The sequence below is a fragment of the Eucalyptus grandis genome, chromosome 8 (genome assembly GCF_016545825.1).
Source record: "Eucalyptus grandis isolate ANBG69807.140 chromosome 8, ASM1654582v1, whole genome shotgun sequence".
NCBI lineage: Eukaryota > Viridiplantae > Streptophyta > Magnoliopsida > Myrtales > Myrtaceae > Eucalyptus > Eucalyptus grandis.
This window is the reverse complement of record NC_052619.1, coordinates 42,489,071-42,633,249: the sequence shown is the minus strand read 5'-3', so window position 1 is coordinate 42,633,249 and position 144,179 is coordinate 42,489,071. Positions and strand designations below refer to the sequence as shown.

The window sequence follows — 144,179 nt, the reverse complement described above, 5'->3', positions numbered from 1 at the left end:
TTATTAAGTATTTTTGAAAATTATGAAATTTGGATTTTTTTAAATATTATTTTTTGTTTTATTTATCATTCCAAATTTTATATCTGTTTTTTTTCAAAATAACATTTGAAATTATACTTGTTCAATTTGCAACATTTCACAAAAGGTTACATTTGTTTATTTTTTAACTTCTTCCAAAGAGATGCCTTTGTTCACTTTACTACTTCTTTAGAAGGGATACCCTTTTTCGCTTTGCAACTTTTCGTGAAGAGTTGCCTATATTCTTTAAGATCGATATATATATGTCAATTTTTTGGCATGAATGAGTGTCAAGTCATTTCGAGCTTTTTTCACAAAACTAAAGCTAGAAATACTAGAATTGCTATATGGTATTTTCATTTGAGACATTGTCGTATCTTGGAGGATATTTATCGGTGACCAGGTAAATAAATCCTTATAAAAAATGATATCACGTCTCAAAATCTGGCTTAATTCCTCTGTCGATTTGAAATCATATTTTCCAATAGTGTTCAAATCCGCTTGTGTGAAAGCTCCTTTAATAACTGTGTAGGCTTTTCCCGGCCCAAAAGAAAAAAAGAAAAAGAAAACCAAAAAACCTTGTAGGCTTTTACTCCTTTCATGCTCTTCCAGGCAAGACGATTGATCTTCCTTCTCCTATTTTCCTTGGCCGCCTTTTCTTTTTCTATCTTTTTCCCTTCAAATATAGTACAAAAAAAAGGAAAGTCTCGTCGTGCGTTGCCGTGCGTTGATGCACCAGGCCAAGTGCTATGAATCCACCTATACACGAAAGGGCAAAACCCACGTTTAACGAATGAACTATTTCGAAGTTTGTCGTACTGACTGAAATCATAAAGTCACGAGAAAATTGCTCCAACGAAAGAAGTCTCAATCATTAATATTAATACGATATAATGATATATGATATAATATGGTAAAGCAAATCTAGAAATTGCTACGACCCGGTCTGTTTCGGTAACAAATCGCGTTGAAAAGTCTTCTCTAAAGTAATCATTTGAACAACATGATTTAACTTTTCAATATTTAAGGAATCTGTCGATATAAAACTATTATTCGAATTTCTATTGAATAAGATAGTGGGATAAGGGATGAAGTATAATGCCATGAGAACACCCTCTTGTTTAACATATATGATGTTGGAATATAAATTACACCTTACGCAAACTCTAGAGAAATAATAAAAACACCAGAAATTTACGTGATTCGATCCGAGTATCGGTACTTATGTTCACGGGAAGAGCTAGCAGTTCAGAGTTTACAATCGCTCACACGCTTGAATATTTTTCATATATAGATTTAAGCTAAAACCCAAAGTGTTTATAAATAAACAACTCACTTGGATATAAACCCACGCTGTACGTAGGCTAAAATCAGGAACTCCAACGTTCCTCTTTGGTCCACGTACATATCGCTTCACATTCCTTTTCAAGCTTGGCGTGGCTTCAAAAAAATATTGCGGCTCCTCTCTCAAGCGACATGGACGTGCATAAGGCTTCTCTTACGTGCGGCTCCTCTAGGTTATTCGCAGCTCCACACCAAAGAAAGAAATCATATTCTGTTCTAATATGTGTGCCCAAAGTCAACAACTTTGACTCTGGTCCGCCGTCTCTTTCATTCTTTAAAAGGGATTCGTTGCAGAAAAGGGGAAGAAAATCTTCTTTTTTCTTCCTTTTTTTTTATCCCCTTAAAGATAAATAAATAATAAAATATATAGTGTGCCCTTTTTTTTTGTCTTCTAATGACAAAACATATCTTCCTTTTTTGTAAACCTTCAAGGAGTCCAACAAAGCTTCTTTAGTTGATTGAAAACATCCAAGACCCAAAAAAGAATTTTGAATTTCTTTTCTTGTGCATAATCTTGAATATTATATTCATTTAAAAAATATATTCACGATCAAATAATAAAATTTTATCCAAGCGGATCGCGTTTTACAAATACTCAAACTCGAGATATAATTTAACATATAATAAGTAGTTTAGGTGGTAGATCATCGTGAGCCAATAAGCTGCTTATTCAATCGTGAGGTTAATTCATATTGCAATTATAGGCTTGTTTAGATTGGAGAGAATATCAAAACGAGGCCTTGGGTGAGGAATTGTGCAATGAGAACTCAGTGAATACGATAATGTTATAGATATGGTATCGGAGTTTAGGTTTTCGAAATGATGTGGTGTTCGAGGGCTGAGATTTTACAATTTTCGAGGGAGAAATTTATTTGACCGTAGGAGAATTTAATATTCTCCTTTTGCATATTATGTAATTTGTTATCCCCACTATACTTTCTTATAATTATAAGAACAGGTCATGCCAATCAGATAAAACCCCCTTTCTCTTAGCTTTAGTGGCACTTAAATCAACGGCCCAATATGGTATGCTATAGAATTGCGGACTCAATTGAAACCACGAGTTGGAAGCTGATTTTATGTTACTTCAACATTTGGGGCCGAGAAAATTTGATATTTTAGGTCGTGTGAAACTTGACAAAATTGCTAAGTAATTTTTAAAGATCCTCGTTGGTTAAAAAAAAGGGGTAGTCGGGGCAAATCTTTGCTTGGTGAGCAAGGGGAGGTCATCACTGTGAATTATTTATTTATTTATTTATTTTAAATTCGGTCTACCTATTACAGTCAATCATTTAGAAGACTAATTAATGGTTTAGGATAGGAGTGTAGGGCTCTTCTAGAGGCATGGCTATCAATCTCCTCTTCCAATGCAAATTTAAGCAAGTATTTAAATAAGTACCTGCAGTTTTGCTTCTAGGGATGATTGGCAGGAAAGTAATGTGATGTTTCTGAGGTTATGGCATAGCTTATATTGCTAATTGTGGAAGAAGCCCAATACTTTATGTGAAAAAATCACTAAGAGAGAGTCCAACCCTGATCCCTTGTATCATACTCACTTGAATCAACCTTTACACAACACTTAACAAGTTAAACCAATTATTGGTCACTGCTCCAAACTACATCCATTCTCTTACATGTTACTTCTTTTGCTTAACATCTTCATGTTTGCACCTCAATAATCTCCCTCTTTCCTACAAGCTTTATTTGTGTTAGGTCAGTCCTCCTTTAATCTAAATAACCTTACACCAACATATCTTTAACATATTCATAGCAACAACCATGATCCCCAATATGATACCATGTTTGTACAACAAAATGCCCAGCCTTCACCCATGATTTCTCTTTCCCCTCAACTAATCAGTTATACCAAGAGGTTCTTTGAGATTCATCAAACAACGATCCACAATAGGCCCATCAATCAACCCATCAACTTCTATATTTTTCGTTGGGGAGTGCCGAAGGAGCCTGAAACCTCATCCTAGGAAGATATTCAAGGAGCTCAAGTCCCCTATTAACATATGTAGTTGAATAAACATTTGCAAAAAAAAAAAAAAAAAAAAAAATTTAAGACATTGAGTTATGGATTAATACCTTTATTAGCTATGCCACACTACATCAATTTTTCAATAGAGGGTTCCACTGAATTCCCTTGCACATGCACCTCGAATCACACTTTATCAAATCAATAATCTTACCACCAAATGAGAACAATCTTAGTTCTGCCACTCACCCGGCCTTTGATATGCTTCTTACCTAACCCATCATTCCAAATGAGGGTATTTGAGGAAACCTACTTTGGATATGGACCACGAAAATGTAAGAAAAGTCTATTCCAAGCGTACCTAATTAATCACTGGCCCAAGAAAAGGTACACGTATATTCTCTTCGTCAGCTACGAATTGTCCCGTTGACGAGAACGATACAAACTTCAACATTTGGAAATACACAAATCTCTGTCGCATCAGCTCGAAGGACTAAAGGCATAAAGCTTGTTATCATTATGTGGCCAACCGAAAAGGAGTTGGTATCTATCTCATCCCCTTATAGTCGAAGGGTTAGTTGAATTATACTACGACTGCACACATTGCAACAACACAACCTCAAGTCCTAATGTGGTGAATTAGATAATGTTCTTGTCAGGCAATGCCTTAAGCACTTCGAAAACGTACTCCATCTGAAATGGCAAAAAATCGGTGGCCCAAAACCCTAAAGTTCACTGCCTCACCGACTATGCTTAAGTTTAGCAAAAGTAAGTGTGCTCAAAGTCACAGAAAATTTACAGGCACCTCATTTACGCCAGTGAACTCTAGCGGTCATCGCCAAGACCTGGAGATCGACAAAAGGAAATAAGAAAAATAAAATAAAAAGGAAAGTAAAAAAGGAATAACAACTTAGAAATTTAAAAAAAAAAAATTGCAAAAATCATATAAATCAGACTTAACTTAGGATGATTGGCATTTACGTCAGCAATTTTCAACAAAAATTAAGCGGAATGACTATATTGACAAATTGTCAAAAAGTTTACGATTAAATTAACACAATTGAAATGTTTGGGATTAAATTGATTGATGTACAATAATTTTAAAACTTTTCGAATAATTTTCCCTTTTAAAAATTGAAAAGACGTGCTATGACTTATAACACATTTCCTAAATGTGTGATACAAATGTAAACATCTGTATATGTACAAGTCAGTAAATATATGTATATATATATGTATATATATCAAATAACAATCTGTTGCTATAGTAGAAAGTATTGTTTGTACCTTACTGCTTGATGTTACAAATTCTGTACAGAAGGACTACCGTTTCTTTCTCTTGAGTCAACTGTCAAACAATGCAAATCATGCTTTAAGATCGATGTCCTCAACAACCAACTTTTGAATATACCTGAATTTGAAATGAAATAGATGATGTTAAATTTGGATAACTCTCCATCTCAATTTTTTGAAAAAATTACGATACTGTTTTTAATTTTTTATTAATTTTTTATTAAAATTTTCTTTTTTTTCTTTTTTCTTATGTTTTTTCCCTTTTCCTCTTCTTCCTTTTGGCTTCTTCTCCTGCACTGGTCAACGAGCCTCATCGGAGCTGGGCCAGCCACTACAAGAGAAGAAGCCAAGAGGAAGAAGAGGAAAAAGGGAGAAAAAGAGAGAGAGAAAGGAAAAAATCAATTAGAAAATTCGGAAAAAATAAAAATTATTTAAAAATTGTTACGTTAGCATTTGCCGGCCGACCGGCGTCTACATCGTGCCGACCGACCAAAATTGGCTGAAATGACTAAATTGGTACCAATGTTATAGGTTTATGACTTTTTTGATATTTTTCTCAGTTCAAGAAAGATAAGGTTTCTTGTGACAATCACATTTTGTGGTAACCTACCCACCAATAATTCATGAGGAAATTGCAAAATACTATATAGAAAATATAATATTTCACCATTCACCTATAAAAGTTCTAATTTTTTCTTTCTTTTTGACTTTGATGTTTTCCTTTGTCCACTTTCTTGATTATATTTATTGAAATATCATTTTGAAAAAAAAGCCCATGCTATTTCCACTCCCTTATACCAAACACCCCTATCACATATAATTTATTATATTATCCCTTGTGATTCTTACTCTTGATTTAAGATTATTTCCTACCTTTCTTCTTAATTTTCTTTTGTAACAAAAACTATGTCTTTTTTTTTTTATGCCCAGGATCCGCTGAGCCTGCCGGGCTTATGCCGGGCAGCCCATGGCCCATAGAGTGCACAATGCACCTCGGACCAAGCATTAATACCTGTGGGAAGCTAGCAGAAGACCCCACCACCATGGCTTCCTGTTTAAAATGTGTTAGTAGTTGCGGAGTTTCGACCCTAGGACCTTTGCGATGAAGTGCCCAAAGTCGAACCAACTCAGCTGCCCACCGGTGGGTTTTGTAACAAAAACTATCCATATCCCTTTTAAATAACATTTTTCATCATAGCTGCTTTTTCCACACTCATCACATTTCAACATTTCCTTCATGTTTGTCTTCTTCAAAACTAATTCTCCATTGTTTTAATTTGAGCAAGCACTAATTATATATCGGAGTAAAGATATGTAGTTTAATCAGCAAATTGTTTACTTTATTTCCCTAAATTATTCTCATGATCATGAATTTTTCGACTTCGATATTGTGATCGATGTATGCATTATACACAATATACCCATCTTTCATTCCACTTTTCTTGGTAGTCCATACAGAAAACAATATAGTTCTTGTTTTAAATGTACTTATGGATGATGAAATTGTAAATGGAAAATAGCAATTAATGTATCAGCAAGTTCATTAAAAAATTAACCAGGTAATTTTTAACACGAGAGGATTTTTTGAGTATTGTGAGGATGCGTCTTCTTGCTTAAACTTATGTTGTCTCTATAAAAAGGTTAAAGAGAGACGAGTATGTTCGCCTTGGCTATGATAGGATGTATCGTAATCAACATAATATTTCTATTACACATTAGAGGAGAAAGACCATATCTCATTTGATTAACTATTTTTTCTAAGTTTGTTGCTAAGACAGAAGATTGGGTTAGGGTCATGCTTTTATTTAATGCATCACACGATTAAAAAATTAAAAATTTGACCATTAGATTCATTGAATAAAATTAAAGTTGAGCAGTTAAAATACATGGCCTATAATATAATGACAACATTAAAGTTAGCAGTAAAATTGGTAGATGGTTCTTTTCACTCTTACTTATGCTTAGGTTAACTTTTCAATAAGAGTTTCTAGTACAAAAAAAAAAAAGAGAGAAAAAGAAATAGACAACCCATTGGTGCAATAGCTTTTTTTGTTGGTCAAATAATTAATTAGCTATCTACCAAATAAATATTTTTTTTTAAAAAAGAGTTACAACAAATTTATTTTTTAAATGGAGAAAGAAAAAGGAAAATACCCAAACAGAAGAAAAGAAGGCAACCAATAATTTTAAATTAAGAGTAAGCCCCACATTTCACCTTAATAAATGTTGTTTGAGAGAGCATGGGTAATTTCTTCTCTAGAAAAATTGAACCAAAGAAAAAAAAATTTAAAAAATTAAATTAAGAGTGGGATCCATGAGTGATAATATAGTTAATTCAACGTAAAATTGTGTGTCGGGAGCTGGATAAGGGTGGAAATAGTGCGACTTTGGAAAAAATTGAAGAGGCCATTTGATTGGTAAGAGGAGAAATATCATAAAAGAAAAATATCATAAAAGAAAATGCTATTTGATTTGTCAGAGGAGAGGGACGTCGGACGGAAAGCTATAAAGTGGAGAAAAGTTGGCGAAATACCCTTTTTGTCTTCCTTTTTTTTTTTTCAAGGTTTGAAACATTGCTGCAATTTTATATATGATTAGATTATTCTGGAAAATGATGTCCTGGTTGGTGATAGTCTTTGAAAGAAGATGGCTTAGAGAAGGAGCAATGGACACGCCACATTCCTTAGCCAACGTAGATACATCCGTGGTCAGTCATACCTTTTTCTTTTTATCTTATGCTTCGGAATGAAATTACCACTCTCATCTTTTGACTGAATATAATATGTAATGAGAACAAAAAGAGCCCAGCTTAGCTGACTATCCTCCATCAAGTGACGGAGTGATGGTCAACTAACGACCACTCATTTTGGGACTTTTTCAACCGGTTTCATCTCACCCAAGCTTAAATTGAGATATAAAATTCTTAGAGCCCCCCCCTCACAATCAATTTTCATGAATGTGATGAAAAAATAAATTAGATACTAAAATATAAATAATTACGAGTAAAAATGTTATTACTTACTAAGACTCTGTTCATTTAGCAAAAAATGTGGCGTTTGGAAAATATTTTCAAGGGTAAAAATCTGAAAATGAGGTGGAAAATTTTTCCGCTATCCATAAACTCTTTTTCATTTAATTTATTTTTTAAAATCGATTTTTCATTATTTTTTTATTTTTTTAAATTTTTTTTAATTTGTTAATAAAAAGATTATTAAATTATTTTTTCTATTTTTCTTTTCTTTCTTTTCCAATTCTTCATGGCTAGTGATTGACCAAACTTGCCCACCTTTGGCGAGCTCAGGTTCGTCGCTCGCCGATCGGCGAGCGCAAGCATCAACCTCGAGGCTCGAGGCCGACAAGCTCAAGCTTGTGGTGAGGCTTGCACTCACCGATCTGACAAGCGGCGAGCCTGAGCTTGCTAGAGGTGGGCCAAGCCTTGTGCTAAAGATGAAAAAACACTTGAGACGTTGGCTTTGCAATTAATAACAATTGTTGGCTTCTCAATTCTTTTGCCAAAATCAGATTACTTTAGAAAGACTTGCCGATGACCTAAAATTAAGACCAGTGATATTGATTACGTATAAAATGAATGAAGTAAAGAAAAGAACAAACTAAGAATAATGAATTAGTAGAGAAGAAAATTTACCGCATTGATCCAAATCTTGTAGAGGAAGTTGTGTTGGGCCTAAAACATTACAAAATCAATCTTAGTCTCAAGTGTTTTTTCATCTTTTAAATTTTATAGATCTATATAAAGACATTAACGATTTCTTTTAAGTAGGTGATAATATTTTTTACTTATAAATATTTATTTTAGTATCTAGTTTATTTTTTCATCGTATTCATGAAAATTGATTGTGCTGGCCCTTTTAAGATTTTGTTTCTCAATCTAAGCTTGCAAAAAAAAAAAAAATTGAGTGAGATGAAATCACTTGAAAAAGTCAACCAGTTTCGTCACAAAATGAGCAGTGTCACTCCATCACTTGATGGAGGACGGTTAGCTAAGCATTTTTCGAAAAAATAAAATAAAATGAAAAACACTCCCTCGGCTTTTTCTTGTATATCTTGATGAACAAGAAAAAAAAAACTAAGACTAGAGCGAATCTATATTCTCGCGGAGATGTTACGCTTGAATTCTTTTTGCCATCGGCATCCCATTTGAATTATAAGGTGGTGAGATCGTTACCCGATAAAAGTTGGTCCGAGGGCAAAAATACATTGATATCACGAAATAGAGAGAGTAAGGGAAAATTGCAGATATTAAACATAATGTCTTCCACCCTATATATCAATTTGCATTTTCATTTTTCTAAGATCCACGCGTTGCATCCCGACTTTTAAGAAAAGAAAGTCGTATTGCATCCTTAAGTCATAATTGTTGTTTACTCATCAGTCAAATTGTCATTTTCTTTCCCAAACTACCATCCCCATTATTCTCATTGCACCGACTAAAGAAATCATGAAATCCTAAATCTTTCTCTCTGACCATCTCAGCCGTCATTCCTTCCAGGTCTGCAATGCCACCGATGGCCGCCTCAACATTGCTGGCTCAAATCACGCCGCCACACCTCCCTTTCCACCCCCTCTATGGTTGTCAACCTCGGTGTCCCCTTCATGGCCACTCCAATCTCAACCATGGTCGAGCTTGATCGCCAAGGAGGGCTCGTTGCCTCTAGATCTTGGAGAAGGGGGTTCGACTTGTGGAGGGCAAAGCAACAATTCGGTTTTCTTGGCGATCGGAGGGTGAAGCAAGGGAGGGTTTTCAGGTTAAATATGCAAGAGCGGTAGTTTGGTCCTTCTAGTATGGGATGCAATTGGAAGTTTCCAAAAGCAGGGATGAAAATCGATAGGGAGGCAAAAATTGAAGTTCATGTTTGTAATTTTTTTTCAGATGAAAAGACCGAGAGGTTAGTGTCGCGACCAATTTTTTTTGGGGTGAACCACCTATGTTTGACTAATGGATTGTTAAACCTAGACTTAACTCGGGCTCTCCCAAGCCCATACCAATTCGCGACTTAGATTTGAATTGTTAACATGCAATTGAATTTTAACTAGGAGTCGCCACTAATCTATTTTTGATGGGTCGATTAAAAACCTTAGTAAAGTAACGGGAGATTTACTTTACTCTTACGAACCAGAGACTAAGGGTACGGGGACTTGCTTACGTTAGATTTCTCTAATGCCCTTTCGGTACATTTCTTTTTATTTTGAGAAATGTTTGGCAAGCAATTTTGATTGATTTTAAATCTATTTCCCTAACATGTGAGGTGTTCATGCAGGTGCGCAAATCACCAATTTAACACTCAAGAAAGCAATTAAATAATTCAGAACTTACCTCAAACCAACGAAAGCATCTGCAGTATTAAATTAAAATCCATATCAACAATCCTAGATATGATTTCTAATTAACAAGCAATTACTCAATTTTTGTTTTCTCTTTTTCAATGAAAATATAGTCCATATGCAATGCAATGCTTCTAATATAATATGAAATGATATGGCATGACAATATGTCATAAGTAAAAAAAAAAAAAACTAATGATTTCTTAATGAACATGCAATAATTAAATATGCAATCTAAATTAACTAGAATGACTTAATTCTAATGACGTGTGATGCGATGCAATGACATACAAAATTATTTTAATTAAAATGACATGCGACATACAATGTCACGTGATATTTATTAAATGACCTAATCTAATGACGAGCAATTACAATCACTAAATGACGTGCATTTTATGAATCTAATCTTATATGACATGCAAATGACATTTTTTTATTTTAAAAATGCAATCTATTCTAGATAATGAAATGAATTTATTCTAAGACAATTTTTGTATTTTTCATGAAATTCGAAATTAAGAAAAGTGCAAAAATTATTTATCTAGATTAAGATTTTATCCAGCTTATATTAATCGAGTCGAGACTAAATCCTAATTAAAACTAAGATATTATCTTAACCTAGCAATCTCTAAACTAAGATGCAATCTATCTAGAAAATTAATCTAAACTTAAAATGAAACATGTAATTTTATCTAATATGCCATGACATACAAAGAATGCCCTAATTCTATATGACATATGCATGATGACTTTTTTTTTTTAATTTGTGTTTTTATATTAATTTCGAAATTAAAATTTCATATACAATTCAAATAATGATAAAACTAACATCCTAAATAAATGTGCTTTCTTTTTTGGTTTTCTTTTTCATGATTCAAAATAAAGTTCTCATTCTAAATATGCAAGATAATAAGAGATATTCCAAAACCAACCCAAATCTTAATTCAAATATTTATTTTTGGATTTTTTCCTTTTTTAAAAATAAAATTGATTCAACCAACATAACGACAAATCGATAAGATAGATTTGATATTCACAAATTGGCGAACCATATCTCGCGCATAAAATCGGATTGACCAATTTTAAATTAAATCGCAAATCGAATCTCGGGCTTGAGATTTGATTGTCGATTTTTATAAAGGATTGTGAGTCGGATTTCGAGAGCGAAAATCGGATCACAATCCTTAGCTTGAGTGACATTTCATGTCGGAGTCTCAATCATTCATTCAGGAATAATCCTACTAAAAAATAAAGTAAATAAATGAAAATAACATAAAAAATAAAGTAAAAAAAAAACTACCTAATTGATTTTCCTTTTTTTCTTTTGTTTTTCTGTTTTCTTTTTCTGCCTTCTCGAGCACAGCTTGCTCGTAGGTCTCCAAGGGCAGCCGGTCACAGCCGGTCGGAGCTCCGGCGAGGGCAAACTGGCGGCGGGTTGGAGAGTTGCAGGCACAGCGTCAGCGAAAAGCTCGGGCAGAGGATGGCGGGGTGCTTCACGGATCGATGTGGTGGCGCGGTGCTCGCTGGGCATCGAAGCAGAGGCTGTCCGTCGGGGCTTCTGGCGCTGCGGGTCGGCAACGGCAGTGGCGGAACTTCGAATCGCTAGGGGGAGTAGAGGAGCTTCAAGCTACTGGAGTCTCGATGGCACGGCGAGGGACTCGGCGAAGGCGAGATCTGCGCTGAGCAGTCGCGGACGAGTGGCAGAGCAGGGCAGGAACGGCTTCGGCGTCGGGCTTCACGGACGGCGACCGGCAGGGCGACGTCGCGTGCTCGCGGTGGGCCGGCAGCTCGAGCAGAGGGACAGCCGCTATTGCGTCGCGGCTGGGTGCAGAGGCGGAGCAGGAGGAACGTCGAGCCGTCGTGGGTCGTGCGGGCTGCAGGCGAGCTCAGATCTGCCGGCGTCGGACAGAGGCGGCTTCGCAGGGACTCAGGACCTGGTGCCCGGGCAGACGCCTAGGGACGGAGGCGTCAGTAGCAAGGGCGGAGAACAGTGGCGCGGGAGCAGCAGCAGCGGTCGTCGGGGAAACAGAGGGCAGCAGGCTCGGCGGTGGCACGGCTCGGGCCTACTCACGGAGGGTGGAGCGTCGGGGCTTCAGATTGAGCGGCGCGGGTCTGCCTGGCTTGCGACCTGGGTCGCTGATCGGAAGTCACGGCGGTCGGATGGGCGGCGGCGGTGCACGGGCGGTCGGTAGATCTCGGCCTCTGGACAGCAGCTGCAGCACGAGCTTGCGGGCGATGGAGCGACGGTAGCAAGGCAGCAGCAGGGGCTCGGTGAGGGAGATCGGCGGGGCAACGTCAGTGAGGGCGGTGGTGCGCGCGCGACGATCGGTCGATCGGTTGACGAGGTGCGGCGACCGGCTTCGAACTCGAGCAGAGGCGCTGAGCAGATCTGGGCGGAGGAGGGGCACTGGTTTCGATTTTCAGCTCCGGCAGCAGATCGGCGGCTTCGCGGGGAACGAGCGGAGAGGAGCCGGCGCCGGCGACCGTCGGGACGGCGTCCGGTTGCAAACTCAGGCAGCAAGGGTGAGGAAGACGATGAACAGTAAACGTCTCCTCACCCCCTGCCAATTGTACTTTGCCCTGCCAATTGTACTTTGCTTTTTTTTTTTTTTTTTTTTCACTTTTTGTTTTTCTTCCTTGGTCGACCAAATGGGGCGTGATGGAAACGTTCCAAAGAAACGTTTCTGGAACACTTTTGTACGGATTTTGTTCTTGACAGCAATCTTTTGAGTTTCATTAAGGAAGACCGCTCCCGAGGCCGGCGACGCCCTAGAGGGTCGGCAACCTCGCCGGAGCGTCGCCGCCCCGCGAGCCCGGCGTCGCCGGCGGCGAGCCTCGCCTTGGCGGGCGAGCTCGGGCTCGCCCGATCCGGCGAGGCCAAGGCGAGGCTCGGCGTCGTCGGCGCGGGTGAGGCCGAGCCTCGCCCAACCACGGCGAGCCTCGCCGGCGCCGGGTGAGGCTGCCGGCCCCCTCGGCCGATGACCGGCCGAAAAAATAAAAAATAAAAAGAAAGGAAAAAATGAAAAATAAAATAAAAATGTTTAAAAAATTAAAAGAAATAAAAAAGAATAAAAATTTACCAAACGTGTTTCTATTCATTTTTTATTCCCTAACAAACGTTACCAAACGCGTTCTTTTGTTTAAAAATTGTTCCCGGAACATAAACACTTTTTTTTGTTTTTGTTCCTAGAACAAAAAAAGAACAGAAACGTTACCATTCGCACCCAAGAAAACCCTAGAAAAGCCCCCTCCCCTTTTCTTTACCGTACACGGCCCTTTTATAAGCAAGAAAAAAAATGTGATATTCGTGGGATATTTCGAAGATTTCTATAACCTCTTGATCACAAAAATCTTTTTTTTTTTTTTTTTTGATGACCCAGGGAACCTCGTGCGCGCTTCGCGGCGAAGTAAACCCCGGGTGGACCCGCCCACCACCGCCGACCGTGCCCACGCTTAAATCGCGCGTAATGCGACCAGCGAGTCTCGAACCCTTCCCCCTGGCGGACGGGGTACCAAGCCTTAACCATTTCGGCCACCGCGGACGGTGGTATCACAAAAATCTTTTTATTCTCCTTATCTCCTAAATATTTTATACTGATTTTTAAAGATAAGATCATAACCTGATTTTCTTAAATTCCAAAAATCCTCATTTCAAAAATATTCTCCCCAAATTTCATCATCTATTAATAAAAATAGGATTACAATGCGATTTTTTTAATTTCCAAAAATCATCATAATATCGCATCAAATCTTAATTTTTCACAAGATAATTAATTAATCATAACGACGGGCTTGGGTTAATTTTCTCCTTTCGTGGGCCTAGCCCACTGCTAATTTAAAACCCAAAACCACTAATTCGACCCATCCACCACCGGTCCAGTAAATAAATGTAAAAAAAATACAAATTAAAAACAAATGCACCTAAATCTATATGCTATGCAATTAATATTTTTTCAGGGATAAAATTAATTCTTAATTTTTTAAGGCGATAAATGACTAAATGGGTAGACAAAATTTAGGTGTCAACAGTTAGCAATGTCTTACATCATTTATCCATACTTGACCTTCGAGCTAAAATTGGAAGTCTTGTGTTGCTCCTCGACTGATGAATAAAGAGAACCACCTCCTAGAAATATTAAGTTTGATTTAGAGTGCTATTTCAAAGGACAACCAACCCAGTTCGCATACGAAAGATAGTGATTTAATTATTTGAATCATGTCTGTTGGCCTGAAAGAAAAAATCATGTGAAGTTTATCGTCAATCGTACCACTTACATAGGACCTGTTTGACAATTTAGTCGGGCACGGAAGGAAACACCATACGGAATAGAAAATTATTGTCCTTCTTCAATATATGTGATATTGGCATGATGGATGGAGTTAATACTTATGCGATGCACTCTAGTAATATTGGCATCACATAAATGATGTATGTAATGGAGATAATTATAATCTAGGCTAACATAGTGGTGTGGTAGACTTTAAACTACGTTTGGTAGCTAATCCTATCCTATCCTGTGTTTTGTCCCTATCCAAGACAAGATAAAGTTGTATATAATAGGAATATAACTTGGATAAAAATATCTTCTGAAAAAGTGTGATAAAGGTAAATATGGTTTCTCATATTCTTGGTATAAAAGTCTCAAATAACAAACTTCTTAAATTAATAAAATTAAAATAATAATTAAACATAAATTATATTTGAATTCTAATATACAAAAAGAAAAATCAAAATAACCAAAAAAACAAAAAAATATTTATTTGTATTTATATATACTTGAATTTCTTTTTATTTGATAATAAATGTTCTACACATATTTTGTATCTATTTTTATTACATATTTTAGGTATATTAGTATAATTTATTATTTAATAAGATTAAAAGAAAGAAAAGAAAATAAATTAAAAAAAGAGAAGGAAAAATATATAAATAAATAAAATGAATTAGAAGAACCCAAGATTTGAAATGAACAAATTCAAACTTGAAAATGATTTTTTTAATTCTCGAACAAAGAAGAGCAAATTAGATTAAAAAAAAATTTGCTTTGTCCCATTCTCCTACGTATTTTTAGTTCACTTTGATATTTCAAAACTCCTCCGTAGTTCTTTGGTTCATGTGAAAGCTCCACGGAAACGATGAAAGAGTTGAAGATCATTCTCCTCAATAACTCTCTAATTTATGTTAATTGTTAACGAAAACAACAAGAGAATTGAAGCACATTCTCCTCCATAGGTCTATGGTGCATGTTGAAGTTTTAGAAAATGGCAAGAGAGTCAAAGCACTACACTTTTCAGAATAGCGAATAATGATGTTTTTTCTCTCTTACTAGATTTGGCATTCGCTGGTTGATTTACCTCGTCAATGTTTACTAGTGCTCATTTAATTTCTTGTCATAGTCAAACTTGTGACTAGAATACTACTATGAGCTTGTCTGCTATTTAATATTTAGATCATACAATAATATGGGATTGATTGATGGAGGTTATTTTGATTTGTGCATTTATAGTTTCTTTATTAGTGAATTGCAAGAGATTCTTACCATCTTTATTTGAGGATTTTCAAGTTCATCCACGCTAGTATACTGTTCACACCAAACAAATGGATAGGATAGCATATAAAAGTACTTGGTTTTGTTAATGCAATTTACCAAATAATGGATATAATATAACAAAACCCATTGATTTCGTATTTTATCATAATCCGACTGAAAATTCAAATGATCGAACGCAACCTTAAGAAATAGTCTAGTATTCTCACTACAACTGGACCTATAACTATGGGCATATTAACTTTCATATAATTTTTTGAGCAAATGACCGAACCAGCAAATATAGATTGGCAATGTCTGTTTAAATTCGCACTACTCCAGCTAATAGAATTTATTAGTTCTTCCTATTTCACCTATCAAACCGTTAGAATAGATTCACCATGTAGATCTCTCCTTAATATCTTCACTCGGAATTAAATTTTAATCTCACCAACCTTCAAGCTTCTTGATTAAAAAAATAAAATAAAATAAAAACAACAACAACAGTAACATTCCAGCTTTTAGGTAGAGGATAACCAAATCTAGGGATATACCTCATCAACAAAATCAATCTCAATCAAATTAAGTCAACTTATAATCACATTGAATTTGTTAACGAGTGTAAGGGACACATTATCACCCATCTTTAAGTGAAAAACAAAAAACATCACATCAAATAAACTTTTTTAATTGCTGATGGATTCTTGAATATGCTCAACTGGACATTAAACTCCATCGTGATTTTCTCATTCTTGATGTTAAATGCGATATTAGGAGCCAATGTCACTTGAATAATACGAAGGCTTATCTATCCAGCAAACCTCAACCTCCATACTTCATTGAATTTGGTTTACTCCATACAATGATCGATGCAAATTTCTTTGATAAAGAATATTTTCAATCAACATTTTCTAGAATCTCCTCAAATCTATTGCTTTTCAACTTTCCTTTATTTTTCGACTAAAAAAAAAAATACTTTCCTTATTTTGTCATCAAACACAAATAAATAACACATCAAAATTACATTTAAAAAAAACATATTTATATAGTTTGGTCGTTCAAACCTACGCTCCTAAGGAGATGAGCAAAAAAATCTCGAATAGATCGAGCAATATAATTAAGATTACAATTAAAATTTCGCCACACAAACACAAACTCGTTTTTTTCTCAAGCCTCAATTACATAAAAGGAACTCATGGGTATTGATTCTCACAGTTCCCCATAAAATTATTTTTTCATTTTCACACAGGAACACACAAATCTTAACACAAAATTTTAATTGGTCAACTATAATTTATTGATTGCAATTTGTGGAAATTCCCCCGCATTACATGTGAGGGAAAAATACTAAAAAAATCCTAAACCTATTACATTTGTACCAATTCAGTTATAAACATATCCATTAGACCAATTTAGTCTAAATCTTTTAATATTGGTATTAATTTAGTCCATCCAATTCATTTAGGCTGAAAATTACTGATGTGGACTGCGACGGTCCTATGTGGCACAATTAGCACTAGCGTGGACAAATTTCATGATTTTTAAAAATATTTTTCAGAATTTGTCATTTTTTTTCCTTCTATTTTGTCTTTTCTTTTCTTACTCCTTTTTGTTTTTCCATACACTGTTGGTCGGTGAGGTCACCGGCTAACCATCGCCACAGACGAGGGCTGGCGATCCTTGTTGACCAACAAGCGAAGACCTTTGCCCCCTTGTTAGCCATAGGCGAGGGCAAGGAGGCCCTCGCTCATGGTAGGCAAGGGCCACGATACCCTTGCCAATTATAGGCAAGGGCATCAGACCCTCGCTCGTGGCCAACAAGGGTCATGATGCCCTTGCTTGGTCTAGGTGAGGGCATTGCAGCCCTCGCCGCCCTCGCCCAAACTAGACAATGGCCGGTGAGGAGGATGTGCATAGTCTGGGTGGGCAGTTCCCAGTTCTAGTCAGGAACCGCTCGCTAAGAACTGGGTGGATCCATGGAATCAGTTTCATAAAAAAATTATTTAATAGTTATACAAAGTGTTGCCGATAAAATTGTCTTAGATTATGATCAATGATTTTTCTAAGTCTCATAAGCTCAACAGCCCTTTGGAAATAAAGTGTAGTTATTAGAACTGGCAATCAAAGGAAAATTACTTCTGATAACTATGCCAACGTAAGTTAGGCATTTGATATTTAGAAGATAGACATCCAAGAAGCATTAATATAACTAACTGATATATTGTCACTATGTGGTGACAATATCATAACAATATGAATAGACTGCATTGCACTCGGCTATAGGCATCTCTTTTCTTCTGACCAGTACATTAACCTCAATGCCTCAAAACTATCAACTCATGCTTCCAAGTTATGCCATTGTAATGAAGTGAACATAAGAATTGTTGATGTGATCTCTAGGATGAGGGTAATGATGTACATATAAATTGACATTTTCGTAAAGGTTGAAAGTATAAGCTCTATTGTAAGGTTAATTTTTTAATATTAAAAATTAATATATTATTATAATATAACCAGTCCCATCTGAGTGGGCGGATTTGCCCATGGAACCGGGAGCCGGACCAGTACTCACAGGTTCCCATAAATTATAACCCGGAATTGAATTGGCTCCCTTAAGAACCACCGATTTCGGATGGTTCCGGTTTGGTTCTAAGCAATCTAGGTAGGTCCCAGTTCTTTTGCATGCCCCTAATTGGTGATAGTCAGTTGGCAAGGTTGCCGCCCATATGGGTAAAGAAAAAGGAATAAAAAAGAGAAGAAAAGAGAAAAATTTTAAAAAATTCTAAAAAAAATATTAAAAAATATATAAAAAAATTCAACGTCGGTGTTAGCCATGCCATGTAGGACCACCGAAGGCCATGTCAACAATTTCAGGCTAAATTGGCTAGATAAACTGAATTGATATCATTATGAGAATATTTAGGACTAAATTGATTTAATTAAATAGTTTATGATTGAATTGAAACTAAAGTAATAGATTTATGACAGTTTTGGTGCTTTTCCCTTACATGAGACCTACGGGCACTACATATTGATAGTGGTGCGCTTGTAGCATCTGTTGCTATGGATCGAATTTTGAATAGGTCTAGCGATTCCATTATAAAGACTGACAAGTTGAATTCCCAAAAATAGCTTATGTAACATATTCAAGGAGATAGTGACTAAGCAATTCTTAAGATCTCGCACTTCCTATAAAAAATGATCTTGGATTCCCCAAAACGACGCCAGTAATTTACTATTAAAGTAAAGACCGTGCAAGGAGATTCAACCTACGTCATTGACTTGTTCCTCATTAAATTTCGGATTGTACCATATAATAGGAACACTTTCGCCAACTTTCTGTGGCAGCCGATGCGATTAGCATGTGAATTACCGGAAGTAATTTGTCGTAGAGCATACTCCGGTAAGAAAATGTTATGATAATCCCCCGTGTCTGCGATTCCCATGCATGAACTTGTACGCAAATGGAGATTGAGACAGTACAACATGACGTGCATGTATAGAGGCGGAATGCAAAACAAAAATGACAGCAGCAGGGTGGTGGGCAACGAGATCACGGCATGAATCCCGGAATTAATGAAGATTAAAAAAAAGGGTTAATACCCTGAAAAACCTCAAACTGGTACACTTATGACAAATTTACCCTAAACTATTTTTTTGACCACCAAAAACTCCAAACTGATATACTTTTGACAAATTTACCTCAAACTGGTACACTTGTGACAAATTTACTATCTATCAATTTTCGTTAATTTTTACTGTCAAATTATAAAGTTAAATGACACGTGACAATTGACTGGTAAATTGATTTAGGATTTTATGCGTCATTTGTCATAGTTTGGGATTTTTTGCGGTTAAATAAATTAGTTTAGGGTAAATTTGTCATAAATGTACTAGTTTAGAGTTTTTATGGTTAGTCGGGGTAAATTTGTCACATGTGTATCAGTTTTGGGTTTTTTATGGTCAAAAAAATAATTTGGGGTAAATTTGTCACATGTATACCAGTTTGGGATTTTTCAGGGTATTAACCCAAAAAAAAAAACTGCAAAACCCCGGTATTTAAGTTTGTCAGTGAACAATATGGTCCACAATCCACATGGCCAAACAAAAAACAGAGAGAACAATTTGGTTCATTGAACAATGTTTTTCCTAAGCATCATTTAGAAAACATTCAAAACTCAAGCATCTTTTTTTTTTTTTTTTTTTTTTTTTTTCTGGCCTGAACTCAAAACTGATTAATCCCGTCCCATCACAATTACTTTGAGTAGTTATGATTTGAAAATTTGAACGACTACTTGAATCATGGATGGATTATACAAATTATTACAATTACTTTAATCTGCCTTTAATATGTTGTTAACGTGCTGGCCAATAAACAACAGGTGGGTAGGGCTTCAGTTTATGTGGGAAATTATCTTTCTCTTCGGTTTTCATCAAGATAGGGAAGAAATCATATTTTTTGTTGATTTATACATATAATTGAGTTCATAAAATTTAATCAAAATGTATAGAAGGGATAATCGTGTCTAGGTATATAATATAAAATGAATCAATGATATGTCATGAGATACTCTAATTTATGCTAGATTTCATAACAGATTTGAGACAATATTTTATGTAGATAATGTCTATCATGTTGATGTCTATCATGTCGTCCATGGAATAAATTTGCATAATTGTGATTAATGATGGCATGTACTTTTTTTGTTTCCCTGTATTTTTTATTGTCTTTTATAATACTTGATTATTACTTGTCAACGTCAAGACCATTTTGGGCTCGCCTATTGACTTATTTAACAATATCGGGCATGACTGAACTATCATTTATATTAGAGCGAGGTCATTTTACCATATTATAGCAATCTCATTTTATTATCTTTTGTCAATCCTCCATGACTTATGATAAATCCAATGTTACTAACAATCATCTACAAATCAGACCTCACGTGACCTAGAGGTGAGCATGGTTCGAGTTAAGCCAATCCACTCCTAATCCTAGGACCAATTCGTATAATGCTGGTTCTTAACTTTTGGGACTAGGGACCGACCCTATTTAGCTTGGGACCGAGGAACAGACCGACCCGATGGATTCGGTTCGGTTCCAAGGTCAACCCGGGACCAATTGATAATTTTTTATTTCATTTTTTGTACTCCTTAAAAAAATGATTGAAGACCAGATTGACCTAATGAGTTCAATCTGGTTTCAAGGTCAACCTAGGATTAACCAATAATTTTTTATTTCATTTTTTGTACTCTTTGAAAGGGCAATCGAGGATCGTATCGACCCAATGAGCTTGATGATGCGTGAGGTTAGTTAAGAAAGGCAAGTGGTGAGGGTCAAGTGGGGTGAGCGTCGAACAGAATGAGCATTGAATATCGAGCGAAGAGCAACAAGCCAAGCAACATCGAGCGGTGAGCGGCACGAGTAACCCAAAGCGAGCGAGGCGAGTGTCGAGTGGCGAGTGAAGAAGTTGTTTCTTTCGATTTTGGAAAATTGAAGACTAAGAAGACAAATAAGACAAAAGATAACGAATACTAGAGAATGATGCCATAAGGAGTTGTTTATACCTTTTTGGACGCTGTGAAGACTCCTTACAAAAATATTTTCCTCCTTCATAAATTATGATTATTGATACTATAAAAGACATTAAAAATCTAAGTTATTATAATGTAAAATTATTTGAACTCCTCACTAAAAAACTGTTTAATGTTGTTGACGCCGTTTATTTTAAGATTTTATATTATTTTATTATTTTATTATTATATATAAAATATATATAATATATATATATATTATATATATATAAATTCAGGGTTAATCCGGATTTGACCGACCCGAAACTCTTAGGATCGAGAACCGATCCGCATAGTACTGGTCCAAGAATTTTAGAACTAAGGACCAACTCAGTCTCCCTGGGAATCGGACTAGGACCGGTAGGATTGGGCGGGTCCAGGGTCGGTCCAGAGTTGACCCTAGATTGATGCTCACCCCTAACGTGACCTAACGATGGTGGATACTAATGATTCATTTTATATTCATCCGACTGATAATCTGGACATGAATTTGACACTATCGACAAAGGCTATACAACTAGATCTATAGATGGGTCACATACTTGTAGATAGTGAATGCAAACAAGTGAATGCAAACAATCCATTGTATATGCATTCAACTAAGATTCAAATCATTACTTTTGTCCATCACACCATTTATACAATATTCTATCATGGCAAGATGTCTCCTATATGTATTGCATGATACCATTAAATACTTCGTCCCATGGATTTGTGTTTAAGTTACCTCAATTTGACCGGATTTATTGGCCCATGATGTTGTCCAACTTGGGAGATGCATGTGCATAAGGTTGTGCTAGATTCCGCCGGACACTGACATGGATAAAATATTGACTATGACGATCGTATAACGAAAGACAAAAAAACTACTTCCAAACCTAATAATTGATCCCTTTCTCACGTATCATCTCGGGCAGCACAGGCTGTCGCCTTTAAGTGATTGGATACCCTCGTTAGTCGTGCGATAAACATGTCCAAGGACAGAAACAAATAGAAAAGATTGTTCAAGCCTGGTCCTGGTTTCTGATCAAGAGAGATTAGGGTTTTCACACGTCATTGTGAGATGTCCGGAAAACACTTTTTTTTAACCTAAAAGTGCATATATGCCTGATTACGTAGAGATTCCCGAGACACCTTACACTAGCTTAGATCATCTAGACTCAAGTGCGCTGGGATCATGCAAATATTGCTTCTTTACTGCACTTGTTGTAACAATATAAGTAAAATGTATAATTTTTAATGCACTGACTTTCCTTTTGACGTGTGTTGTGTTATGACTAGAGATGTAACCTAAAGAGTGAATAAATCATGAAATTAAACTTGTTAGATTTTGTGAAATTATGAAAATCAAGTTTGTTTATGCAAAACAATTTAATTTATGCAAGAGTAAGCTAATAATATTAAGCACAATATACTTTTATCAAACAAATATAGAAATAAATAAATAAAAAGAAACAGAAGATTTGCACACAAATTTTTATAGTGATCGGATTAGATCAAGCCTTTATTCACTCTTCTAAAGTAATGAACACTAATAATTCCTTGAAAAGTTACAGATAGCCTATGCTACTTGTACCCAAAACTAGTAGATCACTCTGTTAATACACTTCTCATAGAGATTATAATCAATGAATCACTCTTAGTAACAATGAATTGCTTGCTCAATAGTAAGAGTATGTGTATTTAGAGAATAAAGCTTTCTCAAATTGTCAACGTTCTTGCAAATCATATCTTCCTTACCGTATGTTGATTTTCTTATATGGTCTTCAAGATCCTCACAAACGGTAGAAAGATCAATTTAGCCACTGAAGAGACACTCTACCGTCACCAAGAGATCTGTCGCGCATACAATCAAATCGTCTCAGTGACAATATAGATTTAGGGAATTATCCTTCTTAGCAATTTGATCAACAACTGATTAAATTTCCCTTCAAATTTTTATCTTCAGAATAGCAGGCATGTGAATAGTTGTCAATATTCCAGAAGACTTTCACGTGATAGTCAATGATATGATTGGGTCCTCAAATTAGAATACGCAATTATATAATACGCATGTTCCTCTCAAGTGATATAATGAGCTGCTTCTATCGACAACGCATGAATTCTATCAAGTTTTCTTGCCAGTAGTTAACATAGGTACTGCTTTCCACTATATCTTCCTAAGTATAATCATAATTATATAAGCTGTTAACCTTATCACAATACCTCCAAATTCTCATGAACTTCTCGTTTCTTGACTTGTTCACCTCCATTAAAGTCCTTTAAGCCATCATTAGTCTTTTACTTCACATTTCTGGATATATCGATGTGATAGTCCATGTGATAGAGCTTTCCTTGCTCTGGTTCAAATTGAGACAAGAAAAAATATGTATTGATTGAATATTTGATATAACCAAATGGTTTGTCGACTTCAAAATATTAAACGGATTTTCTCAAGTACTGTTGATGTTAATAGATAAATTGTTATTTCCTTTTAAATATACATAATAAATGTCTCGAATGCACTTGCTAAAATAGTCTTGTCTTTAATTTCATTTTTGATAATTTGCATAGACTGAGTATAGAGGAAGAATTGTCTCTCAGATTCGTATGACCAGATCGACCGTAGTTGCACGTGAACTTCGATATAGAATTTACTAATCAACGGCTAAGATGAACCCAAACGAGCGGATAGGAGAAAATATTCAATGGTTAGAGACTGCCACGTCATCTGCTGACCTGGCATACATGTTTTGGTCTCAGCCACTCACGATTCGACACCTGTCCACTAACGTGGAATTAAATAAAATTTTAAAAATTGGTAAAGTTCCGTGCAGTTTCAGCTATGGAAGAACTTCCTTCGAGTTGCAGCACCCCCCTCGCCGTGGCAACCAGGGGAGTCGCCGGCACCGCTCCTGCTCGTCTAAGCCGATCTGCCCCTTTCGGCGTCGCTCGACGTCAACGACGGACATAGACGAGCGGCGCGACGCCTAAACACCTTCTGCCATGGAAGACCAGATCTGGAGAGTGACGCCGACAAAGCGATGATGGCCCTGGGCAAGCGACGCTTTACCCTAACACAATTCCAGATCTGGAGGTGATTGGAGAAAAACAAAAAAAAAGACAGAGCCAGAGGTAGCTCGGGCCGACAACCAGCGACGCCGGAAAGGGTCCTCCATCATCCATGGCTTAGATGGGTTCTTTGCCCCTGATTTTTGGCCTTGAGCAAAGTGGGTCTCTTGACTTGTCCTTGGCCGAAGGTTTTGGGGGACTTAGAAGACCCACAAGCTTCCAGTCTTGAGTATTTAAGTCTTCCTCTTGCTCCATCATCCACGGCCGCAAGCTTTGCATTTCCATGGCTTGCAAGTTGGCTCGACTTGGACGCGGCCTCGACGACTCCGCCGGTGGCGACGACGAGCAAAGGTTCCGCAACACCAACGGAGCATAAAAGCTTCCGTCGTCGTCGTCGTCGGCGGCGGTGTCGGCGTCAGCGTCGGCGTCGTTCATCCTTTAAGAGGTGGCTGGACGGAGGAGAAGGAAAGACGAAAAAAAAAAAGATTTTTAGATTTTTTTTATTTTCATGTCTGTTATTGAAGTGGCAAACATGAACGCGTGTCAAATCGTGAGTGGTTGGAAGTAAAAACTTACATGCCAGGTCAGCAGCTCACGTGGCGATCTCTAATCAGTAATCACTGAATATTCTCTCAGCTCATAGGGTCAAGACGAAAATTCTCCAGCGGGGCCACTATCCTCTCACCAAACACCTTTAAAATTTTCTAGGAAACTGCCATCAAAGCACGTGTGCCATTAGTCGTGGGCTTGGACTTTTCAAACTTGGCCCCCCACTTGCCACTCCACGGAAAAGTGCATAAATACCCATCCTCAGCCCCCCAAAGCACTCGTTGGATTCTTCAGTGTGCCTGCGTGCGTGTTAGAGAGAGAGAGAGAGAGAGAGAGAGAGGATGGTGAGATCTTCGTGCTGTTGGAGGGCGGGGCTGAAGAAAGGGCCATGGACACCTGAAGAAGACCAAAAACTCTTCTCCTACATCCAGAAGCATGGCCACCCTAACTGGCGAGCTCTTCCCAAGCATGCTGGTAATCAAAACCCTTGCACGCATTCGCATGAATTCGATCAGGAGTGTCTCCTTTTGTGAAACTACTCGGTAGCTAACATGAGAAGTAGCCACCACCGCCCGTAGCGGCAGCGTTGGCTTCGGACTCTCTCCCCCTCACGAAGGGGAGTTGTTCAAACCCCAGCATTATCATTAGGGATTCTTAAGTGTGACGTCGTTGTGGTGGGTTCTGCACTAGCATCATCCTGGGTTTACCTCGCCGGCTGTCGGCTGTATGGGGATTCTCGAGTCACAAAAAAAAAAAATATGAGAAGCAGCCCCGTGCGTGAGGCCCCGTGCTCATGCATCCACGCTTTGACCACTTTTCAGGAGCAGTACTTTGAATTGTCTCCTGCATGGCCTGTTTTTCCACTCGCGTGATGCGACTGCAGTTGACCAATGGACATATTCATCGATCTCATTCTAAGTGCCCCTTTTTTTCTTCTTTTTGTCATTTACTGAATATTCCTCTCAGGACTGTTGAGATGTGGGAAGAGCTGCAGGCTTCGGTGGACCAACTACTTGAGGCCAGACATAAAGAGGGGCAACTTCAGCTCCGAGGAAGAGGAGACCATCATCAAGTTGCACGAAATGCTGGGAAATAGGTACTCCTTAATTCCGCACTGCGTACCCACAATCAACGCAGGACTCTTGATCAACCACACGGAAAAAAGAAATTCTCAAACAATATCGAGAGCGTTTATTGCGTTTTTTTCCTACCGGGCCATGTTTTTCCTCCGGTCGGCTTTCTAATTTGGGGATTACTGATATAGACGTCAATCGCGCATTTCTATTGTAACTGAATTTGTATGTCCATAGTAAGTAGCCAACTAATTAAATATGTAATTGAAAAATATTATGGCCGCCCTTTTTTCTTTTATTATTTTTCTTTTTTGTAGGGACCTTAGGTTTTCCTCTATTTAAAGTGATCTTTTCTATCATTAAAAAGTTGAAAAAATCAAATAAAAAACACTTTCCATAGTAGCTTGTTCAGTCAATATGTCACGTAGTAAGATTGAAGCTACTCGGGTGTTGAGAATCTTTGTTTTGTGTGTGAAAAGATCAAAGATACATCAGCAGTAGAGAATCTAAGAATCTAGAAAGTATATTCGAATTAAATAAGTTGCTTCTAACATAGTTCATTGCATTTAAACAATTGAACCAATTTTTTTTTTTTTATCGGTCTTGCATATTTAAATACCCACTCAAAGCTTTTCACATCATTTTCAGTTCACGAACACGGTCGTCGTTATAAGGATGCCTAAAAATATTTTTGGAGCATAGTATTTCTAACCTGTGGGACCAAACTACATGTATGCATCTTAAATGTCATTATCTAGCGTTCAATTCGTTATATATATAGTCATAAAGATCCCTAATAACTTTTCTAATTAAACCAGATTTTCTGTGTATGAATTGGTTTAGGTGGTCAGCGATTGTAGCAAAATTGCCTGGACGTACAGACAACGAGATAAAGAACGTCTGGCACACCCGCCTTAAGAAGAGAGTCAAGCAGAAACAAGCCAACCACCACCCAAGCAGCGCCTCGGCCTCGGCCTCAGCCTCCACCTCCGCCGCCACGCCTGCCTTGTCCATCAATTCTAGCACCGTCAATGACCCGCCGGAACCAGAAGATTCGAACTGCTCAAGACCGCCCGGATTCGAGAGCCCACGGTACGCTCGAAGTTCATCACCTCCACGATCTTCTAGCAAAATTTCTTGCACCTCGGACCCTGTGATGGCCACTGCGGAACCGAACTACAACCTAGACGTCCTCATTGTTGATCAAAACCCGACCGAGTCCATCGAATCGGTCCCAGATTTCTGGTCGGATCCAATCTCAGCCAATTCCTACGTCAGCTTGTCATCGGATTTTGCGGGATTAACCAGTAGTGACGATCAAGCTCAACAGGTTGAATTTCCCTTGGACAAAACTCTTAACGACTTGCAATTTTGGCCCGAATTCAAAGACGTGCCATCAGATTTTGGCCAGGCCAATGAAGCGCAGCAACATGAATTCCCATGGGACATGAATGATCGGTTTGAACTGTGGAGTGGCGATAGCAATTCAATGATCGACGACGGGGTTGACTATTTCTGGTACGATCTTTTGGTGAGAGCTGAGGGTTCAGAAGAACTGCCGTTCCCGGAAATTAATTAGCTCAAAGGGAAGAGATTCACGCACGACCGGTTCAGCGCCACCCCACTCCACGGCGGCCTGGAGCAAGAGTCTGCTTGGAGTCCAAAAGGAAGAAACTATCTCGTCATCGTTATTTCCACGACAGCTGAATAGATTTGAATTGGATCGAGGTGTTGTTGACCCATTTGAGCATGTCTACGTAGGTGCCGTGCCGTGTAGCGGTTAGAATGATGTGACGTAGGATATTGGACGATGAGAAATTAAAAGAAAAAGACAAAATAGGAAAATATTGCGCAAGAGGAGAAAATGTGGAAAATTTGCGTATTGATCTCTCGAATTCATTAAAAGTCGCCTCAATTATCTCAATTTCAAATTCCAAGCAATGAATGCCAACCTTTGGCGCAGAAAGAATATCTGCCCACCTCTCTTATTCGTGATTATCTTGGTGGTTTAGAAACATAAATTGAGGACGCTCTTGCCCATTTTTTTGGTCCCCCTAATTAAAATGATTATCGGTTCACGTTAACCATGTCTGACAGACGCTTATCATTACAGGAAGGTTGGATTTCCAAATACGTTGCTACATCGAAAACGACAATATTGGTGGTTTAGAAACATAAATTAAGGATGATCCTGCCCTTTTTCTCCCCCCCTAATTAAAATGATTATCAGTTGATGCTAATTATGCCTAAAAGACGCTTATCGTTACGTGTATTCACTACAGAAAGATTTGCATTTCTGAGTACTGGTACATCAGAAACGATATTATTAACAGTTTCCTTTCGAGTTTGACTATAAATTTGCTATAGGAGCACTCTTTGATATAAGGAAAATGTTGAAGAGCGTCCATTGGGCCCTTGTTTTTGGATATGAAATTTTCCAAGGGGCTTTGAAAATTGTTATTCCCACTCTTCATTGACTAGTGCTCGAGGGGCATTATTAACAAGACCCTCGACACATGTTTATGCAATCCGCCATCTCCGAAAGAAAAAGGAGGCGATCATGTAATGCACTTTGGAACCGTGGAGAACTTAAGGTTTTTATTTTTTATTTTTGTGGACAAGTCGTTTACAGCACACTTATGATTCGTCGATTGTAAGGGAAAATCCCCACTACAAAAACCCTAGCAATTAACACAGGTTTTATACAGTACAAAGGCATCACCAAATTATACGTGTAGGCTGAAAATTTAAACCCCGATCTAATCGACATGTCCGTTAAGTTTGATATGCGAGTTATTCTTTAAGTGTGAACTTTAGCTTTAATCTTGCGAGCGTGCAAGCCCAATAATTAGTGTAACCTTAATCTGAGAAATCTGTTGCAATGTACACAGTATCACTATCGACAAAAGAACTCATGTTAGTACCTGTCAGAACTGATGCATGAACTCCACTTCATCATTGAAAGAGACTATAATGATTTGAGCAATTGCATTTTGAATCAAATAAAGAATTCTTTCAATGTTTTCCTTTTCGCCAAAATCCTTTCATTCATTTAAATAATCAAATGACTAAGTATCTTAAAGCCAAATTATATGAGAATCGATCACCTCTAAGGTGGTTGATCTAGTTGTAAAAGGGTCACTTGTCTTCAATGAAGTCACTAGTGCAATTCACGTCGTGGATAAACCTTTAAAGGATTTGCACTGTGTTACATAGTTACTACGTACTTTGTATTGATAAATTTTCTAGTGGATCTATGGTAATGGGCTCACCAATCTTGAATTTATAGTTGGAATACAATACATGGGAACAACATGATTTTGTAATTTACATCAACGCGAAATCACCAGAAAAATAAATGATAAATAATAAGGACACTAAAAATTTATGTGGTTCGATCCAAATATTAGTATCTACGTTCACGGGAAGAGCCAATAGCAAATAATCTACTATAATCAGAGAATCAAAGTTTATAATCACTTACACGCTCGAGTGTTTCCTACACTTAAATTTAACCACAAACTCAAAGTGTTTATAAATAAATAACTCACTTAAACATAAACTCATGGCATAAAATTACCGTAGGTTCAAGTTTAAAACAAAAATGTGTGCAGCTCTCTGTAGCGTGACGTGTGCGGCTTCTATGTACAGCTCCTTTTCTTTCAAGGGTTTTTAAGTCAATTCACGCACGCCCAAGGGCAAATTCACGTGCCCAAAGGTCAAATATTTGACTTGGGCCCACCAGCTCTTTTTTTCAGCTCCGCGTGCAGAGAGGTTTGCTTCCTTTCTTCTACGTGCACAGGGCTTCGGCGAGTCTTGTAAGGCTGCAGCAGCTTCACGCCAAAGGAATAATTCCTACTGTGTGCCCAGAGTCAACACTTTGACTCTGGCCCACGGTCAGATTCGTCTTTTCCAATATGAACTCGTGACTGCAAAGGGAAGAAGAGAAAAACTTCTTTTTCTTTTTATTTCCTCTCTTTGTAATCTTTTATGGAGTTCGACGAAATTTCTTGTACTTGAAAAAATTTTATCAATAAAATTCGATTTAATAAATCGTTATCCGAATTTAAACTCGAGACATTAATTAAACATTTTCAATACGTTATAACTATTACTTAAGTCAACATTTCGTTATGAGTGCTGGACCTTTTGATTTTACCCAAAGAGAGTTGCTAGCGTTGATCACCCTTCCCACATTTTATTAACAATGGAGAGTTAATTGCAAATAAATCATTCGTATCATTTGCTGCTGCGACACCACCATCGTCGCCTGGAAAGAAGCGTAGCTTCTGCTCCTGCCCTTGCAAACATGATCACACTCGTCACTTTAAAAAATCGGAGCCGATGGACATTATCTTTTCGGGATGATTAAAAGTTGATGGAATTCTTTCATGGGCGATGGTCTCAGTAAAAAGGAGCTATAATTTCGAGTATAATATGAAAATTTTCTCATTCAATATTCAAATGCTGTAATTCGGTGTTTTTTGTGCTCAGTCTTATGGGAATGGTCATCTGTTGTCGGTTAACTGATGGTTGAATTGGGTTGGATTTGCTTATATTGGAACATTTTGCTGATAGAGATTAGAGAATGGGTGCACGGATAGTCCTTTTTCAAATGATTGATTAGACTGCGGCTGATCCTATGGAGTAGATGGAGGAACGGTTATTCCTTTGTTACATAGGCTATAGCAATGAGGCCACACGGTGGGATCCATGCGATGTACAACGACAGGTTGATGAAGCTGAGAAGTCCTATTCCACATCCTTACTGATAGATCCCTCCATTCATATTTCCAAATCATTCAAGGTATAGTTTACTTCCTGAGTATGACCAATGCAGTTATTCTCTAGTTTCTCATATTGTCAATTTATCAGTGTCAAATTTATGTAAGCTCTTCTCTACAGTGTATGTTGTGGGTGGTCATCTAGTTCAAGGGTGTATTTCTACTATTAAGGATCTTCTTTTGACGATATGAGTTATAGTTCTTAGAAGTTTTTCCATTATTTCATCATTAGGATATGAGTACTAGTGATAGTTTTATGACTTTGTGTGTCTCCTTTAACAATTTACTGTTGACATGATCACATTGATTTGAAATTTACTTGTAAAAGCTGTATTTAGAATTTGGCAACGATAAGTCCTTCAAATTCATGTTGAAGGTCACTGAACGCTCATGTAAAGTGAAAAACTTAATTTTTGTCTTGTTTTGATGTGTTCTATTGAATTCTGATTTACATAAAAGAAATAATTACTGTCGAGCATGTTCGTAGGGATCCTTTTTGGTGCAACTATATAGTTTGAGCATTGATATCTCTGTAATATATAACCTTTAACTACGGATTGTCAAAGACACATGTTTTCTATTGTTGTTATGAGTTAAAGGTGTACTTCTAGCTAATTTTGTTGGGCTTCTATGACAATTCTTAGGAAGATTCACTTCTTTCTTCTCATCTACCTTTCTTTCTCAAGTCTCACTATGCCTCGAACCTTTGTCAGTGACGTTTATATCTTTAATCCATTATTAAAAATTCATCCATGCTTACTGCTGCAATTTCTCACTGGAATGAGACCAGACCAAGAGAGAGACGAAGTTAATGGCCCTTTTGTCATGGATTACTATTGAGATTACTGCTGGGGATGCAGTGACAACTCCTGATTCTTCTCTCCTCTATTTCTTTACCTTTTCTTATTCCTTTTTCCGCAGGATCGAGTTGAAAGGCTTCAACAGAAACTAGATGCTACATATATTTATAAGCAATGACCGAAACAAACTATGTTGTTTACAGGTTTGTTATTCCTTGCAAATATGATGCTTGATTGACTCGCTTTGGATAACCCACCTGTCATGGTGACTGGTGAGTGCCATGAAAGTGAAGTCCTTAGCTGCAGTTTAGTGATTATTGTAATAATCAGTGAAGCAATTTTTTTTGTTTCCCTTGTATCCGCTCGTGAACCAAGTAATAAAGAGGACTCATTTTCAAGATTCTTTTTGTGTAAATGTTGCTTCACTTTTACCACTGGTTTGAGAACTAAGATCTTATTTTTTTCAGTCCTCACTGATGTTCAGGATTTGGCATGCATTGGTGTGATTGGGTTCTTCACACAATTGATACAGGTTACACACTTCAAATGAGCTTGCCAAGGAATGAGAAGTACTGCTTTTAGGTGAGTTCCTTCGTCCTGTTACTTGTAATGTGTCAAAGAAGTGAAGGGACTTTGCAGAAGATTTCACATTATCTGTTCTGTTGTACTTTCCCCCCTTTTGTTCTATTAAGAAATAGATGACAGGCAAGTTCTAGAGAGATGCAATTGACAATTTTATATCTAATGAATAATCTAGACAATAGGTATGTAAGACAAAGCAATTGACTTTCGTGTACATTCCTTATGTAAACACCTAATTTGGTTGCTTTCATGAGAGAGAGGTGACTGAAAGGTCCCTTGCATTCTCATGCTTGTGGTGCAGCAACGAAATGATCAAGGCTCTCCATCAAATGCAAGACTCTCATGCATGAGTAGCTATTTTCGCATAATTAGTGTCATAATAAATGGAAAACACACTCATGCTCAAATGCTCTGCACTCCTTTTCTTTTTGAGAAAATTCTAGGTATACCAAAGAGGCATCTAGCGTTATACTACTATTCCTCAATTTAAGGATAGAATCTGTGAGAACATCCGTGCATTGCAATTTCCGCAAGTGTAATTTGTTTTTCTTGTAAGCGGGGACAATGAAGAGGGTTCTCGAGTTTCTGTTGTGACCGCATAAGTTTAGCTGGTGGAGAGAGCAAGTTTCATCTCCTATTGCTGATGCTCATATAAGGTAGAGAGCAGTTCGTGAGTCATGCTGTTATTAGTTATATAAAATACTATTTGACTATTCTGACTAAAACCAATATTAATCAACAAGATTTTATGTTGCCAATCCATCATCCATGTTTTAACTCGATCCATCATCCATGATTTGCAAGCCACTAGACCGTCAAGTGTCCATGGTGACCCTGCCTGCTGAGAGTAATCCTACTCGAGATGCATGCAACTTGGGTTTTGAGTCAAGACCGAGTCAAGACCGTTCAACTTGGCAGGAAGTACATCAATAAGACCTCCACTTAAGCTATCCTTTTGGAGGAATTATTAAAAGACTAAGCATCTATTAGCTCTGTGGAAGGTTTGACAATCACATGTCATGATATACTATAGTTGTCATGATATATTGCCATTAGTTATAACCAATTGATGCTTACAGTTTGGTCATCATCTATCGATCCTCACCCGACGGACAAGAACTCTTTACCCCTATAGCTTCATAAGTTTCCACCTTCCCCCAAACTACGACTTAAGCATCCGAGGGCCAATCCAGGCAACCACCTCGGATGCCCTAACCTGCGTTCATGGTTGCAGCTCCAATTGGTGGAGGAAGCCTTAACAGATCCTTGGATATTTACACTTAACAGCTAGAACTTAGCTTATACGAAATTGAAACATAAAATCCTCATTGAATCAAATTATAAATATTGCAATTAATCATTCGAGATTGGCGAGATGCTTATTGACAACATCGATATTTACTAATTTCACTGTCCATAATGATTTGCTTTCCGAAAATGTATGTCACTTGAAATGTGTAGTGTAGAAATTCAGAAAATACAGTTAAATTATTCCCCTCTTTCATGCGACCAAGGTTCTTGTAGAATTCTTTTATAGTTCACTCGAAAATATAAGGCCCTAATGTATAAAAGAGAAGAAAAATAGTTAACCACACTTAATGAGTCAACATATTTTCGACCCTCCATTGTTTTTCCCTGTTCAAAGTCCAAACCCTATGTTTTGCCTTCACTCGATTTTGTTTTTTGTGTAGAACCAACACGATATATCATGCAAGGCAGCAGAAGAGATAAAACGATAGAAAGAAAACACCCAGACGTCATCACTAGATGTAAAATTCGAAGGATCGAAAGCACAAATTCAGATTTCAGTACAATTTTACTTCCAATGCCCTAACAATTTCATGTTCATCAAAGGAATTGCTAACTTTCTGTACCAACCGTGTATCTATCTTGTCATTTCACTAATCTGCTCACTTCATCAGTGTTAACAAGCCAAACTTTTTAGCTATGGCTTAAAAGCATGGTTCGATCCAAAGCAAAGGAGAAGATTTCCCCTCAACATGCAGCTCGACCGTACCATCTTCGAGGTGGTATATTCCCATGCCTGTGTCTCCTCCATCTTCAAAAAACTGGGACGATGAGAGACGAACGTAAGTAAAATAAATGCAATTCGGCTTGATGAGATGATCTTCATCGACTTCCAAAGAGAAGGAAGAATTGTGGCCCAAGAAGAGGGACGTGTTCTCCAAGTTCTCAACTGCTGTGCACATTTGAGTATCCAGGTCAATCTCAAGAACAAGGAATCGAAAGGTTATGGTAGATGCTACATGTTCCTCTAGTGACACAAACAACAGAGATCCCGTTGTTGATTGCACTAGACACACTTGATTCACATACCAAAGGGATCCTGGGGGATACTCATGCTTGAATTCTGGGAGTCTTTGCGGCATCTGGAAAACTACTCGAGCCTCAAATGGAGTTGGTCCATCAACATCGCACCTCAATATCCTATTCTCAAAATCGACAGCAACAAAGGACCCCTTATAATATATGACATCGTAAATTCTTTCATCTGTGGGGGAGTCCACTGCCGTCCACTCCTCTTCGCCGGGTTTCCAAAGCCCTAACTGTCTGTTGTCATAGATGACCATGACCTTGTATTCTGGAGATGTAGTAGGGCTATCAGATAGGACGAACTTACGGATGAAGTCAACATCAAAGAAAGGCAAATCTTCGATGTTGGGGAACTTATTCCAATTGGGAAGCTTAATAATATGACTGTAACGCGACATGGGATTCTTTAGCATGTGGAATTCCCCATCTCTGCTGGTCGTCAACACCCAACCTCGCGAAGAGAAATATCCATTCGCCATCACTTCTGGCAACAGCTTTTTGTGAACCTGCTGACATGAGAGGCAGAAAAACTCACGCTGTGGCATCCCATTTTCGTCTGTGAGCATCAACCATGGGACATCGCTCCACTCTTTGACAGCAGCGGATTGCCATGAGCGGCACACTGCTCGGAACGCTGATAAATTCTTCGGACAAAGGCGCTGGGAGCATAGTTGTAACAACTCTGGTGGGAGCTCTGCCCAGTTTCTCCCCATACTAAATTCAAAGCAGAATCCCGACAAGGGAGATAGAAAATCAGGATGGAGAAAGATCAGGAAGACTATCAGGTACCTCATTGCGCATCCAAATCAGGTTTAATATTTAAAGAATCCGCTTATCTCACACAAATCCCATCAACACACGCCTTCTTGAACTTGTTTCTTTCAGAGAAGATGCATTCTGACTTCACTCAGACATTTCATCAAATAAGTGGCATGCACTTTGAGCAATGAACTTCCGCTCACATATAAGGCCAAGAATCACTATCAGGTCATGACTACAGTTTCAATGCACATTCGAGACATTGATAAAGATTTTAACGGAGACGAATTTCACATGAGCCTCAACCAAATCACATTAACACATGCCTTCAGAGAACATGCATTCTGCTTTCGATCAGACATTTCATTGAATAAGTGGCATGCACTTCGAGTAATGAACTTCCGCTCACGTAAAAGGCCAAGAATCACTATCAGATCATCACCACAGGCTCAATGCACATTCGAAACACTGATGAAGCTTTAACCAGAGACGAATTTCACATGGGCCTCGACCACATTTCTCAGACTCGATTACCCATATTAAAATTGAGAATCTACTCTCGTACCTGGTAGATGCCATGACCAGGAGCACCCCCCGATCGAACTGGGAACCGGAATTCCAAAGAAATTCGTCGCCGGTGGGTCGACGCTGCAGAGCACTGCAACCGCTGCGCCTTTAGAAACTTGAAGACGGGCGGTGATCGATGATGCCGCGGACACCCTTCAGAAACAACGGAGAAAAATCTCAAAGATGGAATCCAGAAGATTCTTTCGGCTCTCGCTTCTTTGACGGATGTGTACGAATGGTGGAAGGCGGTCGTCGGCGAACGCCGGTGACCGACCAGCCGACGGCGGGTTTCTTGGTCTTGGGCGTCGTCCCTTGGGTGTTCGTCTGTCGTTCCAGAGAGAGCGAAATAACAAGGCGATGGAGGACGGGCTCCACTTGTTTTACTGGCCAAACGGATGGGCTGAGGTTGGAGCCCAAACTGAATGGGCCAAATTAGATCAAAATCTATGGGCTTCGGCCACAGTTATCTGGATCAACGGAACAGGCCCAATCAGATTGAGGCCTTTTCTATGGCGGTTATTTACTATCCGTCCATCATTTTTTTTTTTTATTACCCCATTGATTTATTTATTTATTTTTGCACATATCACAAAATTCGGATTCAATTCGTCGGGAAAATTTATGAGTCGGAAAAGTTATAAAGGCATGTGCGCATAAGGTAAAGGGTGCATGGAAAAATAGGACGGGTTGAACAAAGACGTTTTGTTTTTAGAACTTTTTTTTAAAAATAATATGGTTTGTTAAAATTCATGAAATGATTAATTTTATCACGATTAAGTAGGTTGGCACATTTATTGGAAAAAGGAAAGAAAGGATCCAAATTATTTTGGTGCCATGAATATTAAGAATTGCCGGTGGTCCACCTTTTTTCAAAACCAATGATTTTTTAAGGAAATTTTTTTATTTATTTTTTGGAAATAACTATGGGAAAGTTTCATACGGGTTTATCTTTTGTAGACGGGCGGTGTATGAATTGATTCGGGAGCAAGTCCTTTTTTAATGTTTTCTCATAACTGTAAAGTAAACTTGGCCATAGTTAGTTGTATGGTGGCAAGATCTAATTTAGGAAAATTTTAAAGTTGCAAAATCAAGTACGGAGTATTAAAATTAAAAGATCTTATTATTTTTTCTTAATTTGTGTTGCTGCAATGGTACGTAGTACATAACATATCCTTGTAATTGATTTTTTTAATTAATTGTCCAAAAAATCATAAATGTAGTGTAATATTACACTTTTATTAGTTCAGTTCTAAACTTTTTAATTTTACCAATTGAATCCATTCAACAAAATTTAGCTAGAAATCGCTAATGTGGATATTATCTATCTCACATGGCACATCCGGCACTCATATAGGTAATTTGTAATAATATTTTAATTTTTCTTTTATTTTGAATTTTTATTTTCCTTTGTTTTTTCTTTTCTTCCTTGTTTTTACAACTCGGTCGATGAGTTCACCGGCTGACCATCACTAGTCACTGTTGAGGGTCAACAACCCCCACTTGGTCTAGGCTAGGCTATCGCCGACCATGGGCGAGAACCATGACACCCTCACTAGCCACACCCCTAGGCAAGGGGTTCGTGGCCTCACCTAGACCAAGCAAGGGTCCCTAGCAATCGTCAATGATTTTCGGTCAAAATCGACCAAATAGACTCAATTGACCAAACATGAAAAGTTTTAAAAATTGATAGACAAAATTATAAGATTTAAGACTCAATTGATACAATTGCAATAGGTTGGACAATTTTCCCAACAACACGATATAGTCCACTTGAAAAAAGAAAGAAAGTAAAAGAGCATTTTGGAGTCTTCTTGCACACTAGATCGATTCTAATCTATAAAGTACTTTTGAATTTAGATTTCAGGTATTCACTTTTGTTTTAAAAGATACGCTTTCACAAAATTAAAGGTCGTTGAACACTAACGTAAAAGGGGAAAACTTCATTTTTGTCTTATTTTGGTGGGTTTTATCAAGTTCTGTTTTTCTTAAAAGATATATAATTACTGTAAGTATGTCTGAAAGGATCTGCGCTAATATTTAGTTTGAGCATTGATAATTATGCATCGAATAACCCTTAACTGACTAAATGTCTAAGAAAATATGTTTTTCCATTGTCATTATGTGGTTAAGGTGCATTTCTAGATAATTTTGTTCAAGCATGTCTATGGAGGTGTTGTGTCGTGTATTAGTTAAAATGAAGTGACATAGGATATTGGACAATATGTAGTTTGACACTAAGAAATCAAAAGAAGAAGATTGCGAAGGAAAATAGTGCGCGAGAGGAGAAAAAAATGTGTAAAATTTGCATATGGATCTCTCCAATTCGTGAAAAGTTGCCTTGAGTATCTCAATTTCAATTCCAAACAATGATGCCAACCTTTGGCGCAAAAAGAATAGTACTCCACTTCTTATTTGTGATTATCTTGGAGGGTTAGAAACATAAATTAAGGATGATCTTGCCTCTTCTTTATCCCCTAATTAAATAGGAGAAAATTATGAAAAAATCATAAACCTATTATAATTGGGTTAATTCAATCATAAACTTCTTCTTTTTTTGGGTCAATTCGGTCTTAAACATTTTACAATAATGTCAATCCAGTCAATTCAATGAATTTTGGCCAATCTATAGTTGATGTTGACGCAGATGCTGATTGCTCAGTCGACGTAGACCTAGAAAATTTTTTTATCATATTTTTTTGTTTAGAAAATTTTATTTTATTAATTTCGACAAAAAATATTAATTATTAATTATTTTATTTTTTTTCTCCTCTTCCTTCTTTTTCATTTTTCCCCCATAGTGGCTGGTGAAGGTCGCGGAGCCCTCATCGAAGCCTCACTAGCCACCGTAGGAAAAGAAGCAAAAGAAGAAAGAAGAGAAAAACGAAAGGAAAATTAAAAAAATTCAAAAAATAAAATATTATTAAAAATTATCCACGTTAGCACTAGTTGGTTAAAATTGACTGGATGGATTGAATTGGCATAATTATAAAAGTTTTAATACTAAATTGACAAAAAAAATTAGAACTAAATTAATATAATTATAATAGATTATGACTTTTTTAGTAATTCTCCTATTAAAATGAATATCAGTTCATGTTAACTATGCCCTAGAGATGCTTCTCGTTATGTGTATTCACAATATAAACGTTGAATTTTCAAACAAGTCTGTACATTGAAAATGACAATGTTAATAATTTCCTTACATGGTTGACTAACTATTTGCTATGAGAACACTCTTTAATACAAGGAAAATGTTGAAGAGTGTCCATTGGGCCCTTGTTTTGGATATGAAATTTGCTATTTGAAGTGAGCGGCTTTCTCTTTTTCTTTTTTTTTTTTGGGTCAAATAAGTGAGTGGCTTTGTTAAAATGGGTAATTCTTCAATTTTCCAAGGTGTCCTGAAAATTGTTATTCCAACTCTTCATTAAGCCGATGCTCTAGGGGCATCCATTGATAAGACCCACGACACATGTAGTGTACTTTCAGACCGCAGAGAAAATAAGTTTTTTTTTTTTTTTTCAAGTAACTTACAACACTCATATTGTTCGTCGATTACAAGGAAATAAAATCCTCACTACAAAACTCCAGCAATTGACACAGGTTTATACAGTTCAAAGGCATCACCTAATTACACGTGTAGGTTGAAAAATTAAACCATGCTATCAACATGTCTATTAAGTTTGATATGCAAGTTATTCTTGCTAACGAGCTTTAGCTTTAATCCCGCGCAATGTGCAAGCCTAATAATTAATGTAACTTTTAAGATTCAAGTTGTGATTTTACCCTTAATATGAGAAGATCAGTTGCAACATGCACAAAATCAATGTTGACAAAAGAACTCATGCCAGTCCCCATTAGAAAAGATGGATGAACTCCACTCCACCATTCAAAGAGATTACAATGATTCAATTAAATAATTGGATGACTAAGTATCTTATAGCCAGATCACATGAGAGTCAATCACCTCTAAAGTGGTTGATCTAATTGTAAAAGAATCACCTATTCTTGACGAAGTCACCAATATGATTCTCATTATAGACAAACCTCTAAACGACTTGCGATGCATTACTTAGTTATTGCATACTTTTTATCGAGAAATTTTTTGCTGTTGGCATATTGGTGGCCCTATAGTAAGGGCTCATCAACCTTAAATTTTCAGGGGCCATAAGTGGTAAGTGATAACTATTGTTTAATATGACATTTCGTAATGGGTGTTGGACCTTTTGGTTTTGTCCAGGAGAGTCGCTAGCATTGATCACATCGTTAGGGGAACGGTCATGTGTCGTGGGTTAACTGGCGGTTGAATTGGGTTGGTTTTGCTTAGAGATTAGAGAATGAGTGCATTGATGGACCTTTTTTCAAATGATTGACTAGACCGTAGCTAATCCTATGGAGTAGATGGAGGAACGGTAAAGACGGTTGTTCCTTTGTTACGCAAAAGTTATAAACTTATAGCAATCAGGCCACACGATTGGATCCATGCGATGTGTAAAGATAGGTTGGTCCATCAATTCCTACTGTTTGAGGTTGAGATATTTTCTGTAGGAAAAGAACACCTAAAGTACCAAAACTTGATACTAAGGGACAGTTAAGTGCCAAAAGTTACGCAAGTGATATTTAAGTGCCAAAATTGAAGCAAAATAAATCAGTTACGTACCAACAGCAAAAATGCTAACGTGGCGATTTTCCGGTGATGCAAGTACCAAACGACGTTGTTTTGCACACTGACGTAGCTAGACAAGTGCAAAAATAATGTTGTTTTGCTACTGAAATGAATAGATAATTAATATTAACATTAACTAAATCAAATTAAGACCAATTGAAAAAAAAAAAAAAAAACAAAGGAAGATGGAGGTTGCACAGCCCTCACCACCACCTCCCCACAAGGGTTAGCCTAGGTCCCCAACCCCTGGCTAGGGCCCAACCCCAATGTCACCTGAGCCCTCGCTACTTGCAACCTCCATCTGCCTCTTTTTTTTTTTATAATTAATATAAATATAAATATTTTTATTTAATTAGTATTTATATTGACATTAAAAACAAAAAAACAAAATGACGTAGATTTGGTGACACGTTGTTGACTCAACTCTCCAACGTGTCACGTAAGCGAGTTATATTATTAAAAAAATTTCATGTAAGATTTCCTTATTTTAGGTATTTAAGTGTCTTTTTGTGCCAAGTTTTGGCACTTTAGGTGTTCTTCCTATTTTTTGCATACCGCCACAGTTTAATGGTGAACTTTCTAGGTTTGTCGCCAATTATTATTCAAAGATGAGAGTTTACCCCTTTACTGTAGTTGACAAGGTGTTAAGCGTTGATTTTACTAATGATGTGAATGAGTTTGTGCTAAATGAGGCGCCTTTGTGGATAAATAAGAGATTCATGTTAACATTTCATTTTGGTTATATAAACCAAGCTTCTGCTGATAAGGTGGGAAGGTGAAACTATAGTGCTGCTCTTGAAGATTTATGGATTAGAGGTTTAAGTTCCGTTCAGGTCCGAAGATTTATGAATTAGAGGTTTAAGTTTCATTTAGGTCTGTTGTGAGGTTGGGAGTGTGCAACTATAGTTGGGTTCTTTAAGATTTATCAATTAGAGGTTCATGTTTTGTTCAAATCTATTGCAAGGTTGGGAATGGGCAACTCTAGTGTGATGATGCTAGTAAGAATACCTAGAGGAGGTGAATAGGTGTTTAAAAGAAATTTTGACAAATAAATGCGAGAACAAATAAGTTACAAACAAAGTTTGAATAAGGATCAGAATCTAACAAACGAACCATCAAATTTCTAATAGATGTGTAGAATATATTATGCGATGGAATGGACTTCTACAATAACCTACAAGTGTGCAACAAACTTAAATAAGGAGAGTTAACAGAAGAAAATGTTGCATATAAAATTTATAGTGGTTCGGTTTAGATCAACCCTACGTTCATTCTCGCACACTAACAACCTCTTGGCTAGATTCTACTATATTATCAACAAGAGATTATAACTTTGAGTGCAAACATTCAATGGACTATCTCACTAAATCACTCTTTCGGTATTTTTCTCATGATCACAAACGTTTAAGCTCATAAAAACAAGTGTATGATTGAAGTTCACTCAAACTTTGGAATTCTAAATTTTACGCTCCATCTCTTACTTGCTCATCGATTCTTGGTCTCCTTAAATACTTCACCACTTCCAAACTAACTATTGAACAGTATCTAGAGAATCATCTTCCAATTTACTTGTTGGATAGATCTGTATCAAAAAGATTAAGTGGCCATTGAGTGACAGAAGCAGAATCTCAAGTTGATTCTGATCACCCATACAAACAGAATCTTGGTTTCCACAAGTAGAGCTTCTCCATTTAGAAAATTCTTGTCTTCAAGATTCAATTGTCAATCAATGAGATTGAATCAATCAAATCTATTTTGATGTAAAATCCAAACCAAATCACTAGCCATTATATGTTTGGGGTTTGTGTTATGTTCTGTTAAGTTATTTCGTTTTAAACTTACTTCATTCTGAATCTGCTACATTCTGGACATATGTCTTGTTTTGGATTTTGTCACGTTCTAGACTTATGTCCCATTCTATATGTAAAGTCTGAAAGTATTCCGCTTGAAGAGACTTTATAATCCGGACATAAGTCTGAACATATTTAGCCTTAAAATCTGAATATAATCTGAATAAATTCAACTTTAATATAAAATATATCTTCTCGTTCTTCCAAATATAAACCTTGATAATATCATTTACACATTATATCATATGCATAGTCTATTACTCAACCATTAAACACGTTAGTAGCATTTGATTTATTTTATCATCTTCAAAATATCATAAGGGATTTCCCTAACATAGTGGACTCTTTAAGATGCCAAAAAAGTGTCAACAACTTGATCTCAAGAATAAATCTAAAAACTGAACCATTACCCCCTTCTGAGAAAGGGGAAGGACACAGGCCAAAGGCTGTTTAGGTAATGAGATTCACATAATTTACTCCGGGTGCATGATTTTAACGACTACATTGTGTTAAGTAGTAAAGGGTCTAACCTACTTCTCGAGCAATTAGAATGCAATCTCTTCTTCAGATTTTCTGAAACCTTTACCATTGCACCATGCCCATGATCTCAAGAAATGGGAGAATTCTCTTGCTTTAAAATGCAATACTCCATCATTATATAACTTTAAGATTTCCGAATTTTGTGTTTTATGTATTGGAGACCTAGGTTCTTGCTCTCATCATCGGTTTTGGACTAGAAATAGAGAGGGAAAGAGAGATCCCTATATTAGTGAGAATTTTTGCTCTTGTTATATTTCTAAAGCCAAGTACTTTCCTTCCTCCAGCTTATATTTGTCAAAGCCATGCTTTCATGGCAGTGGAATAGTTTGATGAAGCTGAGAAGTCCTATTCCATGTCCTTACAGATAGATCCCTCCATTCGTCATTCCAAATCATTCAAGGTATGCTTTACTTCCTGAGTTTGACCAGTACAGTTACTCGCTCGTTTCTCATAGTCTCAATTTATTAGCGTCAAATTTTTGTAAGCTCTCCTCTACAGTGTATTCTGTGAGTGGACATCTAGTTAAAATGTGTATTTCTACTATTAAGGATCATCTTTTGACGATATGAGTTGTAGTTCTTACAGGTTTTTCCATTCTTTCATCATTATGATACTTCACTGGGGATAGTTTTATGACTGTGTCTCCTTTAACGATTTTTTGTTGACACAAACACACTGATTTGAAATTTACTTGTAAAAGCTGTATTTATAATTTGGCAATGATGAGTCATCCTTCTCTCTTCTTTTTTCTTACCTTTTCTTATTCCTTTTTCCAGAGTCTTTGCCTCTATCTAAGCTTCGTAGGTTTCCACCGTCCCCCAAACTACGACTTAAGCATCCGAGGGCCAATCCGGGCGATCGGCTCGGATGCCCTAACCTGTGTTCATGGTTGCAGCTCAATTGGTGGAGGAAGCCTCAACAGATCCTTGGATATTTACACTTAACAGCTACAACTTAGCTTATACAAAAAGAATCGAAACACAAAATCCTCATCAAATCAAATATAAAAATATTGCAATTAATCATTCGAGATTGGCGAGATCCCTATTGACACCATCGATATTTACTAATTTCACTGTCCATAATGATTTGCTTTTCATTGTTTACTCGAAAATGTATGTCACTTCAAACGTGTAGTGTAGAGACACAGATAATACAGTTAAATAAGTCAATATATTTTCGACCCTTCATTGTTTTTCCTCGTTCAAAGTTCAAACCCTATGTTTTGCCTTCACTCGATTCTGTTCTTGTGGAGAACAGACGCGATATATCATGTGAGGCAGCAGAAGAGATAAAACAATAGATAGCAAACACACAGACGTCATTACCAGGTGTAAAATTTGAAGCATCGAAAGCACAAATTCAGATTTGAGTACAATTTTTCTTCCAATGACCTAACAATTTCATGCTTATAAAATGAATTGCTAATTTTCTGTATCAACAGGGTATCTAAAGAGCTTGTCATTCCACTATTCTGCTCAATTCATCAGTGATAACAAGCCAAACTTTTTAGCTATGGCTTAAGAGCATGGTTCGATCCAAAGCGGAGAAGACTTCCCCTTGAAATGCAGCTCGACTGTACCATCTTCGAGGTGGTATATTCCCATACCTGTGTCTCCTCTACCTCCAGCAAACGGGGAAAATGAGAGACAAAAGTAAGTAAAATAGATACAATTCGGCTTGATGAGATGATTTTCATCGACCTCCAAAGAGAAGGAAGAAGAATTGTGGCCCAAGAAGAGGGAGGTGTTCTCCAAGTTCTCAACTTCTGTGCACGTTTGAGTATCCAGGTCAATCTTGAGAACACGGAATCGAAAGGTAGATCTTAGTCGCTCCCATTGTGACACAAACAACAGAGATCCTGTCATTGATTGCACTAGATACACTTGATTCACGTACCAAAGGGATCCTTGGGGATTCTCATGCTTGAATTCTGGGAGTCTTTGCAGCACCTGGAAAACTACTCGACCCTCAAACGGAGTTGGTCCATCTACGTCCCACCTCAATATCCTGTGCTCATAATCGACAGCAACAAAGGACCCCTTATAATATATGACATCGTAAAAGTGGTCTGTGGGGGAGTTCACTGCCGCCCACTCCTCTTCGCCAGGTTTCCAAAACCCTAACTGTCCAGTGTCATTGATGACCATGACCTTGTAATCTGGAGATGTAGTAGGGCTATCAGATAGGACAAACTTACGGACGAATTCAACATCAAACAAAGGCAAAGCTTCGATGTTGGGGAACTTATTCCAATTGGGAAGCTTAATAATATGACTGTAATGCGACATAGGATTCTTTAGCACGTGGAATTCCCCCTCTCTGCTGGTCGTCAACACCCAACCTCGCGAAGAGAAATATCCATTCGCCACCACTTCTGGCAACAGCTTTCTGTGAACTTGCTGACATGAGAGGCAGAAAAACTCATGCCATGGCATCCCCTTTTTGTCTGTGAGCATCAACCATGGGACATTGCTCCTCTCTTTGACAGCAGCAGATTGCCACGAACGGCACACTGCTCGGAACGCCGATAAATTCTTCAGACAAAGGCGCTGGGAACATAGTTGTAACAACTCTTGTGGGAGCTCTGCCCAGTTTCTTGTCGTACTAAGTTCAAAGCAATCCAACAAGGGAGATAGAAAATCAGAATGGAAAAGGATCAGGAAGACTTTCGGCTACCTCATTGTGCAATTTAATCAGGTTTAATATTTAAAGAATCTGCTTATCTCACACAAATCCCATCAACACATGCCTTCTTGGAACACGCATCCTGACTTCACTCAGACATTTCATCGAATAAGCGGCATGCACTTTGAGTAATGAACTTCCGCTCACATATAAGGCCAAGAATCACTATCAGGTCATGACTACAACTTCAATGCACATTCGAGACATTGATAAAGCTTTAACCAGAGACGAATTTCACATGTACCTGGTAGATGCCATGACCAGGAACACCCACGATCGAACTGAGAACGGGAATTCCCAAGAAATTCGTCGCCGGTGGGTCGACTCTGCAGAGCACTGCAAGTGCTGCGCCTTTAGAAACTTGAAGACGGGCGGTGATCGATGATGCCCCGGACACCCTTCAGAAGCAACGGAGAAAAAGCTCAAAGACGGAATCCAGAAGATTCTTTCGGCTCTCGCTTCTTTGACGGATGTGTACGAATGGTGGAAGGCGGTCGTCGGCGAACGCCGGTGACCGGCCGGCCGACGGCGGGTTTCTTGGTCGCGGGCGTCGTCCCTTGGGCGTTCGTCTGTCGTTGCAGAGAGAGCGAGCGAAATAACAAGAGGATGGAGGATGGGCTCCACTTGTTTAAATGGCCAAATGGATGGGCTGAGGTTGGAGCCCAAACCGAATGGGCCAAATTAGATCAAAATCTATGGGCTTCGGCCACAGTTATCCGGATGAACGGAACAGGCCCAATCAGATTGAGGCCTTTTCTATGGCGGTTATTTACTATCCGTCCATCATTTTTTTTTTTATTGCCCCATTGATTGATTTATTTATTTTTACACATATCGCAAAATTCGGATTCAATTTGCCGGGAAAATTTCATGCGTTGGAAAAGTTATAAAGGCATGTGCGCATAAGGGAAAGGTTACATGGAAAAATAGGATGGGTTGAACAAAGACATTTTGTTTTCGGAACTTCACTTTTTGAAATACTATGGTTTGTTAAAATTCATGTAAGGATTAATTTCATCACGATTAAATAGGTTGGCACATTTATTGGAAAAATGAAAGAAAGGATCCAAATTGTTTTGGTGCCATGATATTAAGAATTGCCGGTGGTCTGCCTTTTTCAGAATCAATGATTTTTTTAAGGAAAATTTTTATTTATTTTTTGGAAATAACTATGGGAAAGTTTCAAATGGGTTTATCTCTTATAGACGGGCGGTGTATGAATTGATTCGGAGCAAGTTCTTCTTTTTTTCCTAATAACTGTAAAGTAAACTTGGCCATCGTTAGTTGTATGGTGGCAAGATTTAATTTAGGAAAGTTTTAAAGTTGCAATATCGAGTACGGAGTATTAAAATTAAAAGATCTTTTTAATTTTTTTTCTTAATTTGTGTTGCTACAATGGTACGGAGTACATAATATATCCTTGTAATTGAATTTTTTTTATTAATTGTCCAAAAAAATCATCATAAATGTAGTATTACACTCTTGTCAATCAAGTTTTAAATTTTTTAATTTTGCCAGTTGAATACATTCATCCAAATTTAACTAGAAATCGCTACTATGGATGTTGTCTATTTTACATTGCATAGTTGGTGCTAATATAGATAATTTATAATAATATTTTAAATATTTTTTTTGTATTTTGAATTTTGAATTTTTTTTTTATTTTTCCTTTATTTTTCTTTTCTTCCTTGTTTTTCCAACTCGGTGAGTTCACCAGTTAGAATCGCATACCTTCGAAAGTGCATCGGCTACCACATTTCCTTACCTTTCTTGTACTTGATCACATATGGAAAAGTCTCAATGAACTCCATCCATTTGGCATGTCTTTTATTCAACTTTTGCTGTCCTTTCAAGTACTTCAAGGTCTCATGGTCGGTGTGGATCACAAACTCCTTTGGCCATAAATAATGCTGCCAAGTCTCCAAAGCTCGCACTAAAGCATACATCTCCTTATCATAGGTAGGATAATTCAATGTTGCTCCACTCAATTTTTCGCTGAAATAAGCTATGGACGCCCTCCTTGCATCAACACGGCTCCAATTCCTGTGCAGAAGCATCGCACTCTATCTCAAAAGTAGCACTGAAATTCGGCAAAGATAACAAAGGAGCATTAGTTAACTTTATCTTTTAGCAGATTAAAGGCTTTCTCTTGCTCTTCTCCCCACGTGAAACCCACGTGCTTCTTGATAACCTCAGTTAAAGGTGCGGCAATGGTGCTGAAATTTCTCACAAATCGTCGATAAAAACTCGCAATCCATGAAAGCTACGCACCTCTCCTATGGTCTTAGGCGCTGGCCATTCACGGATTGCTTTAACCTTTTCTTCATCAACCTGTATACCATTAGCACTAACAACAAATCCTAGAAATACTAATTTGTTGGTAACAAAAAAGAGCACTTCTTTAGATTAGCGTATAATTGCTTGGCTCTTAAAACCTGCAAGACAGCTCGCACATGCTCAATATGGTCATCAGACTTCGGCTATAAATCAAGATGTCATCGAAATAGACAACCACAAATCACTAATAAAAGCACGCAAACATGATTCATAAGTCGCATAAATGTGCTCGGTGCATTAGTTAATCCAAATGGCATTACTAACCACTCATATAATCCATACTTGGTCTTAAATGCAGTTTTCCATTCATCACCTTCTTTCATCCTAATTTGATGATAACCACTTTTCAAATCGATCTTAGTGAAAATACAAGAACCAGCCAAACCACTCAAAAATCTTGCAACCCCGGATCATGGCACTCCATCTCCTTGGTTATTGCCTTGGCGAACCATCACCAATCACAAGTGAGGGTCAGCAAATCACTACTGACCCCCACCCCTAGGCGAGCTCTCCTTGTAGAAGCAAGACCATGGGCGAGGACTATGACACCCTCACTAGCCATACCCCTAAGCGAGGGGTTCATGGCCTCACCCAGACCAAGCAAGGGTCCCCAATAGTCGTCAATGATTTTCGGCCAAAATCAACCAGATAAACTCAATTGATTAAACATGAAAATGTTTTAAAATTAATATACAAAAATTATGAGATTCAATACTCAATTGGTATACTTGCAATAGGTTTAGTGTTTTTTTGGACAATTTTCCCAAAAACACAATATATTTTTTTTTTCAAGCCGAAGCCATAAGTGGTAATTGATAACTATTGTTTAAGTGATAACTATCATTTTCTGCCATAATGTGCATTGATGGTCTATTTTCACTACAAAACTCCAGCAGTTGACGCGGGTTTATACAGTTCAAAGGCATCACCTAATTACACGTGTAGGTTAAAATTTAAACCATGATATCTACATGTTTGTTAAGTTTGATATGCGAGTTATTCTTACTAACAAACTTTAGCTTTAATCCCACGCAACATGCAAGCCTAATAATTAATGTAACTTGATTCAAGTTGTCTTACCCTTAATATGAGAAAATCAATTGCAACATGCACAAGATCAATGTCGACAAAGAACCCATGTCAGTCCCCATCAAAAAAGATGCATGAACTCCACTCCACCATTCAAAGAGACTACAATGATTTGAGCAATTGTATTATGAATCATTTAAAGTATTCTTTCAATGTTTTCCTTTTCTTTGAATTTCTTTCAGTGATTCAATTAAATAATTGGAAGACTAAGCATCTTATAGCCAAATCACATGAGAGTCAATCACCTCTAAAGTGGTTGATCTAATTGTAAAAGGATCACCTATGTTTGACAAAGTCACCAATATGATTCTCATTGTAGACACACCTCTAAAAAACTCGAGTTGCATTACCTAGTTATTGCATACTTTTTATCGAGAAATTTTCCACTATTAGCATATTGGTGGCCCTACAGTAAGGGCTCATCAACCTTAAATTTTTGGGGGCCATAAGTGGTAAGTGATAACTATTGTTTAATGTGACATTTTGTAATGGGTGTTGGACCTTTTGGTTTTGTCCAGGAGAGCCACTAGCATTGATCACATCGTTAGGGGAACAGTCATGTATCGTGGGTTAACTGGTGGTTGAATTGGGTTGCTCTTTCTTATTTTGAAGCATTCGCTGATAGAGATTAGAGAATGAGTGCATCAATGGTCTATTTTCAAATGATTAAATAGACCATAGCTGATTCTATGGAATAGATGGAGAAACGGTAATTCATGATGGTTATTCCTTTGTTGCGCAGGCTATAGCAATGAGGCCACACGGTGGGATCCATGCGATGTATAAAGACCGGTTGGTCCATCAATTCCTATCATCTAAGGTTGAGACATTTTCTGCATCATGCCATAGTTTGATGGTGAACTTTCTAGGTTTGTTGCCGCAACGTAACAATTATTCCAAGATGAGAATTTACATATGAACGAGTTTGCACTAAACATGGCGCTTTTGTGGATGAATAAGAGATTCATGTTAACATTTCATTTGATTATATAAACCAAGCTGTTGCTGAAAAGGTGGGAAGGTGCAACTATAGTGCAGCTCTTGAAGATTTATGAATTAGAGGTTTAAGTTTTTTTCAGTTCTACTGAATATTCATAAATTAGAGGTTTAACTTCCGTTCAGATCTGTTGCGAGGTTGGAAATGTGCAACTATAGTTAGGTTCTTGAATATTTATCAATTAGAGGTTTATGCTTTGTTCAGATCTATTGCGAGGTTGGAAATGGGCAACTCGAGTCTGCTCTTTAAGATGGAAAAGAAGCGTCAACAGCTCGACCTCAGGAATAAATCTAAAAACCGAACCTGTAGCCCCTTCTAATTTCACTGATAGGGAGGGAAAGGGGAAGGAGATGGGGCAAGTGCTGTTTAGGTAACGAGATTCACATAATTTACTGCAGGTGCATGATTTTAACATCTACATTGTGTTAAGTAGTAAAGGGTCTAACCTGCTTCTTGAGTAATTCGAACGCAATCTCTTATTCAGATTTTCTAAAACCTTTACCATTGCACCTTCCCCATGATCTCAAGAAATGAGAGAATTATCTTTCTTTAAAATGCAATACTCCATCAATATATAACCTTAAGATCACCGAATTTTGTGTTTTAGGTATTAGAGACCTCAGTACTGGCTTACATCGGTGGTTTTGGACCAGCAATAGAGTGGGAAAGAGAGATTCCTATATTGGTAAGAATTTTTGCTCATGTTATATTTTTAAAGCAAATGTTCTTTCATTCATCCAGCTGATATTTGTCAAGGCGATACTCTCATGGTAATGGAATAGTTTGATGAAGCTGAGAAGTCCTATTCCACGTCCTTACGGATAGATACCTCCATTCGTCGTTCCAAATCATTCAAGGTATGTTTTACTTCCTGAGTTTGACCAGAGTAGTTATTTTCTGGTTTCGCATGTTGTCAGTTTATCAGTGTCAAATTTTTGTAAGCTCTCCTCTACAATATATGCTATGAGTGGACATCTAGTTAAAGGGTGTATTTCTACTATTAAGGATCATCTTTTGACGATATGAGTTATAGTTCTTAGAGGTTTTTTCCATTCTTTCATCATTATGATATGATAGTTTTATGACCATGTGTGTCTCCTTTTACAATTCTCTGTTGACATGAACACACTGATTTGAAATTTACTTGTAAAAGCTGTATTTATGATTTGGCAATAATTCAGTGATAACTTCTGATACCTCACTCTTCTTTTTCTTTACCTTTTCTTATTCCTTTTTCTACAAGATCGAGTTGAAAGGCTTCAACAGAAACTAGCTACCATAGATAAGCCGAAACAAGTTGTGTTGTTTACAGGTTTGTTATTCCTTGCAAATCATTATGCTTGATTGACTCGCTTTGCATAACCCACCTATCATGGTGACTGGTGAGTGCCATGAAAGTGAAGTCCTTAGCCCCAGTTTAGTGATTATTGTAATTATCAGTGAAGCCATTTTTTTGTTTGCCTTGTATCCGCTCGTGAACCAAGTAATAAAGAGGACTCGTTTTTGAGATTCTTCTTGTGTAAACATTGCTTCACTTTTACCAATGGTTTGAGAACTAAGATCTTATTTTTTTTAGTCCTCACCGATGTGCAGGATTTGGAGGCATTGGTGTGATTGGGTACTTCACACAATTGATAAAGGTTACACGCTTAAAATGAGCTTGCCATGGAATGAGAGGTATTGCTTTTAGATGAGTTCCTTGGTTCTGTTACTTCCTTGTATTGTGTCAGCTAAGTGAAGGGATTTGCAGAAGACATCTACATTATCTATTCTGTTGCACGTTCCCCCTTTTGTTCTATTAAGAAATAGATGATAGGCAAGTGCTAGAGAGACACAATTGAGTATTTTATACCTAATGAATGATTTAGACAATACGTATCTAAGACAAAGCAGTTGACTTTCATGTACATTGCCTTATGTAAACTCCTAATTTGGTTGCTTCCATGAGAGAGAGGTGACTGGAAGGTCCCTTGCATTCTCATGTTTGTGGTTCAGCAACGAAATGATCAAAGGCTCTCCATCAAATGCAAGACTCTCATGCATGCGTAGCTATTTCCGCATAATTAGTGTCGTAATAAGTGGAGAGCACACTCATGCTCATATGCTTTGCACTCCTTTTCTTTTTGAGAAAATTCTAGGTCTACCAAAGAGATGTCCAGTGTTAACCTACTATCTCTCAGTTTAAGGACAAAATCTATGAGAGCATCCATGCATTGCAATTTCCGTAAGTGCAGTTTATGTTTATTGTAAGCGGGGCCAATGAAGAGGAGAAGCTTTTGGGTTTTCGAGTTTCTGTTGTGACCGCATAAGTTTAGCTGGTGGAGAGATCAGGTGTCATCCCCTGTTGCAGATGCTCATACAAGGTAGAGAGCAATTTGTAAGTTATGCTATATAAGATACTATTTGACCATTCTCACTATAATAATATTAATAAACAGCATTTGCGGTTGCCAATTCATCCATGTTTTACTTTGACTCTGGTACTTCACTCTAGTGTTATCAATAAATGACTTTCGATTGTTTCTAATAATGATGGATTTGGCAAGCCACTAGACCGTCAAGTGTCCATGGTAACCCCACCTGATGAAAGGATGCAACTCGGATTTTCAGTCAAGACCAAGTCAAGACCGGTCAACTTGGCAGGAGGTACATCGACGAGACCTCCACTTAAGCTATCATTTTGGAGGAATTATTAAAAGACTAAGCATCTATTAGCCCAGTGGACAGTTTGACCGTCACATGTCAACGCATACCTTAGTTGTCATGATGTGTTGCCATTTATTATGACCGATCGATACTTATAGTTTGGTCATCATCTGTCAATCCTCACCCAACGGGCAAGAACTTTTTACCCCTATCTAAACTTCATTAGTTTCCACCATCTCCAAACTACGACTTAAGCATCTAACGGCCAATCCGGGCAATCAACTTAGACGCCCTAACCTGTATTTCCTGGTTACAGCTCCAATTTGTGGAGGAAGCCTTAACAAATTCTTGGATATTTACGCTTCACAGCTAGAACTTAGCCATATGAAAAGAATCGAAGCACAAAATGTTCATCGAATCAAATATATAAACATTGCAATTAATCATTCAAGATTGGCGAGATCCTTATTAACAACATGATATTTACTAATTTCACTGACCATAATGATTTGCTTTTCATTGGTTACTAGAAAATGTATGTCACTTGAAATGTGTAGTGTAGAGATTCAGATAATCCAGTTGAATATCCCCCTTTCATGCGAGCGACGTTCTTGCAGAATTCTTTTTGGTCTGTGGATCTAATGTAAGGCCTAATGAATAAAAAGAGAAGAAAAATAGTTAACCCCACTGAAGGAATCAACATTATTTTCAACCCTTCATTTTTTCCTTGTTCAAAGTTCAAACCCTATGTTTGCCTTCACTCTATTTTGTTTTTGTGTAGAACAGACATCCAGACAGCTAATACCAAGATATTGTCAATATTAAGTGTAAAATTCGAAGCATTGAAAGCACAAATTCAGATGTCAGTACAATATTACTTCCAATGACCTAACAATTACATCTTTATAAAATGAATTGCTAACTTTTTGGACTAACCGTGTCTCTATCGCTTGATTCCACTAATCTGCTCACTTCATCATTGACAACAAGCCAAACTTTTTAGCTGTGGCTTAAAAGCATGGTTCGATCCAAAGCGGAGGAGAAGATTTCCCCTTGACATGCAGCTCGACCGTACCATCTTCGAGGTGGTATATTCCCATGCCTGTGTCTCCTCCATCTTCAGTAAACTGGGACGATGAGAGCCAGAAGTAAGTAAAATAAATACAATTTGGCTTGATGAGATGATCTTCATCGACCTCCAAAGAGAAGGAAGAATTGGTGTAGCCCAAGAAGAGGGATGTGTTCTCCAAGTTCTCAACTTCTGTGCACGTTTGAGTATCCAGGTCAATCTCGAGAACACGGAATCGAAAGGTTATGGTAGATGTTAGTTGTTCCCATTTTGACACAAACAACAGAGATCCTGTCGTTGATTGCACTAGATACACTTGATCCAAATCCCAAAGGGATCCTGAGGGATACTCATGCTCGAATTCTTGGAGTCTTTGCGGCACCTGGAAAACTACTTGAGCCTCAAACGGAGTTGGTCCATCCACATCGCACCTCAATATCCTATCCTCATAATCGACAGCAAGAAAGGACCCCTTATAATATATGACATCACAAAATTCATCTGTGGGGGAGTTCACTGCCGTCCACTCCTCTTCACCGGATTTCCAAAGCCCTAACTGTCCAGTGTCATACATGACCATGACCTTGTAATCTGGAGATGTAGTAGGGCTATCAGATAGGACGAACTTACGGACGAATTCAACATCAAAGAAAGGCAAATCTTCGATGTTGGGGAACTTATTCCAATTGGGAAGCTTAATAATATGACTGTAACGCGACATGGGATTCTTTAGCATGTGGAATTCCCCGTCTCTGCTGGTCATCAACACCCAACCTTGTGAAGAGAAATATCCATTCGCCATCACTTCTGGCAACAGCTTTTTGTGAACCTGCTGACATGAGAGGCAGAAAAACTCACGCCACGGCATCCCCTTTTTGTCTGTGAGCATCAACCATGGGACATCGCTCCTCTCTTTGACAGCAGCAGATTGCCACGAACGGCACACTGCTCGGAACGCCGATAAATTCTTCAGACAAAGGCGCTGGGAACATAGTTGTAACAACTCTTGCGGGAGCTCTGCCCAGTTTCTTGTCCTACTAAGTTCAAAGCAGAATCCGACAAGAGAGATAGAAAATCAGAATGGAAAAGGATCAGGAAGACTTTTGGCGACCTCATTGTGCAATTAAATCAGGTTTAATATTTAAAGAATCTGCGTATCTCACACAAATCACATCAACACATGCCTTCTTGCACTCGTTTCCTTCAGAGAACGTGCATTCCGATTTCTCTCAGACATTTCATCGAATAAGTGGCACGCACTTCGAGTAATGAACTTCCGCTCACGTAAAAGGCCAAGAATCACTATCAGGTCATCGCTACAGGCTCAATGCACATTCGAAACACTGATGAAGCTTTAACCAGAGACGAATTTCACATGGGCCTCGACCACATTTCTCAGACTCGATTACCCATATTAGATTGAGAATCAACTCTCGTACCTGGTAGATGCCATGACCAGGAACACCCCCGATCGAACTGAGAACCGGAATTCCCAAGAAATTCGTCGCCGGTGGGTCGACGCTGCAGAGCACAGCAACTGCTGCGCCTTTAGAAACTTGAAGACGGGCGGTGATCGATGATGCCCCGGACACCCTTCGGAAACAACGGAGGAAAAGCGCGAATGCGGAAGGAGAATTCGCGATCCAGAAGATTTTTTAGGCTCTCGCTTCTTTGACGGATGTGTACAAACGGTGGAAGGCCGTCGTCGCGGGCGTCGTCCCTTCCCTTGGGTGTTCGTCTGTCGTTCCACAGAGTGTGAAACAACAAGGGGATGGATGATGGGTTCCACTTATTTTACTGGCCGAACTGATGGGCTGAGTTTGGAGCCCAAACAGAATGGGCCAAATTAGATTAACATCTATGGGCTTCGGCCACAGTAATCTGGATGAACGGAACAGGCCCAATCAGATTGAGGCCTTTTCTACGGTGGTTATTTATTATCCGCCCATCATTTTTTTTAATTGCCCCATTGATTGATTTATTTATTTTTGCACATATCACAAAATTCGGATTCAATTCGTCGGGAAAATTTCATGGGTCGGAAAAGTTATAAACGCATGTGCGCATAAGGTAAAGGTTGCATGGAAAAAAAGGACGGGTTGAACAAAGACGTTTTGTTTTCGGAACTTGTTTTTTTGAAATAATAAGGTTTTTTAAAATTCATGAAGGGATTAATTTTATCATGATTAAATAGGTTGGCACATTTATTGGAAAAAGGAAAGAAAGGATCCAAATTTTTTTGGTGTTGATTAAGAATTGCCGGTGGTCCGCCTTTTTTTCAAAAACGATGACTTTTTAAGGAAAATTTTTATTTATTTTTTGGAAATAACTATGGGAAAGTTTCAAATGGGTTTATCTCTTATAGACGGGGCGGTGTATGAATTGATTCGGAGCAAGTTCTTTTTCTTATTTCCTAATAACTGTAAAGTAAACTTGGCCATCGTTAGTTGTATGGTGGCAAGATTTGATTTAGGAAAATTTTAAAGTTGCAATATCGAGTACGGAGTATTAAAATTAGAAGATCTTATTAATTTTTCTTAATTTGTGTTGCTGCAATGGTACGGAGTACATAATATATCCTTGTAATTGAATTTTCTTTATTAACTGTCCAAAAAATCATAAATGTAGTATTACACTATTGTCAATTCAGTTCTGAATTTTTTAATCTTGCCAATTGAATCTATTCAGCCAAATTTAGCTAAAAATCGCTAATATGGATGTTGTCTATCTTATATGGCACAATTGGCGTTAATATAGATAATTTGTAATAATATTTTAAACATTTTTTGTATTTTCAATTTTTATTTTACTTATTATTTTTCCTTTATTTTTTCTTTTCTTCCTTGTTTTTCCAACTCTGGCCAATGAGTTCGCCAGCTAACCATCACTAGTCACAAGTGAGGGTCAGCAACCCCCACTTGGTTTGGGCGAGGATTGTGACACTCTCACTAGCCACACCCCTAAGCGAGGGGTTCATGGCCTCACCCAAACCAAGCAAGGGTCCCTAGCAATCATCAATGATTTTCGACCAAAATCAATCGGATAGACTCAATTGATTAAACATGAAAATGTTTAAAATTATAAGATTCAAGACTCATGTGGTATAATTGCAATTGATTTAGTACTTTTTGGACAATTTTCCCAAAAACACAATATATTCCACTTTGAAAAAAAGAAAAAAGAGAAAAAAAAAGAGAGCATTTTCGAATCTTCTTGCACACTAGATCGATTCTAATCTATAAAGTACTTTTGAATTTAGATTCCCAGGAATTCTCTTTTGTTAAAGATACGCTTTTACAAAATTAAAGGTCGTTGAACACTAACGTAAAAGGGGAAAACTTAATTTTTGTCTTATTTTGGTGGGTTTTATGAAGCTCTATTTTTCTTAAAAGATATATAATTACAGTAAGCATGTCTGAAAGGATCCACGCCAATATTTAGTTTGAGCATTGATAATTCTACATCGAATAACCCTTAACTAACTAAATGTCTAAGAAAATATGTTTTTCCATTGTCATTATGTGGTTAAGGTGCATTTCTAGATAATTTTGTTCGAGCATGTCTATGGAGGTGTCGTGTTGTGTATTAGTTAAAATGAAGTGACATAGGATATTGGACAATATGTAGTTTGACACTAAGAAATCAAAAGAAGAAGATTGCAAAGGAAAATTGTGCGCGAGAGGAGAAAAATATGTGGAAAATTTGCATATGGATCTCTCCAATTCGTGAAAAGTCGCCTTGAGTATCTCAATTTCAATTCCAAACAATGATGCTAACCTTTGCTGCAAAATAAATATTATTCCACCTCTTATTTGTGATTATCGCGGAGGGTTAGAAACATAAATTAAGGATGATCTTGCCTCTTTTTTATCCCCTAATTAAATAGGAGAAAATTATTAAAAAATCATAAACTTATTATAATTGTGTTAATGCAATCATAAATTTCTTTTTTTTTACCAACTTAGTCATCAACATTTTACAATAGTGTCAATTCAATCCATCCAGTCAATTTTGGTCTACACCGTAGCTTATGCTAACGCGGATGCTGATCGCTCGTCGACGTAGACCTAGAAAATTTGTTTATCATATTTTATTTTTGAATAAATTTTATTTTATTAATTTTGACCAAAACTTTTATTAATTATTAATTTTTTTCTTTTTCTTTTCTTTTTTTTTCCTCTTCCTTATCTTCCATTTTTCTCCCACGGTGGCCTGCAAGGGCCGTGAAGCCCTTGTTGAACCCTCACTAGCCACCATAGGAAAAGAAGCAAAAGAAGGAAGAAGAGAAAAAAGAAAAGGAAAATTAAAAAATTAATAAAAAATTTGAAGAAAATAAAATATTATTAAAAATTATCCACGTTAGCGTCAGTTGGTCAAAATTGATAGGATGGACTGAATTGGCATAATTATAAAAGTTTTAGGATTGAATTGGCAAAAAAACATAGAACTGAATTAACACAATTACAATAGATTATAACTTTTTTAGTAATTCTCCTATTAAAATGAATATCGGTTCATGTTAACTATGTCCTAGAGACGCTTCTCGTTATGTGTATTCACAACATAAAGGTTGAATTTTCTAATGGAAGAACGGTAACAATTCGAACAATATCGAATCAACGCAGCGGAATAAAATAATCTCCCATCTTGTGTAAATCTAATAAGAATCGATATAGTAAAGTAAAATAAATACTAAACACGCGAACACAAAACGATTTTTTTACGTGAAAAATCTCCTCAATGTGAGGAGATAAAAAACTACGGGATTTGAGTCCATCCAAAAATCTTCACTATCAACAAAATTGGGTGAACAATGTTCTTCTCTAGCAAATACTAGAGGTACATAGCAGAAAAGATTTCAAGAACATAATTCTTAGCAATACACATGAATTTCACAAGAGATCAAGGATAAATCTGACCAAAAACGCAAGTTTTAATCAATCCATGAAAAACCTGATGTACAGAGCTTCAAACAAAAATCAAACCGTTTAGATTCGAGAAAATTGCGCTATGAACATGCTAACAAAATTTCAGCTCAATCAGACCACGAATCGACCTCCGATGCCAACTTGATGTAAATCAGATGTTGTTCCAATACCTAGATTTTCTGCTTTCTCTTTTTCTCTTGTTACTATTTTCTTTTGCGGCTACCACTTTATAAAGATAGCGAAAAACCATATTTCTCCATATAACTTATCATATGAGCTCAAACCCTTTTTGGGCTTGCAATTCATTGGGTTTCTTCCACATGGGAGTGAACACAGCTAACAAATCTCCCCTCACAATAATGTAGAGGGATTCACCATCCCTGCTATCAATTGACAATGTTCAAGCTTCTCTCTTTGTAGAGTCTTCGTCATCATATCAAAGCCATTATGATCCGTATGAATTTTCTCAAGTTCCAACAACTTCTCATCTAAAAAATCCATTATCCAATGATATCAAACATCAATATGTTTCAATCTAGAATGAAAAAATGAATTCTTAACAAGATGAATTGCGCTTTGATTATCACAAAATAGCACATACCTCTTTTGCTTGAACCCAAGTTCTTCTAAGAACTTCTTCATCCATAGCATCTCTTTACTAGTGTTAGTCGCTGCAATAAATTCAGCTTCAGTTGTAGAAAGTGCAACACACTTCTACAATCTTGACTTCCATGACACAACTCCACCCGCAAAAGAAATCAAATAACCAAAAGTAGATTTACGAGTATCAATATCTCCTGCCAAGTCGGAATCTGTGTATCCAACTAAGTCAAGTTTCTCGGTTCCAAAACTGAGTTTCAAATTTGAAGTTCCCCGAAGATACCTCATAATCCATTTAATTGCATTCCGGTGCTCTCTGCCTGAATTTGACAAATAACGACTAACAACGCCAACTGCGTGCGCCAAGTCTAGGCGTGTACATACCATCGCATACATTAAGCTTCCTACAGCTGAGACATATGGAACAATTTCCATATCTTTCTTCTCTTTATCAGTAGTAGGACTTTGCTTCATATTTAACTTAAAATGGGCAGCAAGATGAGTACTAACCACTTTAGCCTTGTCCATGTAAAATTTCTGAAGTATCTTCTCGATATATTTCTCTTACAACAAAAACAACTTCTTAGCATCTCCGTCTCGAGTAATTCTAATGTCAAGAATCTGCTTCGCTGAGCCCAAGTCTTTCATGGCAAAAGACTTGCTCAACTGTTTCTTTAATAACTCAATTCTTGAAGCATTCATGCCAACAATTAGCATATCATCAACATAAAGCAAGAGAATAATAAAGTCATCATCAGAAAATTTTTGGACAAACACACAGTTATTCGAGAAAGTCTTCTTATAGCCCTATTCTTTTATAACTGACGCAAACTTTTTGTATTACTGTCTTAGTGCTTGTTTTAGGTCATAGAGACTCTTTTTTTTTTTTTTTTCAATTTGTACACATAATTCTCTTTCCTTTTCACTTTAAAACCCTCAAGTTTTTTCATGTATATCTCTTCCTCCAAATCGCCATGTAGGAAGGATGTTTTAACATCCATTTGCTCAATTTCCAAACCTAGGATAGCTGTCAAACCTAGTACCACACGGATAGAAGACATTTTCAATACTGGAGAAAGTATATCATCAAAATCAATACTATTTCTCTGACTGAATCCCTTAATAACCAATCTAGCTTTGTATCGTGGTTGTGAAGTACCTATATACCCACTTGTTCTTTAAAACTCTTTTACATTTAGGTAATTTCACCAACTCAAAAGTATGATTATCATAAAGTGACTGCATCTCATCTCGCATAACATCAAACCAATTGCTTTTGTACTCATTTTCTATTGCTTTTGCATAGCACTCTGGTTCACCCGCATCAGTCAATAATACATAATCATCTTCAAAATTCTTGGTGGAAGGTCGTCGGTCTCTAATGGATCTCCGGACTGGAACATCCAGTGGAACATCTAATTGAGTCTCTAGTGTAGGAATATTATTATCTGTTTCAACATGTTCAGGAATATGTGCATTATTTGGAATATTGACTTCTTGCTGCTCTTCATCAACCTATGTAGGAATATTTGTAAGAGGAACTGGATCCAAATCAACCAAGTTATCAACTTGTCATGCTGAAATCATCTCTGCTTTCTCAATATCATCTATTGTTTGATCTTCCATAAACACAACGTCTCTGCTTTTTACAATTTTCTTTTCAACCGGATCATAAAATTTGTAGCCAAGCATATCCTGTCCATAACCAATAAATATGCACTGTTGTGTTTTCATATTAAGTTTAGATATCATCTTTGGGAATATGCACAAATGCTTTGCATCCAAAGACACGCAAATAATCATAAGAAACATCTTTACCTTTCAAACTCTATTAGGAACATCAAACTCTAAAAGAATGCATGAAGTAAGATTTAATACATGCACGACTGTACTTAAAGCCTCACCCCAAAAGGATCCAGGTAGCTTTAACTGTGAAAGTAAGCATCTTACCCTTTCAACCAGTATTATGTTCATTCTCTTAGCTAAGCCATTTAACTGAGGCACCTTGTGATGTGTCTTTTGATGTCGAACACCTTGTTGTCTGTAATATTCATCAAAAGGTCCAATATACTCTCCCTCGTTATCAGTTCTGATGCATTTCAATTTCTTTCCAGTTTGTCTCTCAACTGAAGTCTGAAATTGCTTAAAAGCATCTAATACTTGATCTTTAGTTTTCAAGGTATGAATCCAAATTTTCCTTGAAAAATCATCTATGAAGGTAACAAAATAAAGAGAGCTACCACATGATTTTGTTTTTATAGGACCGCAAACATCATAATACACTAAATCCAGTATACCTGACTTTCTTGAAGGAGGAGAGCTTTTAAATACAATTCTATTCTGTTTTCCTGCTAAACAGTGAACAGATTTCTTTAGCGCCAAACTTTTCAATCCTGAAATGAGCTTCTTTTTGGCCAATAGTGACAAACCCTTCTCACTAATGTGACTGAGCCTCTTATGCCATAACTCAACTGCATCTTCACTGTCTACTGCATTAAATTTGTCTGTGGACAACTTTGCCTACATAATGTACAACGAAGAATATTTTTCACCTCTAGCCCCAACAAGAGAACCTTTGGTGAGCTTCCATTGACCATTACCGAAGGTGCTGCAATACCTCTCATCATCCAATTTGCCTATAGAAATCAAATTTAAGCGAATATCAGGTATATGTTTAACATTATTTAATACTAACCTTGTGCCATTGCTGGTTTCTAGGCACACATCACCAATGCCTACAGCTTGAGCTAGCCCGTTGTTTCCCATCTTCACAAATCCGAAGTCACCTGACATGTATGATATAAAGAAATTCCTACGAGACGTAGCATGAACGGATGCACCACTATCAATTACCCAACTGGTCTCATGAGATACAAAATTCACCACATCACCATAAAAAATAATAAGAAAGTCTTCTTTAAGTGCAGCAACACGATTGTCATCATTATCATCATCATTTTTCTTCTCTTTACCTTTCTCCTTTTATTTCTCCCTTTTTAACTAGCGACAAAACCTCTGAATATAGACCATTCAGTACCAGTTTTATTCTATGGTTTCTCCTTAGCAAATACAGGCAAATAAAAATCTTTCACATATAAAAGGTCTTCTATCTTCCCTTTCCAAATATGATAATTCGAACCATTCAATATAACCATTCTACTCGTATTCGTTTCCATTGTTTAACACAAGGCAGAAAAATTAAGCAATAACTAGATGCTCCGATACCACTCTGATGGGAGAACATTAACAATTCAAACAATATCAAATCAACGTAGCGGAATAAAATAATCTCCCATCTTGTATAAACCTAATAGGAATCGATATAGTAGAGTAAAATAAATACCAAACACGCGAACACAAGACAATTTTTTTACGTGGAAAACCTCCTTGATGTGAGGAGATAAAAAGCCACGAGACCGGAGTCCATCCGAAAATCTTCACTATCAACAAAATTGGGTGAACAATGTTCTTCTCTCGCAAATACTAGAGGTACATAGCAGCAAAGAACTCAATAACATAATTCTTGGCAATGCACATGAATTTCCAAGAGATCAAGGATAAATCTGACCAAAAAACGCAGGTTTTGATTAATTCACAAAAAAACATGATGTATGGAGCTTCAAATGAAAATCAAACCGTTCAAATTCGAGAAAATTGCACCACGAACATGCTGACAAAATTTCAGCTCAATCGGACCACGAATCGACCTCCGATGCCAGATTGATGTAAATCAGCTAATGCCCCAACCTCCAGATTTTCTGCTTTCTCTTTTTCTCTTGTTACTATTTCCTTTTGCGGCTACCACTTTATAAAGATAGTGAAAACCCTATTTCTCCATATAACTTATCATATAGGCTCAAGCCCTTTTTGTGCTTGCAACTCATTGGGTTTTTTCCATATAGGAGTAAACCCAGCTAACATTTTTGAACAAGTTGGTACGTCAAAAATGACAATGTTAATAATTTCCTTACATGGTTGACTAACGATTTTTATAGAACATTCTTTAATACAAGAAAAATGTTGAAGACTGTCCGTTGGCCCCTTATTTTGGAAATGAAATTTTCTATTTAAAGTGAGCGGCTTCTCTTTTTTTTTTGGGGGGGCTGAGGGGGGTTTCAAATAAGTGAGTGACATTCTTAAAATGGGTAATTCCTCAATTTTTCAAGGTGTCCTGAAAATTGTTGTTCCATCTTTTCATTAAGCTGATGCCCTAGGGGCATCTATTGATAAGACCCTTGATGATGCATGCAATGTACTTTCAGACCATAGAGAAAAAAAGTTTTTTTTTTCAAGTAACTTACAACATTCTTATGTTCGTTGATTGTAAGGAAATAAAATCCTCACTACAAAACTCCAGTAATTGACACAGGTTTAATGTCTGTTACACGTGTCGGTTGAAAATTTAAACCATGATATCAACGTCTGTTAAGTTTGATATGCAAGTTATTCTTACTAACGAACTTTAGCTTTAATCCCACGCAACATGCAAGCCTAATAATTAATGTAACTTTTAAGATTCAAGTTGCAATCTTACCCTTAATATGAGAAAATCAGTGACAACGTGCACAAGATCAATGTCAACCAAAGAACTCAATTCAGTCCCCATCAAAAAAGATGCATGAACTCCACTCCACCATTCAAAGAGACTACAATGATTTGAGCAACTGTATTATAAATCAGATAAAGTATTTTTTCAATGTTTTCCTTTTCTTTGAATTTCTCTCAGTGATTCAATTAAATAATTGGATGACTAAGTATCTTCTAGCCAAATCACATGAGAGTCAATCACCTATTTTTGACGAAGTCACCAATATGATTCTCATTGTAGACAAACCTCTAAACAACTGGCATTGCATTACCTAGTTATTGCATACTTTTTATCGAGAAATTTTCCGCTGTTAGCATATTGGTGGCCCTACAGTAAGGGCTCATCAGCTTGAAATTTTCGGGGGCCATAAGTACTAAGTGATAACTATTGTTTAATGTGACATTTCATAATAGGCGTTGGAACTTTTAGTTTTGTCCAAGAGAGTCGCTAGCATTAATCACATCATTAGGGAAACAGTCGTGTGTCGTGGGTTAATTGGTGGTTGAATTGGGTTGCTCTTTCTTATTTCGAAGTGTTCGCTGATAGAGATTAGAGAATGAGTGCATTGATGGTCTATTTTCAAATAATTTAATAGACCATAGCTGATTCTATGTAGTAGATGGAGAAACGGTAATTCATGACGGTTATTCCTTTGTTGAGGAGGCTATAGCAATGAGGCCACACGGTGGGATCCACATCATGTATAAAGATGGGTTGGTCCATCAATTCCTATCATCTAAAGTTGAGACATTTTCTGCATCCCACGCAGTTTGATGGTGAACTTTCTAGGTTTGTCGCCACTACGTAACAATTATTCCAAGACGAGACTTTACCCCCTTTACCGTGTTGGCGTTGATTCTGCTAATGATGTGAACGAGTTTGCGCTAAACGTGACGCCTTTGTGGATGAATAAGAGATTCGTGTTAACATTTCATTTTGATTATATAAACCAAGCTGTTGTTGAAAAGGTGAGAAGGTGCAACTATAGTGCAACTCTTGAAGATTTATGAATTAGAGATTTAAGTTTTGTTCAGGTCTGCTAAAGATTTATAAATTAGATGTTTAACTTTTGTTCAGATCTATTGCGAGGTTGGAAATGTGCGACTATAGTTAGGTTCTTGAAGATTTATCAATTAGAGGTTTATGCTTTGTTTAAATCTCTTGCGAGGTTGGGAATGGGCAACTCTAGTGGGGCTCTTTAAGATGCAAAAGAAGCGCCAAAAGCTCGATCTCAGGAATAAATCTAAAAACTGAACCTGTAGCCCCTTCTGATTTCACTGATAGGGAGGGAAAGGGGAAGGAGACGGGGCAAGTGCTGTTTAGGTAACAAGATTCACATAATTTACTGCAGGTGCCTGATTTTAACATCTACATTGTGTTAAGTAGTAAAGGGTCTGACCTACTTCTTGAGCAATCCGAACGCAATCTCTTATTCAGATTTTCTAAAACCTTTACCATTATTGCACCTTGCCCATGATCTCAAGAAATGGGAGAATTATCTTTCTTTAAAATGCAATACTCCATCAATATATAACCTTAAGATCACCGAATTTTGTGTTTTAGGTATTAGAGACCTCGGTACTTGCTTACATCAGTGGTTTTGGACCAGCAATAGAGTGGGAAAGAGAGATTCCTATATTGGTAAGAATTCTTGCTCATGTTATATTTTTAAAGCAAATGTTCTTTCTTTCCTCCAGCTTATATTTGTCAAGGCGATGCTCTCGTGGCATGGAATAGTTTGATGAAGCTGAGAAGTCCTACTCCACATCCTTACGGATAGATACCTCCATTCATCGTTCCAAATCATTCAAGGTATGCGTTACTTCCTGAGTTTAACTAGAGCAGAGAATATCTATGGTTTCTCATGTTGTTAGTTTATCAGTGTCAAATTTTTGCAAAGCTCTCCTCTACAGTATATGCTATGAGTGGACATCTAGTTAAAGGGTGTATTTCTACTGTTAAGGATCATCTTTTGACAATATGAGTTAACGTTCTTAGAGGTTTTTCCATTCTTTCATCATTATGATATGATAGTTTTATGACCATGAGTGTCTCCTTTAACAATTTTCTATTGACATGAGCACACTGATTTGAAATTTACTTGTAAAAGCTGTATTTATGATTTGGCAATAATTCAGTGACGACTTCCGATTCCTCACTCTTCTTTTTCTTTACCTTTTCTTATTCCTTTTTCAACAGGATCGAGTTGAAAGGCTTCAAAAGAAACTAGCTACCATAGTAAGCCAAAACAAGCTGTGTTGTTTACAGGTTTGTTATTCCTTGCAAATATGATGCTTGATTGACTCGCTTTGGATAACCCACCTGTCATGGTGACTAGTGAGTGCCATGAAAGTGAAGTCCTTAGCTGCAGTTTAGTGATTATCGTAATTATCAATGAAGCCATTTTTTTGTTTGCCTTGTATCCGCTCGTGAAGCAAGTAATAAAGAGGACTCGTTTTCAAGATTCTTCTTGTGTAAACGTTGCTTCACTTTTACCAATGGTTTGAGAACTAAGATCTTATTTTTCTAGTCCTCACTGATGTGCAGGATTTGGGAGGCATTGGTGTGATTGGGTACTTCACACAATTGATAAAGGTTACACACTTACAATGAGCATGCCATGGAATGAGAGGTACTGCTTTTAGGTGAGTTCCTTGGTTCTGTTACTTCCTTGTAATGTGTCAGCTAAGTGAAGGGATTTTGCAGAAGACATCTATAATATATATTCTGTTGCACTTTCCCCCCTTTTGTTCTATTAAGAAAAAGATGATAGACAAGTGCTAGAGAGACACAATTGAGTATTTTATACCTAATGAATGATTTAGACAATACGTATCTAAGACAAAGCAGTTGACTTTCATGTACATTGCCTTATGTAAACACCTAATTTGGTTGCTTCCATGAGAGAGAGGTGACTGGAAGGTCCCGTGCATTCTCATGTTTGTGGTGCAGCAACGAAATGATCAAAGGCTCTCCATCAAATGCAAGACTCTCATGCATGAGTAGCTATTTCTGCATAATTAGCGCGTAATAAGTGAGAGCACACTCATGCTCATATGCTTTGCACTCCTTTTCTTTTTGAGAAAATTCTAGGTCTACCAAAGAGGCGTCCAGCGTTAACCTACTATCTCAGTTTAAGGACAAAATCTGTGAGAGCATGCATTGCAATTTTCGTAAGTGTAGTTTATGTTTCTTGTAAGCGGGACCAATGAAGAGGAGAAGCTTTTGGGTTTTCGAGTTTCTATTGTGACCGCATAAGTTTAGCTGGTGGAGAGATCAGGTTTCATCCCCTATTGCGGATGCTCATATAAGGTAGAGAGCAATTTGTAAGTTATGCTGTTATTATTTATATAAGATACTATTTGACCATTCTTACTATAACAATATTAATGAACAGCATTTGCTGTTGCCAATTCATCCATGCTTTTGCTTTGACTCTGGTACTTCACTCTAGTGCTATCAATAAATGACTTTCGATTGTTTCTAATAATGATGGATTTGGCAAGCCACTAGACCGTCAAGTGTCCATAGTAACCCCACCTGATGAAAGGATGCAACTCGGATTTTGAGTCAAGACCAAGTCAAGAGACCTCCACTTAAGCTATCGTTTTGGAGGAATTATTAAAAGACTAAGCATCTATTAGCCCTGTGGACGGTTTGACCGTCACATGTCAACGCATATCATAGTTGTCATAATGTGTTGCCATTAATTATGACCGATCGAAACTTATAGTTTGGTCATCATCTGTCAATCCTCACCCAACGGGCAAGAACTCTTTACGCCTATCTAAACTTCATTAGTCTCCACCATCTCCAAACTACGACTTAAGCATCCAACGGCCAATCTGGGCAATCGACTTAGACGCCCTAACATGTGTTCGTGGTTGCAGCTCCAATTTGTGGAGGAAGCCTTAACAAATTCTTGGATATTTACACTTCATAGCTAGAACTTAGCTATACGAAAAGAATCGAATCACAAAATGTTCATCGAATCAAATATATAAACATTGCAATTAATCATTCAAGATTGGCGAGATCCTTATTAACAACATGATATTTACTAATTTCACTGGCCATAATGATTTGCTTTTCATTGTTTACTAGAAAATGTATGTCACTTGAAATGTGTAGTGTAGAGATTCGGATAATACAGTTGAATATCCCCCTTTCATGCGAGAGAGGTTACTGCAGAATTCTTTTTGGTCTGTGGATTTAATGTAAGGCCTAATGAATAAAAAAAAGGAAGAATAGTTAACCCCACTTAAGGAATCAATATTATTTTCAACCCTTCATCTTTTTCCTTGTTCGAAGTTCAAACCCTATGTTTTGCCTTCACTCTTTTGTTTTTGTGTAGAACAGACATCCAGACAGCTAATACAAAAATATCGCCAATATTAAGTGTAAAATTCGAAGCATTAAAAGCAAAATTCAGATGTCAGTACAATTTTACTTCCAATGACCTAACAATTTCAAACATTTAAAATGAATTGCTAACTTTTTGGACTAACCGTGTATCTATCGCTTGTCATTCCACTAATCTGCTCACTTCATCATTGACAACAAACCAAACTTTTTAGCTATGGCTTAAAAGCATGGTTCGATCCAAAGCAGAGGATAAGATTTCCCCTTGACATGCAGCTCGACCGTACCATCTTCGAGGTGGTATATTCCCATGCCTGTGTCTCCTCCGTCTTCGGTAAACTGGGACGATGAGAGACAAGAGTAAGTAAAATAAATACAATTTGGCTTGACAAGATGATCTTCATCGACCTCCAAAGAGAAGGAAGAATTGTCACCCAAGAAGAGGGATGTGTTCTCCAAGTTCTCAACTTCTGTGCATGTTTGAGTATCCAGGTCAATCTCGAGAACACAGAATCGAAAGGTTCTGGTAGATGTTAGTTTTTCCCTTGACACAAACAACAGAGATCCTGTCTTTGATTGCACTAGATACACTTGATCCAATTCCCAAAGGGATCCTGAGGGATACTCATGCTTGAATTCTTGGAGTCTTCGAGGCACCTCGAAAACTACTTGAGCCTCAAACGGAGCTGGTCCATCTACATCGCACCTCAATATCCTATTTTCATGATCGACAGCAACAAAGGACCCCTTGTAATATATGACATCGTAAAATCCAAGTGCATGGGAGTTCACTGCGGTCCACTCCTCTTCCCCAGGTTTCCAAAGCCCTAACCATGCTTCGTCATAGATGACCATGACCTTGTAATCTGAAGATGTAGTAGGGCAATCAGATAGGACAAACTTACTGACCAATTCAACATAAAAGGGAGGTAGAGCTTCGATGTCGGGGAACTTATTCCAATTGGGAAGCTCAATAATATGACAGTAACGCCACATGGGAGTCTTTAGCATACGGAATTCCCAGTCTCTGCTGGTCATCAACACCCAACCTCGTGAAGAGAAATATCCATTTGCCATCATTTCCGGCAAGAACTTTTTGTGAACCTGCTGACATGAGAGGCAGAAAAACTCACGCCACGGCATCCCATCTTTGTCCGTGAGCATCAACCATGGGATGTCGCTCCTCTCTTCGACAGCAGCAGATTGCCACGAGTGGCACACTGCTCGGAATGCCGATAAATTCTTCGGACAAAGGCGCTGGGAGCATAGTTGTAACAACTCTTGTGGGAGCTCTGCCCAGTTTCTCACGATTCTAAATTCAAAGCAGAATCCGACAAGCGAGATAGAAAATCAGAATGGAAAAGGATCAGTAAGACTTTCAGCTACCCCGATGTGCATCTATATCAGGTTTACTATTTAAAGAATCTGCGTATCTCACACAAATCACATCAACACATGCCTTCTTGCCCTTGTTTCCTTCAGAGAACATGCATTCCGATTTCACTCAGACATTTCATCGAATAAGTGGCGGCATGCACTTCGAGTAATGAACCTCCCCTCACGTCCAAGGCCAAAAATCACTATCAGGTTATAGCTACAGGCTCAATGCACATTCGAAACACTGATAAAGCTCTAACCAGAGACGAATTTCACATGCGCCTCGATCACATCTCTCAGACTCGATTACTCATATCAGATTGAGAATCAACTCTCGTACCTGGTAGATGCCATGACCGGGAACACCCCCGATCGAACTGAGAACCAGAAAATTCCCAAGAAATTCGTCGCCGGTGGGTCGCCGCTGCAGAGCACAGCAACTGCTGCGCCTTTAGAAATTTGAAGACGGGCGGCGATCGATGATGCCCCGGACACCGGTCAGAAACAACGGAGAAAAAGCTCATAGACGGAAGGAGAATTTGCGATTCAATTTCTCAGCGAAATTTCAGGTTGCGGCAAAGTTAAGGCATGTGCGCATAAGGTAAAGGTTACATGGAAAAATAGGACGGGGTGAACAAAGACGTTTTGTTGTCGGAACCTTTTTTTTTATATAAATAATAAGTTAATATCTTGAAAAACCCCAAACCTAAGACACGCGACAAATTTACCTTAAAATATTTTTTTGACCACCAAAAACTTCAAACTGGTATACCTTTCATAAATTTACCACAAACTGATACACTTGTAACAAATTTTTCCTCTATTAATTTTCGTCAGATTTTAATGTTAAATTATTAAGTTAAATGACATGTGACAATTGACTGATATACCAATTTGAGATTTTACGCTCCGTTTGTCACAGTTTACAATTTTTGTGATTTTTTTTTTATATTAATCCAATTTAGCGGAGGCTATATTAGTTGCAAATTTACCAATTTGGGGTTTTTTGTAGTCGAATAAATTAGTTTGAGGGTAAATTTGTCTAGTTTAGGGTATTTTATAGTTAATCGGGATAAATTTGTCATGGGTGTACCAGTTTGGAGTTTTTCATGGTCAAAAAAATAGTTTTTGGTAAATTTGTCACAAGTGTACTAGTTTTGGATTTTTTAAGGTATTAATCCATAATAATATGGTTTGTTAAAATTCATGAAAGAATTAATTTAATCACGATTACATAGGTCAACCCATTTATTGGAAAAAGAAAAGAAACAATCCAAATGATTTTCGTGCCCTTAATTTTAAGAACCGCCGGTGGTCCACCTTTTTTCAGAAACAATGATTTTTTAAGGAAAATTTTAAAGTTGCAATATTGAGTACAGAGTATTAATATTAAAAGATCTTATCAATTTTTCTTAATCTGTGTTGCTGCAATGGTACGTAGTACATAACATATCCTTGTAATTGAATTTTTTTTATTAACTATCCAAAAAATCGTAAACATAGTATTATATTTTATCAATTCAATTCTAAACATTTTTAATTTTACTTATTAAGTCCTCAACATTTTCATGTCTTGTCAATTGAGCACATTCGGCCAAATTTGGCTAGAGATCATTGATGTAGATGCCCGTCTATCACATGGTATGATCGGCGCTGATATAAATAATTTTTAATAATATTTTGAATTTTTTTTTCTTTTCTTCCTTATTTTTCTAACTCTAGTCAGTGAGATCATTAGTCGACCGTCACCAGCCACAGGCAAGTGTGACAACCCTCCTCACTTGGTTTGAGCAAGGTCGTCGTCGGCCATGAGTGAGGGCTGCAACAGCCTTACTAGCCACAAGCGAGGGGCTTATGACCTTGCCCAAACCAAGCAAGGTCGTTAGCAATTTCCAGTCAAAATCGATCAGATTGACTCAATTGAAGCAATTAAAAGGTTTAAGATTATATTGGCAAAATTATACTAGGTTTAAGATTTTTTGGACTATTTTTCCAAAAATTAATGTATTCCATTACGGAATAAGAAAAAAAGAGAGAGAGACAGAGACAGAGACAAAGGAAAAAAGAAAAGAAAAGAACATTTTGAAGACTTCTTGCACACTAGATCAATTCTAATATGCAAAAGTACTTTTGAATTAGATTCTTAGGCATTCTTTTTGTTTTAAAAGATACGCTTTCACAAAAGTCTAAAGAAAAATAATGGGATTTTATGATTAGTCGAATTAACTGTTCGATAGGCATAGTATACTTTCTTTTTTCTTTTTTTTGGTAAAAGTAAGTAATAGGCATCAATTTCTAAGCAATCAGAACACAATCTCATCTTCGGATTTTCCACATGCTTTAACATTGCCCACATGGTCTTAACAACATAGAGAATTCTCTTATGGTAAAATTGAATGCTCCATCAATTTCTAATCTTGTAAGCTCGCCTCTACGGTCTATGTTACGAGCGGACATGGTAGGGTGTATTTTCATTACATATATTGGCAATGATAAGTCCCTCACAATTCAGGTTAAAGGTCGTTGAACGCTTATGTGAAAAGGGAAAGCTAATATTTTTCTTATTTTGGTGGGTTATATATCAAGTTCTGTTTTTCTTAAAAGAAATAATTACCATACCCATGTCTGGAAGGATCCCTGCAAATATTTATTTTGAGCATTGATAATTCTACATCAAATAGCCCTTGACTGGCCAAATGCCTAAGATAATATGTTTTTTTCTTTGTCATAACGTGGTTAAGGTGCACTTCTAGATAATTTTGTTGGAGCATCTCTACGGAGGTGTCAGGTTGTGGATTAGTTAAAATGAAGGGACATTGGATATTGGACGATAAATAGTTTGACACTAAGAAATTAAAGATTGTATAGGAAAACAGTGTGCGAGAAGTGAAAAATATTGGAAATTTTGCATACGGATCTCTCGAATTCGTGAAAAGTCGCTGTGAGTATCTCAATTTCAATTCCAAACAATGATGCCAACCTTTGGCGTAAAAAGAAAATCATTCCACCTCTTATTCGTGATTATCGTGGTGGGTTAGAAACATAAGTTAAGGATGATCTTGCATTTTCTTTATCCCCTAACTAAAATAGGAAAAAATTATCAAAAAAATCATAAAATTATTGTAATTGCGACAATTCAATTTTAAACTTTGTTGGGCCAATTTAGTCATAAATCTTTTTATAATTGTGCCAATTCAATCCATCTGATCAACTTTGGCCAGCTAATAGCAAATACTAATGTGGACACCAATCGTTTGGTAAATGTTGACGTAGATAATATTTTAATAATATTTTATTTTATTTCAATTTTTTTATTTTTTTTATTTTTAATTTTTCTTTTTAATTTTCTTTTTTTCTCCTCTTCCTCTTTTTCCAATTTTTCCCCACAGAGGCCAATGAGGGCCATGAGGGCCGTGAAGCCCTCGCTGAAGCCTCACCAGCCACTATGGGAAAAGAAGAAAAAGAATGAAAAAGAGAAAAAGGAAAAGGAAAAGAAAAAAATTAATAAAAAAATTAAAAGAAAATAAAATATTATTGAAAATTATCTACTTCAGCGTCGGCTAGCCAAAATTGCCTCAATAGACTGAATTGACATAATTACAAAATTTTTAAAACTCAATTGGTGAAAAAAATTAAAAACTGAATTGATACAATTACAATAAGTTATGATTTTTTTTTGTTATTCTCTCATTAAAATGAAAATCGATTCATGTTAACTATGTCCAAGAAATGCTTATCGTGATGTGTATTCACAACATAAAGGTTGAATTTTTGAACAAGTCGGTGCATCAGAACGACTGTTAATAATTTCCTTGCATAGTTGTCTAAAAGTTTGTTATAGGAACACTCTCTAACACAAGGAAAATGTTGAAAGTGTCCATTGGACCCCTGTTTTGGATATGAAATTTTCTATTTGAAGTGAGCAGCTTTGTTTTTTTCTTTTTTCTTTTTGTTCAAATAAGTGAGCGGCTTTGTTAAAATGGGTAATTCTTCAATTTTTCAAGGTGTTTGAAAATTTGTAATTCCCCACTCTTCATTGTGCCGATGCTCTAAGGGCACCTATTAACAGGACCCTCGACACATGTAGTGTACTTCCGGATCGCAGACAACATAAATTTTTTTTTCTTTTTATTTACAAGTAACTTACAAGATTTTGCGTTTGTTAAAGGTCGGCGTATTAGTGATAATATCTTGTTAGCTCAAGAACTCTTTTGCGGTTTTCACCATGACCTATACTCGCCAAAGTGTGCTATTCAAGTGGATTTTCAGAAGGCATATGATACCATTGTTTGGGTGTTTTTGGATTTAACTCTCCAAGCTTTTGGTTTTGTTGCCACCTAAATTTTTGGGGTTAAGTTTTGCTAAATAAAATATAAAAAATAAAAAAATCATAATCACATGGCATATAGTTTAGGAAAATTTTATTTTTTGTTATATTTCGTTAAGATTTTTCACATATTTAGGTAATATACACTGGGAGATGCACTTTTGCACAAATGGGGAATTTTCTTGATGGAATATGCGAAAAATATTTTATCGATATATTTAGGGGTATCGTGCTCAAGCAAAATTAGAAATGAAATATACCCCTAAGATACAATTGTTACGTATGGTAAATTGTGGGGGAGGCCACACATTGAATATACGGCCGCACAAGAGGGGTTGTCACTTTTTTAGGGGGGATCGGCAGAAGAAAAGCCAGCGACGTGAGGGTGCTTCGAAAAAAAGAGGAATTGGCTGGAAGGAAAATAATTTGCGTTGGTCATTGGAGGTGGCCGCGACCTCGGATCTGGCCGCCGTCTTTCATCTTTCCAAATTCTGCCCAGCGTCAAAAGCATTGCGGGAACCACACACGAATAGCTAAAAGACAAGCCTCAATCCGATCATGTTGCCGTCCAGTCGTTTGTTCCTTATTTGCAGGTTTCTAGTGATCCCCAGCGCTTCTCAGTCCTTGCTGTGCCGAGCATCACTGTCCTCGACCTAGACGATGCTGCTGCCCTAGTCTCACCTGTCGATCACCATGCCGCAAGCCACGAAATTCACATTTTTACGGCTACAAATTGAAGAATTTCTTGGCAAAGGAAGAACACGTGAACTTGGTCAAAAGCACCACGTCAGTTTGGAGTCTAGGAGTCTTCCTCAACCAACCCCATCTCTTGAAACTTTAGGCATCCATCAAAATTCATGCCTTGCACGCACGCACGCCCTTGTTCATGTTTGGGTTTTGCTGCCACGCGTTGCCACTTTGCCCACTATTACGATTCAACGTCCCAAGCGAATCCCGGAGTTTCTTGGCCCTGAGTCATCGCAAGCAAACACCATCGCATGGAGCAATATTGACGAGCACAAATTTCCTCACATATATTGTCTAATATTGCTTGTTTTGTTTGAAGGAAAAATCCAGGGCAAGAGAAGGGCACACAATCTTTCGGTAAAAGAAAACATGGAGAGAGTTCTTGTCTTCTTTCTCTGCAGGTCAACAAAGGACATGCACAAAGGAGTTTGATACCCAAAGAGAGGAAGCAAAGCGGAGATTTTTGGCTTGGTCTGCTTAGATCTCGCAGTAAAATCAGAATCTCCAGCAAGCCTTGCGGTGACACCTTGCCATATGCTCCAGTCACGCCCATATCAACAAGGTCGATATCATCGCAGGTTCTTGTCTCTGTGCCAAGCTGCTCTTTGACCGACGTTCAACTATTGCGACGAGCCCCTAGTTCCGAGTCACCATCGTACCGTCCTTAGCCGTGCCAAGCCCTAGAAAAAAAAAAAAAGGAAAGCAAAGTAGGTAGTTTTTCTTTCTATTTATTTTATTTTGTTTTTTTATTTTTTTATTTTTAGTAGAATTCTTCCTTAGTGTAAGGATGAGAATTCACGACATGAAATTGCCTCTGAAATTTGTGATTGACAGTCTGATTTTCGCGCCCGAAATCCGACTCACAATCTATTGCACAATCGTCAATCCGATCTCATGCCCGGGATTCGATTCACGATTTAATTTAAAATTAGTCAACCCGATCTCATGGGCGAGATATGGTTCACCAATTTTGAATATCAATCTTATCCTGCTTGATTTGCTGTCGTGGTGTTTGAATCAATTTTATTTTCGTAAAAGGAAAAATCCAAAAAATATTTGAATTACGATTAGGTTGGTTTTAAAAAATCTCTTGTTATCTTGCATATTTAGAATATGAAATTTATTTATTTTGAATTCCTTAAATAAAAACCAAAAAAATGCAATCATTTAGGATGTTAGTTTTAAATTTGAATTGCACGTTTAATTATTTGGTAGTTTTAATTTCGAATTTCATAAAAGAAAAAAAGAAGAAAAATTAGAATTAGGTTCATGAAATGCATGTCATATAGTGACTGTTGTTAGGTTCATTAAAAATTAACCGTCATTAGATTAGGTCATTTAATAAATGTCGCATGACATATAGCTCGCATATTAAATTGCATGTTGCATGTCATTTTAGTTGAAATAATTTTGTACGTCATTGCATTGCATTGCACGTCATTAGAATTAGGTCATTTTGGTTAATTTAGATTGCATATCTAATTGTTGCATGTTCATTAAGAAATCACTAGTTTTTTTTTTTTTTTTTTTTGCTCATTCATATAGTTTAGGACATATTGCCATGCCATATCATTTCATATTAGATTAGAAGCATTGCATTGCATATGGACTATATTCTCGTTGAAAAAGAGAAAACGAAAATTGAGTAATTGCGTGTTAATTAGAAACCATATCTAGGGTTGTTGATGTAGATTTTAATTTAACAACGCAGATGCTTTCGTTGCTATGAGGTAAGTCCTACAATTTATTTATTGCTTTAGTTGGGTGTTAAATTGGTGGTTTGTGCACCCGCATGATCACTTCACATGTTAGGGAAGTAGATTTAAAATCAATTCAAGCTACCCGCACAAACATTTTCGAAAATAAAAGAAATGGTACCAAAAGGGCATTAGAGAAATCTAGTGTAACCAAGTCTCCGTACCCATAATCTCTTGTTCATAGGAGTAAAGTGAATCTCCCGTTACTTTACTTGGGTTCCTAATCGACCCACCAAAAATAGATTAGTGGCGACTCCTAATTGAAAATCAATTGCATGTTAAGAAATTTGAACCTAAGTCGCGAATTGGTATAGGCTTGGGAGAACCCGAGTTAAGTCTAGGCTTAACAATCCATTAGCCAAACCTTAGGTGGTTCACACCCAAAATTTTGGTCGCGATAGGTTTCCCTAGTCATTTGGTTCAGTTGATTATGACTTGCATTCGGATGCCTAAGTTCTCGTTATCCATCAATGGTGAGCTCCATGGCTTCTTCTCCAGTGGGTGTGGTCTTCACCAACGGGACCCTATATCTCCATACCTTTTTACCTTGGTTATGGAGGTTTTTTCGGGGATCCTTCTTCGCCAGTCCAGCCAACTGGAGTTCAAGTTCTATTGGAGATGTAAAGCAACTTGCTTATCTCATTTGTTTTTTGCCGATGATGTCTTCCTCTTCTATGAGGCAAATATGACTTCAGTTTCGCTTCTTAAGGATGGTATTGATACTTTCTCCTCTTGGAGTTGGCTAAAACTGAATTTGAATAAATCTGAAGTTTTTCTCTCGGGTGGACCAGCTAGCCTCCGATCACAGATTTTTTACATCCTCGGCTTCCGAGAAGGTACTTTACCGGTTCGATACTTAGGGGTCCCGATCATCTCTATGTAGCTTGGTAAATCATATTGTGTCTCCCTTGTAAACCTCATTACAGCTAGAGTACAGTTTTGGACTCATCGATTTCTATCCTTTGCGAGCTGCCTACAACTCATAAGGTTGGTCCTCCACTCTATACAAGTTTATTAGGCGAGTATGTTTTTCCTACCTAGGATTGTTCTAGACCGTATTGAACAAGTCTTTAGACAATTCTTATGGAAAGGTCCTAGTCTTGGTAACGGGGGTGCAAAAGTAGCTTGGGATGAAGTGTGCCTCCCAAAAGAAGGAGGATTAGGTATTCGCAAGCTCCGGCATTGCAATAATGCGGCTTTGTTTAAGCACATCTGGATTCCCTTCACTAATAAATAATCTATGTGGTGCAAATGGATACATGCTACCTATTTAAAGAACAATAACTTGTGGGTTGCTTCTAAACCAACTTTTTGTTCTTGGGCTTGGAGGAAACTCCTTATCTAAGAAAGGTCTGTCAGAAGTGGTTTTCTTGGCGTGTTGGAGACGGTCTCTCGGTTTCGCTCTGGTTCAACCCCTAGCGCCCTAGGGGTCCATTGAACTATTTTTTCTCAAATTCTTTCATCTATCGGTCTGGACTTCCTAGGCGGGCTTCGGTTGCAGATCTGTTTTCTCCTCAAGGCAACACCACTAAGGCTATCTTGTTTGGTTGCTCCCTCTTCCGACCCTCTCGCAGGTCCTGATTGGTTCATTTGGACGGAGCACCCTTCAGGGATCTTCTCGATTGCTTCAGCTTGGGATGCAATCCATCCGAAGAGAAATCTCGTCCATTGGTATCCTTTTATATGGAACTCTTCTCTATCTCCATGGTACTGGTTTCACTTATGGCTCATCACCAAAAATCGGCTACCTACCCAGGTCTTCTTACTTTCTAATGGCAGGATTGCTGAGGGTTCTTGTGCATTTTGCAATCTCACACCTAATTCGATTGATCACTTATTTTTTGGTTGTCATGTTACTGCTTCTCTTGCTGCATTTTGGGCTACGAAGTGCAATCTTTCTTGGCAAAACAGGTCCTAGACAAAAAACTTACAATGGACCATTAAACATATATCTGGCAACGACTTCTCCCATTGCATTGCCCGGTTTGCTTTTGGTGCTCTTTGTCACCTTATTTGGAAGACAAGGAACAATATTTTCTTCCAGAGTCATGCCCTCTTCCTACCGCCTTGAAGAACCACCTGTCCAGAGTCGTTAAGGACAAGGCTTCAACTTTCAACCAGGTAGCGGATACGCCAAGAAACATGAGGATTCAGTGCAGTTGGGGACTCGATCCCTCCATTTTCTCTTGATAGGTTTCTAGTCTTCCCTAGTAGTTTGAGGGTTGACGTTATCTGGGTTGCGGTTAGATGCGTGGAGTGAAGTGGGGAGCTGGTTCCAGTTTCCTTCAGTGTTCCCGTTTCTGCTGCGTTTCAAGGATCATCGACGTTGGGCGCCTGTTCCTTACTAGGTGGAGGCCGTTGTTGCTGTCTAGCCATCCTGTCCTTGTTTCTTTCCTTTGTTGCCAAAATTTTGGTTGTTGTCCAATGCTGGTTGGTTGGTTGTTTGTTAACTATTGATTCTTTCCTTTTTTCTCGACACCCTTCCACTCGTTTTGACATGTTCGTCATCATGAGTGTAAGTTTTATAATACCGAGATCCTTCTATTGTATAGTTTTGGTTAAAAGTCAATATATCACTTACCTTACCAAAACAAAAAACAAAAAACTTACAACATTCTTATTGTTCGTCAATTGTAAGGAAATAAAATCCCCACTGCAAAAACTCTAGCAGTTAACACAGGTTTATACAGTACAAAAGGCATCACCTAATAACAGATGTAGGTCAAAAATTTAAACCATGATATAATTGACATGTCTGTTAAGTTTGATATACAAGTTATTCTTACTTATGAACTTTAGCTTTAATCCAGCGCAACTTGCAAGTTAATGATTAGTGCTACTTTTAAGATTCAAGGTGTGATCTCAATCTAAACATGAGTGACCAGTTGCAATGTGCACAAGATCACCGTCAACAAAAGATTTCATGTTAGTTCCCATCAGAAATGATGCACGAACACCACTCCACCATTCAAAGAGACTATAATGATTTGGGCAATTGCATTATGATATATTAAAAAAAAAAAAATCTTTCTCTGTTTTCCTTTTCACAGAAATCCTTTTAGTGATTCAATCAGAAAATTGGATGGTTAAGTATCTATAGCCAAATCATATGAAATTCATGATAGAATATTTAAATATTAAATCATATTTTAATATGACATTTTAAGTTTTTAGAGTAGTCAACACCGATCCTATAAAATCTCATATCATATCGGAGAAAGAGTCCTTAGTTCAAATTTCTAAGCCCCTATGTGACTCTCAAATGAAATATTTTCACATTAGAATATTTAAATCACATATTTCTCTAACAATGTAAGCTTTTAATCTCCCATTTGCTCTTAGCAAAGACTATACTATAATCTCACAAGTCGATCACCTCTAAGGTGGTTGATCTCGTTGCGGAAAGGTCACACATCTTCGACGAAGTCACGAGTACGACGACAACTTAAGTTTCTAAGGTCCCATTTGCTCTAAGCAAAAAGACCAAACTAAAATCTCACAAGTCAGTCACCTATAAGGTGGTTGATTTAGTCATAAAAGAGTCACCTGTTTTCAACAAAGTCATAAGTGCGATTTGCATCGTGGACAAACCTCTAAACGATCATGCTGCATTACTTAGTTACTGCATACTTAGTATTGAGGAATCTGCAGTTAGCATATTAGTGGCCCTATGGTAAAGGCTGGCCAATCTTGTTTCTTTAGGCCATGAGTGGTACATGATAACTATTGCTTAATCCGACATTTCGTAATGGATGTGAGACTTTTTGATTTTGTCCAAAGAGAGTTATCAGCATTGGCAGCTCGTTCTCACCTTTTTAGAAAATAAAGGTAAAGGAATTTTTGTCCTGTCATTATATACATGTATATATAAGTTATTCGTATCATTCGCTGCTCTCAGAATAATAAAAAGTCAACTATATAAAGTATTTTTCCAAATGCTGACCCTGCCGAGGTCAAGGAAACAACATATGATTTAGGAAAATGCGTTGACTTAGGCTAGAAACGGCTGTGACACCACCATCCTTGCCTGGAGGAGGATATGATGGAGCTCACCTTAACCCTGGAGGCCCTCTCCGGCCTCGCCCGCTTGGCATCGCCGTCAAGACCCGCGGTTGCTTGGGCCGGTGCGACTCCGGTCCCCAACCCCGCCCTCCCGCCAAAGTGCGTCACCGTCGCCACCATGGCACCGGGATCTTCGTGACGCCAACAACGACATGTTGGGAAGCCTGGAGGCACTCGTGCTGAGGAAGAGAGCCGAGAGCGAACTGGAAAGGGGGCGTTTCTCCGATGCCGTGGTCTCAAGTAGGTTCTGGTTGACGCGTGTTTGGCTGTAATTCGGTGTTGTTTGGGAACGGTCGTATGTCACGGGTTAACTGGTGGATGAATTGGGTTGGTTTTGCTTATTTTGGAGCATTTGCTTATAGAGATCGGAGAATAAGTGCATGGTCCTTTTTCAAACGATTGAGTAGACCGCAGTTGATCCTGTGGAGCAGATGGAGGAACGGTAAAGACGGTTTTTCCTTTGTTACGCGGGTTGTAAACTTATAGCAATGAGGCCGGTGGGATCAATGCCATGTGTAAAGATAGGTTGGTCCATCAATTCCTATTGTCTGAGGTTGAGATATTTTCTATGAGAAAAGATCACTTGAAATGCCAAAACTTAGCACGGATGGACACTTAAGTGGTAAAATCGGAGCAAAATTGATTAGTTAAGTCGAGAAAATCTTGTCAAAATATGGACAAGGCAATTTTCCAGTGATATAAGTGCAAAACGGCGTCGTTTTGCACGTTGATGTGGCTAGACGAGTGCAAAAACGACATCGTTTTGCTACCGAAATGGATATATAATTAATAAAAATATCAATTAAATAAAATTTAAAACCAAATTTATATTTTAAGAAAAAAAAAAAAGAGAGGAAGATGGAGGTTGCAAGCAAGTGAGGGCCCCCACCTTTGTTAGGAAGGGTCGGCGATGGCAAGGAAGGGTTGGCCAAGGTCGCCGAGCTTTGGCTAGGGGCTAGCGATCCTGATCAATCGATGGCGAGGGCCTGCGAGCCCTCTAGTCAAGGCTTGATGACCTCGATCGATTGACGGCGAGGGCCTATGAGCTGTCACCCAAGTTCGGGGCAAGGGTCGTAGTCCTCCCCCAAATCAAGCTAGGGCTCATAGGCCCTCATCATCGGTCGATTGGGTCACTGGCCCTAGCCAAGGCCCAACCTCATCAAATATTTATATTGAAATTATAAAATAAAATAAAATAAAAAAGACAAGACGATGTCATTTTGGTGACTCATTGCTGGTTCAACTCTCCAGCGTGTCACATAAGCGAGTTATATTATTAAAAAATTGTCACGTAAGATTTCTGGCCACCTTCGTCAAACTTGGCACTCAAATGTCTCATTTTTCAAAAAAAGTGACATTTAAGTATTACTTTCATAACTTTTGACACTTAATTGTCCCTTTATGCCAACTCTAGGTGCCCTTCTTCCCATTTTCTACATATTGCCACAGTTTGATGGTGAACTTTCTAGGTTTGTCACCACTACGTAACAATTATTCCAAGATGAGAGTTTACCCCTTTACTGTAGTTGGCAAGGTGTAAGTGTTGATTTTGCTAATGATGTGAATGAGTTTGCGCTAAATGTGGCGCCTTTGTGGATGAATAAGAGATTCATGTTAACATTTCATTTTGATTATATACCCACGTTGTTGCTGAAAAGGTGGGAAGGTGAAACTATAGTGCCGCTCTTGAAGATTTATGAATTAGGGGTTTGAGCTCCATTCAGGTCTGAAGATTTATGAATTAGAGGTTAAACTTTCATTCAAGTCTGTTGTCAGGTTGGGGATGTGCAACTATAGTTGGGTTCTTGAAGAATTATCGATTAGAGGTTTATGTTTTGTTCAGGTCTATTGTGAGGTTGGGAATGGACAACTCTAGTTGGGCTCTTTAAGATGCAAAAGAAGCGTCAACAACTTGACCTCAGGAATAAATCTAAAAACGGAACCTGTAGTCTCTTATGATTTCACTAATAGGGAGAAAAAGGGGAAGGAGACGGGCCAAGGGCTGTTTAGGTAACGAGATTCAAGTAATTTACTGCATGTGCATGATTTAACGTCTAGATTGTGTTAAGTAGTAAAGGGTCTGACCTACTTCTCGAGCAATCAGAACACAGTCTCTTTTCCAGATTTTCTAAAACCTTTACGATTGCACCGTGCCCATGATCTCAAGAAATGGGAGAATTCTCTTTCTTTAAAATGCAATACTCCATTAATAAATAACCTTAAGATTACCGAATTTTGTGTTTTAGGTATTAGAGACCTGGGTACTTGCTCTCATCAGTGGTTTTGGACCGGAAATAGAGAGGGAAAGAGAGATCCCTATATCAGTGAGAATTTTTGCTCTTGTTATAATTCTAAAGCCAATGTTCTTTCCTTCCTCTAGCTTATATTTGTCAAGGGCATTTTCTCATGGCAGTGGAACAGTTTGATGAAGTTGAGAAGTCCTGTCACGTCCCGAACCTCGAGCGCGCCAACATCCCACCATGGTCATGCAAATGCGACATTTCCAGGTAGTGTCACCGACCCCATTCATTTATTATTGCGCAAACGGAACGTATTATAAAACCCCTGACAATGAAATACGAGATAGAAAAGCAGGAAGCAAAACCACAACATAACACTTTTATAATTTAACAGAATTACAAACAGAGGTCTACGGCCAAAAGTCTACAAAAGATCGGCTCTTAAAAAGGAACTGTCCTACGACCTACAAGTCGGACATGTTCTGAAATCCTTATGACTTCACCTCTGCAACTCCTCAAAGCCAACCAAAGTTATCTGGCCGCTCCGTCCACCAAGGACCTGAAATTTTACTCCCACAACCGGGATGAGATATTGTCTCAGCAAGTTCAACCCCCTAAACCCCTATTAGAAAGAAAATACACCCCGAGTGGCCTAGCCACATCACACAGAAGACTTACCTCGCCTTAATTCGTTCATGCAGATTAGCACAATTTGTATCACACAATCTCATGTAGTAATAATAATTCAAACAAATGGGAACGCCATCACTTTCATATAAATCGCAATCGCACTTAGCACGCATTCCAATTATTATTCACTGACACTCAAGGGCATAGCCTACTCACAGTTCGGCTATCTATTGACATTAATGCCAGGCATTGCCTCCCCCCTTGGAGCGCGGCTTCGTCACTACGTCGACGGCATTCCCGAAGGAGCATGGGTCCAATTGGCCTAGCCTCTACTGCGACTCGAGCCACGTCACTCTATTGACGGCATTTCTAAAGGAATAAAGGTCTAGTTGGCGTAGCCACTCATCACACCGAATCTTTCAACCAAAGACACGACAATTCAATAATCAATTGCACAAATCATCACTCAATTTGCAATATCTAATCATTAAATTCATAATCTAAATACACAGCAGCGATCAGCGCGAAATTCTGAGAATTTAGAGTCCCGAAATAATTTTCGGAATTTATTAAATTATTAAATTTATTCCAAAAATTAATTAACTAATAATATCTATATTTTTCACAATCCACACTCAATTTATAATATCCACCCATCAATTTCAAAATCCGAATACACAGCAGCGATCAGCACGAAATTCGAGCAATTGAGGTCATAAATATTTGTTTTGAATTTATTTATTTATTTATTTATTTATTTATTTTAAATAATTTTCGGAATATAATAAATTATTAAAAATTCCAGAATTTCGAAACATTTAAATAAATAAAAAATAAAACATATTATGTCACATCAAGGCTTATATTAAAATAAACCTACTTAGCTTTAAACTAAACACACTTTAACTTAATTAAACACCCTAATCTAATCCTCAACCAAATAAATTAATCTAACCACCTAAACTTACTTAACTTAGACTAAGCACACTTAGGGCATCATTAACCATCTAATCAAGATTTAGTGAGCTAAATTCACTGGAATCGCTTTCCGACGAGTCCCCGGCGAAGAGGATGGCGAGGCCGTCGACAAATCTCCTCGGGGCGACGCCAAAAGAGGACTGGAAGACACCCAAAACAGGCCTTGAAGATCCGACTAGGGCTGGAACTCCGGTGGCTGCTCCTTGTTGGTTAAGGGTGCTCTAGTCACCAATTGGGCGCGGGACCGGCGGAAACGAGCGGCGGCAGCTCGTTCAAGTGGAAGCGATGACTCGGCGGCCAAGCAAGACCTCCGGTGGTGGCTAGCGACCAAGGACAAAGGCGGACGACGGAGCTGCAAGGTCCTGGTCGCGCTAGCAGTGGCTGAGTCGAGCGCGAGTCGGCCGATCGTGCAAGCGGAGGAGAAGTGGCACTGGCGGCAAGCTAGCTTCGGCTGGCTCACGGTGGCTCTCCGACGAGCTAGACGACCAAGAACAGCGGCTGACGAAGATGATGGAAGCTCGGGGGCGCTCAAGCTACGGCGGAACGACGAGCTGGCCGACGAGGCGCATGCAAATGGGCGACGACCGCGATGGCGACGGCTCCGGCGACAAGCGGCGGTGTCGAGCGAGCAAAGGAGGCGAACGAAGGGGGCATCGGGGCTGCTGGTCCAACCGGTCGAGCTCCTCTCTCTCTCCTCTTTTCAAAACCCAACAAGCTCCCTTGATTCAAGGAAGAAGATGATGGTAATAGCCCACCTTTCCAAGAGCAAATCCTCACCCTCCACTTGTCAACATCCTAGCCACTCTTGCCCCACACCATGACATCACCAAGTGATGTCATACTCCACTAACTCAATCCTCCACAACCTCTTCCAATGGGTGCAAATTTCATTTTCCGCCGGGGCATAAAATCTTGTACATTAATTTCTTCAATTACATTCAATTCTCTTCCAATTGAGTCCAATTGAAGTCCATAAAATTAATCAAATGTCACCACACTTCAATTCACATATTCACTTGTCCGTAGAACCAACTTAAGTCCCAAAAGCGCGACCAAATGCGAGCCTACTAATTTCTCGAGTCAAATTAGCCATTCTCTAATTATTTTGCTGAAAAACTCGGCTTACATGAAAAATCTTCCGAAGATGAGTTAATGTTCCTAAAATAATTTGTGACACACCATGACTTCCAATTTCTGAATTCAATCTCAATTTCACGGTTAATTTCACTTTGGCACGATATTAGCGCATCTTGATCTACCGGGTAGCTTTTAGAAATTTTTGTGCATTTGACCCGTGGTTGATCAATTCAAGCCACAATGTACATCTTTGACACATTGGCGACTCTCAGTTGTCGGGATAATCTCAAGGTTTCAAACACGCACACATGGTACCCAAACAATAGAAAAGAATTGTGTGATCTTGTGGAATCACCCACACTTGATCACATGCCTCTATCGAGTCGACCTATCTCCAGTCTCTAATCGATTTTTAATTGTGCCGTAATAACCCTTGCAGATTAGCTCGGTCGAAAGGTCGCTTCCTAGTCAAATTCTCGAGTCTGATGCATTAGAATCTCTTAATGGCTTCACCTGATAGACTAGTTTTCACATGAGTGGCCGACTCAAGGAAAAGAACTATATGCGTGTCAACGAAATGCCCGTCTCAATTTATTGAAAATAGAATTGGAAAATCGGGATGTCACAAATCCTATTCCCTGTCCATATAGAAAAATCCCTCCATTCATCGTTCCAAATCATTCAAGGTATGCTTTACTTGCTAAGTTTGACCAATGCAGTTACTCTCTAGTTTCTTATATTGTCGGTTTATCAGTGTCAAATTTTTGGAAGCTCTCATTTACAGTGTACACTGTGAGTGGACATCTAGTTAAAAGGTGTATTTCTGCTATTAAGGATCATCTTTTGATTATATGAGTTGTAGTTCTCAGAGGTTTTTCTATTCTTTCATCATTATGATATGAGTACTGGTGATAGTTTTATGACCATCTCTGAACACTCTGATTTGAAATTTACTTGTAAAAGTTGTATTTATAATTTGGCAGTGATGAGTCAATTCAAAATTCAGTGACAACTTCTGACTCTTCTCTTTTTTTTTTCTTTTTCTTTTTTTTCCTTTTTAACCTTTTCTTATTCCTATTTCCATAGGATCGAGTCAAAAGGCTTTAACATAAACTAGCTGCTATAGATATCTCTTGAAGGTTGGCCGTGGATTTATAAGCAGAAACCGAAACAAGCTATGTCGTTTACAGGTTTGTTATTCCTTGCAAATCATTATGCTTGATTGACTCGCTTTGGATAACCCACCTATCATGGTGACTGATGAGTGCCATGAAAGTGAAGTCCTTGGCCGCAATTTAGTGGTTATCGTAATAATCGGTTAAGCAAATTTGTTTATTTGCCTTGCATCCACTGGTAAACCAAGTAATAAAGAGGACTTGTTTTCAAGGTTCTTCTTGTGTAAATGTTGCTTCACTTTTACCACTAGTTTGAGAACTAAGATATTTTTTTAGTCCTTACCGATGTGCAAGTTTGGGCGTGCATTGGTGTGATTGGTACTTCACACAATTGATATAGGTTACACACTTAAAAAAATATGCACATCAATGAGAGGTACTGCTTTTAAGTGAGTTCCTTCGTTTTGTCACTTCCTTGTATGTGTCAGCTAATTGAAGGGATTTTGCATAAGACTTCTACATACTGTTCTGTTGCACTTTCCCTCCTTTTGTTCTATTCAGAAATAGATGACATGCAAGTGCTAGAGAGATGCAATTGACAATTTTATACCTAAAGAATAATCTAGACAATAGGTATATAAGACAAAGCAGTTGACTTTCATGAACATTGCCTTAGGTAAACACCTAATTTGGTTGCTTTCATGACAAAGAGGTGACTGGAAGGTCCCTTGCATTCTCATGTAGGGGTGCTCGGGTCTAAAGTGGGTAAGATCTAGACCTGGACCCTATACCCGACTCTATTATAATCGATTCTCCCTTTTTTGGACCTTGTACCCGACCCTGTTTGTATCGGACCCTATACCTGACCCACCCTATTTTTCCGGTTCGATTCCAAGGTCAACCATGTTTTCACTTAAACTTGTTTTGCAACCATCCGATATCCTATACAGCTTCGAGTTTACATTAATACACAAGAAAATAATATAATCCTCCTAATTTATATTGAAACATTAAGTACTTGTAATCAATAAGTACATAAATTTTTTGACTAAATGAAAAATTAAGAATCCACAAGACTAGTTATCATAAATAAAATCATAAGGCAAAGCAAAAATCATAACATTACATAAACATTAGCAACAAATATAGGTCTAATATTAGTCTCATTCCCACAACTACTATATGAAGCTCTTTATTTATCTAAAACGGTTAACAAATCTCTACTGCAAGCATAACTCTTCCACCAAAAGAAAAATTAGGCGAGCCAATCCACGTGATACACATGAATTTGGCGGTGACGGATGCTATCCATCCATCAGATGTTGCGAGAGGGAGCTGATGAGGGAGGGAAGCGAGGGAGGAAGAGGAACGACAAAGGAGGAGCGCCGTGCATGTCTAAGAGAGCCAAGAAGAAAAACGCATTTCGACTGTGGGAGTGAGAATAAAAATCAGGGGAAAAAAAAAAAGGATTTTGGACCTCTGTTTACAAAACTGATTCCAAAACCAGTCCGGGAACCGGTTCTCAGACCGCTTCAAACCAATTCTAAATTTTGGGAACCGATTCCCAACCCTATTTTCTGCGTGGACCAGTCCGGTTCCTTGGTATACCTGGTCCGGTTGCACACACACCCCTATTCTCATGTTTGTGGTGCAACAACAAAATGATCAAAGGCTTTCCATCAAATGTAAGACTCTCGTGCATGAGTAGCTATTTCCGCATAATTAGTATCATAATAAGTGGAGAGCACACTCATGCTCATATGTTTTGCACTCCTTTTCTTTTTGAGAAAATTCTAGGTCTACCAAATAGGCATCCAACGTTAACCTGCTATTCCTCAATTTTAGGACATAATTTGTGAGAGCATCTGTGCATTGCGATTTCCATAAGCGTAGTTCGTGTTTCTTGAAAGTGAGGACAATGAAGAGGAGAAGCTTTTGGGTTTTAGAGTTTCTATTGTGACCGCATAAGTTTAGCTGGTGGAGAGAGCGAGTTTCATCTCCTGTTGCTAATGCTCATATAAGGTAGAGAGCAGTTCGTGGGTCATGCTGTTATTAGTTATATAAAATACTATTTGACTATTCTGACTAAAACAAATATTAATCAACAAGATTTGCTGTTGACAATCCATAATCTATGTTTTAACTCTCTTTCTCTCTCTAGTACTTCACTCTAATGTCATCAATGAATGATTTTTGATTGTTTCTAATAATGATGGATTTGGCAAGCCACTAGACCGTCAAGTGTCCATGGTGACCCCGCCTGCTAACAGTAATCCTACTCAATGGGAATGATTAAGAAAGGATGCAACTTGGGTTTTGAGTCAAGACCGAGTCAAGACCGGTCAACTTGGCAATAAGACCTCCACTTAAGCTATTCTTTTGGAGGAATTATTAAAAGACTGAGCATCTATTATCTCTGTGGACGGTTAGACCATCACATGTCATGATCTATTATAGTTGTCATGATATATTGCCATTAGTTATAACCAATTGATGCTTACAGTTTGGTCATCATCTATCGATCCTCACCCAACGGACAAGAACTCTTTACCCCTATAGCTTCATAAGTTTCCGCCATACTCCAAACTACGACTTAGGCATCCGAGGGCCAATTCAGGCAATCACCTCGGATGCCCTAACCTGCGTTCATGGTTGCAGCTCCAATTGGTGGAGGAAGCCTTAACAGATCCTTGGATATTTACACTTAACAGCTAGAACTTAGCTTATACGAAAAGAAGCGAAACACAAAATCCTCATCGAATCAAATATATAAATATTGCAATCAATCATTTGAGATTGGAGAGATGCTTATTGACAACATCGATATTTACTAATTTCACTGTCCATAATGATTTGCTTTTCATTGTTTACTCGAAAATGTATGTCACTTGAAATGTGCAGTGTAGAAATTCAGAAAATACAGTTAAATTATTCCCCTCTTTAATGCGACCAAGGTTCTTGTAGAATTCTTTTTATTGTTCACTCGAAAATATAAGGCCCTAATGTATAAAAGAGAAGAAAAATAGTTAACCACACTTAATGAGTCAATATATTTTCGACCCTCCATTGTTTTTCCCTGTTCAAAGTTCAAACCCTATGTTTTGCCTTCACTCGATTTTGTTTTTTGTGTAGAACCAACACGATATAAATTTCAGAAATTTTACTTCCAATGACCTAATAAAAGGAATTGCTAACTTTCTGTACCAACCGTGTATCATGCAAGGCAGCAGACCTTCTCATAACCAAATATTATTTATAGCATTTCAATCATTTATTAAACCATATAATAAATCACATAATATGGGCCACAATAATTCTACATTCTCCCACTTGGCCCATATGATTCTCCTTTCATGGTTTAATGAAGACTATAATGTGCACAATAAGATTAGAGATAAAACAATAGAAAGAAAACACCCAGATGTCATCACTAGATGTAAAATTCGAAGTATCAAAAGCACAAATTCAAATTTCAGTACAATTTTACTTGTTCCTTCTGTGGATTTGAGAAGCCTTTGAAGAGTCAATGACCTAACAATTTCGTGTTCATAAAAGGAATTGCTAACTTTCTGTACCAACCGAATAATGGAACAGTATCTATCCTGTCATTTCACTAATCTGCTTACTTCATCAGTGTTAACAAGCCAAACTTTTTAGCTATGGCTTAAACCAAAGCATGGTTCGATCAAAGCAAAGGAGAAGATTTCCCTCGACATGCAGCTCGACCATACCATCTTTGAGGTGGTATATTCCCATGCCTGTGTCTCCTCCATCTTCAAAAAACTGGGACGATGAGAGACGAACGTAAAAGAAAAATAAATACAATTCGGCTTGATGAGATGATCTTCATCGACTTCCAAAGAGAAGGAAGAATTGTGGCCCAAGAAGAGGGACGTGTTCTCCAAGTTCTCAACTTCTGTGCACATTTGAGTATCCAGGTCAATCTCGAGAACACGGAATCGAAAGGTTATGGTAGATGCTACTTGTTCCTGTAGTGACACAAACAACAGAGATCCCGTTGTTGATTGCACTAGATACACTTGATTCACGTACCAAAGGGATCCTGGGGGATACTCATGCTTGAATTCTGGGAGTCTTTGCGGCATCTGGAAAACTACTCGAGCCTCAAATGGAGTTGGTCCATCAACATCGCACCTCAATATCCTATTTTCAAAATCGACAGCAACAAAGGACCCCTTATAATATATGACATCGTAATTTTTTTCATCTGTGGGGGATTCCACTGCCGTCCACTCCTCTTCGCCAGGTTTCCAAAGCCCTAACTGTCCATTGTCATAAATGACCATGACCTTGTAATCTGGAGATGTAGTAGGGCTATCAGATAGGACGAACTTACGGACGAATTCAACATCAAAGAAAGGCAAATCTTCGATGTTGGGGAACTTATTCCAATTGGGAAGCTTAATAATATGACTGTAACGCGACATGGGAGTCTTTAGCATGCGGAATTCCCAGTCTCTGCTGGTCATCAACACCCAACCTCGCGAAGAGAAATATCCATTCGCCATCATTTCCGGCAAGAACTTTTTGTGAACCTGCTGACATGAGAGGCAGAAAAACTCACGCCACAGCATCCCCTTTTTGTCTGTGAGCATCAACCATGGGACATCGCTCCTCTCTTTGACGGCAGCAGATTGCCACGAACGGCACACTGCTCGGAACGCCGATAAATTCTTTGGACAAAGGCGCTGGGAGCATAGTTGTAACAACTCTGGTGGGAGCTCTGCCCAGTTTCTCGCCATACTAAATTCAAAGCAGGATCCGACAAGGGAGATAGAAAATCAGGATGGAGAAAGATCAGGAAGACTATCAGGTACCTCATTGCGCATCCAAATCAGGTTTAATATTTAAAGAATCCGCTTATCTCACACAAATCCCATCAACACATGCCTTCTTGAACTTGTTTCTTTCAGAGAAGATGCATTCTGACTTAACTCAGACATTTCATCGAATAAGTGGCATGCACTTTGAGTAATGAACTTCCGCTCACATATAATAAGGCCAAGAATCACTATCAGGTCATGACTACAGCTTCAATGCACATTCGAGACATTGATAAAGCTTTTAAAGGAGACGAATTTCACATCAATTTCCACCAAATCACATTAACACATGCCTTCAGAGGACATGCATTATGCTTTCACTCAGACATTTCATCGAATAAGTGGCATGCACTTCGAGTAATGAACTTCCGCTCACGTAAGAGACCAAGAATCACTATCAGGTCATCACCACAGGCTCAATGCACATTCGAAACACTGATGAAGCTTTAACCAGAGACGAATTTCACATGCGCCTCGACCACGTTTCTTAGACTCGATTACCCATATTAATATTGAGAATCTACTCTCGTACCTGGTAGATGCCATGACCAGGAGCACCCCCGATCGGACTGAGAACCGGAATTCCCAAGAAAGTCGTCGCCGGTGGGTCGACGCTGCAGAGCACTGCAACTGCTGCGCCTTTAGAAACTTGAAGACGGGCGTTGATCGATGATGCCCCGGACACCCTTCAGAAACAACGGAGAAAAAGCTCAAAGACGGAATCCAGAAGATTCTTTCGGCTCTCGCTTCTTTGACGGATGTGTACGAATGGCGGAAGGCGGTCGTAGGCGAACGCCGGAGACCGGCCAGCCGACGGCGGGTTTCTTGCTCGCGGGCGTCGTCCCTTGGGTGTTCGTCTGTCGTTCCAGAGAGAGTGAAATAACAAAGGGGATAGAGGATGGGTTCCACTTGTTTTACTGGCCAAACTGATGGGCTGAGTTTGGAGCCCAAACCGAATGGGCCAAATTAGATCAATATCTATGGGCTTCGGCCAGTTATCTGGATGAACGTAACAGGCCCAATCAGATTGAGGCATTTTCTACGGCGGTTATTTGTTATCCGTCCATCATTTTTTTTTATTGCTCCATTGATTTATTTATTTATTTTTGCACATATCACAAAACTTGGATTCAATTCGTCGGCAAAATTTCATGGGTCGGAAAAGTTATGAACGCACGTGCGCATAAGGTAAAGGTTGCATGGAAAAATAGGACCAGTTGAACAAAGACATTTCGTTTCCGGTGCTTTTTTTTTTTTTTTGAAATAATATGGTTTGTTAAAATTCATGAAAGGATTAATCTTTATCATGATTAAATAGGTTGGCAAGTTTATTGGAAAAATGAAAGAAAGGATCCAAATTATTTTGGTGCCGTGAATATTAAGAATTGTTGGTGGTCCGCCTTTTTTCAGAACCAATGATTTTTTAAGGAAAATTTTTATTTATTTTTTGGAAATAACTATGGGAAAGTTTCAAATGGGTTTATCTCTTATAGATGGGCAGTGTATGAATTGATTCGGAGCAAGTGCTTCTTTTTTCCTAATAACTGTAAAGTAAACTTGGCCATCGTTAGTTGTATGGTGGCAAGATTTAATTTAGGAAAATTTTAAAGTTGCAATATTGAGTACGGAGTATTAAAATTAAAAGATCTTTTTAATTGTTTCTTAATTTGTGTTGCTGCAATGGTACGGAGTACATAATATATCCTTGTAATTGAATTTTTTTTTATTAATTGTCCAAATAATCATAAATGTAGTATTATATTTTTGTCATTTCAGATTTAAACTTTTTAATTTTGCCAATTAAATACATTCAGCCAAATTTAACTGGAAATCGCTAATGTGGATGTTGTTTGTCTTACATGGCATAGCCGACACTAATATAGATAATTTATAATAATATTTTAAATATTTTTTTGTATTTTGAATTTTAATTTTAATTTTAATTTTTCCTTTATTTTTTCTTTTCTTCCTTGTTTTTCCAACTTTGGCCAGTGAGTTTGGCTGCCAACCATCACCAATCGAAGTGAGGGTCAGCAACCCCCACTTGGTCTAGGCGAGGCTCTCGCCGACCATGGGCGAGGACTATGACACCCTCACTAGCCACACCCCTAAGCGAGGGGTAGCAAGGGGTTCGTGGCCTCACCCAGACCAAGCAAGGGTCTCCAATAGTCGTCAATGATTTTTGGCCAAAATCAACCAGATAGACTCAATTGATTAAACATGAAATTGTTTAAAAATTAATATACAAAAATTATAAGATTCAAGACTCAATTGGTATACTTGCAATAGGTTTAGTATTTTTTTGGACAATTTTCCCAAAAACACAATATGTTTTTTTTTTTCAAGCCGAAGTCATAAGTGGTTCTCGCGACCTACCCTCGAGGGGAGGGAATAGGTTTAGGGGTATTGCCTAAAGGACGGGCCTAAGGCTCATGATTAGGTGTGAGCTTTCCCAAACCCATACCCCGCGTGACATTGGGATATTCTTTAGGAATTTTTGCACAAAAGGAATGGAATCGCCATTAGCCTATTGGGGTTGGCTAGAAACCAAGTGAGACATGAGAGTGTACCTCACTTCCTACGCAACCAGAGAATCTAGGGTCGGAGACTTGATTACATTAATCGACCAATTAGTGCCCTTTCGGTACCTAATCTTTTTTATTTAAAAAAATGATTTTTGGCAAGCAGTTTGGGTTGATTTTATACCTATCCACTAACATGTGAGGTGATCATGCATGTGCATAATTATTAAAATAACAATCATAGCTACCAAGATGCTAATTGCCATAAAATTAAACACGTGCAATTAAACATAATAAATATGTAAACTAAACACATGATCCAATCAACATACGAGCAAATAGAGGTCTAATTACAGTAAGAATGTAAAACATAGCAATTCCCAATCAAACCCTATATTTTTTGGATTTTTGAATTTTTTTATTTTTTAAAATATTATTTTAATATTATAATAATATAATATATTTAAAACAAACTGGGTCGGATCCCCGGTTGGGTTCGACTCGGTTCGGCGAAAAGGGCTCAAGATTGGGCGAGGCGGCCCGAGCCTGGACCGAGCCGGGCCGCGTGATGCAAACCAATCGGGCTAGGCCTGAAGTGCAGGCCCAGTCCGATCTGCATTTTTTCAAAATAAATAAAGCGCACAAGCCCACACTAAACTAGCCCAAACCTAGCTTTGAAACTGAAATACCTAGCCCGGAATGCTCAAAACCCTACCCGACGGGGCCTTCGCCCGACTTGGCCAAGACCCGGTTTGCCTCCTCTCTCTCCTACTGTGTTGCAGCGGCGAAGCGGCGGGTGGCGGCAACAACGGGCTTGATGGCGGTGGGCAGTGGCGAAGACGCAGTGTCTACGAGGACAGGCGGCAATAGTACTAGTGCTACGACGGCGGCAGAGGGATCGAGGTGCTGGCGATCGCTGCGACGTCGGCGTTGGGTCACGGACAAGGCCGGAGTAGAGGCAGAGGCGCGGCGGCCGACAGCGCAGAGGCATGAACCGATGCGGAGCTCGCTCGGTGGTGGAGCAACAACCAATTTAGATCTGTCGTCGTCGAGACTCAACGGTGATTAGTGTTAGCACTTGGAGGCATGTGGCGGCTCAGCGAGACGAGGCACGGCAATGACTGCCAAAGACGCGGCCAGGAGTAGCAACGCGGAGGCGCAGGCCTGCGTGAGGTTCATTAGGCGATGTAGCGATGAACAACTCATATCTATCTTCGTCGGGACTCAGAGGTGACTAGCCGAGGCACGGTCGAGGCGCAAAGTGGCTCGGCGATTGGTTATGGCGTCGCAGGAGGGTGCTCATGCAAAGGTGCCGCTGCAGTGGCAGTCTGGCAAAGGGGAGCAACGAACTAGCAGTGGCGGTGGCGGAGGTGTAGGCACGGGCGGCGGCGCTCGGAGGCAACAATGTGCAAGCGGTGGTTCAAACGGCGTCGGGCAGGTGGGCGTTGGCTTGGCCGAGGGCTGCAACGGCGATGGTGTCCGGAGCTCTGGCAACCGCGAAATAGCAGCTGCAGTCGTGGAGTCCCCGGTGTCGCTCGAAGGGTGGTGGCTCAAACGACGGCGTGGATGGAGGGTGGTGACAACTCGAACGGCGTCTCTAGTCCTACCGGATCTGACCTCCTCCACACGGTGCCTTCAAATCTAGGTTCTGGGTCGAGTGGCAACAGGGTCGGCGTCGGTCGAGCGCCATTGCCGGCGATTGCGTTTTTCCTCGAGCATTCTCTCTCTCTCTCTCTCTCTCTCTCTCTCTCTCTCTCTCTCTACTCTCTGGTGCTCTTTTTTTTTTTTTAGGGTTTCACTCGCGAAGATGAAGGAGGGAGAAGGCTGGCGTGGGCCAAGCCAAAGGGGAAACAAGCCTGGGTCACGCAAGGGAAAAAGAGTTTTTTTTTTTTTTTTAAGGGTTTCACTCGCAAAGATGAAGGAGGGAGAAGGCTGGCGTGGGCCAAGCCAAAGGGGAAACAAGCCTGGGTCACGCAAGGGAAAAAGAGGCATTTTTTTCTTTTTCCTTTTCTTTTCTTTTTTTTTTGTTATTTTTCTTTTTCTTTTTTTTTTTTTTTTTTTTTTTTTTTTTTCTCTTTTCTCTTTTTCTCTTTTTCTCTAACTTTTTTTTTGTATTTGAAAACAAAAATTAGATGTCAACAGCTGCCTCTCTTTAAATGTAGCCTCGAAGAGGTTGCATTCAAAGATAGAAGACACCTACATTATTTCGGTGGTAGAGAGACTCTAGGTGCATAGGCACGCAGCAAATCAACGAAAATGACTCATAATTATGGAAGCGTGTCTTGTCAATAAGAGGAAGAAAGACTCAGGGCTATAGAAGCCCACCGGGTCATAAGAAGAGAGAAGACTCCTGGCTATAGAAGCCCACCAGGTCATAAGAAGAGAGAAGACTCCGAGTTACAGAAGCCCACCGGGTCATAAGAAGATAGAAGACTCCTGGCTACGGAAAGCCCACCAGGTCATAAGAAGGGGGAGAAGGACTCTGAGTTACGAAAAGTCCACCGAGTCATAAGAAGGGGGAGAAGGACTCCGGGTTACGGAAAGCCCCACCGAGTCATAAGAAGAAAGAAGACTCTAGGCTACAGAAGCCCACCAGGTCATAAGAAGAGAGAAGACTCCGAGATACAAAAGCCCACTAGGTCATAAGAAGAGAAAAGACTCCGAGCTATAGAAGCCCACCGGGTCATAAGAAAAGAGAAGACTCCAAGATACAAAGTTCTCCGGGTCATAAGAAGAGAGAAGACTTCGGGCTTCAGAAGCCCACCGGGTCATAAGAAGAGAGAAGACTTCGGGCTACAGAAGCTCACCGAGTCATAAGAAGAGAAAAGACTACAGGATAGAAAGTTGTCCGGGTCATAAGAAGAGAAAATACTCTAGGATACAAAGCTCTCCGGGTCATAAGAAAAGAGAAGACTCCAAGATACAAAGCTCTCCGGGTCATAAGAAAATAGAATACTCCGGGCTACAGAAGCCCACCGGGTCATAAGAAGAGAAAAGACTCCAAGATACAAAGCTCTCCAAGTCATAAGAAGAGAAAAAGACTCTGGCATACAAAGCTCTCCGGGTCATAAGAAGAGAAAAAGACTCCAGGATACAAAGCTCTCCGGGTCATAAGAAGAGAGGAAGACTCCGGGATACAAAGCTCTTCGGGTCGTAAGAAGGGAGTAATGAGGTCTCACCATGTAATAACGGGTTTCGACCGGGTATGATAGTCTCACCGTGTACGAACGAGTTTTGACCGAGCTGAAAATAAATGGCTTGAGGAAAGCCCATGAATCTTTGTAGAAGACATGGTTTAAGGTAAACCATGAATCTTTGGAGATGGCATGGTTTAAGGCTGACTGTGAACCTTCAGAGACGACATGGTTTAAGATTGACCATGAACCTTTGGAGATAACATAGTTTAAGGCTGACCATGAACCTTGAGAGACAACATGGTTTGAGATTGACCATGAACCTTTGGAGATAACATGGTTTAAGGCTGACCATGAACCTTTGGTTTTAGGGAAGCACCCGCTAACCCCTTGAAAATTGCATGGCTTCACTAAGGGATCTTGTCAAATTCAACTTGAGCAAATGTCATTAGAGACATCATCAAGAGATGTATTGGCAATATTGCAGCATTACTTAGACAAGCTAATTAAGCTAAGTCCGACTGCTTTAGAAAAACATTCGATTTGAATCAGTATCATGTGGCGCAAAACTGTCATTTTGTTCGGAAATGTATCATTAATCATCAAATTCTCCGAGAGTCAAGTTCTTATCATAACAGCTACGACTCATAAAAAAAGGCTCATTAAGCATGCCAAACTAGAGCTTCTTAGTCAGAAAGGGTTTCTCACACATTCTCAATAAAATGGCTGCTTGATCCCATCCATTCGTGTGGGAAGTAACTGATTGCTGAGGGTATCTCACATAACCCGTCTCAAAGGCTTTCGAAACATTCGCAATGAGCACAATCTAATCGATAAAAAAGGTCTTTTGAAATGACCGCAATATAGGCTTGGTTAGGGCTGACACAAAGGAATTATTGCTTTTAGGCCAATAAAGGAACATTCGTCACTATCTTCAACGGGTTTACAAGTCGAGAACTTGGAAGATAAGACAAGATAAAATTACTTCAACTCCTTCAAGTAGTAGCTTCTTGGTGGTATTCTCATTTTCACTTAAACCATCCCAATTAGAAGAGACTTCGAAAGAGGGTTGTAATGTTGGCTCGGGCAAAGCTTGAAAGGCTTAAAATTTTCAAGAGGGTTTTTAAGAGTCGGTGATCATCATGGCATTGTGACCAGATCACTCGATCTTTCGAAATCATTTGACTTTTGAAACACAGCACATCTTGAAAGTCCCTTGACCACTCTTTTATGCATGGGAGCTTTGCTCCTTTTTCTAATGTCCTTTGCTCTTGCGATGAATTTTTTTGCGCAAGCACTTGGACTTTGATAATTTTTTCTCCCACATAAGATGCAACTTTTTGGCTTTTTTTTTTTCTTAACGGGCATTAGTCTTGCTTTTACCAGGCACACTGTTTTTTTATGCCTCCTAGTTTGTCATACTTTTTGCTTTTTGAACTCTTGTAGCTCTTATTACTTTCGAGATGCTTTTCACATTTTCTCGTGACTGTAAATTGTATTTTGTCAATTCTTATAACTTGCCCCAATGAAGGGAGATGATCACCGCTTGGGGTTCATAAATGAATAATCAAGCCAAAATTGGTTAAAGCAATGGGTATCGGTGTTTGGGTAGAGAAAGAAATGCTATTCTTCATCTTGGGATTAGTCAAGTTCTAATGATAATTCCTCTGAAGCTATCACCATAAGATTGATGCAAGTGAAAGCAATAGGATCTTTCTCAATCTTTCGCTCTATAACATGATTGTAACCTCCTATGCTACCCCAAAGTAGGGTCATCCTCGACAGGGTTACTTTGAAGGATCATCTTTATTTGGCCCAAAAGGGTAGCAAGATGTCAGCTCGGTGCTTGAGATTGATGAAGGAAATGCCTTTATCATTTCGATCTTTGCACTCAATGCGAATGAATCTTTCGTCCTAAAAGAATGTCGCATTTCACTCAACTCTCAGAAGTATTTAAAGGATGTGTTTGAAAATGGCTTGCGTTTCTTCATCCTAAGTGCTTCTTATTTGGCATGGTTAACGTCTTCATCTAACTCTGTCAAGATAATCTGAGTAGATTAATCTCCATAAGGAAATTTGATTCAAAATGAATAATCCACAAAACAATAAAACAATTTTGAGATAAAAAGGATGCTCAAAAAGTTTGTAGAATTTTTTTTCAATTATTCATTTATGTGCTTGTTTCTAGGAAAGCGCCAAAGGTTTTTTTTTTTTTTATAAAGAAAATTCTCTGTTTCTTTTTCTTTTTTCTTCTTTTTTTTTTTTTAAGGAAAACAATGAGAAGAAGGGTACTTACCTGCGGCATGGTGACTCGGTAACCCTGTAGAGAATGTGAAAGAATATGTTAGTGAAAAAATCTTTAGGGATTGAAATGTTGGAAACGATACATTATTACCCTTCATTCGCTTTCATCCTTTAGGCGCTAACATCTCTTGGATTCACCTTCGTGGATATTTGGTAACTCGACAATACCCTTCCGTTGCATTTGCCTTTAAGTGTTTGACATCTTCCTGATTCCTTGGTAGAAGGCACCGCTTCTACGGTCAATGCACAAACTTTTTATCACCCTATAAGAAGGGTAGATGAAACAAGTTATCTCCATTCTTAGTTAGGTTCAATTGAGGAACGATACATCATTCTTGATGAATTTGACAATGTTGTTTCAACACACTTCATTGGTGGGTAGGAGACGTTTTTCTCTAAATCAAACGTTGTTCTCCCACTCTTTATTTGACAAATCTTTGTTCTGTTCAAGTCTGTCCTATACCAAAGAAAAGGATATGTCATTTTTTATACTAAAGAGAGTCAAGTTTAGGAACGAAATGCATCCCTTTTCAAAGTCGGGCAATCAACATCCCAAGGTGTCTCTTATGGAGGAAGGGGTAATATCCCTTTGTTTTATTTGAGTCTTTCTTTGTTTAAGATGAACATGACTTAATAACGTTCCATCGCATTTGTTGGAGCGTTACAAAACTTGGTACTCTTAATGTCTCATTGACAATGAAAAGAAAGTCATGTTAGAAACGGTATCAGAAACATGTAATTGGAATCGAAACAGTTTACTCTTCCTTCGAATTCGCCTTTTTGGACGCTTGGCAACTCCTTTCATTTGTCTCATCATGCAAAGTGAACGAGATCGATGGGATATTTTGGCACGTAAGGCATTTGCGCCATTTCCCTTCAAATAAAGAAATTTCCTAGAATAGAACTCAACTTCGTTCCACTTTTATGGAAGATTGGCACCGACGAAGCGTTGACACATGCTTACTCCTTGAGTTCTATGAGCCCGAGAAAACGACCACGTGAAGAGAGGGCTTTAAGTAAAGTTTTTTTTTTTAAATTCATTTTGGAAGGTAGACGTAAAGGTTCGCTTGAAACACTTCTGAATTTTTTTTTAAAGGATGATTTTCATGAAGTTGAATTCCATCATAAAAAAATATGAGTCGCGTGATTTACAAAAGCATCAATTGGATTCACAATCAAAACCCAAAACGGAAAACATGGTTCTTAACAAGAATAAAGACAATGATAAAATACAAGAAACTCTTGCATAGATGAAAGTAAAAATCAATTCATGTCCTAACTCTATAATTCACTTCTTTATGTGGTCACCATGAGAATGTCAATGAGCATCATGCATAACCTGCAGAAAGACGACAATGTCAGTATGTGATCAATGAGGTTGCTTCTTACAACAAAATCAAGGCAACGATACATGCCCCATAATCCTTACTACGGGATCTTTGTATTTCGCCAAGATTTTATCATAAAAGAAGACATCATTTAAATAATCAATCCACGACCATCAATCAATTGTCCACTTTTATTCCAAATGTTCCGTATGCAAAAGTGGCATTAATTTTTATTTTTTTTTAAGAGATTGGTTTTATGATTTTACTCTTGCAAAAAATGAAGTGACTTCTATTTTGAGAAATCTATACAACATGCGATTTGCATTTTAGTCCCAAAATGTGAGAAGGAAAGAGTTTGATCAAAAATGCAATCTTAATTTTTGTACCCCAATATATAATCGCAACTTGCGAGCCCTTTTTTTGGGTTTTTTTTTAATGTGATTTTGAGCCCATAACTAGGAATTTAAATAAAATCATGTGTTCAACAGGGACAAATCAAAATGTTTAGAACTTGCATTCAAATGCTTACTTGTCAAAAGTGATTGCCAATTTTTCAATCATATGCCTACATCACCAAGGGTATTCAATTGATTTCGCGAATTTCAAGATGAAAATGCAATACAAAATGAGCAAATAAAAAGGAAAACGATACTTACAATGGGTTTTGACCTTTGTCTCTGTTTTTTTTTTTTCAAGTACACAGACATGCACATGGGATGTGGTTTGATTTCTACTCTATTCAGCTCAAAATGAAGCCATGGGATTACAAGACTGAACCAACATGCTTGCGACTAGGTCGTGTTACCCATGAATCCGGCTTCGTCAAAGAACCGACCTGTGTCGCACGATTGCAGACCAGGCTGGGTACCTTTGACATGAAAGAAATTTCGAGGGTAGAGATAGGCGACTCGTACTATATGGTTGTAGTCGAAGTGGTATCCACCTCAACACCATCCTAGGTGATCCTATGCGGCCCAAGTCCGGCGGCAAGTTGTGCGTGCTAAGGTGTAGTGCAATGCAAAGGATACATGCACAACAATTTATAGGCAAGCAACACTTCATATATAAAAATAAACAATACATTCCTACACCTCCTTGCAAAAATATTTTTGAACAAGATTAATTTTGGCCTAATTCCTCTAAGGTTTAAAACCAAGTCCCTAGTGGAGTCGCCAAGCTGTCGCGACCTACCCTCGAGGGGAGGGAACAAGTTTAGAGATATTGCCTAAAGGACAGGCCTAAGGCCCATGATTAGGAGTGGGCTTTCCCAAGCCCATACCCTACGTGACATTGAGATATTCTTTAGGAATTTTTGCACAAAAGGAGTCGCCACTAGCCTATCAGGATCGGCTAGAAACCAAGTGAGACATAGGAGTGTACCTCACTTCCTACGCAACTAAAGAATCTAGGGTCGGGGACTTGATTACACTAATTGATCAATTAATGCTCTTTCGGTACCTTATCTTGTTCATTTTAACAAAATGATTTTTAGCAGGCAGTTTGGGTTGATTTTATACCTATCCACTAACATATGAGATGATCATGCAGGTGCGCAATCATTAAAATAACAATCATAGCTACCAAGATGCTAATTGCCATAAAATTAAACACGTGCAATTAAACATAATAAATATGTAAACTAAACACATGATCCAATCAACATACGAGCAAATAGAGGTCTAATTACACTAAGAATGCAAAACATAGCAATTCCCAATCAAACCCTATATTTTTGGATTTTCGAATTTTTTTATTTTTTTATTTTTTAAAATATTATTTTAATATTATAATAATATAATATATTTAAAACGAACCGAGTTGGATCCTCGGTTAGTCTGACCCGATTCGATGAAAAGGGCCCGAGATCGGGCTAGGCAGCCCGAGCTCAGACTGAGCCGGGCCACGCAATGCAAACCAACCGGGCTGGGCCTGAAGTGCAGGCCCAGTCCGGTCTACTTTATTTTCAAAATAAATAAAGCCTACAAGCCCACACTAAGTTAGCCCAAACCCAACCCCAAAACTGAATTACCCGGCCCGGAATGCTCAAAACCCTACCCGACAAGGCTTTTGCTCGACCTGGCCAAGACCCAGTTTGCCTCCTCTCTCTCTCTCTCATGCTATGTTGCAGCGGCGAAGCGGTGGGTGGCGGCGGCGACGGGCTTGACGGCGGCAGCAACGCGGCGAGCGACGACAGCAACGCAGCATCTGCGAGGACAGGTGGCGACGGTACTGGTGCTGTGACGACGGCAAAGGGATCGGGTTGCTGGCGGTCGCTACAACATCGGCGCTGGGTCACGAACAGGGCCGGAGCAGAGGTGAAGGCGAAGTGGCCGGCAGCATGGAGGCACAAACTGATGCGAGGCTCACTTGACGGTGGAGCGACGGCCAATTAAGATCTGTCGTCGTCGAGACTCAGCGGTGACTAGCGTCGATGCTCGAAGGCACATGGCGGCTCAGCGAGACGGGGCATGGCGATGACTGGTGGAGACATGGCCAAGAGCAGCAGTGCGGAGGTGCGGGCTTGTGCAAGGTTCGCTAGGCGGTGGAGTGATGAACAACTCATATCTGTCTTCGTCAGGACTTAGAGGTGACTGGTGGAGGCGCGGCCAAGGCACGCGGTGGCTCGGCAATTAGTTCTGGTGTTGCGGGAGGGTGCTCGTGTAGAGGTGCCGATGCGGCAGCAATCTAGCAAAGGGGAGCAGCGAACTAGCTACGGCAGTGGCGAAGGTGCAGGCGCAGGCGTTGGCGCTCGGAGGCAACAGTGCACGGGTGTCAGCTCGAACGGCGTTAGGTAGGAGGGTGTTGGCTTGGCTTAGGGCTGCAACGCGATGGTGTCCGGAGCTCTGGCAACTGTGAAACAGTAGCTGCAGTTGTGGAGTCCTAGTGTCGCTCGAAGGGTGGTGGCTCAGATGACGGGGTCGACGAAGGGCGGCGACGGCTCGAACGGCGTCTCTAGTCCTGCCGGATCTAACCTCCTCCACACAACGCCTTCAAATCTGGGTTCTGGGTCGAGCAGTGGCGGGGTCGGTGTCGGTCGAGCGCCATTGCCGGCGACGGCATTTTTCCTCGAGCTCTCTCTCTCTCTCTCTCTCTCTCTCTCTCTCTCTCTCTCTCTTTTTTTTTTTTTTTTTTTTTTTTTTTTTTTTTTAAAGGTTTCATGCGCGAAGATGAAGGAGGGAGAAGGTTGGCATGGGCCAGGCCAAAGGGGAAACAGCCTAGGTTGCGCAAAAGAAAAAGAGGCATTTTTCTTTTTCTTTTTCTTTTCTTTGTTTGTTTTGTTTTTTTTGTTTTGGTTATTTTTCTTTTCTTTTTTTCTCTTTTTCTCTATTTTTTTTTTTTTGTATTTGAAAACAAAAATTAGGTGTCAACAGTGGTAATTGATAACTATTGTTTAAGTGATAACTATCATTTTTCTGCCATAATGTGCATTGATGGTCTATTTTCATTACAAAACTCCAGCAGTTGACACGGGTTTATACAGTTCAAAGGCATCACCTAATTACAAGTGTAGGTTGAAAATTTAAACCATGATATCAACATGTCTGTTAAGTTTGATATGTGAGTTATTCTTACTAACGAACTTTAGCTTTAATCCTGCGCAACGTGCAAGCCTAATAATTAATGTAACTTGATTCAAGTTGTGATCTTACCCTTAATATGAGAAAATCAATTGCAACATGCACAAGATCAATGTCGACAAAAGAACTCATGTCAGTCCCCATCAGAAAAGATGCATGAACTCCACTCCACCATTCAAAGAGACTACAATGATTTGAGCAATTGTATTATAAATCAAATTAAGTATTCTTTCAATGTTTTCCTTTTCTTTGAATTTCTTTCAGTGATTCAATTAAATAATTGGAAGACTAAGCATCTTGTAGCCAAATCACGCGAGAGTCAATCACCTCTAAAGTGGTTGATCTAATTGTAAAAGGATCACCTATGTTTGACAAAGTCACCAATATGATTCTCATTGTAGACAAACCTCTAAAAAACTTGAGTTGCATTACCTAGTTATTGCATACTTTTTATTGAGAAATTTTCCACTATTAGCATATTGGTGGCCCTACAGTAAGGGCTCATCAACCTTAAATTTCGGGGGCCATAAGTGGTAAGTGATAACTATTGTTTAATGTGACATTTTGTAATGGGTGTTGGACCTTTTGGTTTTGTCCAGGAGAGCCACTAGCATTGATCACATCGATAGGGGAATGGTCATGTATCGTGGGTTAACTGGTGGTTGAATTGGGTTGCTCTTTCTTATTTTGAAGAATTTGCTGATAGAGATTAGAGAATGAGTGCATCGATGGTCTATTTTCAAATGATTAAATAGACCGTAGCTGATTCTATGGAATAGATGGAGAAACGGTAATTCATGATGGTTATTCCTTTGTTGCACAGGCTATAGCAATGAGGCCACACGGTGGGATCCATGCGATATATAAAGACCAGTTGGTCCATCAATTCCTATCATCTAAGGTTGAGACATTTTCTACATCCTGCCATAGTTTGATGGTGAACTTTCTAGGTTTGTCGCCGCAATGTAACAATTATTCCAAGATGAGAATTTACATGTGAACAAGTTTGCACTAAACTAAACGTGGCGGTAAATGAATAAGAGATTCATGTTAACATTTCATTTTGATTATATAAACCAAGCTATTGCTGAAAAGGTGGGAAGGTGCAACTATAATGCAGCTCTTGAAGATTTATGAATTAGAGGTTTAAGTTTGGTTCAGTTCTGCTGAATATTCATAAATTAGAGGTTTAACTTCCGTTCAGATCTGTTGCAAGGTTGGAAATGTGCAACTATAGTTAGGTTCTTGAATATTTATCAATTAGAGGTTTATGCTTTGTTCAAATCTGTTGCGAGGTTGGAAATGGGCAACTCAAGTCTGCTCTTTAAGATGGAAAAGAAGCGTCAACAGCTCGACCTCAGGAATAAATCTAAAAACTAAACCTGTAGCCCCTTCTGATTTCACTGATAGGGAGGGAAAGGGGAAGGAGACGAGGCAAGTGCTGTTTAGGTGACGAGATTCACATAAATTACTGCAGGTGCATGATTTTAACATCTACATTGTGTTAAGTAGTAAAGGGTTTGACCTGCTTCTTGAGCAATCCAAACGCAATCTCTTATTCAAATTTTGTAAAACCTTTACCATTGCACCTTGCCCGTGATCTCAAGAAATGAGAGAATTATCTTTCTTTAAAATGCAATACTCCATCAATATATAACCTTAAGATCACCGAATTTTGTGTTTTAGGTATTAGAGACCTTAGTACTGGCTTACATCAATGGTTTTGGACCAGCAATAGAGTGGGAAAGAGAGATTCCTATATTGGTAAGAATTTTTGCTCATGTTATATTTTTAAAGCAAATGTTCTTTCTTTCATCCAGCTTATATTTGTCAAGGTGATGCTCTCATGGCAATGGAATAGTTTGATGAAGCTGAGAAGTCCTATTCCACGTCGTTATGGATAGATACCTCCATTCGTTGTTCCAAATCATTCAAGGTATGTTTTACTTCTTGAGTTTGACCAGAGCAGTTATTTTCTGGTTTCTCATGTTGTCAGTTTATTAGTGTCAAATTTTTGTAAGCTCTCCTCTACAATATATGCTATGAGTGGACATCTAGTTAAAGGGTGTATTTCTACTATTAAGGATCATCTTTTGATGATATGAGTTATAGTTCTTAGAGGTTTTTTCCATTCTTTCATCATTATGATATGATAGTTTTATGACCATGTGTGTCTACTTTAACAATTCTCTGTTGACATGAACACATTGATTTGAAATTTACTTGTAAAAGCTGTATTTATGATTTGGCAATAATTCAGTGATGACTTCTGATTCCTCACTCTTCTTTTTCTTTACCTTTTCTTATTCCTTTTTCCACAAGATCGAGTTGAAAGGCTTCAATAGAAACTAGCTACCATAGATAAGCCGAAACAAGTTGTGTTGTTTACGGGTTTGTTATTCCTTACAAATCATGATGCTTGATTGACTCGCTTTGCATAACCCACCTATCATGGTGACTAGTGAGTGCCATGAAAGTGAAGTCCTTAGCCGTAGTTTAGTGATCATCGTAATTATCAGTGAAGCCATTTTTTTGTTTGCCTTATATCCGCTTGTGAAGCAAGTAATAAAGAGGACTCGTTTTCGAGATTCTTCTTGTGTAAACATTGCTTCACTTTTACCAATGGTTTGAGAACTGAGATCTTTTTTTATTAGTCCTCACCGATGTGCAGGATTTGGGAGGCATTGGTGTGATTGGGTACTTCCCACAATTGATAAAGGTTACACGCTTAAAATGAGCATCCCATGGAATGAGAGGTACTGCTTTTAGGTGAGTTCCTCGGTTCTGTTACTTCCTTGTATTGTGTCAGCTAAGTGAAGGGATTTGCAGAAGACATCTACATTATCTATTCTGTTGCACGTTCCCCCTTTTTCTATTAAGAAATAGATGATAGGCAAGTGCTAGAGAGACACAATTGAGTATTTTATACCTAATGAATGATTTAGACAATAGGTATCTAAGACAAAGCAGTTGACTTTCATGTACATTGCCTTATGTAAACTCCTAATTTGGTTGCTTCCATGAGAGAGAGGTGACTGGAAGGTCCCTTGCATTCTCATGTTTGTGGTTCAGCAACGAAATGATCAAAGGCTCTCCATCAAATGCAAGACTCTCATGCATGTGTAGCTATTTCCGCATAATTAGTGTCGTAATAAGTGGAGAGCACACTCATGCTCATATGCTTTGCACTCCTTTTCTTTTTGAGAAAATTCTAGGTCTACCAAAGAGGCGTCCAGCGTTAACCTACTATCTCTCAGTTTAAGGATAAAATCTGTGAGAGCATCCATGCATTGCAATTCCTGTAAGTGCAGTTTATGTTTCTTGTAAGCGGGGCCAATGAAGAGGAAAAGCTTTTGGGTTTTTGAGTTTTTGTTGTGACCGCATAAGTTTAGCTGGTGGAGAGATCAGGTATCATCCCCTGTTGCAGATGCTCATATAAGGTAGAGAGCAATTTGTAAGTTATGCTGTTATTAGTTATATAAGATACTATTTGACCATTCTCACTATAACAATATTAATCAACAGCATTTGCGGTTGCCAATTCATCCACGTTTTACTTTGACTCCGGTACTTCACTCTAGTGTTATCAATAAATGACTTTCGATTGTTTCTAATAATGATGGAGTTGGCAAGTCACTAGACCGTCAAGTGTCCATGGTAACCCCACCTGATGAAAGGATGCAACTCGGATTTTGAGTCAAGACCAAGTCAAGACCGGTCAACTTGGCAGGAGGTACATCGACGAGACCTCCACTTAAGCTATCATTTTGAGGAATTATTAAAAGACTAAGCATCTATTAGCCCTGTGGACAGTTTGACCGTCACATGTCAACGCATACCTTAGTTGTCATGATGTGTTGCCATTTATTATGACCGATCGATGCTTATAGTTTGGTCATCATCTGTCAATCCTCACCCAACGGACAAGAACTTTTTACCCCTATCTAAACTTCATTAGTTTCCACCATCTCCAAACTACGACTTAAGCATCTAACGGCCAATCAGGGCAATCAACTTAGACGCCCTAACCTATGTTCGTGGTTACAGCTCCAATTTGTGGAGGAAGCCTTAACAAATTCTAGGATATTTACACTTCATAGCTAGAACTTAGCTATATGAAAAGAATCGAAGCACAAAATGTTCATTGAATCAAATATATAAACATTGCAATTAATCATTCAAGATTGGCGAGATCCTTATCAACAACATGGATATTTACTAATTTCAGTGGCCATAATGATTTGCTTTTCATTGGTTACTAGAAAATGTATTTCACTTGAAATGTGTAGTGTAGAGATTCAGATAATCCAGTTGAATATCCCCCTTTCATGCGAGTGACGTTCTTGCAGAATTCCTTGTGGTCTGTGGATCTAATGTAAGGCCTAATGAATAAAAAGAGAAGAAAAATAGTTAACCCCACTGAAGGAATCAATATTATTTTCAACCCTTCATTTTTTCCTTGTTCAAAGTTCAAACCCAATGTTTGCCTTCACTCTATTTTGTTTTTGTGTAGAACAGACATCCAGACAGCTAATACCAAAATATCGTCAATATTAAGTGTAAAATTCGAAGCATTGAAAGCACAAATTCAGATGTCAGTACAATTTTACTTCCAATGACCTAACAATTTCATCTTTATAAAATGAATTGCTAACTTTTTGGACTAACCGTGTCTCTATCGCTTGATTCCACTAATCTGCTCACTTCATCATTGACAACAAGCCAAACTTTTTAGCTGTGGCTTAAAAGCATGGTTCGATCCAAAGCGGAGGAGAAGATTTCCCTTGACATGCAGCTCGACCGTACCATCTTCGAGGTGGTATATTCCCATGCCTGTGTCTCCTCCATCTTCAGTAAACTGGGACGATGAGAGCCAGAAGTAAGTAAAATAAATACAATTTGGCTTGATGAGATGATCTTCATCGACCTCCAAAGAGAAGGAAGAATTGGTGTAGCCCAAGAAGAGGGATGTGTTCTCCAAGTTCTCAACTTCTGTGCACGTTTGAGTATCCAGGTCAATCTCGAGAACACGGAATCGAAAGGTTATGGTAGATGTTAGTTGTTCCCATTTTGACACAAACAACAGAGATCCTGTCGTTGATTGCACTAGATACACTTGATCCAAATCCCAAAGGGATCCTGAGGGATACTCATGCTCGAATTCTTGGAGTCTTTGCGGCACCTGGAAAACTACTTGAGCCTCAAACGGAGTTGGTCCGTCCACATCGCACCTCAATATCCTATCCTCATAATCGACAGCAAGAAAGGACCCCTTATAATATATGACATCATAAAATTCATCTGTGGGGGAGTTCACTGCCGTCCACTCCTCTTCACCGGATTTCCAAAGCCCTAACTGTCCAGTGTCATCCATGACCATGACCTTGTAATCTGGAGATGTAGTAGGGCTATCAGATAGGATGAACTTACGGACAAATTCAACATCAAAGAAAGGCAAATCTTCGATGTTGGGGAACTTATTCCAATTGGGAAGCTTAATAATATGACTGTAACGCGACATGGGATTCTTTAGCATGTGGAATTCCCCGTCTCTGCTGGTCATCAACACCCAACCTCGCGAAGAGAAATATCCATTCGCCATCACTTCTGGCAACAGCTTTTTGTGAACCTGCTGACATGAGAGGCAGAAAAACTCACGCCACGGCATCCCCTTTTTGTCTGTGAGCATCAACCATGGGACATCGCTCCTCTCTTTGACAGCCGCAGATTGCCACGAACGGCACACTGCTTGGAACGCCGATAAATTCTTCAGACAAAGGCGCTGGGAACATAGTTGTAACAACTCTTGTGGGAGCTCTGCCCAGTTTCTTGTCATACTAAGTTCAAAGCAGAATCCGACAAGAGAGATAGAAAATCAGAATGGAAAAGGATCAGGAAGACTTTCGGCTACCTCATTGTGCAATTAAATCAGGTTTAATATTTAAAGAATCTGCGTATCTCACACAAATCACATCAACACATGCCTCCTTGCACTCGTTTCCTTCAGAGAACATGCATTCCGATTTCTCTCAGACATTTCATCGAATAAGTGGCATGGAATTCGAGTAATGAACTTCCGCTCACGTAAGAGGCCAAGAATCACTATCAGGTCATCACCACAGGGTCAATGCACATTCGAAACACTGATGAAGCTTTAACCAGAGACGAATTTCACATGGGCCTCGACCACATTTCTCAGACTCGATTACCCATATTAACATTGAGAATCTACTCTCGTACCTGGTAGATGCCATGACCAGGAGCACCCCCGATCGAACTGAGAACCGGGATTCCCAAGAAAGTCGTCGCCGGTGGGTCGACGCTGCAGAGCACTGCAACTGCTGCGCCTTTAGAAACTTGAAGACGGGCGGTGATCGATGATGCCCCGGACACCCTTCGGAAACAACGGAGGAAAAGCACGAATGCGGAAGGATGTGTACAAACGGTGGAAGGCCGTCGTCGGCGAATGCCGCTGACTGGCCGGCGGACGGCGGATTTCTTGCTCGCGGGCGTCGCCCCTTGGGTGTTCGTCTGTCCTTCCAGAGAGAGTGAAATAACAAAGGGGATGGAGGATGGGCTCCACTTGTTTTACTGGCCAAACTAATGGGCTGAGTTTGGAGCCCAAACAGAATGGGCCAAATTAGATTAATATCTATGGGCTTCGGCCACAGTAATCTAGATGAACGGAACAGGCCCAATCAGATTGAGGCCTTTTCTACGGCGATTATTTATTATCCGTCCATCATTTTTTTTAATTGCCCCATTGATTTATTTATTTATTTTTGCACATTCACAAAATTCGGATTCAATTCGTCGGGAAAATTTCATGGGTTGAAAAGTTATAAACGCATGTGCGCATAAGGTAAAGGTTGCACGGAAGAAAAGGATGGGTTGAACAAAGACGTTTTGTTTTCGGAACTTGTTTTTTTGAAATAATAAGGTTTGTTAAAATTCATGAAGGGATTAATTTTATCATGATTGAATAGGTCGGCACATTTATTGGAAAAAAGGAAAGAAAGGATCCAAATTATTTTGGTGCTGATTAAGAATTGCCGGTGGTCCGCCTGTTTTCAACAACGATGACTTTTTAAGGAAAATTTTTATTTATTTTTTGGAAAAAAAACTATGGGAAAGTTTCAAATGGGTTTATCTCTCATAGATGGGGCAGCGTATGAATTGATTCGGAGCAAGTCCTTTTTCTTTTTTCCTAATAACTGTAAAGAAAACTTGGGCATCGTTAATTGTATGGTGGCAAGATTTGATTTAGGAAAATTTTAAAGTTGCAATATCGAGTACGGAGTATTAAAATTAGAAGATCTTATTAATTTTTCTTAATTTGTGTTGCTGCAATGGAATGGAGTACATAATATATCCTTGTAATTGAATTTTTTTATTAACTATCCAAAAAATCGTAAATGTAATATTACACTATTGTCAATTCAATTCTAAATTTTTTAATATTGCCAATTGAATCTATTAGCCAAATTTAGCTAGAAATCGCTAATATGAATGTTGTCTATCTTATATGGCACAGTTGGGATTAATATCGATAATTTGTAATAATATTTTAAATATTTTTTTTTGTATTTTGAATTTTTATTTCACTTATTATTTTTCCTTTATTGTTTTCTTTTCTTCCTTGTTTTTCCAACTCTGGCCAGTGAGTTCACTGACCAACCATCACTAGTCACAAGTGGGGGTCAGCAACCCCCACTTGGTTTGGGCAAGGACTAGGACACCCTCACTAGCCACACCCCTAGGTGAGGGGTTCATGGCCTCACCCAGACCAAGCAAGGGTCCCTAGCAGTCGTCAACGATTTTCGGCCAAAATCAATTAGATAGACTCAATTGATTAAACATGAAAAGGTTTAAAAATTATAAGATTCAAGACTCAATTGGTATAATTGCAATTGACTTAGTACTTTTTGGACAATTTTCCCAAAAACACAATATATTCCACTTTGAAAAAAAGAAAAAAAGAGAGCATTTGGAATCTTCTTGCACACTAGATCGATTCTAATCTATAAAGTACTTTTGAATTTAGATTCTCAGGTATTCTCTTTTGTTTTAAAAGATACGCTTTTACAAAATTAAAGGTCGTTGAACACTAACGTAAAGGGGGAAAATTTAATTTTTGTCTTATTTTGGTGGGTTTTATGAATTTCTATTTTTCTTAAAAGATATATAATTACCATAAGCATGTCTGAAAGGATCTGTGCTAATATTTAGTTTGAGCATTGATAATTCTACATTGAATAACCCTTAACTAACTAAATGTCTAAGAAAATATGTTTTTCCATTGTCATTATGTGGTTAAGGTGCATTTATAGATAATTTTGTTCGAGCATGCCACAGAGGTGTCGTGTTGTGTATTAGTTAAAATGAAGTGACATAGGATATTGGACAATATGTAGTTTGACACTAAGAAATCAAAAGAACAAGATTGCAAAGGAAAATTGTGCGCATGAGTAGAAAAATATGTGGAAAATTTGCATATGGATCTCTCCGATTCGTGAAAAGTCGCCTTGAGTATCTCAATTTCAATTCCAAACAATGATGCCAACCTTTGCCATAAAAGAAATATTATTCCACCTCTTATTTGTGATTATCTTGGAGGGTTAGAAACATAAATTAAGGATGATCTTGCCTCTTCTTTATCCCTTAATTAAATAGGAGAAAATTATTAAAAAATCATAAACCTATTATAATTGTATTAATGCAATCATAAATTTCTTTTTTTTTTTTTTACCAATTTAGTCATCAACATTTTACAATAGTGTTAATTTAATCCATCTAGTCAATTTTGGTCTGCCTGTAGCTAATGCTGACGAGGATGCTGATCGCTCAATCGATGTAGACCTAGAAAATTTGTTTATCATATTTTATTTTTAAGAAAATTTTATTTTATTAATTTCGACCAAAAATTTTATTAATTACTAATTTTTTTTTTTTTTCTTCTTTTTTTTCTCCTCTTCCTTATCTTCCATTTTTCTCCCACAGTGGCCTGCAAGGGCCGTGAAGCTCTCATCGAACCCTCACTAGCCACCATAGGAAAAGAAGCAAAAGAAGGAAGAAGAGAAAAAGAAAAGGAAAATTAAAAATTAATAAAAAATTCAAAGAAAATAAAATATTATTAAAAATTATCTATGTTAGCGTCAGTTGGTCAAAATTGATAGGATAGACTGAATTGGCATAATTGTAAAAGTTTTAGGATTGAATCGGCAAAAAAAATATAACTGAATTAACACAATTACAATAGATTATGACTTTTTTTTTAGTAATTCTCCTATTAAAATGAATATCGGTTCATGTTAACTATGTCCTAGAGACACTTCTCGTTATGTGTATTCATAACATAAAGGTTGAATTTTCTGATGAGAGAACAGTAACAATTCGAATAATGTCGAATCAACGCAGCGGAATAAAATAATCACCCTCTTGTGTAAACCTAGAAATCAATATAGTAGAGTAAAATAAATACCAAGCACGTAAACACAATACGATTTTTTTACATGGAAAGCCTCCTCAATGTGAGGAGATAAAAAAAACCACGAGACCGGAGTCCACTCAAAAATCTTAGAATGGACCTAGACTTAGAACCAGGGAGGAGGAAGTCAATTTTCTAAAGGTATACCTTCTCACAGTGGGCAAACAACTCCCGTTCAAGCCCTTTAGAGATAGCCTTTTAGCAGAAAACCACTCAGCCATTCAGTTCAAAGCCTAGAGACATTTAGAGATGTCATGATGGAAATGTTTCTAATCCACCCGAGCTGCATTTCTCAGAGGATCCTACCATGCTAGAGAAGAAAATGAGTTTAGAAAGCCATAGAGAAGTTTTTCATAAAGCACACACTTTACTTCTGAGGATTCTGCTCAACACATTACACCCTCCTTGCCTTATATAGACAATAAGAGGTTACAAACATACAAGGACCATGCACATGGGTCCTGGAACAAACAAAGGCACCGGAAACTTCCGGGAGGGAATTATTTGCATGCTATGAATAGTGATTGTGAACAGTACTTTCCCTAACTTAATGCTACAGTAAAAAGTGAACAGTAGCTTGCTACAGTGAAATTGTACGAACTCAGCGGTCTCATCCATACCAGTATTGTAGTCATAGTCGGAGTCATCCGAGCTGTGTACTGTCGCTAGGCAATGTTCATCATACTTTTGTTCAAGGGCTTCAAGGTCTTCTAGTGAGAGGATCTGATTCAGCTGATGTGATGAGGATGCTTCCTCGTGAGCCCAGTGGGATGCTTCTTCTTCGGCCTAGTTTGTGTATTCTCTTGAAGTGTCGGCAGGAATGCTTAGCTGAGGCCAATTGGACGGCTGTGCATAAAAGAACATGTCCATGCTTTGAGATAAGGACAAAGGTCCTGGATCATAGGGATCTTGAGAAAGAGGACCTCCCTAATGTGCATAGGTAGGGGTCTTGAGTAGATTGGACAATATCATCTGCACTTGTCATTTCATGATCTTGAGATGATGCAGCTTGTCTACATTGCATGAATGTTTCCTTAGCTTCTGGTGCTAGGTCATAATGATCCCATGCAGTGGATACATTATAATTCCATGCATCTTCAGGAATGGTCTTGTTCTCCTAGCACAAAATTCTCTGGAATTCTCGGTACTGATGTTCACAACATTTAACAGGTCCTAGATAAGATTTGTGAATCCAAGCTTCTCGACTGTCCAAGTGAGGTTTATAAGATGTGGTTCCTATATCTTGTGGGGCATTGATAATGCTGTCATTATTTCTGAAAAAATACCATGGTCGTCGGAAAAACAAGATGGTATGGACTTTAGGATTTGGTGTCATGGTTCTCAATTCTTTTTCCAAGAGGTGTTTTTAGTGAGTAGGAGGATAGAACCAATTGAGAAAGTCTAAGAGATTCTTATCACTTTCTCTTTCGATGTTTCTTCCGAGTAAGAATATCCTGGTGAGGTTGGTAATGAATCTTCTGGTTGGAATTTCAATAGCTATTAAGTACTTATAGGTTAAGTACCATAATAACATCTTGAGTTGATCATTGAAATCATCTTCCTTCCAGATAAAAGGATGTATGAATAGATAATCTGAATTTAGCCTAAAAGGATAAAGAATCGAACCTCCATTGTCTCTAAACAGGTCTGTGTGGCATTGCCACATGAGATTTCCAAGGTTCTCCATGAGACTGTCATTTTGGATTTGTTGAATAATCTCCTAGGGATATTTCCAGCTTGGTAAATCTTTGATCTTCTCAATCTTGTATTTTACGCCGTGATTGAGTATATGAAAATCAGGTCTCTTGATGTACATGTTGATTTCAGCTGGTGCCTTTGGTCTTGACAAGAAATCAGCAAGCACATTTTTCTTTCCGGGAATGTGTTTGGTTTCAAAAGAATATTTTGAAAACCATTCAACCCATCGAAGCAGTTGAGAATTTGGGATCTGCTTTTGTTTAAACTTGGTCATCTAAGAGAAAGATGCCATGTCTAATTTTACCAAGAAGTGATGACCGATGAGATGGAATTCAAACTTTTTTATTCCATTTTTTACTGCCAAGGTTTCTTTAAAAGTGGAATGGTAGTGCATTTTAGCTTGAGAAAATTTTCACTTTTGTGAGCATAGAGGTGTCTCTTACCATCAATTTCTTCGAAAACCTCTCTATGACTTTCTAAACTCCTCTTCTTCTCCAGCCTGGTAGGATCCTCTGAGAAATGCAATTCAGATGAATTAGAAACGTTTCTATCCTGGCATCTCTGAGTGTCTCTAGGCTTTGAACTAAAGGGCTGAGTGGTTTTCTGCTAAAAGGCTGTCCCTGAAAGCTTGAACGGGAGTTGTTCGCCCACTGTGGGAAGGCATACTTGTAGAAAATTGACTTCGTTCTCCCTGGTTCTAAATCTAGGTCCATTCATAATTAGAAATATTTCCATCCTGGCATCTTTGAGTGTCTCTAGGCTCTAACCTAAAAGGCTGAGTGGTTTTCTGCTAAAAGGCTGTCCCTGAAGGGCTTGAACAGGAGTTGTTCACCCACTATGGGAAGGCATACTTGCAGAAAATTGACTTCGTCCTCCCTGGTTCTAAGTTTAGGTCCATTCATGGTATTAGAGCGATGGTTTCATTTGTAATATTATCCGTTCCATGCGCTTGGTAGGTGAATCTAGTGCTGAAAAGATCTCTTTACATCATGTCTACAGAACTAGAAATCCTTGAAGCACCCGTTTCTCTTGATCCATCTCATTCATCTTCAACCCCTTCCGAATTTCGTGTTTCCAATACTTCTGAGATCAATTATCTTTATGAAGTTTCTCTTAGCAATGAAACCAAGATTTCCGAAACCCAACTTCCTCTTATGAACCCCTACTCCGCTTTTGCTAAACCCACCTCATCATTTTCACCCATCCGCTCCATTCGTCAACTTATTCACCAAACCCCAAAGCAAGTAAAGGAGTACGTTCAGTCCTCCAAATTCAACCAGCACCCCTATTCCTGCTGCTGAAAAGGAGTATTTTGTTACTCTTCAGATCCCTCAAGAATTTCCCAAACAATGGACTCAACAGGGATATACTCATGTTTATTATGGTGCTGTTCGTCTTGCTCTCACCTTTCATGGTCGTAAAGGTTTGCCAGTTGTGGCAAGAATTGCGTTGTTGGATACTGGATTTGACAATTTTCGCAAAAAATTTCAATATATTTCACTTTTATTATTATGAGAATCAAAACTGCTCGTTTTTCCTTCCCCGCGAGTATAGCATGATGAGCCCAAGTTACGGCAGCTCCGGATGAAAGGAGAATAGGGGTATTAAGAAAAGGGATTTCCCGAGGATCTAAAACCCCAATCCTCCGATCTCTACCATAGGTGCCAAAGAAGAATGAGAAGAAGCCCGAAAAAAAAAAAGCAAAAAGGAACATAACCTCCGATACGATGAACGGAATAGAACCATATCGAGGTCCTAATTGTACGACTTTGGTATGATGTCCTTCCAACGTGGATTCACGTAGAACATCACGCCACCATACGAACATGGTATATAGGATAAATATGAGGCCCAAACTGAGAAGTGTTGCACCCCCTTGAAATGGATGCATAATGAGAAAGATTTCTGGATATACGCAAAAAACGGTCGATAATATCAGAATCTGATGAATCAGCCCGGGTCGGTTTACTAATGGGATGCCCTAATGTGTCACAAAAATTCGCTTTAGACAATGATCCAATCAGAGGAATATTTGGAACTATTGTCTCGAACTTCTTCATAGCATTGATTTTTACAATACCAACATACTTACATTAGTACTATTCAAAAAACTTTAAATGCTGGAACGATCTTTGTGAATTTGTATCCAAACTTCAACATCGCTCTTTTAGACCCCTAACTACTTTCTTTTTTAAAAGTCCAAGTCCAGCTCACTGGAGCCCCTCAAATTGCTGACTCTGTAGCGGCAACACTACATTACCAGATAGTTTATCGAATGCAGAACCATGCTCTTGATCTAAACTTTAACAATGGTAATGAAGATGCTTTGTTTATCTCCATGCAGAATGATCAGGCATCCTGCATCCATGTTCCTAGACAGATCCCGAAGGACATATTGGCTAAGCTCCTTCCAGAGACTTGGATCACCAACTATGAAAAGCTACACCAGCATAACAAGCCTTTCTAGTCTACGGACTCTGAGTTCGTCCGGAAAAAAGATGGAACTATTTCCATCAAGTTTGGCAAGGAAAAGGAAGAAAGTCCTTCAATCTTCTAGACCCTCTTTATGATTGAACCATGTGTTCCTGAATCAATTTTCGAGCCAGACCCAAAAAAGCTTGTTTGACATTTCAATAGTGATGGACATCCTGTCTATTACTACAATGCTCAGTATGGTCATTGTTTCTGGAATCCTTTTCGCCAATGTTCATATTGTACAAATTCCCTTGACAAGGTAGATCCTTTTGCAATGGTGGGAGATTCTACATAATCTCCTTAAGTTCTGCTACTACTTTAGTCTGAACTTTTCCCCTAGGTGGGGGATTCTTCTTCAGCATGGATTGCAAAGGAATTAGAAGTTTTGCAATATTTTGGACAAAATCCTTGAGATAATTGATTATCCCAAGAAATTGCTGAACTTGCTTTGTCGTGAAGTTATCTTTAGGAAACTTCCATAATTCTTGAGCAATATGTGGCCCTGAGTAGTATGTACCTTTGTTCAGGTGTATACCAAGAAATTCAATCTCTGTCTGAGCAATATTCATCTTTTTTTTAGAAAGCATGATGCCATGCTTTTTCATGATTTCTGCGAACTGCTCGAGAAGTTGGTAATGAGACTGCTCATCAAGGCTGTAGAGAAGGATATCGTCAATGTATACTGCTGCACTTGACAGGATTGGTTGGAAAATTCAACACATGGCCTTTTGGAAAAGGGATGGTGCTAGTTTTAAGCCAAAAGGAAGAACTTTCCATTGGAAGTGCGGTTTGGGATACAGAACCCTGTTTTGGTCTATCTTCAGGATGAATGCCCAATTGCCAAAATCCGGCTTTGAGGTTGAATTTGGAATAGATGTGGGCCTTGGATAATCCAATAAAAAGAGAATTTCTAGATGGTAAAGGGAATTTACCATCTTGAAGGAAAAGGTTAAGGGGTTGGTAATTGATTACCAGTCTCATTTTTCCTCTATTCTGCTCAGCACGTTTGTTGACATAGAAGGCTTTACAAGCCCATTGAGATTTGGAGATTTCAATAAGGCCTTGTTGCAATAGTTCTGAGCATTCCCTTTGAGCTGAAGCTAAGTGTTCTGGCTTTATTCCCATATAACTTGCCTTTGTAGGATTGATGTCTTCATTCCTTTTGAATGGAAGGTGGACAAAGTATTCTGGATTTTCCCATAAAGGGTGAGAACACTTTTATGCAAATTCATAATGGGATTCTGAACAAGATTCTAATAATTTCTGCATGATTGGGTCTAACAAACTCATTTGAATGGAAAAGAGTCTCTGGATATTAACGAATTCAGAGAATTGGTCTTTATACTTAAGACCTTTTCTAGGAATGATATGAAGCTGAGAGATTTGAGTCATGATATCCCAACCAATGATTAAGTCTTTGTTGGAAAGATTGGATCCAAAGATTTTTGTGGTTATGGAACACTAGGGAAAAATTGGACAGTACGGGAGTAGTTCTAACATTTGTGGAGAAAGTATCTCCTCAAGCTAAGTTGAAATATCGGAACATAAGGAGCCTAGTATTCTTCAGGGAGAACTTTGGTATCCAAGATTGAACAACTTGCTCCGGTATCAATGAGAGCAATAACAGTGATTGGTTTGGCAAACTTTGAGGTGATGATTTTTACAGGAAAATTGGGACAATGAGTTTGGCTTGAAAATATGTTAAGGCTTGGTTCTGGAGATGTGGGTGATATGTGAAAAATATCTTCAAACTCCGAATCTGACTCAGTTTCACTGGAAGTGTGATAATATGGAATGACACAAAGAGTTTGTTCAGATAGTTCTTCATCAGTAGAGAATAGTGATTCGATATCATTATTTTCAAGAGAAATACATGTTTCATTCTCAATTTGATGTATCAAATGATGCTGACCTTTTCTAGCTTGGGGACAATTTTTGGCAAAATGTCCTTTTTGATTGCAAATGAAGCATCGGTTTGACTTCTTATGGCATGTACGATCTTTCCTTTTGCATAGATATCTCAATTTCTTCTTTCTTCGGAAGTTCTTGTGGCCATGTTTGGATGATTTCTTTAACCATAACTTCTTGAAACAATGTTCTTCTCTAGCAAATACTAGAGGTACATAGCAGCAAAGACCTTAAGAACAAAATTATTGGCAATACACATGAATTTCACAAGAGATCAAGGATAAATCAGACCAAAAACGCAATTTTTGATAAATCCACAAAAAACCTAATGTAGGGAGCTTCAAACGAAAATCAAACCATTCAGATTCGAGAAAATTACGCCACGAACATGCTGACACAATTTCAGCTCAATCGGACCACGAATCGACCTCTAATGCCAGCTTGATATAAATCAGATATTGCCCAAACCCCTAGATTTTTTGCTTTCTCTTTTTCTCTTGTTACTATTTCCTTTTGGGCTACCACTTTATAAAGATAGTGAAAAACTTTATTTCTCCATATAACTTATCATATGGACTCAAACCTTTTTTGGGCTTGCAACTCATTGGGCTTCTTCCACATAGGAGTGAATTCAGCTAATAATTCTCCCCCTCACAAAAATGTGGAGGGATTCACCATCCCTGCTATCAATTGGCAATGTTCAAGCTTCTCTCTTTGTACAGTCTTCGTCATTATATCAGAGCCATTATGATTTGTATGAATTTTCCAAAGTTCCAACAACTTCTGATCTAGAACATCCCTTATCCAATGATATCAAATATCAATATGTTTCGATCTAAAATGAAAAGATGAATTCTTACCAAGATGAATTGCGATTTGATTATCACAAAATAACACATACCTCTTTTACTTGAACCCAAATTCTTCTAAGAACTTCTTCATCCATAGCATCTCTTTACTAGCTTCAGTCGCTGCAATAAATTCAGTTTCGGTTAGAGAAAGTGCAACACACTTCTGCAATCTTGACTTCCATGACACAGCTTCACCCACAAAAGAAATCAAATAACCAGAAGTAGATTTATGAGTATAAATATCTCATGCCAAGTCAGAATCTATGTATCCAACTAACTCAAGTTTCCTGGTCTCGAAACTAAGTTTCAAATTTGAAGTTTATCCGAAGATACCTCATAATCCACTTCACTGCATTCCAATGCTCTCTACCTAGATTTGACAAAGAGCAACTAACAACGCCAACTGCGTGCGCCAAGTCTGGGCGTGTACATACTAGCGCATACATTAAGCTTCCTACAGCTGAGGCATATGGAACAATTTCCATATCTTTCTTCTCTTTATCGGTCGTAAGATTTTGCTTCATATTTAACTTAAAGTGGGCAGCAAGAGGAGTATTAACCACTTTAGCCTTGTCCATGTAAAATTTCTAAAGTATCTTCTTGATATATTTCTCTTGCAACAAAAACAACTTCTTAGCATCTCTGTCTCGGGTAATTCTAATGCCGAGAATCTACTTCATTGAGTCCAAGTCTTTCATGGCAAAAGACTTGCTCAACTGTTTCTTTAATAACTCAATTCTTGAAGCATTCCTACCAAAAATTAGCATATCATCAACATAAAGCAAGAGAATAATAAAGTCATAATCAGAAAAAAAAATTGGACAAACACACAATTATCCAAGGAAGTTTTCTTATAGCCTTATTCTGTTATAACTGACGCAAACTTTTTGTACCACTGTCTCGATGCTTGTTTTAAGCCATAAAGACTTTTTTTTTTAATTTGCACACATAATTATCTTTTCCTTTCACCTTAAAGCTCTCAGGTTGTTCCATGTATATCTCTTCCTCCAAGTCACCATGTAGGAAGGCTATTTTAACATCCATTTGTTCAATTTCCAAATCTAGGGTAACTACCAAGCCTAGTATCACACAGATAGAAGACATTTTCACTACTGGAGAAAATATATCATCAAAATCAATACCATTTCTCTAACCGAATTCCTTAACAACCAATCTAGTTTTGTATCGTGGTTGTGAAGTATCTATATACCCACTTGTTCTTCAAAGCTCTTTTACATTTATGTAACTTCACCAACTCAAAAGTATGATTATCATAAAGTGACTACATTTCATCTCGCATAGCATTAAACCAATTGCTTTTGTACTCATATTCTATTGCTTTTGCATAGCACTCTAGTTCACCTGCATCAGTCAATAATACATACTCATCTTTAGAATACTTAGTAGAAGGTCGTCGGTCTCTAACGGATCTCCGGATTGGAACATCCAGTGGAACATCTAATTGAGTCTCTGGTTCAGGAATATTATTATCTGTTTCAACATGTTCAGGACCATGTGCGTTATTTGGACCATTGACTTCCTGCTTTCATCAACCTGTGTGGGAATATTTGTAAGAGGAACTGGATCCAAATCAACCAAGTTATCACTAACCTGCCGTGTTGAAATCATCTCTACTTTCTCAATATCCTCTATCGTTTGATCTTCCATAAACACAACGTCTATGCTTTTACAATTTTCTTTTCAACCGGATCATAAAATTTGTAGCCGAGCATATCATGTCCATAACCAATAAATACGCACTCTCATGTTTTCACATCAAGTTTAAACCTCTCATCTTTGGAAATATACACAAATGCTTTGTATCCAAAGACACGTAAATAATCATAAGAAATATCTTTGCTTGTCCAAACTCTATTAGGAACATCAAACTCTAAAGGAATGCATGGAGTAAGATTTAATACATGCACAACTGTACTTAAAGCCTCACCTCAAAAGAATTCAGGTAGCTTTGACTGTGAAAGTAAGCATCTTACCCTTTTAACTAGTATTTGTTCATTATCTCAACTAAGCCATTTAACTGAGGCGTCTTGGGAGGTGTCTTTTGATGTCGAATACCTTGTTGTCTACAATATTCATCAAAAGGTCCAATATACTCTCACCCATTATCAATTATGATGTATTTCAATTTCTTTCAAAACTGTCTCTCAATTTAAGCTTGAAATTGCTTAAAAGCATCTAATACTTGATCTTTAGTTTTCAAGGTATGAATCCAAATTTTCCTTGAAAAATCATCTATGAAGGTAACAAAATAAAGAGAGCCACCAAGTGATTTTGTTTTCATAAGACTGTAAACATCATAATGCACTAAATCCAGTATACCTGACTTTCTTGAAGGAGGGGAGCTTTTAAATGTAACTCTGTTCTATTTTCCTGCTAAACAGTTAGCACACTTCTTTAGCGCCAAACTTTTCAATCCTGAAAGGAGCTTCTTCTTGGCCAATAGTGACAAACCATTTTCACTGATGTGACTGAGTCTCTTATGCCATAACTCGAGTTGCATATTCACTATCCACTGCATTAATTTTGTCCGTGGACAACTTTGTCTACATAATGTACAACAAAGAATATTTTTTACCTCTAGCCACAACAAGAGAACCTTTGATGAACTTCCATTGACCATTACTGAAGGTGCGACAATACCCCTCATCATCCAATTTGCCTATAGAAATCAAATTCAAGCGGATATCAAGTATATGTTTAACATTATTCAAGATTAACATTGTGTCATTGCTGGTTTCTAGACACACATCACCAATGCCTACAGCTTGAGCTAGCCCATTGTTTCCCATCTTCATATATCCGAAGCCACCTGACCTATATGACATAAAGAAATCCCTACGAGACGTAGTATGAACGGATGCACCACTATCAATTACCCAATTGGTCTCATGATATATAAAATTCACCACATCACCATAAAAAATAATAAGAAAGTCTTCTTTAAGTGCAGCAATACGATTGTCATCACTATCATTATCACTTTTCTTCTCTTTACCTTTTTCCTTTTGTTTCTCCCTTTTTAACTAGCGACAAAACCTCTGAATATGTCCCTTCTGATAACAATAATAGCACTCAACATTAGCAAATTTATTATACTTACCTCTACTTTTTTCTCGACTTTTATCTCTATTTCTTAGACCTCGAGACTCATTTCTTCCCATTTTCTCGACAACCAAGGCATCATAATGTGAAGAGGACGATCGTTGTGTCTTCCTTCTCATCTCTTCATTCAAAATACTACTCTTGGCCAAATTCATGGTAATCGTACCATTTGGGGAAAAATTAGACAAAGATGTTCGGAACATCTCCCAAGAGTTCGGCAAAGTACCAAGCAACCATAGTGCTTGTATCTCATGATCAAACTTAATTCCCATTGCAGCCAACTAATTTATAATTCCTTGAAAATAATTTAAATAATCAGTCAAACGAGTACTATCTTGATATCTTAGAGCCATCATCTGTTTTATCAAAAATAACTTATTATTCCCAATCTTTCAAGTATATAACTGTTCGAGCTTATCCCATAAACTGCGTGCATGTGTTTCCTCAATAATATGGTTCAAAACATTATCATCCACCCACTGTCTAATATAACCACACACTTGACGATGAAATATAGACCATTCAGTATCAGTTTTATTCTCTGGTTTCTCCTCGGCAAATACGAGCAAATAAAAATCTTTCACATATAAAAGGTCTTCCATCTTCCCTTTCCAAATATGATAATTTGAACCATTCGGTGTAACCATTCTACTCATATTCGTTTTCATTATTTAACACAAGGCAGAAAAATCAAGCAATAACCAGATGCTCTGATACCATTCTAATGGGAGAACAGTATTCAAACAATATCGAATCAACGCAGCGGAATAAAATAATCTCCCCTCTTGTGTAAACCTAATAGGAATCGATATAGTAGAATAAAATAAATACCAATCACGTGAACACAAGATGATTTGTTTACATGGAAAACCTCCTTGATGTGAGGAGATAAAAAGCCACAGGACCGAAGTCCACTCGAAAATCTTCACTATCAACAAAATTGGATTAACAATGTTCTTCTCTAGCAAATACTAGAAGTACATAGCAGCAAAGACCTCAATAATATAATTCTTGGCAATACACATGAATTTCACAAGAGATCAATGATAAATCTGACAAAAAAATGCAGGTTTTGATCAATCCCCAAAAAACTTGATGTAGGGAGCTTCAAACGAAAATCAAACTGTTCAAATTCGAGAAAATTGCGCCACAAACATTCTGACAAAATTTCAGCTCAATCGAACCACGAATCAACATTCGATGTCAGCTTGATGTAAATCAGATATTGTTCCAACCCCTAGATTTTTTGCTTTTCCTTTTTCTCTTGTTACTATTTCCTTTTGTGGCTACCACTTTATAAAGATCGTGAAAAACTCTATTTCTCCATATAACTTATCATATCGGCTCAAGCCCTTTTTAGGCTTGCAACTCATTGGGCTTTTTTCCACATAAGAGTAAACCCAACTAACATTTGCGAACAAGTTGGTACGTCAAAAATGACAATGTCAATAGTTTCCTTAAGTGGTTGACTAACGTTTTTATAAGAACATTCTTCAATATAAGAAAAATGTTGAAGAGTGTCCATTGGTCCCTTATTTTGGATATGAAATTTGTTATTTAAAGTGAGCGACTTCTTTTTCTTTTGGGGGGGGGGGGGGGGAATGGGGGTCAAATAAGTTAGTGGCTTTCTTAAAATGGATAATTCCACAATTTTGAGGCATGCAGTGTACTTTCGAACCATAGAGAAAATAAGTTTTTTTTTTTTTTAAAGTAACTTACAACATTCTTATGTTCGTCGATTGTAAGGAAATAAAATCCTCACTACAAAATTCAAGCAATTGACACAGGTTTAATGTATGTTACACGTGTAGGTTGAAAATTTAAACCATGATATCAACGTCTGTTAAGTTTGATATGCAAGTTATTCTTACTAATGAACTTTAGCTTTAATCCTGCGCAACATGCAAGCCTAATAATTAATGTAACTTTTAATATTCAAGTTGTGATCTTACCCTTAATATGAGAAAATCAGTTGCAACGTGCATAAGATCAATGTCGACCAAAGAACTCAATTCAGTCCCCATCAGAAAAGATGCATGAACTCCACTCCACCATTCAAAGAGACTACAATGATTTGAGCAACTGTATTATAAATCAGATAAAGTATTTTTTTCAATGTTTTCCTTTTCTTTGAATTTCTCTCAGTGATTCAATTAAATAATTGGATGACTAAGTATCTTCCAACCAAATCACATGAGAGTCAATCACCTATTTCTGACGAAGTCACCAATATGATTCTCATTGTAGACAAACCTCTAAACAACTGGTATTGCATTACCTAGTTATTGCATACTTTTTATCGAGAAATTTTCCGCCGTTAGCATATTGGTGGCCCTACAGTAAGGGCTCATCAACCTGAAATTTTCGGGGGCCATAAGTACTAAGTGATAACTATTGTTTAATGTGACATTTCATAATGGGCGCTGGAACTTTTAGTTTTGTCCAGGAGAGTCGCTAGCATTGATCACATCATTAGGGGAACAGTCGTGTGTCGTGGGTTAACTGGTGGTTGAATTGGGTTGCTCTTTCTTATTTCGAAGCATTCGCTAATAGAAATTAGAGAATGAGTGCATTGATGGTCTATTTTCAAATAATTAGATAGACCGTAGCTGATTCTATGTAGTAGATGGAGAAACGGTAATTCATGACGGTTATTCCTTTGTTACGGAGGCTATAGCAATGAGGCCACACAGTGGGATCCACATCATGTATAAAGATGGGTTGGTCCATCAATTCCTATCATTTAAGGTTGAGACATTTTCTGCATCCTGCCACAGTTTGATGGTGAACTTCTAGGTTTGTCGCCACTACGTAACAATTATTCCAAGATGAGACTTTTGATGTGGACATCAAGTCATATCAAGGAGGAGGTGCTAGGGACCCATTGTCTATTCCTACTGGTTCGATTACTCAAGTGCGGGCCAAGCAATATAGGCAAGCTGTTGGCGTCATGGTTCGTGATCTTTGGTGTGGAGGTGACCTTGGATCAAATCTTGAAGAATCTTGGAAATCTTGGCGCAATTTGATTATCTGGTCACCAAATATTTGACCAAGTCAAATATATATAGATATATAAATATAAATATATATATATATATATATATATATATATTCTTGTTTAGGAATATTCTAGAATATGATGCATTATATCTCTAGGGTTGGTTTTAGAGTTTGTGTGGCGGCTAGAAGGCCTATATATAAGACTGACTGAATTTTTTGGGGGACGGATATATTTTATTTTTAAGAAAAAAAAATTGAGAGGTTCTCTTTTACTGTTCTTTTGAGAACTTGACCTAATCAAGATTCTCTTGTGGCAGTTGATTCAACTTATTGAGCGAGATAGCGAATTCTTTCGCTCGTGGCGTCTATAACGTTGGTTGGTTGACACGTGTTCGTCAACAGATTACGTTCATATCGAGGTTGCCAATCACAGGTTTGATTGGAGGTCGAGGTTCGCAATTCGCACCATTCGAGCCTTCGTAGAACGATCTTTCCACAACGATTCACATCAGTTGGTATCAGAGCCAAGTTATACGAGGTCTATTTATCTTTAATTTTCTATTTATATTAAGCAATTTGAGATTTATTGAACTAGGGTTCCGATTCTAGCTAATTTAGGGATCCAATTGCTTTAGTGCTTCCATATGAAGTTGTTTGCTGCTAGTTTTAATTTTTTTTTCTAGCATCTTAAATTGTATCTGAGTTTGTCAAAAAAAAAAAGAAAGTTCGTCAAAAAAAAAAAAAGAGAAAGAAAACGCACAAAAAAAAGTGCGCAAGAGAAAAAAAAAACAGATTTGGCAGAAAAAATAGTTGAACAAAAAAAAATCAAGAAGGTGACTCGTTTGTTAGTGGATTGAATTGAAACAAAATCAGTAGTGATTTGCGTTTCAATTGGAATTTCGAAAGTTGTTCTTGTTAGTTTGAAATTGTTACTTGCTAAAACAAAATCAATAGTGATCTAATCTTGTTTGATTAGTTGGATTAATTATCGTGAGGGGGTTAAGAGATAGGTTTTAAGTCCGATAAAGAGCTTGTGAAAAGAGAATACGAGAGGAAAAAGGCAAGAGTGTGTAAGCTTAATTGAGGGTGGAAAAAGCCTAGACTTGAGTTAAACACGAGGGGAGTGACAAACACCTTGAGAGAAACACGTGAGGGAGCGATTGGTGAGGATTTTTGTGACTAACGTTTACTTACAGGTCTAAAATATGTCGCCCGAAGAAAGCGTGAATCAAAGGGAGATTGACTCCATACGAAGGGATGAAGCGCTCGTGGAAAGTATCCAACAATTGAGGGCCGTCGTGGAGGAGCTTAGTGGCCGAATGATGGGGAATGGCATGAGGGTTGATGGTGACCGAAATCTACCCCGAGGAAGGCCACAACATTAGCGAGACGCCTCTAGAACACAACCTAGAAGGCAGCGGCATTATGATGATGATGAGACCAACATCGTGGATGATCAAGATGCTCGATTTGGAAGGTGGAATGGAGCCCGAGGGTTTAGACACCGAGAAGATAATGAACTTGGCAATATCAAGATGAAAATTCCTTCTTTCCAAGGGAAGAATGATCCTGATGCGTATCTAGAATGGGAGAAACGCATGGAGATGGTATTTGATTGTCAACGATACTTCGAACTCAAAGAGGTAAAAATTGCATCTGTTGAATTTACTGATTATGCTATAATTTGGTGGGATCAACTTGTGACTAGTAGGAGACGCTATGGTGAAAGACCGATAGAGACATGGGATGAGATGAAAGCAGTGATGAGGAGGTGTTTTGTACCAAGTCATTACCATCGAGATTTATTTCAAAAGTTACAAAATCTCACACAAGGCAATAAGAGCATGGAAGAGTATCACAAGGAAATGGAGATTGCCATGATATGTGCTAATGTGGTGGAGGACCGTGAGGCCGCAATGTCAAGATTTTTGAGTGGTTTGAGCCAAGACATAGTAAGGGTGGTGAAGCTGCAACACTATGTTAAATTGGAGGAATTTGTAGACAAAGCCATCAAAGTTGAGCGGCAATTGAAGTTGGACCGAAACCACAAGAATGGAGGAGGTTCAAATCAGAATGGGAGATCCAATTGGAAGAGAGATGAGAAGCCAAATTGGAGAGGAAACAACATCAAAGCCAAAACCTCAAAGGAGAAGGAGAGGGACGGTAAAGTTGGAATGAATTCGGCTTTAGGTAAAACCGAAAACCCTAACACTAGAACTCGTGAGATTAAATGTTTTAAGTGTTTGGGCAGGGGTCATATGGCGAATCAATGCCCTAATAAGAGGGTGATGATTATGATTGGACATGGTGTTATTGAGTCCGAAAGTGAAAGGGAAGAAGAGGATGATGAGATGCCACCATTGGAAGATTGTAGTGATGGAGAAGTGGCTATAAAAGGAGACTTATTGGTGGTTAGGCGTTCTCTGAGTGTGCAAGTAAAGGAGGAGGAGCATCACCAACAAAGAGATAACTTGTTTCATACAAGATGTGTGATGAAAGGTAAGATCTATAGTATGATAATTGATGGAGGTAGTTGTGTGAATGTGGCAAATTGTACTATGGTGGATAAATTGGGTTTGAAAACGACAAAGCACCCTCGGCCTTATAGACTTCAATGGTTAAATGATAGTGGTGAGGTGAAAGTATCGAAGTAAGTTCGAATTTCATTTGAGATAGGGAGATACAAGGACGAGGTAGAGTGTGATGTTGTACCTATGCAAGCAGGTCATATCTTACTTGGAAGACCATGGCAATATGATCGAAATGTACATCATGATGGGTATACTAATCGTTATTCATTGGTGATGAATCAAAAGACTTATATCTTAGTACCAATGACACCTCGTGAGGTGTATCAAGATCAATTAAAGTTACAACGAGAAGTCGAGAGAGAGAGAGAGAGAAAATGTGAGAAATCCGAGGGCTTGCGTGGTGTGTCTAAGATGCAAGGAAAAGGATAGGCCAAGAGAAAGATTGTGGTAAAAACCGAGAGAAAAGAAGAGAGGAAAGAAAAGAGACAAAATAATTTTTATGCAAAATCGAGTGAAGTGAGGAGAGCTTTAGTTCTAGACCGACCAATGATTGTACTTATGTACAAGGAGGTTTTGTTTTCTACTAACGATCTTGGCCCAAGTTTGCCTAGTTTTATTGTGTCATTATTGCAGGAATTTGAAGATGTCTTTTCTGATAAACTTCCAGAAGGGATACCACCGATTCGAGGCATAGAACATCAAATTGACTTGATTCCTGATGCGCCATTACCTAATCAACCCGCATATCGAAGCAATCCCAATGAGACAAAGGAACTTCAGTGGCAAGTTAGCAAACTATTGGAACGGGGGTATGTGAGAGAGAGTTTTAGCCTGTGCGTTGTCCTTGTTTTGTTGGTGCCAAAGAAGGACGGAACTTGGCGAATGTGTGTTGATTGCCAAGCAATCACTAACATTACGATAAAGTATCGACATCCTATTCCTAGGTTAGATGACATGTCAGATGAGTTGCATGGTTCTTGCATTTTCACTAAGATCGATTTGAAAAGTGGCTATCATCAAATTAGGATGAAAGAAGGTGATGAATGGAAAACTGCATTTAAGACCAAGTATGGATTATATGAGTGGTTAGTCATGCCATTTGGATTAACTAATGCACCAAGCACGTTTATGCGACTTATGAATCATGTTTTGCGTGCTTTTATTGGTCGATTTGTGGTTGTCTATTTCGATGACATCTTGATATATAGCCGAAGTCCTAATGACCATATTGAGCATGTGCGAGCTGTCTTGCAGGTTTTAAGGGCCAAGCAATTATACGCTAATCTAAAGAAGTGCTCTTTTGTTACCAACAAATTAGTATTTCTAGGATTTGTTGTTAGTGCTAATGGTATACGGGTTGGTGAAGAAAAGGTCAAAGCAATCCGTGAATGGCCAACGCCTAAGTCCATAGGAGACGTGCGTAGCTTTCAAGGATTGGTGAGTTTTTATCAGCGATTTGTGAGAAATTTCAACACCATTTCCGCCCCTTTAACTAAGGTTATCAAGAAGCACGTGGGTTTCACGTGGGGAGAAAAGCAAGAGAAAGCATTTAATCTGCTAAAAGATAAGTTGACTAATGCTCCTTTGTAATCTTTGCCAAATTTCAGTACTACTTTTGAGATAGAGTGTGATGCTTATGGTATAGGAATTAGAGCCGTGTTGATGCAAGGAGAGTGTCCCATAGCTTATTTTAGCGAAAAATTGAGTGGAGCAACATTGAATTATCCTACATATGATAAGGAGATATATACTTTAGTGCGAGCTTTGGAGACTTGGCAACATTATTTATGGCTGAAGGAGTTTGTAATCCACATTGACCACGAGACCTTGAAGTACTTGAAATGGCAGCAAAAGTTGAATAAAATACATGCCAAATGGATGGAGTTCATCGAGACTTTTCCATATGTGATCAAGTACAAGAAAGGTAAGGAGAATGTGGTAGCCGGTGCACTTTCTTGAAGGTATGCGATTCTAATTACCTTAGAAGCAAAGTTTTTAGGTTTTGAGCATATCAAGGGCTTATATACTGATGATGATGACTTTGGGAGAGTGCATGAAGCATGTGAACACGCTGCATTTGATAAATTCTATAGGCATGAAGGTTATCTTTTCTGTGAAAACAAACTATGTTTGCCTAAGTGTTCTTCACGTGAATTGTTGGTGCGATAAGTGCATAGTGGTGGTTTAATGGGACATTTTGGTATTAATAAGACTTATGAAGTGTTGCATGAATATTTTTATTGGCCATATATGAAGAGAGATGTCACACGTGTCTGTGACAGATGCATTGCTCGTAAACAATCTAAGTCTACAACTAAACCGCATGGCTTATATATGCCATTACCTATTCCAACACATCCTTGGACTGATATTTCTTTGGATTTTGTGTTAGGATTGCCTAGGTCTAAGTATGGTAGAAATTCTATTTATGTGGTTATTGATCGGTTTTCAAAGATGGCTCATTTTATACCTTGTCATAAAACCAATGATGCATCTCATGTTGTTGATTTGTTCTTTAGGGAGGTTGTACGTTTGCATGGCATGCCTAGATCGATTATTTCAAATCAAGATTCTAAATTTCTTAGCTACTTATGGAAAACATTGTGGAAAAAATTAGGAAGACGGTTGTTATTTTCTACTACTTGTCATCCATAGACCAATGGTCCAACCAAGGTAGTTAATAGAACTTTAGGGGTATTGTTGCATGCTATTATTAAAAGGAACATAAAATCTTGGGAAGATTGGCGACATTTTAAGTTATTACCGCAAGGAGATGGACAATTCATGGTGTTGGAAAGAGTTAACAATAATGCCTACAAGCTTGATCTTCCAAGTAAGTATGACATTAGTGCCACATTTAATGTTTTTTACTTGACTCTTTTCGATGCCAGTGATGATTTGAGGGGAAATCCTTTGCATGGGGGAGGGAATGATGTGGACATCGAGCCATATCGAGGAGGAGGTGATAGGGACCCATTGTTTATTCTTATTGGTTCAATTACTCGAGCGCGGGCCAAGCAATTTAGGCAAGCTATTGGCATCATGGTTCGTGATCTTTGGCGTGGAAATAACCTTGGATCAAATCTTGAAGAATCTTGGAAATCTTGGCGCAATTTGATTATCTGGTCACCAAATATTTGACCAAGTCAAATATATATACATATACATATACATATATATATATATATATATATTCTTGTTTAGGAATATTCTAGAATATGATGCATTATATCTCTAGGTTGGTTTTAGGGTTTGTGTGGCGGCTAGAAGGCCTATATATAAGACTGATTGAATTTCTTTGGGGGACGAATATAATTTTGAGGAAAAGAATTGAAAGGTTCTCTTTTACTGTTCTTTTGAGGACTTGACCTAATCAAGATTCTCTTGTAGCGGTCGATTCGACTTATCGAGCGAGATAGTGAATTCTTTCGCTCGTGGCGTCTATAACATTGGTTGGTTGACATGTGTTCGTCAATAGATCACGTTCATACCAAGGTTGTCAATCATAGGTTTGATTGGAGGTCGAGGTTTGCAATTCGCACCATCCACCTTCGTAGAATAATCTTTCCGCAACGATTCACATCAACTTTACCCCCTTTACTGTGTTGGTGTTGATTCTTCTAATGATGTGAACGAGTTTGCGCTAAACGTGATGCCTTTGTGGATGAATAAGAGATACGTGTTAACATTTCATTTTGATTATATAAACCAAGCTATTGCTAAAAAGGTGGGAAGGTGCAACTATAGTGCGGCTCTTGAAGATTTATGAATTAGAGATTTAAGTTTTGTTCAGGTCTGCTGAAGATTTATAAATTAGATGTTTAACTTTCGTTCAGATCTATTGCGAGGTTGGAAATGTGCAACTATAGTTAGGTTCTTGAAGATTTATCAATTAGAGATTTATGCTTTGTTTAAATCTGTTGCGAGGTTTGGGAATGGGCAACTCTAGTGGGGCTCTTTAAGATGCAAAAGAAGCGTCAAAAGCTCGATCTCAGGAATAAATCTAAAAACTGAACCTGTAGCCCCTTCCGATTTCACCGATAGGGAGGGAAAGGGGAAGGAGACAGGGCAAGTGCTGTTTAGGTAACGAGATTCACATAATTTACTGCAGGTGCACGATTTTAACATCTACATAGTGTTAAGTAGTAAAGGGTCTGACGTGCTTCTTGAGCAATTAGAACGCAATCTCTTAGTCAGATTTTCTAAAACCTTTATCATTGCACCTTGCCCATGATCTCAAGAAATGGGAGAATTATCATTCTTTAAAATGCAATACTCCATCAATATATAACCTTAAGAACACCAAATTTTGTGTTTTAGGTATTAGAGACCTTGGTACTTGCTTACAGTTTGGTCATCATCTATCGATCCTCACCTGACGGACAAGAACTCTTTACCCCTATAGCTTCATAAGTTTCCGCCATCCTCCAAACTACAACTTAAGCATCCGAGGGCCAATCCAGGCAATCACCTCGGATCCCCTAACCTACGTTCATGGTTGCAACTCCAATTGGTGAAGGAAGCCTTCACAGATCTATTTACACTTAACAGCTAGAACTTAGCTTATACGAAAAGCATCGAAACACAAAATTCTCATCGAATCAAATATATAAATATTACAATTAATCATTCGAGATTGGCGAGATGCTTATTGACAACATCGATATTTACTAATTTCACTGTCCATAGTGATTTGCTTTTCATTGTTTACTCGAAAATATATGTCACTTGAAATGTGTAGTGTAGAAATTCAGAAAATACAGTTAAATTATTCCCCTCTTTCATGCGACCAAGGTTCTTGTAGGATTCTTTTTATTGTTCACTCGAAAATATAAGGCGCTAATGTATAAAAGAGAAGAAAATAGTTAACCACACTTAATGAGTCAATATATTTTCGACTCTCCATTGTTTTTCCCTGTTCAACGTTCAAACGCTATGTTTTGCCTTCACTCGATTTTGTTTTTTGTTAGAACCAACACGATATATCATGTAAGGCAGCAGAAGAGATAAAACAATAGAAAGAAAACACCCAGACGTCATCACTAGATGTAAAATTCGAAGTATCGAAAGCACAAATTCAGATTTCAGTACAATTTTACTTCCAATGACCTAACAATTTCTAATTCATAAAAAGAATTGCTAACTTTCTGCACAAACCGTGGATCTATCTTGTCACTTCACTAATCTGCTTACTTCATCAGTGTTAACAAGCCAAACCTTTTAGCTATGGCTTAAAAGCATGGTTCGATCCAAAGCAAAGGAGAAGATTTCCCCTCGACATGCAGCTCGACCGTACCATCTTCGAGGTGGTATATTCCCATGCCTGTGTCTCCTCCATCTTCAAAAAACTGGGACGATGAGCGACGAACGTAAGTAAAATAAATACAATTCGGCTTGATGAGATGATCTTCATCGACTTCCAAAGAGAAGGAAGAATTGTGGCCCAAGAAGAGGGACGTGTTCTCCAAGTTCTCGACTTCTGTGCACATTTGAGTATCCAAGTCAATCTCGAGAACACGGAATCGAAAGGTTATGGTAGATGCTAGTTGTTCCTCTAGTGACACAAACAACAGAGATCCCGTCGTTGATTGCACTAGAAACACTTGATTCACATACCAAAAGGATCCTGGGGGATACTCATGCTTGAATTCTGGGAGTCTTTGCGGCATCTGGAAAACTACTTGAGCCTCAAACGGAGTTGGTCCATCCACGTCGCACCTCAATATCCTATCCTCAAAATCAACAGCAACAAAGGACCCCTTATAATATATGACATCGTAAAATTGTTCTGTGAGGGAGTTCACTGCTGTCCACTCCTCTTTGCCGGGTTTCCAAAGCCCTAACTGTCTAGTGTCATAGATGACCATGACCTTGTAATCTGGAGATGTAGTAGGGCTATCAGATAGGAAAACTTACAGATGAATTCAACATCAAAGAAAGGCAAATCTTCGATGTTGGGGAACTTATTCCAATTGGGAAGCTTAATAATATGATTGTAACATGACATGGGATTCTTTAGCATGTGGAATTCCCCGTCTCTGCTGGTTGTCAACACCCAACCTCGCGAAGAGAAATATCCATTCGCCATCACTTCTGGCGACAGCTTTCTGTGAACTTGCTGACATGAGAGGCAGAAAAACTCACACCATGGCATCCCCTTTTGGTCTGTGAGCATCAACCATGGGACATTGCTCCACTCTTTGACAGCAGCAGATTGCCACGAACGGCACACTGCTCAGAACGCCGATAAATTCTTCAGACAAAGGTGCTGGGAACATAGTTGTAACAACTCTTGTGGGAGCTCTGCCCAGTTTTCTGTCATACTAAGTTCAAAGCAGAATCCGACAAGGGAGATAGAAAATCAGAATGGAAAAGGATCAGGAAGACTTTCAGCTACCTCATTGTGCAATTAAATCAGGTTTAATATTTAAAGAATCTGCTTATCTCACACAAATCACATCAACACATGCCTTCTTGAACTTGTTTCCTTCAGAGAAGATGCATTCTGACTTCACTCAGACATTTCATCGAATAAGCGGCATGCACTTTGAGTAATGAACTTCCGCTCACATATAAGGCCAAGAGTCACTATCAGGTCATGACTACAGCTTCAATGCACATTCGAGACATTGATAAAGCTTTAACCAGAGACGAATTTCACATCAATTTCCACCAAATCACATTAACACAAGCCTTCAGAGGACATGCATTATGCTTTCACTCAGACATTTCATCGAATAAGTGGCATGCACTTCGAGTAATGGACTTCCGCTCACGTAAAAGGCCAAGAATCACTATCAGATCATCACGACAGGCTCAATGCACATTCGAAACACTGATGAAGCTCTAACCAGAGACGAATTTCACATGGGCCTCGACCACATTTCTCAGACTCGATTACCCATATTAAAATTGAGAATCTACTCTCGTACCTGGTAGATGCCATGACCAGGAGCACCCCCGATCGAACTGGGAACCGGAATTCCAAAGAAATTCGTCGCCGGTGGGTCGACGCTGCAGAGCACTGCAACCGCTGCGCCTTTAGAAACTTGAAGACGGGCGGTGATCGATGATGCCCCGGACACCCTTCAGAATCAACGGAGAAAAAGCTCAAAGACGGAATCCAAAAGATTCTTTCGGCTCTCGCTTCTTTGACGGATGTGTACGAATGGTGGAAGGCGGTCGTCGGCGAACGCCGGTGACCGGCCAGCCGACGGCGGGTTTCTTGGTCGCGGGCGTCGTCCCTTGGGTGTTCGTCTGTCGTTCCAGAGAGAGCGAAATAACAAGGGGATGGAGGATGGGCTCCACTTGTTTTACTGGCCAAACTGATGGGCTGAGTTTGGAGCCCAAACTGAATGGGCCAAATTAGATCAATATTTATGGGCTTCGGCCACAGTTATCTGGATCAACGGAACAGGCCCAATCAGATTGAGGCCTTTTCTACGGCGGTTACTTGTTATCCGTCCATCATTTTTTTTAATTGCCCCACTGATTATTTATTTATTTATTTTTACACATATCTCAAAATTCGGATTCAATTTGCCGGCAAAATTTCATGCGTCGGAAAAGTTATAAAGGCATGTGCGCATAAGGTAAAGGTTACATGGAAAAATAGGACGGGTTGAACAAAGACGTTTTGGTTTCGGAACTTTTTTACTTTGTTGAAAGAATATGGTTTGTTAAAATTCATGAAAGGATTAATTTGGTCACGATTAAATAGGTTGGCACATTTATTGGAAAAAGGAAAGAAAGAATCCAAATTGTTTTGGTGCTATGATATTAAGAATTGCCGGTGGTCCGCCTTTTTTAGAACCAATGATTTTTAAGGAAATTTTTTTATTTATTTTTGAAATAACTATTGAAAAGTTTCAAATGGGTTTATCTTTTGTAGATGGGCGGTGTATGAATTGATTCGGAAGCAAGTCCCTTTTTCTTTTTCTTTTCCCAATAACTGTAAAGTAAATTTGGCCATGGTTTGTTGTATGGCGGCAAGATTTAATTTAGGAAAATTTTAAAGTTGCAATATCAAGTATGGAGTATTAAAATTTAAAAGACCTTATTAATTTTTCTTAATTTGTGTTGCTACAATGGTACGTAGTACATAACATATCCTTGTAATTGAATTTTTTCATTAATTGTCCAAAAAATCGTTAACGTAATATTACACTTTTGTCAATTCAGTTTTAAACTTTTTAGTTTTATCAATTGAATCCATTCGGCCAAATTTAGCTAGAAATCACTAATGTGAATGTTGTTTGTCTTACATGGCACAGTCAACACTAATGTAGATAATTTGTAATAATATTTGAAATATTCTTTTGTATTTTGAAAAATAGGATGGGTTGAACAAAGACGTTTTGTTTTCGGAACTTATAGTTTGGTCATCATCTGTCAATCCTCACCCAACGGGCAAGAACTTTTTACCCCTATCTAAACTTCATTAGTTTCCACCATCTTCAAACTTTGACTTGAGCATCTAACGGCCAATCCGGGCAATCAACTTAGACGCCCTAACCTGTGTTCGTGGTTACAGTCCAATTTGTGGAGGAAGCCTTAACAAATTCTTGGAAATTTACACTTCACAGCTAGAACTTAGCTATACGAAAAGAATCGAAACACAAAATGTTTATCGAATCAAATATATAAACATTGCAATTAATCATTCAAGATTGGCGAGATCCTTATTAACAACATGATATTTACTAATTTCACTGGCCATAATGATTTGCTTTTCATTGTTTACTAGAAAATGTATGTCACTTGAAATGTTTAGTGTAGAGATTCGGATAATACAGTTGAATATCCCCCTTTCATGCGAGCGAGGTTATTGCAGAATTCTTTTTGGTCTGTGGATTTAATGTAAGGCCTAATGAATAAATAAATAAATAAAAAGAAGAATAGTTAACCCCAGTTAAGGAATCAATATTATTTTCAACCCTTCATTTTTTTCCTTGTTCAAAGTTCAAACCCTATGTTTGCCTTAACTCTATTTTGTTCTTGTGTAGAACAGACATCCAGACAGCTAATACAAAAATATCGCCAATATTAAGTGTAAAATTCGCAGCATTAAAAGCAAAATCCAATGACCTAACAATTTCAAATATTTAAAATGAATTGCTAACTTTTTGGACTAACCGTGTACCTATCGCTTGTCATTCCAATAATCTGCTCACTTCATCATTGACAACAAGCCAAACTTTTTAGCTATGGCTTAAAAGCATGGTTCGATCCAAAGCGGAGGAGAAGATTTCCCCTCGACATGCAGCTCGACCGTACCATCTTCGAGGTGGTATATTCCCATGCCTTTGTCTCCTCTGTCTTCAGTAAACTGGAACGATGAGAGACAAGAGTAAGTAAAATAAATACAATTTGGCTTGATGAGATGATCTTCATCGACGTCCAAAGAGAAGGAAGAATTGTGGCCCAAGAAGAGGGACGTGTTCTCCAAGTTCTCAACTTCTGTCCACATTTGAGTATCCAGGTCAATCTCGAGAACATGGAATCGAAAGGTTATGGTAGATGCTAGTCCTTCCTGTAGTCCTTCCTGTAGTGACACAAACAACAGAGATCCCGTTGTTGATTGCACTAGATACACTTGATTCACATACCAAAGGGATCCCGGGGGATACTCATGCTCGAATTCTTGGAGTCTTCGCGGCACCTGGAAAACTACTTGAGCCACAAATGGAGTTGGTCCATCCACATTGCACCTTAATATCCTATCCTTAAAATCGACAGCAACAAAGGACCCCTTATAATATATGACATCGTAAATTTTTTCATCTGTGGGGGAGTTCACTGCGGTCCACTCCTCTTTGCCGGGTTTCCAAAGCGCTAACTGTCCAATGTGATAGATGACCATGACCTTGTAATCTGGAGATGTAGCAGTGCAATCAGATAGGACGAACTTACTGATGAATTCAACATAAAAGGGAGACGGAGCTTTGATGTTGGGGAACTTATTCCAATTGGGAAGCTCAATAATATGACGGTAACGCAACATGGGATTCTCTAGCATACGGAATTCCCCGTCTCTGCTGATCATCAACACCCAACCTCGTGAAGACAAATATCTGTTCGCCCTCATTTCTGGCAAGAGCTTTTTGTGAACCTGCTGACATGAGAGGCAGAAAAACTCACGCCACAGCATCCCATCTTTGTCCATGAGCATCAACCATGGGATGTCGCTCCTCTCTTTGACATCAGCAGATTGCCACGAGCGGCACACTGCTCGGATTGCCGATAAATTCTTCAGACAAAGGCGCTGGGAGCATCGTTGTAACAAGTCTTCTGGGAGCGCTGCCCATCTTCCCTCGATGCTAAATTCAAAGTAGAATCCGACAAGCGAGATAGAAAATCAGAATGGAAAAGGATCAGTAAGACTTTCAGCTACCCCGATGTGCATCTATATCAGGTTTACTATTTAAAGAATCTGAGTATCTCACACAAATCACATCAACACATGCCCTGTTGCGCTTGTTTCCTTCAGAGAACATGCATTCCGATTTCACTCAGACATTTCATCGAATAAGTGGCGGCATGCACTTCGAGTAATGAACCTCCCCTCACGTCCAAGGCCAAAAATCACTATCAGGTTATAGCTACAGGCTCAATGCACATTCGAAACACTGATAAAGCTCTAACCAGAGACGAATTTCACATGCGCCTCGATCACATCTCTCAGACTCGATTACCCATATCAGATTGAGAATCAACTCTTGTACCTGGTAGATGCCATGACCAGGTACACCCCCGATCGAACTGAGAACCGGAATTCCCAAGAAATTCGTCGCCGGTGGGTCGCCGCTGCAGAGCACAGCAACTGCTGCGCCTTTAGAAACTTGAAGACGGGCGGCGATCGATGATGCCCTCGGACACCGGTCAGAAACAACGGAGAAAAAGCTCAAAGACGGAAGGAGAATTTGCGATTCAATTTCTCAGCGAAATTTCAGGTTGCGGCAAAGTTAAGGCATATGCGCATAAGGTAAAAGGTTACATGGAAAAATAGGACAGGGTGGACGAAGAAGTTTTGTTGTCGGAACTTTTTTTTTTTTGAAATAATATGGTTTGTTAAAATTCATGAAAGGATTAATTTAATCACGGTTAAATAGGTCGACCCATTTATTGGAAAAAGAAAAGAAACAATCCAAATGATTTTCGTGCCCTTAATTTCAAGAACCGCCGGTGGTCCACCTTTTTTCAGAAACAATGATTTTTTTAAGGAAAATTTTAAAGTTGCGATATTGAGTACGGAGTATTAACATTAAAAGATCTTATCAATTTTTCTTAATCTGTGTTGCTGCAATGGTACGTAGTACATAATATATCCTTGTAATTGAATTTTTTTTTTATTAACTATCCAAAAAATCGTAAACATAGTATTATATTTTATCAATTCAATTATAAACCTTTTTAATTTTGCTCATTAAGTCCTCAACTTTTTTACACCTTGTCAATTGAGCACATTCGGCCAAATTTGATTGGAGATCATTGATGTAGATGCTCGTCTATCACATGGCATGATCGGCGCTAATATAAATAATTTTTAATAATATTTTGAATTTTTTTAAAATTTTGAATTTTTATTTTATTTTTTCCTTTATTTTTTTCTTTTCTTCCTTGTTTTTTCGACTCTGGTCAATGAGGTCATTGGTCAACCATTACCAGCCACAGGCAAGTGTGACAACCCTCACTTGGTTTGAGCAAGGTCGTCGTCGGCCACGAGCGAGGGCTACAACGGCCTTACTAGCCACAAGTGAGGGGCTCGTGATCTTGTCCAAACCAAGCAAGGGTCATTAGCCCTCGTTAGCGATTTCTAGGCAAAAGCCAGATGGACTCAATTGAAGCAATTAAAAGGTTTTAGATTATATTGACAAAATTACAATAGGTTTAAGATTTTTGGACTATTTTTCCAAAAATTAATGTATTACATTACGAAATAAGGAGAAGAAGAGAGAGAGAGAGAGAGAGAGAGAAGAGAGAGAGAGAGAAGAAGAAGAGCATTTTGAAGACTTCTAGCACACTAGATCAATTCTAATTTGCAAAGTACTTTTGAATTAGATTCTCGGGCATTCTTTTTGTTTTAAAATATACGCTTTCACAAAAGCCTAAAGAAAAATAATGGGATTTTATGATTAGTCGAATTATGTGTTCGATAGGCATAGTATGCTTTTTTTTTTTTTTTGGTAAAGATAGGGATAGTATACTTTCGTAGTACAGACTATCAAAAACAAAAGTACGTGATGATAACTGAGATAGGTCTATCCCGACCAGCATCTCTAAGCAATCAGAACACAATCTCATCTTCGGATTTTCTACATGCTTTAACATTGCCCACATGGTGTTAACAACACAAAGAATTTATATATATATAAATTTTGGCAATGATAAGTCCCTCACAATTCAGGTTAAAAGGTCGTTGAACGCTTATGTGAAAAGGGAAAGCTAATATTTTGTCTTATTTTGGTGGGTTATATATCAAGTTCTGTTTTTCTTAAAAGAAATAATTACCATACGCATGTTTGGAAGGATCCCTGCAAATATTTATTTTGAGCATTGATAATTCTACATCAAATAGCTTTTGACTAGCCAAATGCCTAAGACAATGTGTTTTTTTCTTTGTCATAACGTAGTTAAGGTGCACTTCTAGATAATTTTGTTGGAGCATCTCTACGGAGGTGTCAGGTTGTGGATTAGTTAAAATGAAGGGACATTGGATATTGGACGATAAATAGTTTGACACTAAGAAATTAAATATTGTATAGGAAAACAGTGTGCGAGAGGAGAAAAATATGTGGAAATTTTGCATATGGATCTCTCAAATTCGTGAAAAGTTGCCGTGAGTATCTCAATTTCAATTCCAAATAATGATGCCAACCTTTGGCGTAAAAAGAAAATCATTCCACCTCTTATTCGTGATTATCGCGGTAGGTTAGAAACATAAATTAAGGATGATCTTGCATTTTCTTTATCCCCTAACTAAAATAGGAAAAAATTATCGAAAAAATCATAAACTTATTGTAATTGCGACAATTCAATCATAAACTTTTTTTGGCCAATTTATTCATGAATCTTTTATAATTGTGCCAATTCAATCCATCTGATCAATTTTGGCCAATTAGTAGCAAATACTAATGTGGACACCAATCATTTGGTAAATGTTGACATAGATAATTTTTTAATAATATTTTATTTTTTTTTTTAATTTTTAATTTTTCTTTTTAATTTTCTTTTTTTCTCCTCTTCCTCTTTTTCCAATTTTTCCCACAGAGGCCAACGAGGGCCATTAGAGCCATGAAGCCCTCGCTGAAGCCTCACTAGCCACTATGGGAAATGAAGCAAAAGAATGAAAAAGAGAAAAAAGGAATTATCCACTTCAGTGTCAGCTAGCCAAAATTGCCTAGATGGACTGAATTGACATAATTATTAAAGGTTTGTAACTCAATTGATGAAAAAAAAAATTGAAAACCGAATTGGTACAATTGCAAGAAGTTATGACTTTTTTTTTTTTTATTCTCTCATTAAAATGAAAATCGATTCATGTTAACTATGTTCGAGAAATGCTTATCGTGATGTGTATTCACAACATAAAGGTTGAATTTTTGAACAAGTCGGTACATCAGAATGACTGTTAATAATTTCCTTACATGGTTGTCTAAAAATTTGCTATAGGAACACTCTCTAACACAAGGAAAATGTTGAAAGTGTCCATTGGGCCCCTGTTTTGGATATGAAATTTTCTATTTGAAGTGAGCAGCTTTGTGAGCGGCTTTGTTAAAATGGGTAATTCTTCAATTTTTCAAGGTGTATGAAAATTTGTAATTCCCCACTCTTCATTGTGCCGATGCTCTATGGGCACCTATTAACAGGACCCTCAACACATGTAGGGTACTTTCGGACCGTAGACAACATAATTTTTTTTTCTTTTTGTTTACAAGTAACTTACAGCATTCTGTGTTTGTTAAAGGTCGGCGTATTAGTGATACTATCTTGTTAGCTCAATAACTCTTTTGTGGTTTTCGCCATGACCCATACTCACCGAAGTGTGCTATTAAAGTGGATTTTCAAAAGGCATATGGTACCATTGATTGGGTGTTTCTGGAATTCACTCCCCAAGCTTTTCGTTTCCCTAGTCATTTGGTTAAGTTGATTAGGACTTGCATTCGGACACCTAAGTTCTTGTTATCCATCAATGGTGAGCTCCATGGCTTTTTCTCCAATGGGTGTGGTCTTCGTCAATGGGATTCTATGTCTCCATACCTTTTTACCTTGGTTATGGATGTTTTTTCGGGGATTCTTCTTCGCCAATCTAGCTAACCGTAGTTCAAGTTCTATTGGAGATGTAAAGCAACTCGCTTATCTCATTTGTTTTTTGCCGATGATGTCTTCCTCTTCTATGAGGCAAATATGGCTTCAGTTTCGCTTCTTAAGGATGGTATTGATACTTTCTCCTCTTGGAGTGGGCTGAAACCAAATTGAATAAATCTGAAGTTTTTCTCTTGAGTGGACCAGCTAGCCTCCGGTCATAGATTTTTCACACCCTCGGCTTTCGAGAAGGTACTTTACCGGTTCGGTACTTGGGGGTCACGATCATCTCTATGCGGCTTGGTAAATCAGATTGTGTCTCCCTTGTAAACCTCATTACAGCTAGAGTGCAGTCTTGAACTCATTGATTTCTATCCTTTGCGGGCCGCCTACAACTCATAAGGTCGAACCTCCACTCTATACAAGTTTATTAGGCGAGTATGTTTTTCCTACCTAGGACTTTTCTAGACCATATTGAACAAGTCTTTAGACAATTCTTGTGGAAAGGTCCTAGTCTTGGTAGCAGGGGTGCAAAAGTAGCTTGGGATGAAGTGTGCCTCCCAAAAAAAAAGGAGGATTAGGTATTCGCAAGCTCTGGGATTGCAATAATGCAACTTTGTTTAAGCACATCTGGATTCTCTTCACTAATAAAGAATCTCTGTGATGCAAATGGATACATGCTACCTATTTAAAGAACAAGAACTTTTGGATTGCTTCCAAACCAACTTTTTGTTCTTGGGCTTGGAGGAAACTCCTTGATCTGAGAAAGGTCTGTCAGAAGTTGTTTTCTTGGCGTGTTGGAGACGGTCTCTCGGTTTCGCTCTGGTTCGACCCCTGGCACC

General features: G+C 38.3%; 7 protein-coding genes across 11 annotated transcripts; 2 read left to right on the top strand and 5 right to left on the bottom strand.

The window, feature by feature from the left end:
* The first annotated feature begins 24,981 nt into the window (after positions 1-24,981).
* Positions 24,982-27,681, top strand: LOC104414502 (transcription factor MYB4). Its single transcript, XM_010025644.3, has 3 exons — positions 24,982-25,158; positions 25,651-25,780; positions 26,601-27,681. Exons 1-3 carry the CDS (start codon positions 25,026-25,028, stop codon positions 27,334-27,336), a joined length of 999 nt encoding a protein of 332 aa, XP_010023946.2. The 5' UTR covers positions 24,982-25,025; the 3' UTR covers positions 27,337-27,681.
* A 5,978-nt stretch (positions 27,682-33,659) lies between these two features.
* Positions 33,660-35,907, bottom strand: LOC104414493 (F-box/kelch-repeat protein At1g57790). The gene is made up of 2 exons (XM_010025634.3): positions 35,582-35,907; positions 33,660-34,971 (listed from the first exon to the last, which is right to left on the bottom strand). The coding sequence occupies exons 1-2, from the start codon at positions 35,593-35,595 to the stop codon at positions 33,876-33,878; spliced, it is 1,110 nt and encodes a 369-aa protein (XP_010023936.1). The 5' UTR covers positions 35,596-35,907; the 3' UTR covers positions 33,660-33,875.
* An 8,050-nt stretch (positions 35,908-43,957) lies between these two features.
* On the bottom strand, positions 43,958-45,899 carry LOC104414494 (F-box/kelch-repeat protein At1g57790-like). Its single transcript, XM_010025637.3, has 2 exons — positions 45,569-45,899; positions 43,958-45,243 (listed from the first exon to the last, which is right to left on the bottom strand). Exons 1-2 carry the CDS (start codon positions 45,580-45,582, stop codon positions 44,157-44,159), a joined length of 1,101 nt encoding a protein of 366 aa, XP_010023939.2. The 5' UTR covers positions 45,583-45,899; the 3' UTR covers positions 43,958-44,156.
* A 7,293-nt stretch (positions 45,900-53,192) lies between these two features.
* On the bottom strand, positions 53,193-55,209 carry LOC120287664 (F-box/kelch-repeat protein At1g57790-like). 2 transcript variants are annotated; one of them, XM_039300804.1, is made up of 2 exons: positions 54,902-55,209; positions 53,193-54,499 (listed from the first exon to the last, which is right to left on the bottom strand). In XM_039300804.1, exons 1-2 carry the CDS (start codon positions 54,913-54,915, stop codon positions 53,404-53,406), a joined length of 1,110 nt encoding a protein of 369 aa, XP_039156738.1. In that variant the 5' UTR covers positions 54,916-55,209; the 3' UTR covers positions 53,193-53,403. The 2 variants fall into 2 exon arrangements, with proteins under 2 accessions (XP_039156738.1, XP_039156739.1); XM_039300805.1 differs by having other exon boundaries at positions 53,193-54,496.
* Positions 55,210-67,950: 12,741 nt separating this feature from the next.
* On the bottom strand, positions 67,951-91,957 carry LOC104414496 (F-box/kelch-repeat protein At1g57790). 2 transcript variants are annotated; one of them, XM_039300922.1, is made up of 2 exons: positions 91,627-91,957; positions 67,951-69,252 (listed from the first exon to the last, which is right to left on the bottom strand). In XM_039300922.1, the coding sequence occupies exons 1-2, from the start codon at positions 91,638-91,640 to the stop codon at positions 68,163-68,165; spliced, it is 1,104 nt and encodes a 367-aa protein (XP_039156856.1). In that variant the 5' UTR covers positions 91,641-91,957; the 3' UTR covers positions 67,951-68,162. The 2 variants fall into 2 exon arrangements, with proteins under 2 accessions (XP_039156856.1, XP_010023940.1); XM_010025638.3 differs by lacking the exon at positions 91,627-91,957 and adding an exon at positions 69,658-69,925.
* Positions 91,958-94,895: 2,938 nt separating this feature from the next.
* Positions 94,896-102,775, top strand: LOC104417215. Its single transcript, XM_039299976.1, has 2 exons — positions 94,896-95,245; positions 102,511-102,775. The coding sequence occupies exons 1-2, from the start codon at positions 94,896-94,898 to the stop codon at positions 102,773-102,775; spliced, it is 615 nt and encodes a 204-aa protein (XP_039155910.1).
* Positions 102,776-108,491: 5,716 nt separating this feature from the next.
* Positions 108,492-140,044, bottom strand: LOC104414498 (F-box/kelch-repeat protein At1g57790). Of its 3 annotated transcripts, XR_005545945.1 has the most exons (3): positions 139,758-140,035; positions 138,121-139,352; positions 134,049-134,142 (listed from the first exon to the last, which is right to left on the bottom strand). XR_005545945.1 is itself a non-coding variant. In XM_018861038.2 (2 exons), the coding sequence occupies exons 1-2, from the start codon at positions 139,769-139,771 to the stop codon at positions 108,669-108,671; spliced, it is 1,143 nt and encodes a 380-aa protein (XP_018716583.2). In that variant the 5' UTR covers positions 139,772-140,044; the 3' UTR covers positions 108,492-108,668. The 3 variants fall into 3 exon arrangements, 2 of the variants coding, with proteins under 2 accessions (XP_018716583.2, XP_010023942.2); XM_018861038.2 differs by lacking the exons at positions 134,049-134,142; positions 138,121-139,352 and adding an exon at positions 108,492-109,797 and having other exon boundaries at positions 139,758-140,044; XM_010025640.3 differs by lacking the exons at positions 134,049-134,142; positions 138,121-139,352; positions 139,758-140,035 and adding exons at positions 108,492-109,797; positions 110,201-110,494.
* Positions 140,045-144,179: the final 4,135 nt, after the last annotated feature.

Excerpts from the sequence above, each read along its gene's own strand:
- LOC104414502 (XM_010025644.3), top strand. The coding sequence starts at position 25,026 with ATGGTGAGATCTTCGTGCTGTTGGAGGGCGGGGCTGAAGAAAGGGCCA. Across the intron at positions 25,159-25,650 it reads AGCTCTTCCCAAGCATGCTG|GACTGTTGAGATGTGGGAAG; the intron begins GTAATCAAAACC and ends TATTCCTCTCAG. Across the intron at positions 25,781-26,600 it reads CACGAAATGCTGGGAAATAG|GTGGTCAGCGATTGTAGCAA; the intron begins GTACTCCTTAAT and ends GAATTGGTTTAG.
- LOC104417215 (XM_039299976.1), top strand. The coding sequence starts at position 94,896 with ATGGCGTCGCAGGAGGGTGCTCATGCAAAGGTGCCGCTGCAGTGGCAG. Across the intron at positions 95,246-102,510 it reads GATCTGACCTCCTCCACACG|CGGCGAAGCGGTGGGTGGCG; the intron begins GTGCCTTCAAAT and ends GCTATGTTGCAG.